General features: G+C 35.1%; 5 protein-coding genes across 11 annotated transcripts; 2 read left to right on the top strand and 3 right to left on the bottom strand.

The window, feature by feature from the left end:
* Positions 1 to 6,735: 6,735 nt before the first annotated feature.
* On the bottom strand, positions 6,736 to 15,140 carry LOC123564385 (stearoyl-CoA desaturase 5-like). Its single transcript, XM_045357929.2, has 5 exons — positions 14,753 to 15,140; positions 10,719 to 10,955; positions 9,827 to 9,957; positions 8,160 to 8,365; positions 6,736 to 7,492 (listed from the first exon to the last, which is right to left on the bottom strand). Exons 1-5 carry the CDS (start codon positions 14,826 to 14,828, stop codon positions 7,045 to 7,047), a joined length of 1,098 nt encoding a protein of 365 aa, XP_045213864.2. The 5' UTR covers positions 14,829 to 15,140; the 3' UTR covers positions 6,736 to 7,044.
* A 3,378-nt stretch (positions 15,141 to 18,518) lies between these two features.
* On the bottom strand, positions 18,519 to 34,328 carry LOC123564390 (UPF0561 protein C2orf68 homolog). 3 transcript variants are annotated; one of them, XM_045357936.2, is made up of 4 exons: positions 34,112 to 34,328; positions 26,016 to 26,164; positions 23,669 to 23,748; positions 18,519 to 22,855 (listed from the first exon to the last, which is right to left on the bottom strand). In XM_045357936.2, the coding sequence occupies exons 1-4, from the start codon at positions 34,177 to 34,179 to the stop codon at positions 22,736 to 22,738; spliced, it is 417 nt and encodes a 138-aa protein (XP_045213871.1). In that variant the 5' UTR covers positions 34,180 to 34,328; the 3' UTR covers positions 18,519 to 22,735. The 3 variants fall into 3 exon arrangements, with proteins under 3 accessions (XP_045213871.1, XP_045213872.1, XP_045213873.1); XM_045357937.2 differs by lacking the exon at positions 34,112 to 34,328 and adding an exon at positions 31,068 to 32,655; XM_045357938.2 differs by lacking the exon at positions 34,112 to 34,328 and adding an exon at positions 30,906 to 31,037.
* Positions 34,329 to 47,582: 13,254 nt separating this feature from the next.
* LOC123564383 (U4/U6.U5 tri-snRNP-associated protein 2-like) lies at positions 47,583 to 79,435 on the top strand. Its single transcript, XM_045357925.2, has 13 exons — positions 47,583 to 47,874; positions 55,332 to 55,490; positions 56,067 to 56,203; positions 56,869 to 56,965; positions 57,483 to 57,538; positions 58,566 to 58,791; positions 63,182 to 63,327; positions 70,589 to 70,729; positions 74,006 to 74,134; positions 75,199 to 75,260; positions 75,773 to 75,914; positions 76,423 to 76,509; positions 78,730 to 79,435. The coding sequence occupies exons 1-13, from the start codon at positions 47,616 to 47,618 to the stop codon at positions 78,883 to 78,885; spliced, it is 1,797 nt and encodes a 598-aa protein (XP_045213860.2). The 5' UTR covers positions 47,583 to 47,615; the 3' UTR covers positions 78,886 to 79,435.
* LOC123564384 (solute carrier family 46 member 3-like) lies at positions 63,706 to 69,860 on the bottom strand. Its single transcript, XM_045357928.2, has one exon. It carries the CDS (start codon positions 67,490 to 67,492, stop codon positions 66,044 to 66,046), a length of 1,449 nt encoding a protein of 482 aa, XP_045213863.2. The 5' UTR covers positions 67,493 to 69,860; the 3' UTR covers positions 63,706 to 66,043.
* A 7,187-nt stretch (positions 79,436 to 86,622) lies between the features above and the next one.
* Positions 86,623 to 106,974, top strand: LOC123564381 (EF-hand calcium-binding domain-containing protein 6-like). Of its 5 annotated transcripts, none has more exons than XM_045357920.2 (17): positions 86,623 to 87,313; positions 88,815 to 88,829; positions 92,893 to 92,993; positions 95,014 to 95,111; positions 95,545 to 95,805; positions 96,915 to 97,052; positions 97,346 to 97,461; positions 98,184 to 98,294; positions 99,289 to 99,434; positions 99,774 to 99,985; positions 101,016 to 101,123; positions 101,935 to 102,111; positions 102,504 to 102,818; positions 103,037 to 103,283; positions 103,573 to 103,745; positions 104,656 to 104,827; positions 105,164 to 106,974. In XM_045357920.2, exons 1-17 carry the CDS (start codon positions 86,965 to 86,967, stop codon positions 105,404 to 105,406), a joined length of 2,982 nt encoding a protein of 993 aa, XP_045213855.1. In that variant the 5' UTR covers positions 86,623 to 86,964; the 3' UTR covers positions 105,407 to 106,974. The 5 variants fall into 5 exon arrangements, with proteins under 5 accessions (XP_045213855.1, XP_045213858.1, XP_045213856.1 ...); XM_045357923.2 differs by having other exon boundaries at positions 86,624 to 87,313; positions 98,184 to 98,243; XM_045357921.2 differs by having other exon boundaries at positions 86,624 to 87,313; positions 99,774 to 99,973.
* The last annotated feature ends 12,279 nt before the right edge of the window (positions 106,975 to 119,253 follow it).

Raw genomic sequence — 119,253 nt, 5'->3', positions numbered from 1 at the left:
AGATCCTAAGCATATTACATTAACAGCTAAATTAAATATTCCACCGGCAGCTAATATTCGTGTTTACGCAATTGTATTGTATGAAGAAACAGTTGAAATAAATACTATTGGAAATGAACTTGTTATTGTTTTAAAAATAAATTAAATATAAATTATATATAATGACATCAAATTATATTGAATATAAAGTTAACCTAACAGATGGACAAAAGAAAAATTTAGCACAAGCTTATAATAATAAAATTCCACATACTTTTAGATTAAAACATGAACAATTACGTGGAAACTTTCCTTTACTTTTAACAAAAACACAAATTAATCAAATTGAAAAGTCTATTAGAAATAAGAAGGGATTAGAAATTACAATTTCAAAAAAACAAATGTCCAGTCAAGGTCAAAATGGTGGATTTTTAGGAGCTTTGGCTGGTTTGTTAGGAAAAACAATTCTTCCAATGGCAGCGAAAATAGTTCCAAAAATATTAGCCCCTCTAGGCACCGGCGCTTTGTCTGGACTTGCCAGTACTGGTGTTAGTAAAATACTTGGAAATGGTATGATTTCAGTAGCTAATCATAAGAAAAAATATAATATCACCATATCTTACACCTAATCAGGATCTGGAGTGATTAAATTAACACAAAAACAAAAACAAGACGGCGGGTTTTTAGGTATGTTGGCTGCTAGTCTAGGAATACCTTTGATTACATCTTTGTTAAGTGGTAAGGGACATGGCCAGGGTATACAGATTGATTCTCAACGAAGACCGTACAGACGAATTCCTATAGTAAAAAAAAAATAAAATTTATAAACAAACCTATTTCTAACTTTGAAATTGAACAATGGGTAAAACAATTAAAAATTAAAAACATTAGGGGTGTATTTAGTAGAAATAATTTACTAAAATTAAAAGTAAAGGACGAGTGTGGAATAATCAATTTAGATGACTCTGTTGGGTCTGGAACACATTGGGTTTGTTACTTAAATAATATGTACTTTGATTCATTTGGACTTCCTCCGCCGGAAGAAGTAATTAAGTATATACCAAATGTAAAATACAACAATGTTCAATATCAAGACAAAACAAGTACACTCTGTGGATATTATTGTTTATTTTTCATTAAAATGTTACAAGACAAAGTACCGTTGTATGATTTACTGTATAAAATACTAAAAATTAATAATGTAAAACAAAATGAACAAACTATTATAAATTATTTTAATCAATAAGGACATGTAAATTTTTCTTCCGGGTTTTAAACTTTGTGCACTTACAAAATAGGGATAAGAGGTTAAGTGAGGTTAAACTGACACTGTTTTCGTGGTAGGATTTTGACAAATATTTGGTCGAAGTGTTTAATCATATTTTACTATAGGTTTTCATATAGTACCATGAAAACTTGTTTATTTTTTTTGTTTTTTTTTTTAGAAGTGATCAAAAGGTTAAATAAGGTCAAATAGGGCTCCGTTGCGGTATTTTATAAACTACTAACAGAATTATATCTTGTCACTACATAACCCTTTTATGTCGATACGTCATCATATTATGTCATGCATAATCGTAATATGTCGGTTCCTGTCAAAAACTGTATTGTGTTATTAAATGCCATCTGGAACATGTGATACGTATACAAATGGCGGATGTATGGGGCGCCGTTTTACTATTTTATAGGCATTTTTTGATATCAAAAAATCATTTCTTGATATCAAAAATTCGATTTCTTGATATCAATAATTCCATTTCTTGATATCAGAAAATCATTTCTTGATATCAAAAAATCAGTCATATTTTTTTATATCAGAAAATCGATTTTTCTGATATCAAAAAATCGTGTTATTTCTTTGTAAGTCGACTTCTTGATATCAAAAAATCAAGCCTATTTTTTTATATAAAAAAATCGGCACTTCCCGATCTAAATATAGATGGATTGAACAGGATCATATAGAATTGTATAATCCCCGCTATGAAACGCCTAGACTGTCTTGACATGATGATTATTACTTCATCATGTGCATTTCCCAATATATTCAGTACAAATTATAATCTTTCTTGTAGATAAAACAGTTTGTTATGTACATTTACTAGTTTGTCCGGTACATTTCTTAATTTGTGTTGTGCATTCACCAGTTTGTGCTGTACAATTGATAGTTCGTCATGTGCATTTTCCAATATATTCGGTACAAATTATAATTTGTCTTATAGATTAAACAATTTGTAATGTACATTTACTTGTTTGTCCGGTACGTTTCTTAGTTTGTGTTGTGCATTCACTAGTTTGTGCTGTCCAGTAGATAGTTCGTCATGTGCTTTTCTTAATAAGTTCGGTACTAATCATAATTTGTTGTGCAGATTAAACAGTTCGTTATGTACATTAACTAGTTTGTCCGGTACATTTCTTAGTTGGTGTTGTGCATTTACTAGTTTGTGCTGTCCAATTAATAGTTCGATTTGTGCTTTTCCCAATATTTTCGGTACAAATCATAACTTGTCTTGTAGATAAAGCAGTTTCTTATGTTTTAATAAACAGATATGTATTAATTATCTTTTCAAAAGTTTCCGAAAATAGATAATTGCCGAAAAGAACTTACTTAACATAAGTAGTATATTTGTTGTATGTATGAGAATCCACTTGTAAAGACAAAAATTGTAAGGGTACACGCTGTGTTATTTCACGTGAAATCGGATATTTCTAAGCAATCAATTGGACAGCACAAACTGGCGAATGCACAACACAAATTAAGAAATGTACCGGACAAACTAGTAAATGTACATAACAAACTGTTTTATCTACATAACAAATTATGACTTGTACCGAACATATTGGGAAAAGCACATAACGAACTATTAATTGGACAGCACAAACTAATGTATGGACATCACAAACTAATAAATATACCGGACAAACTAGTAAATGTACATAACAAACAGTTTTGTCTACAAGACAAATTATAATTTCTACCAAATATATTGGAAAATGCATACGACGAACTATTAATTGTACAGCACAAACTAGTGAATGCGAAACATAAACTAAGAAATTTACCGGACAAACTAGTAAATGTACATAACAAACTGCATTATCTACAAGAAAGATTATGATTTGTACCGAATATATTGGAAAAAGCACATGACAAACTGATAATCATTATGTCAAGACAGTCTAGGCGTTCCATACCCCGCAATGAATAAATTAAATAGGGGTTAGCCCTAACTGCGTGTCTATTTTTAGAAAGGCGGGATTTTTTGATATCAAGAAATACTGGCCATTTTTTGATATCAAGAAATCAAATTTTTGGTATCAAGAAATCGAATTCTTGATATCAAAAAAATGATTTCTTGATATCCAGAAATTGAATTCTTGATATCAAAAAATAGTCCGTATTTCTAGATTCTTGATAACAAGAATTCGATTTCCTGATATCAAAAATATAACTAATTTTTTGATATCAAGAAATGATTTTCTGATATCAAGAAATCGATTTTTTTGATATCAAAAATTCATTTCCTGATATCAATAAATCGATTTTTTTATATCAAAAAATAGACAGCATTTCTTGATATCAAGAAATGAATTCCTGATATCAAAAAATCGAGTTTTTGATATCAAAACATTCATTTTTTGATATCGGGAAATGATTTCTTGATATCAGAAATTCGATTTCTTGATATCAAGAATCATTTCTTGATATCAAAAAATAATTCTTGATATCAAGAAATCGAATTTTTTATATCAAGAAATCATTTCTTGATATCAAAAAATGCCTAGAAAATAGTAAAACGGCGTCCCATACGGATGATGTAGGCCATGACAGAGCTACATATCAGTACAGCGTTCCAATAACATAATATGATGCTGACTGAAACTGACATAATATGATGATGGACCGGCATAACATGATTATGTGCTGGTAAATTGTAAGCATATTTGAACAAGGTATCATATAACGTCTTGTTGACAATGTAAAAGTTGTTACAACAAGATGCAACTTGATGTAGAAAAGATATGACTATACTTCCACATGATTTAACGTTTTGCTGACAAGATAAAACGTTATTTTAACATAATCAAGTAGGAGTCGACATAACAAGATTCCTTTCGATCAGATATGATTATATTCCTACATGATATAACATCTTGCTGACAAGATAAAACGACAGGTTTTAAACAAGATGTCATACATTTTGGACATCATAACATAGCTTTTCTCATTATATCGAAAACAGAATAAAATGTACCGACATAATATCGGCGTTCCATACCTGGCTATGAGAACATAGAATGTCTATATTTTATTGATCTTCATGTAATTAAGACAAGAGGGTTATAATGGCCCTAAATCGCTCATCCGAGTATCGCAACTCAAACAGGTAACACTTTTGCTAGAGTCTTCCAGGAAACATTTCTTTGAAGTCACTTTGAAAACCTACATATTCAGAGAGGAAGACTCTTTAAGTTTCCGTTAAGTCATATAGTGAAAACTAGCCCAAGCTCTAGCATCCATTTTTCATAAATCAAAATCTTAGAGGGTCAATAATAAACATTTCTGTGAAATTATTTCAAAATCATACCAATGGTTTTGGAGTAAATGATGTTTGACGATTTTTTCTATATAAAGCTCTGGTTGTCATGTTCAGAATAATTTTAACAATCTTGGTAGAGGGTTCAGCAAGGGACATTTCTAAGAATCAATTTCAGAATAAGACCAACGGTTTATTACATGTTCTATCCAGGTTTTTCTATTTTCAGTTCTGGTGCCCATGTCTTTTATTAGTCGAAATTATGAGTACAAGCTGGATAAATGAACACCCAAATTGTGAAACTGTTTTACAATCTGGCCAGCAGTGTCTGACATATAGGGAAACCCGACCGTTCTTGGTGTACATAGCGACCATGCATTTTCGCGGAAAAATATTGGCAGACGGTCAGCCAAGGAACATGTATGCTAAATTATTCCAAAATCTGGCCAACAAATTTCTACTATATTCATATATGGTAAAGAGAAAGAGACCTTGTCCCACAGCAGTCTTTTTCTTTTTCTTTTTTTGGACGAATCGCATTTATTCATTTGATAATTGTAGAAGGTATTCACCTAATTAACATGTACGTGAAATTATTTCAATACCGGAAAAAAGATTTTTTTCAAAAATCTTGTTGTCACAGCTGCCAAAGTTCTGCCACAGAATGAATTCCGTCGCGCAAGTGTGAAACACGACCATCAGAGAACTTTTCTCATAAGTTTGGTTGAAAGCAGGCAAGCGGTTTAGGAGAAGTTGTCAATTGAAGTAATTGTTGGTGGACGACGGGCAACCGAAGACGGACGTTGGTGACAGACTTTGAGCTCAGCTGAGCTAGAAAAGAAAGCATATATAAACAAGAGGACCAAGATGGTCACTGAAATCGACTCACCTCTTCCAGCATGACCCAGTTGATAACAGTTCAGCCAACTTCATACAGATCCATGAAAAATATGGCCATCTAGAGAGGTCACAACGTTTTTTCAATAATTTGACCTACTGACCTACTTTTGAAGGCACGTGACCCACTTTCGAACTTGACCTAGATATCATCAAGATGAACATTCTGACCAATTTTCATGAAGATCCATTCACAAATATGGCCTCTAGAGAGTTCACAAGTTTTTTATTTACGACCTACTGAACCTAGTTTTTGACCCGCACATGACCCTTTTGGAACTGACTAGAATATATCAAGAAACATTCAGACCAACTTTCATACAGATCCCATGAAAATAGGGCCTTAGAGAGTCACAAGTTTTTCTATTATTTGACCTACGACCTAGTTTTGATGGCACGTTGACCCACTTTCGAATTGACCTAGAAATATCAAGATGAACATTCAGACCAACTTTCATACAGACCCCATGAAAAATATGCCTCTAGAGATGGTCACAAGTTTTCTATTATTGACCTACTGACCCTAGTTTTTGATGGCACGTGACCCCTTTCGAACTTAACCTAGATATCACAAGGTGAATCGACCATTCATAAGACTCATGAATATATGGCTCTAGAGAGTCACAATTTTTCTATTTTAGACCTACTGACTATTTGACGACGTGAAGTTCACTTGATGATATCTCAAGATAACATTCGCACTTCATACAGACCCATAAAAATTGGCCTTAGCGAGCACAAGGTTTTATTATGACACTACCTAGTTTAAGGACGTAACCAGTTTCACTGACTAGAATCATAAATTGAACGTCTGACCAATTTTCATGAAGATCTTTTGAATATATGCTCTAGAAGTCACAAGGTTTTTCTATTTTTGACCTACTGACAGTTTTTGAAGCACTGACCATTTCGAACTTGACTTACTCAAGAACATTCTGACTATTTATGAAGATCGTGAAATAATGCCCTGAGAGTCACAGGTTTTTTCATTTTAGACCTACTGACCTAGTTTTGACGCACGTGACCCATTAGAACTGACCTAGATATCATCAAGATGAACATTTGACCAACTTCATAAAATCCCAAAAAATGTGACTCTAGATGGAAGCAAAAGTTTCGGACCCGCGACCCGACACACGGACGCTGCGTGATCACAAAGCTCACTTGTCACAAGTGACAGTGAGCAATAAAAATAAAACAAGATGGTGAAAATATACATCTGGAAGCAAGAAACATTATGCTCAGGTCGACTGCAATGTTCTAACTTTAAGTTAGTCTACAGGTATTAGTCCAAGCTTTGGTGGTTACCAAATTCTACCAAGAAAATAGGTACCATTTCTTTTATTAAATTTCAATTCATATGTTAGACCATAAATTATGCTGTTTAATTGTTATACACAATGTACGTGCTTCAAATCCATGAAGCTGAGCTGGAGATCGATCTCTCTACTCCATCATTTGATTGGTTTATTCCGAACAGCTTTATTCTGGAACTGACTAATGAAGCGGAACTTGCGTCCTGGGGTCCCCTACTCAACGACGTAAAAATGTATGATTAAGTCAACAAAGCAAATGCTAAAAGAATAAAAGTTCCCATTCTAGAAACGGCTAGCACCATAGTCGTTCCCAACATTTATTCCTGTTTCAGCTCCGCATTAAGTACACGTGTATCTCCAGTTCGCAGCCGTCTCTGCTCGACTATTTCTTTTGGAATGGTTTTCCGGTCGCACGCTAGACCGAAGACAGCACAGATATCTATAAAGAATTTTGTGATGTTCAGACACCATCCAAATTCTGACGTCGAATAGTCTTGTGGAAAAGTATGGTGGTAATTATGGAATCCCTCTCCCGCGCTAACCATGGCGACGAAAACATTCTCTGCTGGGTTGATATTTACATCGTACGGTCTCATACCCCACATGTGAGCAAGACTGTTAACAAGCCATGTGAAATTTAGTGTGACTATATACCTTAATGTGGCACATATGAAATACGCGTTGATAACTGATTCACTCCAACAAAACACTGGTACAATCGTTGGGATGAGGAAACACAGCACTATCACAGATGGTAGGTAAAACCTGAAAAGAAAAGCAAAAATATCGAACTCCCTCAGATTCTTGATTGCAACAGTTTCGTTGTTAGATAATGAAATCAGGAACTTGATTTTTGTTTGTTTTGTTGGATTTTAATTTAAGCCATATTACGACTTTCCAGATTTATTGGTGGATGAAGACCTAGCCAAGCTTACTGTCGCTGAGTGGCTGCTTTTTAATTTCTGACTTTTACAGTTTGACCGTCACAATATAAAACAAACTGTATACGTCGGATTAGTTCGACTAGATGAAGACCCAATATGTCCTTCCAGTCACAATTTCAAGAAAATGCGTGCACCTGTAGAAGCTTTTTACCTTACGTGACGAGTTGCACTATAGACTTGAACCCACAAAGGTGATGGTAAAGTGAAATTACATAAATAATATATCATTGAGCAATCAAGAAAGATATGTGGTCTGTACTGATAAAAGATAATTGAGAAGAATCACTATCACAACATAATAAACGCTTTTAACATTATTCACATAGTTATCCTACGAGTACTGAAGTCCTGGCATTTTTTGGCTGTTTATGATGTTGGCAGTCTCAGTGGGGCGCTATCCCGTAATTTCTAACAATGGCGGAGATCAACTCTCTATCCCTGCCTTAAATATTAAAAGTTCCAATATTCCAAAATTACATAAAGCTTACCTCCGCTGAAAACGGAGAACAGGATCTTTCATCAGATCAGACACGTCAAGGAGTTTCCCTTTACTTTTTACATCCGGGTGTTTTCTTACTAGTAACCATCCCACGTGAGCGAAGAAGAACCCGCGTTTTGCATTATGGGGATCGGCATTCGTTTCCGAAAATTTGTGATGAACCCTATGATCTCTCGCCCATTCTATGACGTCATTCTGCAATGTTTTGAAACATCTGTTTATAAATTGCAATGGATACGATACTGTGATGTTTTACCTACTCTTCCTAAACTTGTACAGTAATTATCTCAGTTTCCAAATCCATTTCTTTTAAGATTGAAATATCTTTTCTTTCCAAGAATACATGAAATATTCGAGTTCCCTTATCTCTAGGTGTAAAAATCTGAGTTAGCTGGTAGTCTATTAATTTTATTAATTTCATTTTATTAATTTCATTTTATTAATTTCATTTGCAGTTCGGAAGTTACTGTATCGTCAAGGCGCAGTTTGTCTCTTTCTTGGAAATATTTTCCAATTAAATATGCACATTCCCAGTTAAACTAAACTCATTGAACCATAACATTCCAACAATAAACAGTGGTAACTCTTGTGAACTTTGGTGGAATTCAAACCAGTGGTACAGGAGTAGAGATATAAAAGAATTTCACAAATCAAGGGTCATGACTCCGCTGAAAATCATTTTATCATAACATGACGGTGATACGCATAACTACACTTCACACTAATCACTCGAGATTTGTTGAAATTCAGCCTTATAGTATACAGCAAGTAAACAACTCTGCTAAATATCACTGAACCGGAACATACCGATGATATGCATAGTAAGGCTTGGCACTGATAACTCCTGTGAGGTTTGGCGGAAATCTGCCCAATGGTGTAACAGAAGTGGCAAAAATATTATAAACTTTGACGAATAAGCGGCCATAACTCCCCAGAAAATCACTGAACCGGAACACGTCGATAATATGCATAGTAAGACTTGGCACTGATAACTCCTGTAAGGTTTGGCGGAAATCTGCCTTATCATATAACAGAAGTGGCCAAAACATCATAAAATTTGATGAATAAATGGTCATAATTCTACTGAAAATTACCAAACCATAACATGCATAACTAGGCATGGCAATAATCACTTTTGAGAAGTTTGGTGTAATTCCTCCTAGTGATATTGGAGCAGTTGCGCGGACAAGGTAAAATATGACTAATCAAGTACCGTAACTCCACTGGAAATCACTGAATAGGAAATGCCGATAATATGCACAATGAGGCTTGGCACTGATCAGTCATGTAAGGTTTGGTGGGAATCCGCTCAATAATATAAGAAAAGTGACAAAAACATCATAAAACTTGATGTATCAGGGGCCATAACTCCGCTGAAAATAACCGAAACGGATAACGATATGTATAACTAAGCTTGGCAATGATCACTCTTGGAAAGTTTGGTGTAAATCCGCCTGATGGTGTAGGAGAAGTTGTGTGGACAAACTTTGTGACAGACAGACAGACAGACAGACAAATAGGCAGCTCTAAATCAATATGTCTTCCCACTACATGTGGGAGACATACTTGCTTATAAAGCATGACTATTATCCTTCAATATAGCTCTGCATTAGACGCAGTAATGCTACCCCTACAGTCTGGGATATTCATTCATACCTGGAAAGCCAAAGAGTTGAATACGACAAGTACGATCCTCATTGGCAGCCGCGCCCTGTACGACCTGTGAGCCCATAGTCTGTGAGCACCGGCCGTAATACCAAGTCCCCCAATAATGTACAGAAAATATGCTGCAAAATAAAAAAAAAAGATCTTAAGACAAATAGTATTGAATGGTTTCTATATACTATACAAAATGGAAGAAGCATTAAGAGTTTCTAACCATAAATATTTCAATTACTGGAGCTATAATAGTGTATAAGTCAACTCAGTGGTAATGACATTTACAGGAATTGATTTTGCGTCAAAATACATGTAAATGCAGATGAAATCTCTTTAGAGTTCTCAGTGAATGGAACCGTGGTTTTCCAATCGATACATGAATTTGTTGTTCGTTGGTAAATCCTATGATATTTCAATCCATTTTTCTGCGCTAGCCGTGTTCCAGATTTTGGAAATATATATATATATGCACCATATATAGTGCCTTGTTCGCCTTGAGCCGACCTAAAACTATCGTCCTAGCTGGCGACAAAACATGAAGCTTTCGCTATCCGAACAGTAATTTTACATGGAAAGTATATAGTTCAGTTAAATTCAAAACTTTAATATTCAAGAAAGCTTTGACTAAACATTGTCTTTTAAATCTGAGAAGAAAGTGCAACAAATGTGATCTCACATGACTGCAAGATGGCATTGCACAAACAAGCGTTGAAGAAATTCGTATATCATTTTTGTATATGAAAAAAACGGATAATTTCCTTCCATGTCTCGGCCCTTTTTCTTTTTATACATGAAACGTTCCATTTTTTGTACAAAATAGTCGTTTAGGTAAGGTTTGAACTGCTTTTCTAAATATGTAAATAACAAACTTTGATTGGTGAATACCTACCCCAAACAAGTGTTGATATCTTCGCATTTGGTATGAGATACAGTCCATATAGCGCAGCAAGATGTAACGACCCCATCAGTATCGCGTTCCGCCAAACAATCTGTACTGGTGGACGATCAATTTCCGGTTCATGTTCCTCAGAAATGGCCGGCGTCAGGTCAAGCGCGTCTATGGTTTCGTCAGCAACTTTCAAAGGGGCAAACTGCTCTTCGAAACGAGCTTGCGGTGACATACTTTCTGAAAACAAAATGTAAAGACAGAAGAAACTTTTTATACGACAAAGGTTCGAGTTATATGTGGTCCCTATACAAACTTAAATGGTAATACATGTTTGATATGATGTCTACTACAGTAATTCATCATTTTGCAAGGCTTAAATAATCGGCAAAACTGTATCAATAGTTTATTGAATGAGTTTATTCCATTTTGTTCTAAATTTAAGACGCATTCGGGTTTTCAGGCGTTCCTATATACCATAGGCTGTCGTGATTGCGTACAGAGACTATAGAATCAATTCCTTGGTAAGTAAGAAAGTGTGTTCCTATGTTCTAAAATTTAACATAGTCGTACGTTCACGTGTATGCATGAGGAAGAATTGACCTCATGACCGATATTGCAGAAAATCGATATCAGGGGAGACAACAGCTATTTGGTATTGGTACCAGGTGACCGGTATCTACTGCCTCCGGGTATTGTCACCTGGATGTTTATTTCAATATCAAGTGTAATAAAAGAGAAGGTTTTTCATAAGATAATTAAACAAGCTTAATTGAAATGTCGCTGGAGTTACAAACTATGGAAAAGGGATTTTTCATTAGAAATAAAACAAGTCATTTTTATCAAAAGAATGTTTAATATGGTATTTTCTGAACCATAGCATTTTTAACATGTTATTTTATAATAATTAAATTAATTTTTGTATCAGTATAACATATCTATCAGCAATAAAAACCATATTTTCATATAAAATTATTTTCATACGTATTCTTATATAAGAAGAATGCATATTTTAACATGTTTTCGAAAAACAATGTAACAAATCGGGTGAACATTGCTATCTGTAAACCATTTAGATTCAAGTTAAAGGCAAATATCGATGAAGACGTATATATTTAAGAAATATGATCTGATTTTACATTGTTTTAAATAACGCTGTCTTTAAGTATAATATCTGTAAAAGACCTAGGTACCACCCCCCCCCCCCCCCCCCCCCCCCCCCCCCCCCCCCCCCCCCCCCCCCCCCCCCATAACTACACATATTCCACCAATATATGAAAACTGCTTGCAAAATAAAAAATATGCGAAAGATTAAAATCGCATGATAATTATACCTTGTAATTACAAAAAGAAAATACCCGTAATTCAAAACGCAATTATAGCCTTATCAGTGATATAAACGTCTGTGTTGTTTTAACGTTCCTTATTTAGAGGTAATTGGCAAGTTTTATTACAGGTCCAATAAAAAGGATTTATGCGTGATGCATATAACATTTTATTACTTCCATAAACTATCATTCAATAGGATTACAGTATAGAAATTAGTCTTATGTAAAATTATCTTGAATTGAACATGTACAATAAATAATGAAAGTAAGTTAATCACGACGACATTTATGATAACTGAAAAGATTATGAAACCAGGTAAAATTTTCACGAAAACAAAAATATATCATTAAGTTACTGAAGTAAAATTCAATTCTGTTTTAAATGCAGATATTATTTACATTGCAAAAAACATTCTTGTACACAAAAATGCTCCGGACATAATTAAATATTCCAGCTTTAATTTGATCAAGGCGGACCTTGAATTTATTACTAAAAATTATTAAGTAAAATATATACAAAAAATTCTGTATTTTACTTTTTTACGACAGTTTGCATTGTGACTCAAGGGTCGTTAGGAAAGCTATCTCTTTTAATGTTTAATTGACATAATTGGCATAATTGACACTGATATTTAAATGTATATGAAATAAGGTGAGAACAACAACACAAGAAGAAATGCGCGTCTCTTTCTTTTTAGAACCGAAATATTAATTGCAATATTTAATTGCATTTCTTATATTGTTAATTTGTGATATTAACACAAAATGAATTACTCGCGAAGTAAAACTACATTAAATGATTAAATCATTACTTTAACGTTTTGATCACAATACCGCATGTTCACGCGGCATACTATAATATCGTCTGCTTATGACGCTACAACAACAACTTCGCGCTGAAGTTAATTTTTCTTCGAAATTAGTGAAAATAAACCGTCTGAGAACGAATCAAATTTTTATTTCACAAAAATTAAATAAATATCATTCAAAAGATAAATTCAATGAGAGTAGGAAAGTTCTTGCACCTAAGCTTTCATATCAATGGTTTTATACAAAAAATGCTTTGAAGAAACGCATGTATGAGATTTTTGCACATTTTATATGGAAAAAAAGAAGGGAAAAAATGACGAAATGATGGCATCAAACTTCATGCGAAGAACGAATCAAAAATTAAGATAAAATTTAATTTAAAAAAACCTTGTGATGAATCAAATGTTGAACTTTGGTAATCTTTTTGCACCTAAGGTTTCTTATTTTTAGTAATTTTGTTATTAAGTAAAATGTGTACATGCCCTTCTTATTTCTATATAGAAAATCTGACCGCTATCGATTAGTGGCCGGAGGAATATTCTTCGGTATGGCTAGATGGGTATCTTTTCTGAACACAGCATACTATAGCGAAATCCATTTGAAACAGACTCTCTACATGTACTTTTATGTCCAGAATGCAAGTATGCTTTCCTTCATTTGTTAAAATTTTGAAACTCAGTATTGTCTGAATTCAAGACAACAGCCCAAGCAATCAATTCTGCTGCAAAAGAATCAAGCTTAACGATCTTCAGTTTCGCACGGTCATTGACACAACCGCACATGTCCATAGGTTCCACCTTAGTAAAACATAACCTCATAAAAATAGCGAAGTGTTTCCAGATCCGACTTTGCTTCGTAATTTTAGAAAAATATCACAATTAAAACATTCAAGAGAAACTTCTAATTTGAATGACACAAGCATTTATGTCGATAGACTGACTTTGGAGATCACACACGTGATGTTCTTAATAACCGTAGGTGTTGCCGTAGTAGACTGGTTTTGGAATGTTTTCCTGAATTCCACCATTACCATTTTATGAAGAATATTTGGTAATGTTATATCCGAACTCATTTACTGCCTTTTTCATACTGTTTATGAAGAGCCAGCGCACTATGTTCTATATTTGTCGCGTATTTTCGAACGCATAATTTATTGTGTGTTTTCGAATCATTGTGCATGTATTTATAAGATAATGCAATGAAGATAACAGTGCAATGCACAAATTTCGAAATTCTCGTGCATGCTTCTCGGAAATTTGAATTTCTCAGAAATTTGAATTTCTAAGTGTAACACCTCTCCATATGTGCAATTTATAATAATAAGCCGAATCAGGAATGCTAACTGACCAATCAGTTACATTTAGGGTCTACCTATCATTTCCCATTAACCAAAATTCACTTAAGAAATATTACAGTAATTCAGACATCAATTTCAGTTTTGAACCGCGCTTACAACTAAAAGATGTGTTTTAAAGTTTCATTTAAATATTAAATTGATTTAATTCCAAATTTGAGATTTTAAACAGGTATCTTTTATGATGGTAACAAATATTTTGTAACGTTTTTAACTATTTTACATTTTAACGGAATTAATTATTAGCTTGCTCCAGAAAACGGACAGGATTTCGCTAGTTCTGACGTATTCGTGCAGTTTCTACGCAGTATGATATACACAAATCAATACATTTTGCAAATCAAACAAGCAGTTGAACATGACGATATTCCAACATCAAGGTCTGAACAGACAAATGTCACTGAGGCATGCTGATTTTTCTGTACAAACTACACAAGAATATTACAGTATGTAAAAGATGATGCACTCCATAATAATTTATTCTAGGTCACACAAAAGCTAACAACAAAAGGAACGACAAATCTACATAAAAATACAAAACTAACTTGTGCTGTCCTTTTCCATTAATGATATTAGTTTCCAATTAAATCCTTCCTTATAATGACGACATTTTTTTCTCATCCACCATACTGAATGTTGATTTTTAGGAGACAGACAACAATATCACTGTCTGCACGTGACCTGTGGTGAGTTCAGCGAGCGGTGATTTTCAGGAGAAATGTAATCGATTTATTCGCATCTCATTTCTCAGTTAAGGCAACAGGAAGAAAACGATTAACTGTCGTAATCCGCAATCGTAAAACACTCGTAGGACAAAATTTGCAGACTTTAATGCACGTTCATTTCTGACGACACAGTATGTTCGACAGTTTCAGAATATTCTTCCAAAGAATAAACGTAAAATTCCTCCTTTTAATACGGTGTTCCGTCTTTCACTGGCATTTCTGATACATATGAGCCGTGCCATGGGAAAACCAACATAGTGGGTGTGCGACCAGCATGGATCCAGACCAGCCTGCGCATTCGCGCAGTCTGGTCAGGCTCCATGCTGTTCGCTTTTAAAGCCTATTGGAATTGGAGAAACTGTTAGCGAACAGCATGGATCCTGACCAGACTGCGCGGATGCGCAGGCTGGTCTGGATCCATGCTGGTCGCACACCCACTATGTTGGTTTTCCCATGGCACGGCTCATATGATTATTACCAGTAGCACATCTAGTGAGCAATCACAAATTTTGCATCGAGTTAGTAGACCTATATTCGCATTAAGCTACAGGACGGCTGTCGAGATAGGAAAGTTGCACACTTAAAATTATTAAAAATTATTTTAAAATGGAGATCTCGTTTTCGCATGTAAAAAGTAATATACAGGATTTTGAATCTTTTAATGGTATCTCTTTATTTCACTACTAGTACAAAATAGGTTTGGGTTGTGACTTGGGAATGGTCAAGAAGGATCTAACTGCAAATTGTATCACTATTAAACCTTATATCAAGGTGAAATTTCTAATAAAATGTGGCTGTATTATATGTCAAAATTATTTTAAATTATCTATCTTAACTTTCGTTCCTTTGGGCGGACTTTTGGTGACCTCATAAAATATAGCTGCAAAATATCGTTCATTTGCTGTCAACAAATGACGACAGTATTACTAACAGGACCCTGACAGTGGAAACTGTACTTGTCTAATAAAACGTTACAAATAAAAGACAACTTAACTTAAATTCTTAAACTAACAAGTGCGATATTTTGAGCTTGTAGTCGACAGTCTTGTGTGACACATGTCACATTGAAATACTGAATGTTTGTGAAGACAAATTTATTGACCGGACAAATTTTGGACGGGCTTTCACAGCCAAAATCTTCCCAAAACTAGTTTTCAACAAGCAAATTCGATGAATTGGTATCCCCCGCCGAAAGGGTTTGTGGTGAGGAATGGCAAAAAAATATATCCGGCAAAAAGTTAAGGATGTTAATAAGAAGCAAATAATTTCATTAGTCAAGATCAATTTAACAGAAAACAAATGTTTAATTAAAGAGTACATAATAAATGTATGATACTTTGATCCTGACTCAAGAATTTATTTTGAATGGGATATGCTTACTGTAATAAGCTTAGCTTTTAAAATTAAATGCAGTTAATTGAAATATGAGCTTGAAGTTTAACTGGAACGAAATATTGTCTTTGAGTGGTTTGGCAACAGGTGTTGTTGTTTAACATGTACATTTGAACTTAAAAAAAACAGATGTCCTTATGAGAACACTGGTAAGATATCTTGAACATGACTGAGGGCAAGCTTGTGCAGTCACAACTTAACATGTTGAAGGTTTGAACATTTAAAAAAAAAGGAATGGAAATATATATATGGATATATCTTTATTTTTTAAGGGTGTGGGGGTGCGGGGGAACGGGAGAGGAAACAAAATTTCACATGTTGATTATATTGATGGAAAATTAAAAATGAAAAACAAGACGGTCATGATGACCCTGGATCGCTCACCAGAGTAATATGAGCTACATGTTTCTAATGTCAAACTGATAATTTTTAGAATTTTTTTGGAAGATTTTCCGATGTACAATCAAGTAACCCCTGGGGCGGGGCCAATTTTACCCCGGGGGTCATGATTAGAACAAAGTTTGTAGAAGTCTACTAGGAAATGTTACATATCAAATATCTAAGATCTAGGCCTTCTGGTTTATTTTTAGCAAATTTATGAAGATTTCCCTATGTACAATCAAGTAACCCCTGGGGCTGGGTCAATTTGACCCTGGGGGGTCAAGATTTGAACCAGTTTTATAGAGGTCCACTAGGCAATGCTACCTGTCAAATATCTAAGCTCTAGGCCTTCTGGTTTATTTTTAGAATATTTTGAAGATTTTTCTATGTACAATCAAGTAACCCCATGGGGCGGGGTCAATTTGACCCCGGGGGTCCTGATTTGAACAAATTTTGTAGAAGTCTACTAGGCAATGCTACATGTCAAATATCTAAGCTCTAGGCCTTCTAGTTTATTTTTAGAATTTTTTTGAAGATTTTCCTATGTAAAATCAAGTGACCCCTGGAGCGGGGTCAATTTTGACCCAGGGGTCATGATTTGAACAAATTTTGTAGAGGTCCACTAGGCAATGCTACATGTGAAATATCTAAGCTCTAGGCCTTCTGGTTTATTTGTAGAAAATTTTGAAGTTTTTTTTATGTACAATGAAGTAACCCCATGGGGCGGGGTCATTTTGACCCTGGGGGTCATGATTTGAACAAATTTTGTAGAAGTCTATTAGGCAATGCTACATGTCAAATACCTAAGATCTAGGCCTTCTGGTTTATTTTTAGAAAATTTTTGAAGATTTTCCTATGTAAAATCAAGTGACCCCTGAAGCGGGGTCAATTTTGACCCCGGGGGTCATGATTTGAACAAATTTTGTAGAGGTCTACTAGGCAATGCTACATGTGAAATATCTAAGCTCTAGGCCTTCTGGTTTATTTTTAGAAATTTTTTGAAGATTTTCCTATGTAAAATCAAGTGACCCATGGGGCGGGGTCAATTTTGACCCCGGGGTCATGATTTGAACAACTTTAGTAGAGGTCCACTAGGCAATGCTACAAGTCAAATATCTCAGCTCTAGGGCTTCTGGTTTTTGAGAAGAAAATTTTTAAAGATTTTCCTATGTAAAATCAAGTGACCCCTGGGGTGGGGTCAATATTGACCCTGGGGTCACCCTGGGTGACCAAGGCAAGTGGGCGACCAGGTGTGGGTGCGCAACTTCACATGTTTATAATAAATGTTCACAGAAAAGAATGAAAGAAATTTAATGAAATTCTGCCAAATGGCAAGTTTGTTATGTACAAATATGTGGATTTTTAGACAATTAAAGGGCAATAACTCTGCAGTTACAAAAGAAATCCATACGAAATTGTGTGTGCACAACCACACTATAGTGCTCTAAATTCTGTTAAAGTTTCATAGTTCAAGGTCAAATATATCAAAAGTTATGATGCATAAATTGCCATATTTATAGTACCCTATATAGTTAACACTAGAAACTTCTAAGGGCCATAACTCTGGTGTTACTTGGGCAATTTGACTGAAACTTGACGGGCCACAAGAACTCATAGTGGTGAACAAGTATATGAAGTTTTAAATAAATATTCCCAACCATTTCCTAGATATGGCTCCGGACGGATGGAAGGACGAACGGACAGAAAGACAGACGGAAGGACGGACAACGCCAAAACTATATCCCTCCGACTTTCGTCGGGGGATAACTAGAAGAGGACCATGCAAGTAAGAAAAGAAAAGTAGAAAAACCACTGCAGTAGATTATTTTATTTCGTCAGTTCAACATGATACTTCTTACAAATAAATGCATAGCATTGACACTACAACTAACATGTAAAATTTAGGAGTATGTAAACTTGTATTAAAAAGTTGTATCTATTTTTACTCTAAACAATAAATATATAATAAAGTACCACTATTTGCCTAAATAAAAAGCAAACCAGTTGAGACCCGAATAAAATACAAACCAAGGTCCATACAAATTCTTAAATTGAGCCGTGCCATGGGAAAACCAACATAGTGGGTGTGTGACCAGCATGGATCCAGACCAGCCTGCGCATCCGCGCAGTCTGGTCAGGCTCCATGCTGTTCGCTTTTAAAGCCTATTGGTATTGGAGAAACTGTTAGCGAACAGCATGGATCCTGACCAGACTGCGCAGATGCGCAGGCTGGTCTGGATCCATGCTGGTCACACACCCACTATGTTGGTTTTGTCATGGCACGGCTCAATTGATAAATACTTCATTACAGTCTAACCGTAATTAAGGTGTATAAATAAAATGTATATACAATTCATTGCAAGTGTCATGCAAAATATTCACTAACAAAATTACACAAATACCACAACACTTTACACTTCCAGCAGTTATTCTAATGTAACAGCTTTCACAAGAACAAGGTACTAAGTTCTAGCAGATATATTACTGTAGGAAAATGAGTGTACTAACTTCTAAAAGATATGTTACAAGTAAAATGAGTGTACTAACTTCTAGAAGATATATTACTGTAGGATAATGAGTGTACAAACTTCTAGAAGATATATTACTGTAGGAAAATGAGTGTACAAACTTCTAGAAGATATATTACAAGTAGAATGAGTGTACAAACTTCTAGCAGATATAATACTGTAGGAAAATGAGTGTACAAACTTCTAGCAGTTATATTACTGTAAATGAGTGTACAAACTTCTAAAAGATATATTACTGTAGGAAAATGAGTGTACAAACTTCTAGAAGATATATTACTGTAGGAAAATGAGTGTACAAACTTCTAGAAGATATATTACTGTAGGAAAATGAGTGTACAAACTTCTAGAAGATATATTACTGTAGGAAAATGAGTGTACAAACTTCTAGAAGATATATTACTGTAAAAGTTCTTACAGGTAGAGTGAGTATATTGAGCAAGGGAAATAATTAGCAAAATCTCATCCACCTCATAAACTTTGTTATCAGATCTTTACCTACTTCTGTTAAACTAAATGACGTGTCTTACTTCTCTTGAAATATAAGCATTAAGTTGTTTGACAAACATGTAAGTTATCCATAGTAAATAAATAGATCAACATGGTTTTTAAAGGAAGGCATCCTGCTTCTCACTAAAATGATAAGTGACATGTGTTTAAGGTAGTTATTAAGTGGAAGTGACGGTGTAATGAAATATAATATACTATACAGAAAACCTAGAATAATGCCTGGTATCTGTTATACAGGCAGCATAAATATTTAATACCTACAATCTGGTATATACTGTGTATTAAGGTTAATTTTGACAATGGATAGGTTTTAATGTCAAATAATTCAAAATTTTAAAATAAAATATGCAGCAATGTAAGGACTCTCAATTGAGAATTGAAGAACTGTGAAAAATTAAGCACACATTATGTTGTACTGTAAAATTAGTCATTACGTAAATCAAAAGTTAAAACCCTGCTGGTTCATAAATGAAATTGAATGCTCTTACCTAGTCTGTCTGCAAAACCTTTTTTTAGATATGTATATAACCAGAGCATAATAATATATTGAAAACAACAGAGGATACAAAATGGGGGTTACAAAGTGGGGAACACTGAGTGAGCTTAAAGAGTTAATAACTCAAAAACATAAATAAAAATTTTGAAAGACAAAAAGCTATACATGTACTTCAACAAAATAATAAATTTTTAAAATGTATAGAAAACAAATTCATTGAAGTAAAAGTTACTTTAAAGGCATCAAATCACAAGTAAGCAACATTTTATGTAGGACTGGGACGATTACTTGGTTAATCGGATCTGATTCGATTACTTGGTGAAACCGGTTTCAATTTTGCAAAACCGCTATTCGCTCTCAAACAATAAACATCATGAATTGTGCTTTAAACATTTCTTTGACAAGCACAGACCCACAGTATATTTCCGCTAAAACACATTGAACATAGTCAAAAGTCTCAGATTTGCCTGTCGGTGATATGTGTAGAATAAAATACACCAAAATATGACTTATTATCACATTGTTTGCACAGGATAAAGTTCGTAAGTTCCTAATGTAATCAGCTGCTGGAAGTAACTTGATACCGTCGTCAGGAAAGAAAACAGCATTTTCAGTATGGCGGCCGATTAACCGGTTCGGTTCGATTTCATACAAAAGATTAACCGGTTTCAAAATTTTGAAATCGTCCCAGCCCTAATTTTATGACATTTTACCACTGATTATCTTAGTGCTTTATTTTTGGTACAAAAATGTTCCATAACTGTGACCTTTTAAAGGTAAATAATAATAAATAATTACCAAGCTAGGAATATTTACACATACCTGTATTACCAAAACTGACATTTAACATTTCTCATAGTAACCATAAATAAACTCTGAAATGTCCAAAATATTTCTACATCAACAATTCATAGTGAAGAAGAAACACTAAATGTCTCAATGTTCTGTTCACATTTTACTGACAGGGCCCGTTCTGCCATTAGGGCAATGGCTAATAAAATGCCACTTTGGCTACAAATTTTTCAATTTGGCTACAAATTTGATGGTCCATATTGCAATTTTAAACATACTTTTATATGATTTTAATAGCTTTTCTTTAATCGGCTACAGCCATTTAATGGCCAGTGCGGGCCCTGACTGATGTATATTTCCCTGTTTGAAAATAAAAATGAAAATGTTTCAAATGACCATCAATTTTAGATCACTAAATGGTTAAAGAAACACTGACACTTGTATATTTGGTTTCATTTCTATTTGATTTACTGTAGGAACACATAAATATGATTTGTATTCCTCTACAATGTAATAAAAACAAATAAAACTGCTCAAAATACTTCTATAGTCTCAAAGTAACGGCAACCAGATTCATGCCCCCGCAGCGCCTTGACCTTTGACCTGGTGACCTTGACCTTTGACCTGGTGACCCCAAAGTCAATAGGGGTCATGAACTCAATAAGTACTATCGGCATGTGAAGTTTGAAGGTCCTGGGTGCAGCGGTTCGTGAGTAAAGTGCCTTTATGCAAAAAGTTAACATTGGCCCCTGTGACCTTGACCTTTGACCTGGTGACCCCAAAGTCAGTAGGGGTCGTGTACTCAATAAGTACTATCAGCAAGTGAAGTTTGAAGGTCCTGGGTGCAAGTAAAAAGCCTTCATGCAAAAAGTTAACGTTGTGACGAAGGAACGAACTAAGGAACGGACGGACAGTTGAAAACTAATATGCCTCCCTTCAGGGGCATAAAAACATAAATACTGACTACTGGAAAATTCAGAAGTATGTGCATCAGGCTAAGATATATTTGTATCCAACTATTAACATCTTAGAGCTGAAAGTGTTAAATACCTAATCATAAATTGTGTGATAAAAATCCTACAAAGCATAATGTCATGTCAGATTTGCCAGCACTCTCAACAGTATTCAAGAATTACAGAACTTCTTCTAAAATTTTGATTAGAAACAACCCTTAAAATACATCAGACCTGATATTCAGATTCTACCAAACTATAAAAAATGTAAAAAAGTAGTAAGAAAAAAAATGGTAAAAGTATTTAAATACACTGACAAAATATACAACACAAAATGAAAAAAAAATCGTACAACTGTAGAAATATGTAATATCAGTCTGTTCTAAAATAATTGGTGTTCAAACTCATCATTGTTGTATTGACTCTGAAAGTGAAATACTTATTATTGAACAAAAAGACTGATTGGCAACCAACCTTTACTCAGCTGTATTTTAGAAATATAAATAACAAATTAGAAAGTACAAATCGCTAAAAGAAATTTTCTCCAATGTTACTGTACAAAAATTGCAAAGCGAAACTAATAATATCCTTGGCACACACAGTTTTAACTAACTATTGTAACTTGACATATTCTAAAACATGCAGTTGTTATCAGTTAATACATTGTGAGGTTTCAAAGTTGAATGACTTGGCACACAAGCGGCTGAGGCAGTGAATACTATTCCAAGGTTTTGAGGTCGGATATTGGGTTGTGTCATGACTTTGTTCTTCTGTCAATCTCATCCTGCAATCTTTGTTCCAGGGCTTTGATCATTCCTTTACTCAAATTCCTGTCATAACCCATTCTCATTGCCAACACCTCTGCTTTCACTCCCTGAAAAAACAGTAATGATACTGAAATCAAATCTGGAATGGTATCATAATATTTAACATTTGGCAGTTACCTAAATAACTTTCAGTCTTCAGAGCTATCACAATGTGATTAATACCCTTAAATACTCATTTGTCAGAGAAAAGAAGAGTTTGTTAAAGTGAAGGGGCATATAACCCTGCAATGCCTAAAATGGCCCTTATGACTTTTTTTATTCAAGTATGGAGTGGGTACACCTTGGGGGTATGGATGCCCCACCTTCTTTTACCACGAGTATGAAGTTTTGCTAGAATCCTTTATGAATGTGGAAGTGTCTTTGGTTTAATTTTTATTTTGGAATAGGTGGGAGAGTGGAGGCTAACTTTGACCTTAAAAAAAAGAAGACTAAAGAGTTAGTAAGTTTTCAGGCAGAGATGGTATAGGTGACCCATCCCAGATAAAATATATCATGCAAGTCTACTTTATGATGATCAAGAGAGTGAATTTTCAATAGTAACTTTTTAAAAGTAAGACATTTGTTCTAAAAACTTATGGGGAAGACATAAAGAGCATGGATGCCCCTCCCTTTATCAATGTCCAAAGAAAATAGGTCCTGCTCATCTATCCATGTGATTAGGTGTATGATTGAACCCCACTTTAAAGTGTGAAAAATCTCTCAAATATCAATAATTTTAGTGTACACATTTTGTCTAAACTGACCCCCCCCCCCCCCCCCCCTGCATTTCTGGGAGTATAATTATGTCAACTCTGCCAAACAGTGATTATCATTCAAGGTTCAGGAGAGATCATAAACAGTTGTAAGCAAGTAATACATACCTCTTTCACATACTGCTTGTAAATTTTTCCATCTTTGTCTTCAAACTCAAAACGGAACAAGGTTTTTGGCATATCATCATCTGGAACAAAATACTAATACATTATTCTCTGCACACAAAATGGAGGTAAAGGGTAAAAGAAGGGCATCTTGTCCCATGAATAAAATATTCATCTTCAGAAATTTACTTCAAATGTTTTTTTGTTGGGTTTAACGTTGCATTGACACAATTATAGGTGCCACTCTGTGCATTATTTCATCATAAGCAGGCACCTGGGTAGAACCATCGACCTTCCGTAAGCCAGCTGGATGGCTTAAAATGGCTTTCTCACATGAAGAATTCAATGCCCCGAGTGAGGCTTGAACCCATATTGATGAGGAGCAAGTGATTTGAAGTCAGCGACCTTAACCACTTGGCCTCTATTTCAAATGTATCTGTACCAAATGCATTTATTTAACTCTGCTAAATGTGAATTAACTGTGCATGTACATCTTCATAACTAAATGTCAAGCAGTAATAGTTAATTGATATACAAAAAACTTTTTAGTGATTTTTAGTGGTAGTACATATATACTGTATACATGTTTTATGTGTGCACTATATCAAACCTAATACATAGAACAATGTACTGTTAAATATGCGGTATACAAGAGACAGCTATATCTCCTGCCACTGTTATGGACAGTGAAATGGTTGATGGTATTGGGTGGAACCATTAAACATTTGTGAATTTTGAATTCTGCAAATTGTCTTGATAAGGGGAATAGTATAGCCAAGTCATATTAAAATCCTTCAAGAGGTTTAATAGATACAGAGCAAATATAAAATGGAAGGCTCAAACCTCTGACCTTGAGTTGTGACTTTGACCTTGAGCTGCCATGGCTGACTAATGGATTCTGCACATCGTCTTGATGAGGTGATCATTTGACCCAAGTTTAAATATTATCCATCAAGGGGTTTAGGAGACACAAAGCGGACACAAAATGGACGGCTCAAAAATTTGACACAGAGCTGTGACCTTGACCTTGAGCCGACATGGCTGTCTCATGGGTTCTGCACATTGTCTTGATGAGGTGATCATTTGACCCAAGTTTCATGATTATCCATCAAGCAGTTTAGAACATACAGAGCGGACACAAAATGGAAGGCTCAAACCTTTGACCTCGAGTTGTGACCTTGATCTTGAGCTGACATGGCTGACATGAGTTCTGCACATTGTCTTGATGAGGTGATCATTTGACCCAAGTTTCATGAAAATCCTTCAAGGGTTTAGGAGATACGGAGGAGAAAAGAAATGTTAAGGACAGACAAACGGACAGAGGCCATTTCTATAACACACAGGGGATTAATAAACTTAATAATTTTATGTGTACATAAACTATATGTAGTAATTATAAGTTTATAACTAACATTCAAATATGAAATTTGGTTCTAGATACCTTTGATACAAAACAGCTTAAAAAATAATATTTGCCAATGTCATCAAAACTGAACTAGCACACAGCTTGAAGTAATTCTGATAATCAAAGCCTTAAAATGTCTGATGGTTGCGGGTTTTTGGTAGATTTATTTTCTGTTAAAATGCCTGTCTATGAATATACATGAATGAGAAACAAATACAAATTTAATGTGCCTCATATCTAAGATGAACTCTGCCAGACCTAGCTTGTGATGTAAGTACTAACCATGGGCTGGAATACCTTATCATTGATAGATCTTATATAATCTAAATGGTCAGTGTGAGTGGATACAGGTTGAATAAGAACTACTTGTTCATTGGTAATTCATCTGCATTGTTCATGAATGGGACTATTTTGTGTAGCACATGAACATCCTTTGGATGTGATTCAGAATAAAATAAAGATGCCATATGATTGTCAAAAATACACTTGTAACTTTGGTGGCGGGATAAACACACAACCAAAAATACGATAAATAATTATGACATGGACAAAGACACATTACTTCTAGTCCTGTATCAACCTTCATAGTACACCTTTAACCTTTAGCCTGCTGGCAGAAAGTGATTCTGCCTTTGCAACCAGTGCAGACCAAGATCAGCCTGAACATCCATGCAGGCTAATCATGGTCTGCACTGTTTGCTATTCAGTCAGTAAATTTTCAGTACACACCCCTTTGAATAATACGTGGTACAGTCCAAAATGAATTATGGAACCATCCATCTTAGAAATTTAGCAGAGTAAAAGTTAAAGACAATTCTGATACACAACAGAGCATCATTATCTACAGTTCTATAGTTATAAAACTCTACATAATCAATCATTACAGGTATATCTGAGATACCATTATCTCAATCAAAGGTCATCAACATTTTATTCAGCAAATACCTTCAGAAGAATTCTGTTCTGGTTGGTCCCAGTCTTCAGGTTTTGGAGGGATGTATCTCTGTGCATCAGGCCGTTTTGGTCGGTTATTGAACGTAAAATGGTTCCTCTTGTTCTGTTTGCTTGCTTTTACCTCCTTGTCATAGTTGTCCCTGAAAATGAAACATTATGTTATAAACATACAGTAATTGAACAAATAATTATGCCTGGATTATTCTAACAAGGATTACCAGTTTTTGCCACTTCTTCCTTACATGATCTTGGACACAAATCACAGTATCTACCGGGTTTCTTTTTATCAACCAGTCTGACAAGTTCTAAAAATATATCTTGAAACAAAAAAAAAGTGTACCTTCTAGGCCATATAAAATGTCGCACTGGACGGTTCATCATCTTAATTTCTTTGTGTAAGTTTGTACTTATTATCTATAACACTTTACTTGAAATATGACACTTCTTATGATTTCTGGGTGAAAATAGAAATCTACATAAAATAAATGAAGCAATCTGTTTAAATATATTTCAGTACAATCCATTGGCAAAAATTATGACACTGAGTAAAAGTCCAGCTTAATTAGAGCAGAAGTTACCTGAGCTATGCCTTTCAAATTTCACACAGAAGCCTTAGGAGTGTTAAAAACAAAATAAAGAATAATCAGTTAGTCCCAAAGTTATTCACAGCTATAATGAAATTCTTTTAAACATGAATATAGATAGATCTTGTAGAAGAAACACAATTTGCATACTTTTCATGCTGCATGGAAAATAGAGGTGAAGAATTTTATCTTGGGAATAAAATGCATTTTTGCTGTGCTTTTATTTATGTGAAATGTATTTATAATTATGTTCACTATTGAGAACATGATATTGCTGAATATTTTCAAGGTTTTTAGCATAAGTATAAGTTTGATAAACATACTTAGCAGAAGTAATGATATAAATATAAGACCAGTAGTATTATATTTGTTATAAATTTCATTAACGATTATATATTTAGCTGTAATAAATAAATAAGGAATAAAAAAAAAATGTTATTCCCTCTATTTGAATTTCTGTGAAATAAATGAATTCAAAAGCTACGCAAAGTTTTAAAACTTGCCTTTTGATTCAGAAAACATACATTTCTAATAGGGATCTACCTGTATGTAATAGATCTTTTTGTTTCTTGCACAAATCTCAACCAAATTAGAATACACACAAAGTTAAAACTAGGGGTGCATCCATAGGACACAGGTGCCCCCCCCCCCCCCCCCCCCACTCCTGTCACTCACTGTACATGGTTTCATGACTCTAGGTAAAATATTTTTAAGGTATATGCAACACAAGCATTTTATGTCAATATGTGTATTTTTCACTAGGTAAAGGACCATAACTCTGGCCTAGCTGAGTGAAATCCAAAAGAGAACACTAGGTGCACAACTTCACATGCAACATGAACGTATATATTAATGTCCTAATCTTTTATGACTCTAGGTCAAATACATTTTGATAAACATGGGACACTCACACATTTTTTTGCTAAATCAAGGGCCATAACTCTGGTCTTGCAAAGTGAAAAAATGTTAATAATTGTTTTTGTTATTTGCATGACAGTGATGCAGATTATTTTCGTAAATGTTACGCCTGAAAGGTCATGCCAATTATTTTTGTTATCAATACAATTAAAGTTCAAACATACTGTATACATACGTAAATTTAGATAAGCTTTTTTGACATAAATGAAATTTCAGATCAGTATCTTCATTAAATATGGAGATATACCCATTTAAATTTGAAATAATGGGAGGTAATTTGACATAAAATCAGTCCATAGTTATCTACCCTGATTGTCTCAGTCCAACTAATGACAATAATGAAATTTCAAATAAGTCCTATAAGTAATTACTGATAATCCATTTTGATTACAATCAGGGGAGGTAATCAGATATAAAATAACTCTGGAACCTACGACTGGATCTGACAGATCCGTCATGGAATCCAAGATTTATTGTTGTTGAAGATATTTTGGAAGTTTGTATCAAATCAAACCATAAATGAAGTCTCCATATGGCTGCAAAAGCCAAAATAGCAAATTTTGGACCTTTAAGGGGCCATAACTCTAGAACCCATGTTGGAATCTGGCCAGTTCAAGAAAGGAACCAAGATCTTGTGGTGATACAAGTTGTGTGTAAGTTTGGTTAAAATCAAATCATAAACGAAGCTGCTATTGCACAGACAAGGTCAAAATAGCTAATTTTGGCCCTTTCAGGGGCCATTACTCTGGAACCCATTATGGGATCTGGCCGGTTCAAGAAAGGAAATGAGATCTTATGGTGACACAAGTTTTGTGCAAGTTTGATTAAATTCAAATCATAAATGAAGCTGCTATTGTGCAGACAAGGTCAAAATAGCTAATTCTGGCCCTTTCAGGGGCCATCACCCTGGAACCCATAATGGAATCTGGCCAGTTTAAGAAAGTTGTGTTCAAGTTTGGTTAAAATAAAATCATAAATGAAGCTACTATTGTGCAGACAAGGCCAAAATAGCTAATTCTGGCCCTTTCAGGGGCCATAACTTTGGAACCCATAATGGAATCTGGCCAGTTCAAGAAAGGAACCAAGACCTTATGCCATAAGGCTTATGGTGATACAAGTTGTGTGCAAGTTTGGTAAAAATCAAATCATAAATACAGGGGCAGCAAATTGAATTGTCCGTATTGCCCAGGTTGTCCCAAAGCTTGTACAGACAAGTGAAATTTGACAAGAATTTTCTATACAACTATCATACGGACAAGTACAAAATAGCAATTGATAACAAGAGCTGTCCGTAAGACAGCCAAGCTCGACTATTCGAAATATTGTCCCAGAAGCAGGAAAATATTACCCAAAAAGGTTAAATATCAAAAGAGTTTTAAGTTCAAAAGGGGGAATAATTTGACCAAAATGCATATCAGTTATGGGACTTGCTGCTGTCAACTAGTTTTATAACCCCGAAGGCACATGTGAAGTTTCAATTCAGTATCTGTATTAGTTTTGGAGATAGAAACTTGCATGTAAAACTTTAACCAGAATTTTCGAAGTCCAAAAGGGGGCATAATTTGCCCAAAATACATGCCAGAGTTATGGGACTTGATCCAGTGAGGTTAGTAATTGATCTAGAAAAAGAAAAAATAAGTTTCAAATCTATATGCCTTTTAGTAATAGCTGTATGTACTTGCACGCAAAACTTTAACAGAATTTGCTAAGTCCAAAAGGGGACATAATTTGGCCAAAATGAAGGTCAGAGTTATGGGACTTGCTGCTATCAACTAGATTTATAACCCTGAAGACACATGTGAAGTTCCAAATCAATATCTGCATTAGTTTTGGAGATAGTAACTTGCATGTAAAACTTTAACCAGAATTTACTAAGTCTAAAAGGGGGCATAATTTGCTCAAAATACATGTCAGAGTTATGGGTCTTGACCCAGTGAGGTTGGTAATTGATCTAGAAAAAGAAAAAATAAGTTTCAAATCTATATGCCTTTAAGAAATAGCTGTATGTACTTGCACGCAAAACTTTAACCAGAATTTTCCAAGTCCAAAAGGGGGCATAATTTGACCAAAATGAAAGTCAGAGTTATGGGACTTGCTGCTATCAACTAGTTTTATAACCCCGAAGACACATGTGAAGTTTCAAATCAATATCTGCATTAGTTTTGGAGATAGAGACTTGCATGTAAAACTTTAACCAAAATTTTCTAAGTCCAAAAGGGGGCATAATTTGCTCAAAATACATGTCAGAGTTATGGGACTTGACCCAGAGAGGTTGGTAATTGACCTAGAAAAAGAAAAAATAAGTTTCAAAGCTATATGCCTTTAATTGATGGCTGTATGTACTTGCATGCAAAAACTTAACCAAGGTGTGACGCCGACGCCAGGGTGAGTAGAATAGCTAGACTATTCTTCGAATAGTCCAGCTAAAAACAGACAAGCAAGTCAAAATCAGATTTCGCCGCCCCTGAAATAAAGCTGCTATTGTGCAGACAACGAAGGTCAAAATAGCTAATGGGATCTGGCCAGTTCAAGAAAGCAGCCGAGATCTTATGGTGATACAAGTTGTGTGCAAGTTTGGTTAAGATAAAATCATAAATGAAACCACTATCTTGCAGACAAGAAATTGTTGACGAACTGACGCACAGACGACGGGAGAAGGGTGATCACAAAAGATCACCTTGTCACTATGTGACAGGTGAGCTAAAAATTAAAGACCTGCTCCAGTCCTACCTTTTAACCTTAATTTGTCACTGAAAAAGCATGAAAATCCTGACTATGAACAGTGACGCCTGTCAAAATAGAATAAAATTCTATATAAAATACCTGTGGTTTTACGTGCTAAAGTGTGGTGTGGCCGTTAACTGTTACCTATTGTAATCATGGGTTGCATACACACAAAAAAAATTGAAAAGCCGCAGAGCAGGGCTTTAAGAAAAACAAAATAGCATCATGTTATTATGTTTTTAATTCAATAAATTGTGCACAAGTTATTCAACATGTAATGATGTCTGATAATTGTAGGCATCACAATGCTAATCCAACAAATTTGATGTGGTCCTAGGAAATATCAATTCTTTTCTTTATAGGCAATATCTCCACTCGCGTCAAACACTCAAAAGACCAAAATAGTGCAGGAAATTTCTGCTGAAATTTTCATCGCTGCCAACACTTTACATGCTGTCAAGAATTGGCCAAAAATTCAAATACTTACATGTTTCAAAAGGGGATTCAATTCCTCATTGATTTATGTAAAATTTATGAAATAATTGCCAAAATTAAGAAATATCTGGTACTTTAAATCGGTGTATGTACTGTACATGATTAATGTTTACAGCATGTCTACACAGCCTTTGCACAAGTGATAAAACCAATAACTTACATGACTGTGTACTGTGATTTATCCTCCATTATTTTGGTCCTTCCAGGTTTTGACGGTAAGACTGCCCGTCACAAATATAAAAAAATCTGACCGTCTTATTATTGTGACTATAAAATCGCATGTTGCCAATGGTTGATGCATTCTAAACCTTAATCAGATTACCTGACCTCTAGACAACCCGTATAGGGGGTCACGGACCTCATGACTCTGGGTCTAAATGTCCGGTTACTAGACCCCTAGCCACTGCCAATCAACATGAATGTTGTACAGATATACACTCCCCCTAATGAATATTTTCTTTGTACTGTTTTTCAACTGTCAAATTGTTTGCCAAAATATGCCTTATAGCGAGCTCGAAGAATCTAGCTTTACGGTAACGCAAGTATACTTTCACACTTGGTGATGGATTTTAAAAGTTTCGTCGGAAGTTGTTAAAAAGCACACCCTGCGGACAGGTCTTGATAGGAAGTACTTCTCTCCGCAGTGAATACAGAACTTCATTCCATTGCTGAAAATTATTCACCACTCAAAAAATAATGCAAGAAAGTTTTCGAGGTGTTTGAAAAATATACTATTTTCTTTTAAAAGATCAAATATTGGCCAGAAAATGGAACACCAGCTTCCCATAAATTTCGCTGCTTACAGGTATGATGACACTAAATGTAGACTTTCTTTTCAAGTGAAAAGGTTCTCACGGATTCTTTTGAGTAGTGAATAGTTTCTTTGTTACATATAAACAGGTCCCAGAAAAGTCACAAAATAGCTATATAGCTAAATCTAGCTATAAGTTAATAAAAAAAAAAAAGGATAAGACCAATAACAATAATGGAAAATATGTCAAAATCAAATGCAAAATGGTCATAATCGTGTCCCAATGGTTTATAAGATGAAAGACAATAACAGAAAACCAAGATCTTTTTGCGGTCATATTTTCATTAAATGCAGCAATATTTTGCGATAATTCATTGAAGCATGTGTCACAAATTCTGTAATGACTTATATATCGCAGAAATTCACAACATGTATTCAAACTGAAACTGCATAGATCTCCGTACTGCGTGATTGTCTTTTGTGTTATAAACCATTTGGATGGGATATTGACTGTTTTATATTTGATACTGACATATACTGAACAATTGTTATTGGTTTTATAGCTATTTCTAGCTATATATAGCTAGATTTAGCTATATAGCTAATTTGTGACTTTTGTTGTTGTTGTTGTTGTTTTTCCTTTATGTCATTATACAGCTGACAATAGTCCCTGGGTGTATATTTTTCTCTTTGTGGAAATTATTCTCTATGTATACTTAACACTTAATAAGTCACTGTGTGAAGTTGGTCGCTTTAATTTTTAAAATCTTCCAGTGTCTTTAATAAATTGCTGAAACAGCTTCTGAATTTCTGCCCCAAACTCCCTCCTCCCCTCTACATTGCCTATCAGAACTTTCAGGTTTATGTCTGCCACCGGTTTACTGTGTCTGTTTTAGGGCTGTCATCGATAGAAACGATATCGATATATCAACGATATTTTTTTGTCGATCGATTATCGATTCCCATTTTCAAAAATCGATATTTTACAGAGAGAAAAAACTATCCAGATAAACACTCAGACCCTCAAAAACTATAAAGTTCACAAAGTTGTAAATTTGGGTAAATCCAAAAGAGAAGTGAAGGCAAAATAAAAATGAAAGATTTTATTAATTTTTATTTATTTCTTTTATTTCATAAAAAAAAATACAACACAATCAAACAGTAATATGAAAAGTAAGCAATAAAACTAAAAATAGCATTTACAGAAGGTAAATAGTATGCATACGGCAAATAGTTGTTAATCTAACTTAATAATCGATATATCGATGTATCGTCGATATTTGTCTTCTGATATATCGGTTTCGCCGATATGCCTAAGACCCAATCAATGACAGCCCTAGTCTGTTTGAAGCCTCTTCAACTTCTGTTTCTAGTTTCTTTCTCTGTGTTTCATATTCTGGACATTCAAATATGAAGTGTCTGGTTGTCTCTACTTTGTCACAATTTGGACACGTCTCTTGAACATCCTGTAATATTTTTCGACATATGACTATTCAGATGGGAGTGTCCTGTTATAAGCTGATTTATAATACATTCTAGCCTTCTTTCAGAATTATAGCGAGCGTAGCTCGCGAGCAATTGCGCAAAGCGCAACTGCGAGCGCGTAGCTCGCCTTACGGCAATGTGTAGGCGAATATAACAAAGGTGTGCCGAATGGGGCAAAGTGATGTAGCTGAAAAATTTTCCTCTCGTCTGGGCGCCGCCATTTTGGGTGCCGCCATTTTGTTCTACTTCCGTCAAAGTCGGGATTTTTTTTTTATTTTATTTTATATTTGAGTTACAATCTCTATGTTCATTCGGTGTCTTTATTTTTAAAAAAGTTATGTTATGAAAATAATTTCAATTTTGCTTTTATTTTACAAAGTGCGTGTCCCTAGAGGACAGGCTCACAGAAATGCTTTGTTGGCAGTGAATACAGAACTTCATTTGATTGCTGAATATTATCCATCACTCAAAAATAATGCAAGAAAGATTTCCAGTTGGTAGAAAAAAATATGATTTTCTTTTAAAAGATCAAGCATTGGCCAGAAAATGGGATAAAATGTCATAAATAAGCATAAAGCCATAAGAAAGCCACAAACAGGTAATGACGTCACCGTGACACCGGCTTTCCATAACTTTTGCAACGTATAATATTCGCTGTTACAGGTATAAAGACACTAAAATTTTGTTTCTTTTCAAGTGAATAGGTTCTCGGAATTGTTTTAAGCAGTGAATAGTTTCTTTGCCGTTTAAGCTACGCTCGCTCAGAGGCTTTGCCTTTTTCATATTATGGTTTTCTTGCCTGTACTGTTGGAAAAATCTCCATAAATCTTTCATTACCTTCTGTGTTTTCATATCTTCTCTGCCATTTTTGCTTCACATTTGACCTTAAGTCTTTTGCTAATTCTTTCTTATCTACTTTCCCTTTTAATAATGACTTTTCTGGGACCTGAGAAATGATGTATCTTATATTTTTAGCAAAACCTGATTTCTTTGAGCTCGCTTTTGAGGCTTTGCCTTATTTCATATTATCTGGAAGCAAGAAATAGTTGCAAGTTCAAATTTTCGGAAGGATCAATGTGTCGGACTAAGAAGACTAAGCATCCAAGAAATAATAAACATGATAAAGCTACCTGTCTACTTGATTTTTGATAATACTTTTCATGAAGCCATGCTTCATATCAATCTTATTAGATGCCATAGCACCGTTCACACATTTTATTCTTATGCCTTTCGGAAAATCATTGTCTGCAACTAAAAAATTTACAAGAAAACTAATTGCAACTTTTTTGGTTTGGCAAAAACTTTATTTCCTTCGGTAAACGTCATCATTTTTTGTGTATTTTTGTCCGATCTGAATCACCAAACGCTAAAAAAAGTTTAATTTCGACCTTCATTACTATTATACGGGTTGACCTGATTAAGTATACGAAAGGACGAAAATATTATTTTGTACTTATGTATAATTCGGAAGTATGCCTCGGTACCTAGCCTTTTAGAAGAGCGTTTGCTTTTGGTGTGAGAGACTATGGGTTCACAATGACGTGAGAGATTTGTGCCATATGATACATTGCTTGATGCTCAGTATTAAAAGGGAAACTGACCGCTTTTATCACAACCCTCATTAGAAAAGAGTAGCCGAGGTAGATAATATATAAGATATACAAATTTATTTCGCAATGGACCTAATGTTTATTGTTATAAGCTAATTTAACTAAAAAAGGTGATGAATGGATTTTTCAAGTATAAAGGAAGTGGCATATTATTGAAAATGTCTCAGCGTAATACTTAATGCTGGATTGTTGTAAAATGAAATACCCATTTATAATAGGAGACCATATTATAATTAACCGCTCAAAACACAAATCATTTTAAAGAGATGAAACTGTCAAGCTTTTATACAACCAAACAACTTGATTTAGGTCGGGATCGTATATAGACCTTTTTACAATGCTAATGGTTACCCTGATGTTTTACCGGGTGTTTTGATTTTAATGCGCATGCGCTCTTTACGTGTGGCAAAAGAACACTCAACATACAATACAAATATAAAACTTGTTCCTTACATTTAGAAATGTCATATTTTCTTCCATTTTATCTGTAAATGGAGTTTTTTCTTCAAACTTCAAATCAAATAGCTGTTGACTTGAATGACATCCATTATGAATACTTTGGGGACGCGGTTTGTAGTCCTGTTTGGCGCCATATAACCAAACACAATGATAATACAATACATAATATTAAGTGCATGTTTATTGATTACAGGACCTCTAGACTAGACTTACACTGAATAAAATTTCAGAATAGGCCAATTTGTAATTTTATAACAACACCACCCACCGACATTGAATTCGACGACTGTAAATATTATCATGTTTTGTAAACTGCTAATAAACCTTGTTGAATAAAGTTCTTAAAATCATTTATTTATTATCCCCCGCCGATGAAATCGGGAGGGGGTATTGAAATGGCGTTGTCCGTCCGTCAGTCCGTCAGTCAGTCCGTCCGTCCGTCCGTCCGTCCGCAGCCATTTCTCAGTAACTACTTGGTAGAATTTCATGAAACTTGAAATAAACATGAACCAACATACTGCGATGATGCCCGTCAAGTTTTTTTTTTTGATTGGTCAATTTCCCTCAGAGTTATTGCCCTTGATTTAATAAAAATGACTGTCTGCAGTCATTTCTCAGTAACTAACAGGTAGAATTTCATCAGATTTGAAATAGACATGAACCAAGATACTGCCCTGATGCCCGTCAAGTTTTTTTTTTTTTGATAGGTCAATTTCCCTCAGAGTTATTGCCCTTGATTTAATGAAAAATGTCCGTCTGCAGCCATTTCTCAGTAACTAGCAGGTAGAATTTCATCAAACTTGTTATAGACATGAACCAAGATACTGCGACGATGCCCTTCAAGTTTTTTTTCGATTGGTCAATTTTCCATTTAGTTATTGCCCTTTAATTGTTTAAAAATCCACAGATCTGTACATAACAAACCAACCAATTGGAAGAATTTCATTAAACTTCTTCCATTCTTTTCCATGCACATTTATTATAAACATGTGATGTTGTGAACCTACACCTGGTCACCACCTTACATTGGTCACCCCCCCCCCCCCCCCTCCCCCCCCCCCCCCCCCATTTTTTTTTTATTTTTCGTTTTATACCAATATTTATAATCAACATGTAAACTGTTGTATCCTCACCCCCCCCCCCCCCCCCCCCCCAAAACAAAACATTCATTTTCTTTTAATTTGATTTGACTAATGAAATTATTTGCTTCTTGGTAACATTCTTAACTTTTTGCAGGATATATTTTTTTGCCGTTCCTCAACTCTGACCCTTTCGGCGGGGGATTCCAATTCATCGAATTTGCTTGTTTATTTGGGTTTGGTTATATGGCGCCAAACAGGACTACAAATTTTGGTTACACATCTCACTTACATCAAAATAAAAACATGAGGTATGGAATCAAAATTTGCATACCTGCTGGAATCACAGAGTTACTGCAAAACCAAGTGTTAAGACCCTATTAGTCGCGTCTTACGATCATGCAAGGGTAAGGCAGTGGTTCCAATTCTTTTCATACACAGATGGTCCCAGAACCTTATGGGGCTTCTTAAAATCATCTTCACAAAATAATAGTATTACAATGAAACTTGGAAATATGTTATGGACCGGACACGAAACAGACCCTGTTCATGCTATGTAAACATTTGACTGCCAAGTGTTACCTTGACCTTTGAGCTAGGGGTCTGAAAGTTATGCAAGAAACATCGTCTTACTATGAGGTATATTTGTGCAAAGTAATATTAAAATCCCTTCATGGATGGCATAGTTATGGACCGGACAGGAAAAAAAAGCCTTGTTGACATTTGACCTCCAACTGTGACCTTGACCTTTAAGCTAGGGTCCAGGTTTTGCGCATGACATGGTCTCATTATGGAGAACATTTGTGCCGAGTAATATCAAAATCCCTTCATGGATGACAGACTTATGGACCGGACACGAAATTGCGGACGGATGGACGGACGGACGGAATGACGGAATGCTGACGGAAAAGCGCATTCCTATCGTCCCCGATACTGGTTTTCAACCAGTAGGGGACTAATAAACAGTGACTCCACAATCGACAATGGAACGAATCAAACTTTTGTAAATAGTAAGAAACAATTGTTTGGTCATACAAGCAAAAGTTCGTTTAATTAAACCTGTAAGTCTCTTTATCTTATTGACAACCTATAACACATGTTTGTCAAACTTCAGATTGTTTTGAATGTAATACCTAGATCTCGTTCCTCTTCAATAGTAGGAAGATTTATAAAATTAATGTTACTGTCTCTCATTTCATACTCAAATTCATGTTTAATGTGACCGAACTGGATAGTTCTGCATTTCGAGGGCTCAGCGCAAAACTAGTCTATCTGCTTCTATTTCTATATACACATAGACTAGTATCGCTCTGAGCCCTCGATTTGGGTATTGAGAATTTCAAAATCCAGTCTTCTGACCAGTCACAGAGTTTGAAAAGATCCTCCTGTAATGAAACTTGATCTGATCTGGAGTAGATTTTCTTATAAACTTTGGTGTCATCTGCAAAAATTTTACAGGCTGCATTTATTGCATCAGGTATTGTGCTATATCTAACGTATGTAAAGGACTCGGCTGGACGGCTTACCATTCGTTGCCAGGTTCTCCCATTCTTTACACTAATTTTTAAGACGTGCACCCAATCCTATCTGTATCACTCTTAAGATAGGTTAGCGGTATGCAGAAATAGGTAGGATTGTCAGGCGATGAAATGATAAATATATATAATTGCTACACACCGGTGCATAGAATGATCGGAATGCACCGGATAGCACCGAAACACAGGACAGCACTCAAATTTCTTATAAAAAAAAACAACATAAAAGGGATGTTCTATTCGAGTTCTTAGTGTTTTAAATCGATTAATTATTGGGAAAAAAACATAATTTGATAAAATTCAGACTAATTAGGTTTCATATATGGCAGTTCGAACGCAAATCCGACAGAAATGATACCTGGCAATGAAGTCCCTGGAAATGAGCTCGAGTGAGGGCCATACTGTAGCCTGATGATCACAAGAGTGATATCGTTATGCACACTCGAGCCTCATTCTGCTGTAATTTGTGATTTCAGTTGTAGTGAGGGCTATACTGTAGCCTGATGATCACCAGAGTGATATCGTAATTCACACTAGAGCCTAATCAGTAATTATTTAAGAATCCATTGCTAGTTATCCCTTTTTGTTCTTTTCACAGTCACAGTAAGAATGTTGATTTTTCGTTTTTGTTGACCTGGGTTTTTTTTACCATGTGTTCGGGGAGCAACAATGGTAGACAGTAGGGGAAACTTCCTGATCGGGAAATTATTTATGGGTTTTTCCCTACTTCCCGAACAGGAAACTTGTTACTTATTATAGTATCATGCTTCCCATTCGGGAAGTAAAACCACTATATTTTATGTAGGTTCATTAAAAATGCCCAGTGCATAAGACTATACATGAGATCTCAAAATTGAATATGCCATATTGAAATTAAAAGACATATCTAGATTTCTACCGTTCAGAATTTTCTTAAATGTCTTAGTATTTTTTTAATTTCACATTGAATCTGCCCTTTTTCTGAATGAACTGCAAAAAAGCAGAGTTTCCCGATTTGGAAACCTAACTTCCCAATCAGGAAATTCTTCTTATTTGCGTGGCACATCTTTTTATCATACTAAATGGAATATCAAGCCAGACGAAGTCATAAGAACCAGAAGAAACATTTCAAAGGAAGATCTGAAAAAACTTGATAAACTACATAAATATGAAAATCACAAACTAGTGTCATATTGCAAAGGCTGTGTCTCCTACATTGAAAACTTTAAAACTATTATACAGAATGCAAAGAAAGTAGATCAAGCAACACAGACCGATACTATTAAACATATTTGTATAGGTACAACTTTTACCGTAATTGATGCCAAATCTTTTTTTCAGTAATAAATTCACAGTATCTAGTTTGATACAAAGTGATATTGAGAAATACCAAAAGCAGGACAATTTTTGATGCTAGATGTTTTTCAATGTAAAATTCTGATTTTGTTCACGAGGGATACATAATGCTTTTCCAGATTGTTTGTATTCTTCACATGAATATTTTACAAAAAAATCAATTGTAAAGGTGATACCAAATTTATGTATTTTTCAAATTGAAAATTTCTGAACAAACTTAAGAAATTCGAAACAGTAGCTTTAGTAGAATACTGTCATATGCTAGAACCAGAAATATTATTAATTAAATTCTGTTCTTTAGGTAACTTATTATACATGATAATATAACAGTATTACAAAACATAACGATAAAATATGAAAGGGGTTTACTTATAATGACAAAGAAATAAAGCAGTGACAAGTCCCTATAAGCTCATGATTTGGTTTCAGAGTATATATTGTTTTGGAATACTAGTTTATGCTTTGATAGGAACAGAGATATTTGACTTTTAAAAAACTTTAATCATGGGTGACGCCATCGCCAGCTCTACTTTTTTCTTTTAAAAATCGAGCTAAAGATTAGAACCGATACTGACAGACAATTAACCTTGTGCTGCTTGATATTGTAAAACATTAAACATAACCCAGTAAACACCTGACGTCGTACCGACGTTGGTTAGACGTTGGATTTTGGTCGCGACGTCGGCGACCTGAATCCAACGTCTAACCAACGTCTTATCCACGACGTCTAATAGACGTCAGACTTAGACGTCTAGAAGACGTCGGAATTAGGTTGGATAGAAAGTCTGATAAATGTTTCTAGTTATAAAACTAACTGGTTTAATTTTGCTAGTTTAAAGCTATTTACTTGTTTTCATAAAGGCCTGGACATGCGCTTATTAATAATAGTTCATTCGCACAACAAACAATATATTAATTATGTTACAATATCTCATGAGATTGTCTATTTTCGGAGACGGATTTTTTTCACGAACTTTAAGCTGTTCAAGATAAAAATGCATTCTATACACATGTACAAATCATTCTAAATTCACATAGATCTTCTCTTCTACACACGTTGTCAATTAGTCACACATTCGCGAGATAAGCCTGCATCGGTTTACACAGTCTTCCTGTAATTTGATATTTGTTGGGATAAGATAGAGCAACTTTACAAATACTTTACCACAAAGGGAGGGATCCGCAACGTGAGTAACAGATTTTTAAAAATTATACTTATTTTAAAAGTTATACTGATTTATATTCCGTACTTCATTTCAAAAATTGACGCATTTTTGTTTGTTACTTTAAAAAGTAATTGCTTTTAATTACATTTTACGAAATTATAGAAGATTTTTTATAGAATTTAAAATATTACATATTTGTTTGGCACTTAGTAATTATGCTCTTAGTAATAGCGCTAGTATATTTGTATAAGTTTCCGATTTATATGAAATAATGAAACTGTCAAATTTTATACATTTCAGGTGGAAAATGTGGCGGAGTTGAAGAATCATACAAAAATGACGAAACTTGAAAGTTCCAATTACTGGATTACTTTTTGGACTTATTGTATTAGACTTACGTCGCAATAATATGAAATAAAGATGATAAAATACATGCGTTGATTACTTGTTTGATTGCAAATTATGTTGGAAATTTGGTCAGATTTTGGTTGAAAAGTGGTTAGAGTTAGGTTGGAAAATGGTCGGAATTGCGACGTCTAGCCAACGTCGGGATCCGACGTCTAAACGGTTTGCAAATCCAACCAAAATCCAACGTTAATCCGACGTCGGGGTCCGACGTCTATACGACGTCTAACCGACGTCAAATGTCTACTGGGAAAGGAAACTGGATATTGTAAAACATTAATCATAAAGAAAATTGGGCCATAAGATGCATCTACCTGAAACTCAGTAATCTGTTCAAATGCAGCACATGCTCTTACAGTATTTTGTGTTTTATATTCACTGTGTCAGATGTGATACCTTCAAGAAAAGATGTAACTACTTTGTTTCTTTCACTTTTATATTTATCAAAATTCAAGTTAATCAAGGATTCTATGTCTCTATTAATAGCTGATACAGATTACAATCTCTTTATATGTCTTCCATTTCTGCACACCCAAAATTAATGCAATGACGACAAATGCTCTTTCAGACTGTTTTAAACCTAAAAAGAGAAGTAAACAAAAATATGACTTCAGTCTTAAAAAATGTTATTTACTATCAAAGTCTACACCAATCCACGTAACTCTGATTTGACTTATGATATAATTATTCTCCTTTCTAACTTAGATTTTTTGTTAAAGTTTTTGATAAAGTCAAATATCTCTGCAACTATCAAAGTTTTTGACTTAAAACTTACAATTGGTATTTACTGTCAAAGTCTACACCAGAAAACAATCCTCATAACTTGATATTTACCAGAGTTAGGCCCCTTTTTAACTTTGATTTTGTAGTGTAGAAATGTTTGATAAAGTCAAATATCTCTATTACTATCAAAGATTAAAATAGTTTTTTACTATTTAAGTCTACACCAGGAGAAACAATCCCCGTAACACTGATTTGAATTTTAACAGAGTTATGCCACTTTTTAACTTAGACTCTTTTTTTTGGAAAAAGTTTTTGATGAAGTCAAATACCTCTGTTACTATCAAAGATTTTGACTTGAAAATTAAAACAGTTATTTACTATCAAAGTCTTCACTAGAAGAAACAATCCTCATAACTCTGATTTGAATTTTACTGTTAAAATTTGTACTTGCAAAGCTCTAATTCAGAGTCAAGCACTGACAAAAGTTGAGCATTATGTAGTAACACATACAAGAGATCTTAAAAAGATATAGTTGGGATTTTCTAAGACTACAAAAAATGGCCGTAATTCTGACAAAATGCTGATTAAAGTTATGGTTCTTGAACTATATAGTCCTGAATGATCGATGATAAACAAGTGTGAAAAGTTTCAAAACTGTAGCTCTTACAGTTTTTGACCTAAACAAAAAATTTAACCAAGAAACTAAAATTTTCCAAGTACAGTAAAGGGCAATTATTTTATCAAAATGCATATCAGAGTTGTGGTTCTAGGCATACATAGTCCAAAGTTTTTAAGCTGTTACCCTTACAATGTTTGAGAAAAGTGCACCTACACAAAATATTTAACAAACGCAGACACATACGACAACGATCAAGTGACGACAATACCTCATAGATGTTTTTTTGTTTTAAAAATCAGACGACCTAAAAGGAGAAAGAAATACATTTACGTCAGAAACTATGCTGGAGTCACACAAGACAAAATCTTGGAATGTGTCTAAAGTAAATATTCAAATAACTGACCCACTGCCTTGGAACCCAAACTCATATGAGTCTGTTAAAATCCTGGGGCACCAGACACATCAAATTACAGGATCACAACTCCCTGAAAACTTGAAATTTGAAATAATTGCTTTTTACAACAAAATAAAAGAATAAATTTTCTGAATGCTTTCAGTTTCCTGATTGTGAAGGAACTAAAAGGCTAGGTTTCCCGATCGGTAAGTTAGGTTTCCAATTCGGGAAACTCTGATTTTATGCAATTTCTGAAGAAAATGGTCAATTTCACTGTCAAATAAAAAATTCAATAAGACATTTAAAAAAATTTTGAATGGTAGAAATTTAGATATATCATTCAAGTTTAATTTGGCATATTCAATTTGCAGATCTTGTGTATATTCTTATGCACCAGCTATTTTGAATGAAATGGGTCTTAAACGCTCGATATTGCTTCCCGAACGGGAAGCATGTTACTATAAAAAGTAACAAGTTTCCTGTTCAGGAAGTAGGGAAAAACCCATAAATGATTTCCCGAACAGGAAGTTTCCCCTACTGGTAGACTGTCCATTTGTCGATCATATAACCTGGTTTTTGGATTTGATGGCGCCTAAATCGGTTGAAAAGTTTTTGCCTTGCTGAGTTGTCATTTGAACATATTCGGTTTTAGTGACCTGAAACTGGGCACGTGTTTGGGACAAGTGGAACTCGCCTGACCCGATAAGGGCACCGCGCAAGTCCTCCAATTAATTGACCTTTAACAAGGGTGTGCAGAATGTCAACTAGGTCTGTCAATGGTTGAGACTTCCAGTCAATGGCCTGTTTAAGGATATGGTTGATGGATTCACAATTATTGTTCGTCCAATGGCTGTCAATTTTGTCATTTAACAAGGGGTCACTGACCTTCGTCTTGAGTTGCGGTCTAAGTCGGTCTTGGAAATAGCGCACACAGTTTTGTGATTTTCCCAAACAGTGACGTTCTAACCGATCATAATTTTCTTCAAAGCAGATACTATCGTCACTGTCTAATATTCCAGTGTCACCAAATATCATGTCCAGAATTTCTGTTCGATCTCGTAACGTCACAGCATCGTCAGTCAGTTTTTGTTTTGCGTTTTGACGTAGATGTCGCGTACAAAGCACATGGGTAGCCTCAGCGAACGCTGTGTAACTGCTTTTACAAGAGCGCGTTCGTCGTCACTGCCAACGACTAACTTGTCCAGGAGAGGAAGCTGCATAGTTTCATTTTCAAATGGTAAAAAAAGTGGAAGTACGACTCAAAGTCACTGTTATCATGCAGATAAATTGGACCAATGAATATGGGATGATCGTCCGTCCGTTGTCTGTTAACACTAAGTTGATTATAACAGGTCACCGTGACATGCATGTTACATAAATTGAAAGTTTTGTCAACCCCTCAAACTGCATGACCTTGACAACAGATGTTCTTTAAGTCCGTCATTTTCTCATCAGTGTAAAGACTGATGCATGGTGTCTTACCATTATTGTTGATAACTGGCCTCACTTAGGGATGATTATTTGACACCATGTTTTCTAAATTCAGAATATGATCTGCAACATTCTTACGTGAAGATGAATGTTGCGCGTTAGTCTTTGTCAGGTTCTTTCTTCTTTTTTTTTTGTCACGGATTTGTTGAAGACCAGGGGGGCGAGAAGATACGTCATGCTTATTTTTTCAATTTATCAAAGATTTGTTTTGGTTTGTTATTTGTTAGCAAATCCGTGATTTCATCCATTACGTAGTCGGGTGTCCGTAGGTACTCTGTTTGCTGTCTCGAATTACCATGGGAACTATGCCCCCCCCACCCCCCGCACCCCCTATCCCTCTCCCTACGAGGTGACCTTTTTCTTGTAGGTGATATTGCAGTTATTCGGTCAAAAATGTGCTTCCGTGGTGTAGAAAGAAAGAAATCCCTAATAAATAGATCCTAATGTTTCGCGCATTTGCGTGTAAATCGGGGGCCAAATGGGATTATTTCACTCGTGGAATGAATTTTACATAAAATAGGACACTTTTCATGCTAATATTCGCATGTTTTCGAGTTGTTTACCTGAAAACGAAAATAGGGTGTTTATTCTGCAGACCGTTTTCTGAAATGTGGTAATATGAGGGTACCTGACTTCAGTTGACATGCATTTCACTGCATATAATTCAACACCCCTTTTTCTTTTCGTTTTCTCGAAGCAAATGTATGGATATCTTGTGTAAAGTAGGTCTACGACGGAGTGAAAATCTAGAAACTGTAACAAAATTGTTCTGAAGTAGCTGAATTCTATATGAAACAAACAACAATTTCTTTTATTGGTATATAGCCTTATAATTTGGGTCCAACTTCAAGGAAGTATAATACCTATGAACCGCTACATCCTGGGATATGTCAAGCTGATGATTCATAGGTACATATTCCCTTTCCGCTGGACACGTGTTAACTTACAGAAGACGTAATTTTTTTGGTAAATGACGGACAGGTCATCATTACTGCCCGAAAAGATCAAATGTCTTGGGAGAGGTACCACTTTCAGTGTTTCAGACGCCACATTCGTCAGAACAACTGTGTTGTTGTTTTTTGTTTTTGTTTTTTTTTGTTTTGTTTTTTTTTTTTTTTTTTTTGCTACAAGAGCGCTGGTCAAGATTTTGTTTGTTGTTTACTAAAAAGTATGAATTTCCTTTAGCGCCCCCTGGAATTTTGCCTAACCCCTCACCCGAATCACTTGTTAAAAGATGGACAACTTTTGTCAAGTTTCCCAGTGAAAATATTATCACATTGAGCTTTTGTGTCTGCCTCCGAAGCAGAATCAGTTGAACGGTTATTTATATCTGTACCAATTTCAGCAGTCTCATCACTACTATCAAGAGGTACATTTTTAACGACCTTTCAACTGTTTCTGATTCGTTACAATTAACATGTATAACACTTGCATCTACTGGTACTTCAGAAACATTTATGTCATTGATATTGAGCGAGCATGTACTTTCATTTTCAACAGTTCTTCTAACTTGGCACATTTTGAATAGATGTTCTTGTATAAAAAGTTTATTTATATTGATACATTTTTCTCGGGACCGGAAAGCACTCTTGAATTGTACATGTATATTATCATATGATCGTAATGATGCGACTTAATTGGAACAAATATCCATCGATTTTTATCCCAATTTCAAAAACATTATAATGTAAACAGATATTTAACCCTATCATTAAAGTACTTAAAAAAATAAATTGCTTTCCGGTCGTGTTTTTACATTCATGAAGTGAATGTTCATGTGCGTCGGTCATTTAGTTTTCATTTAAGTCATTGATTAATTCGCTAGGGGAAACATTATAATCAATTATTATAATATAGATTTAATTAATATATTATACTCTGAAATTCTGGAGCACTTGTACTTTCAAATTTCCTTCAAATATTATTTAATTGTTCATAATTGAACAGGATCGCAGGACCGGAAAGCACTCGCGTAATGTGCATTATCGTGCTACACACTGTCCTGACATTTCTGAAGTTTGTATTTTTTATAGATATGTTTCGCTTGCAGTGGAAACGACATATTTTTGCGGAATTTACTATCTACATCTACATCTACATCTACATCTTTCACCCAACCGTCGATTTCCGACTATCACTGGGCGGCGCTGTCAGAGAAACAGTTGTTAAAGAAATGATATGTTACAATGTTAAAATAATAAAAGCTAAAAAAGACAGTATGCTACAGTTAAAATGGGGCAAAGGCAATAGAATTACATACTGACCACCGCCAGCCTCTCTCTAAAGATACCGATACTGGGGCTAGATTTAACATAAGTTGGTAGGGAGTTCCAGAGACGGATGGTCCTTGGGAAGTAGGAGTTAGAAAAGTACTGAGTGTGAGACATGGGGATTAAGTAATTTAGGTTTCTAGTTGGAATAAGATGAGATTGATCGACTGCAACTGTCTGGGTCCTTATTTTATAAAACATTACTAATGAGTTGTGTAACCTTCTATATTGGAGTGTATTCCATTCTAAAGTTTTCAGCATTTGTGTAACACTACTGGTGTAACTGTAGTCGTACATGACGTACCTAGCAGCTGACCTTTGGACATTTTCGACTTTGCTAGTGAGGGTTTTTTGCCAAGGATGCCAGACGCTTGAACAGTACTCAAGTTGAGGGCGGATATAGGTGTTATAGGCAGCAATTTTGACCTTTTTATTGTCAGTTTTCACATTCCGTTGTATGAAGCGAAGAGTGGAAGTTGCTTTGGAAGTGATATTGTCAATATGTTTGGACCAGTTTAGATCTTTGGAAATGGTTATGCCTAGGTATTTAGCTGCCTCACAAGTTTTTAACTCTATGTTGTGAAGTTTGTAGGGGTAGACCACGGGATTTTTCTTTCTAAAGATTCTAAGGACTTCACACTTGTCCGGGTTGAATTCCATGGACCATGTCTTCTCCCAGGTTTCTAAGTTAGTGAGGTCTTGTTGCTATCTATCTGAAATGGAGTTGATGGTAAGGTATATTATGGTGTCATCTGCAAACATTCTTGCGTTACATTTGACCGAGTCTGGTAAGTCATTGATATATACCAGGAAGAGACATGGCCCAAGAACAGACCCCTGGGGAACTCCAGACAGTACAGGAAGTTCACTGGAAAAATGACCATCAACAGCGACTTTCTGGGATCGGTTGGACAGGAAAGATTTGACCCAACTGGTAATTTGTGGGTTGACACCAAGGCTTTGTAGTTTATAAATTAGTCTTATGTGATCAACCTTGTCAAACGCCTTGGAGAAGTCCATGACAATAACATCTGTTTGTTGACCCTGTTCAGTGTTATTGTAAAGTTCCTGAGTGAAATTAATGAGCTGAGTCTCACAACTGTGACCTGATCTAAAGCCATGCTGGAACTGGCTAAGTAGATTATGCTTGTCAAAATAGGTCATAAGATTGGAAACAACAATGTGTTCAAGGAGTTTAGAAGCAATGCAAGTTAGGGAAATTGGGCGATAGTTACTAGGTTTAGACTTGAGACCTTTTTTAAATACAGGGGCTACAGTGGCTTTTTCCAATCACTGGGTACTAGGCCGGATTCGAGAGATAACCTGTATATATGGGCAAGTACAGGAGCAATCTCATGTACTATCCTCTACCCATTATCTTATCATCCCCTAGCCATTACGAACAAAGAGTACTAAAAGGCCATACACTGCGAATGTTGCTATAGATGTCCGCATTCTTATTTTTATCCGTCGTTAAACTAGAAAACAAACATTTTAGTACCGAGATCACCACGTTCTTGATGACGTATTTCACACCGGCATAAAAACATGGCGGAAACTGAAACGTTTTCTCGGGAAAATAATGCTTTTACAAAAGAAATCAGTCCCCAAAAGCGTAAATCAACAGACCATGCTTCAGAAAATAGTCCTAAAAGTTCTTCAAAGAGACAAAAGTACGATGACGAAGAAACGCGCAAAGAAAGAAAGAAGGAGAAAAAGTCTAAACGAAGTAGAGAGGAAAGAAGAAGGATGAAGCAAGAAGTCAAGAAGGAGAAAGTTGACGAAAAGTTCTTCGAAGAGGAAATTGGTGACCGTTTTTCTCAGATTTTAAATGAAGTTAATTCGTAATGGGCATTGACTAAATCATGTATCTTCCAAATTCATATTGGCCGCTGCTAGTCTAAATAATTGTACAGTCAACTCGCCAATAGAGAATCACTGCCAATAGTGGGTCACTTGGAAATAAAATGTGAATCTCTGGCATTATCCTGTTATTTGGTCCGCGGACCAAATAAATTCCACAACATTTAAATGATATGTTTAGCTTCGGTTTTGTAAAAAAATCTTAGTGTATCCATCCGCCATTCTAAAAAAATCATAGTGTATCCATCCGCCGTTAACAGTTGAGGTCATGTAAGGTCGTATAGGAATACACATAATAAAATATTCATGTGCGGACCAAATACCAGGAGTATATATATAGAGACGAAAATGTTTTCCAATAGATTCATTCTAATGCCTTATAAGGGGAAGTATCCCCGGGAAAAGGGTTTTCTTTGGGGGGGCATATTTTCAGAAAATGGGGCTTGGTAGTCTTTTGGGGGGGGGACATTCTTAAAATAATTCGTTAATATAGAAGTTTTCAGATGCGGACCAAATACCAGGAGTATATATAGGGACGAAGAATTTATTTGGTGCGCGGACCAAATACCAGGAGTATATATAGAGAGACGAAATTGTTTTCCAATAGATTCATTCTAATGCCTTATAAGGGGAAGTATCCCCGGGAAAAGGGCTTTCTTTGGGGGATCATATTTTCAGAAAATGGGGCTTGGCAGTCATTTGGGGGTAACATTCTTAAAATAATTCGTTAATATAGAAGTTTTCAGATGCGGACCAAATACCAGGAGTATATTATATATAGGAACGAAGAATTTATTTGGTCCACGGACCAAATACCAGGAGTATATATAGAGAGACGAAAATGTTTTCCGATAGATTCATTCTAATGCCTTATAAGGGGAAGTATCTCCGGGAAAAGGGCTTTCTTTGGGGGATCATATTTTCAGAAAATGGGGCTTGGCAGTCTTTTGGGGGTTACATTCTTAAAATAATTTGTTAATATAGAAGTTTTCAGAAGCGGACCAAATACCAGGAGTATATATAGCGACGAAGAATTTATTTGGTGCGCGGACCAAATACCAGGAGTATATATAGAGAGACGAAAATGTTTTCCGATAGATTCATTCTAATGCCTTATAAAGGGGAAGTATCCCCTGGAAAAGGGCTTTCTTTGGGGGATCATATTTTCAGAAAATGGGGCTTGGCAGTCTTTTGGGAGTTACATTCTTAAAATAATTTGTTAATATAGAAGTTTTCAGAAGCGGACCAAATACCAGGAGTATATATAGCGACGAAGAATTTGTTTGGTGCGCGGACCAAATACCAGGAGTATATATAGAGAGACGAAATTGTTTTCCAATAGATTCATTCTAATGCCTTATAAGGGGAAGTATCCCCTGGAAAAGGGCTTTCTTTGGGGGATCATATTTTCAGAAAATGGGGCTTGGCAGTCTTTTGGGGATGACATTCTTAGAACAATTCGTTAATATAGAAGTTTTCAGATGCGGACCAAATACCAGGAGTATAATTATATAGGACAAAGAATTTATTTGGTCCACGGACCAAATACCAGGAGTATATATAGAGAGGTCAGGCATTCTGCAGACAATGTTTACCCGTAATTTTACGTTCAGATCAAAAGATAATCATGTACTTCGAATGAACCCATTAACATAGTTCACAGAGATGTTAATATGCCTTGATTTCAATTGCAAGTTTTAATTGACCGTTAGCTATGGAGGCACGCGATCACAGAAGAAAAAATTACACACAATGGATGATAATACAAGACATTATTGGAGATGCTAAAAAGTGGCCAAAGCTAATTATGTCTGAGACATATTGTTTTTGCCCTGTCCGTCCGTCCGTCCTTCCGTCAGACATCCCAACTCTCCCGATCCGATCGGGTTTCTCCCGATTCTGGTTGTAAAACCCGATCACCCCGATCAGAAGTCTCAATCTCCCGATTAAAAAAAACCCAACAAAACAACATAAACACACAAAAATTATGAAATAATCCGCTTCTTTGTGCCTATCTGATACTGTATCACTACTAACGAGTCTGTAAACAACAGCTTTCGGATATTTTCGCACCTTATTCTACCGGTGCTGATTATTGTTTATTACACGATTTAACAAAGCCAGGTGTTGATTAATGTGTCACAGTTGAAATTAAAATCCAGACATTAGATATCTAATTAGATTCAATCAAATTTAGATTAGAAATTATACTGGCTTTACCTTTTTCTGTAACTTTTTGAAATCGAAAGTAGATGGTCGCCGAGTCAACCTGCTAGGTTTTAAAAAACATTTCTCTTAAAATCATTTTGATAAGAAGAAATGTCATGGTAAATTTTAGTATCACTTACTATCAAATGCTGTTAAACTGTCTTTGCATCATAACAATTTGTCAAACACATTCTTTTAACTGGAGATTTAGGCAAATCTGCGAAAGTGTAACAATACCCGGACATTCAATTTTGGATAACAGGATTTTGATCAATAAAAGTATTTGAGCCAGGGGTTTTAAATACTGGTTGACAGGGATGAGAATCAAACAGTAAATTTTCTATTGCTTAAACTTTTATTCTTTTAGCTATATACATCTATTTTTTACAGTTCTAACAGCTGCACAGTGTTTGTCATGTAAAATTCACCTGGGGAGTCTTCTTTCCAACAAAAGAAATAAAAGTGCAGGTTTAATTTTTCAGTTTCGATTTTGGGATCACTCCATTAAAGGTCAAGGTCACAGGGGCCCGAATTGAAAACCATTTCCGGTCAGTAACTTGAGAACCACTTGACCCAGAATGTTGAAACTTCATAGGATGATTGGTCATGAAGAGTAGATGACCCCTATTGATTTTGGGGTCACTCTGTCAAAGGTCAAGGCCACAGGGGCCTGAACATGGAAAACCATTTCCAATCAATAACTTGAGAACCTCTCGACCCAGAATGTTGAAACTTCATATGATGATTGTTCATGCAGAGTAAATGATCCCTATTGTTTTTGGGGTCACTCCGTTAAAGGTCAAGGTCACAGGGGCCTGAACATTGATAACCAGTGCCGATCAATAACTTGAGAACCACTTGACCCAGAATGTTGAAACTTCATAGGATGATTGAACATGCAGAGTAGATGACCCCTATTGATTTTGGGGTCAGTCTATTAAAGGTCAAGGTCACAGTGGCCTGTTCATGTAAAATCATTTTTTTAGAAATAACTTGAGAACCACTTGACCTAAAATGTTGAAACTTAATAGGATGATTGGACATGCAGAGTAGATGACCCCTATTTATTTTGAGGTCACTTGATCAAAGGTCAAGGTCACAGAAGCCTGAACAGTGACTTGAGAACCACTAGGCCAAGAGTGTTGAAGTTTAGCGGGATGATTGGACATGCCAAGTAGATGATCCCTATTGCAGCCAACCATCAGTGTCTCTTTGACTTTTGCTCCTGACCCCTATTGACTTCTTGCCTATAGGACTTTGCATTGGGGGAGACATGCGCTTTTTTACAAAAGCATTTTCTAGTTAGAAGACTGTTTTGGAAGATAGGTGTTAAACATTTTGATCGTTTATTATTAGCTGCATTCATGTATGTCAATGGATTAAATCCAGATATATTTCTAGAGTGGGCTTATCTGACAAATTTGTGCAGGGATGAGAGCGGGATATAAACATTTTCGCGATTTTTTCCGTCTGTTTGACGAAAAGAAATACAATTTGTATGCATTTAATGTCGCAAATAATCGGTACGAGTATATTGATTTTTTTGTGTGTACGTAAACAGTATCTCAGAATAAAGACTTTTCTACTTTTGTGCTGGAACTGCTCTTTTAAATCTTGGATATTTCGTTGTTCATTTGCTGTGGAAGTAATTTTGGAATGCTAACTGACATGTAAGTAGTTTTTATATTCGGTTACTTTACGGAATAAATAGCATTAGTCTATTAATACAGACTATAGTCACCTGAGGTTAGGGACTATTTTTTTTTTAACACTGTACGGAATAAATAGCATTAGTCTTTTGATACAGACTATAGTCACCTGAGGAATGAAAAAGACTTTAGGGACTTTTTTTGCAACACTATAGGAACTACTTTTTAGGATGGACTACTTTTTGACCCCAATACGGTGAGAAACACCGATAAATAATTTCAAGAAAGTTACATTAATACAAGAAAATAAGACCGGAAAGTTTCTGGTCCGCGGACCAAATAACAGGATAATGCCGAATCTCTCTTAAACATAATATGAATTAAGGCACTGCCTAGCGTGGGGATTTATCTTTTATATATCTACTTACGAAGAAATATTCAACACTCGAAAGAAAGTGAAACTTCGCTCTAAACAGTGAAGTTTACATTTAGTGTCATCATACCTTTTACAGCGAATATTATACTTTGCAAAATTTATGGGAAGCCGTGACGGTGACGTCATTCACCGCGTTTTCGCACTGGCTTTAGGATTTTTTGTTTGTTTTTTTGCACTCCACGCAGAAACTTGGCTGCCTTTACACTTTCTCACTGTTTGAAAGTGATTTTAAGTTGCATGTACAGTTTTCATTATGAAAAAGAATCATGTTGGCGCGGTTTACGAATTTCTGTGACTGATTCGGTGTGCTCGGATGTTCTTGCAGACAACCAGTCTGCGTTTTGTACATAAACCGGAACCGGAAAACATCGAAAAAATTGTCTCGGTATATGCAGACAACAAAGACGAATAACTATATACGGACGTTACCGTCTCGGGGATTTTCATCCCCTATTAGAGTATACAATGTTTAAGTATCCAGTAATATAAACTTATCATTTAGCAATTATTAGACAAAAGAAAATGGATCTAGATTGGCGAGTTATCTGTACTCGAGAGTTGAATATCGTTAATATTTTTTGACTTGTCGATATCCACCCTGCTTGCGGAATAGATCTATACATAGAGTTCTGAATTCGGCTACCCCTATCGGGCCTAAATCAAACGGCAGCATGTCAGTACATGCGATCAGCTGTTTAGACTCAACAGAGGCTATGACTACTTGTGGAAGTGAAGGCATAGTTGTCCAAATGGCTGTTTGGTGTATGTGCGTGTGTCTGGATTTGTTTGTCTGGACCATAACTTTGACTTGCATGGAGCAATCTTGTTTATATTTGGCATGAATGGTAACCTCAGTGAGACAGAGTGTCATGCACAAACCCCAGGTTCCTGTCAGGTCAAGGTCAAGTTGGAGGTCAAAGGTCATGTCAGATCTTGTCCGGCCCATAACTTTGACATGCATGGAGGAATCTTGTTTATATTTGGCATGAATGTTTTACTCATTGAAACAGAGTGTCTTATGCAAACCCCAGGTTCCTATCTCAAAGGTCAAGGTCACAGTTAGGGGTCAAAGGGTGGATCTATGTATAGATCTATTCTGCAAGCAGAATAAAATGATCTGAAAATCATAAAACCAATAACTTTACATGATTGTTTCTGCTTCTGCTTGAATAAGGTGAATGGCCTTTTACAGGTGTTTTTAAGGTTAAAGTTTTTTGGCAACCTTTGTTTTTCTGTCATATCTTTGTTACTATGGCTTATATTTTACTGTAACTTCACATAAACATTGTCTAGCATACAAACAAAGTATGTGCAGAGGCTGGTCCTATTATACATAAGGTCAAGGTCACCAAGGTGTTAAACTTAGGTTACTTTTAAGGTTAAAGTTTTTCGGCAACCTTTGTTCTTTTGTCATATCTTTGTTACCATTGCTTATATCTTACTGTAAGTTCACATAAACATTGCCCAGCATACAAACAAAGTATGTGCAGGGGCTAGGCCATGGTCAAGGTCACCAAGGTGTTATACTTAGGTTATTTTTAAGGTTAAAGTTTGTTCTTCTGTCGTATCTTTGTTACTATTACTTATATCTTACTGTAACTTCACTTTAACATTGTCCAGCATACAAACAAAGTATGTGCGGGTCTGGGCCCATTATACCCAAGGTCAAGGTCACCAAGTTGTTATTCTTGGATTTATTTTCATGTTAAATTTTTTTCGAAAGCTTCGTTTATAGACATATCTTTTGTACTTTAAAAGGTAATGACTGACTTGAAATTAAAAATATTTCTTTTTAATCATCATCTGCATGTGTGGTTACAATACCCATAACTCTTAACTGTATTTTTGACAGAATTATGCCCCTTTCATACTTAAATTTTTTTGGCAACCTTCGCTTTCTGGATATAACTTTAGTACAATATCAGATAACGATTTGAAACTTAAGTTAAAATGTATCTTTATCATCATCATCTGCTATCCTTTTTTTGGCAAATGAAAACACCCTGTTAACTTCACCTGCATTGCATCTGTGCTGTTATTTATTGTGAGTGCCAAGTGCCAGACTTGTGCCTTTTCACACTAAAATGTCAGTCATTATCAATCATTCGATCTGCTGTGTATAAGCTAAATCTGTAAGCCTCCAGAATCCTGCAAATTGCAGCATTTTAATGTCTTTACATACACATCTCTACTGAGGTCATCTAATCTCCACATTAGAAGGGGGGTTTCCCATGTAACATCTCTACCCAACTTCTACTTTTTAAAAGTCAGAGAGTCCCAGGAGTCAAGAAAACCAAATTAATAGAAAATTTATTGTTGTTTTTCCCCTGTTACATCTCTACCCCATTTCTAGTTTTTAAGTGACAGAGTCCAAGGAGTCAAATTAATAGAATAAATATTTATTGTTGTTTTTAGTACTGTAAAAACTGTGCAGAAATTATCCATATTAGTTTTTGTAGTCTTTATTTCTAGGTTTAGAAGGTGGCTGTTATTTTTTTAAGCCCTGAATATATGTAACACAACTTCTGCCTTTGATACTCTGCCTGTCAATACTTATAACACAATTTCTGCCTCAACATTGTGTTCTGCCAGTCATTCAAAATACACATAATACAGCTACAGCCTCTTGTACCATTGTATATTTGACATTGGTAATATTGTTGTTACTGTGAGCTGAGCCAAAGTTATTTCAAAAATGGTATTGTCATTAGTTTCAAGTATACAAAGTCCAAACTATAGACAGTGGAGCTCTTAGTTATTACCACTTTATCTTATTCTGGTATACCAAAAGTCTACCATACTTCCTTGCTTAAATCTGTTTTAGTTTTAGATAAAGTCTGTCCCATCTCATTTTGGACCTCAACTTTTGGCTTTTGTTTGAAGTACAAGTTAAAGGTTTCATCCACTCAAATTTACACGAAACACTAATCAAAATCAGTCATTGTTAGCAGGTATTTTCCACAGTACTGTGGGAATTTGTGCTGCACTGTTGTTATCATTTATATTTAAAAGCTACATATAAGTTAAAAACAATATTATTGACTATCTTGTAGATACAAAATATTCTAGTAAAGTAGTTTTGAAATGAGCTTTTCTTTTCATTTTCAGCCCCAGTTCAAGATCCCAAAATTGACAAGAGCAGGATTTGCCCATATTTGGACACAATCAACAGATCTGTGCTGGATTTTGACTTTGAGAAGCTTTGCTCTGTATCTCTATCACACATCAATGTTTATGCTTGCCTGGTCTGTGGAAAGTATTTCCAAGGTAAGATTGTTGGCTCGCAAATCTGTATTTCTTATAATAGTAGCTGTGTCTTTTAGTTGAGTTAAAAGGCAATCCTTAAAAAGTAATTATGATATTTGAGAAATGAATAGTACAGTCATTTGTGGTGTTAGTGTTAACTAATCTATTTAAGCTTGATTAAAAAAGGCTAGGCTTTAATCGACATCCTCTTCTAGTTACAAAATCTATTTTAATGCATTTAATCCACTCATGACTGAAAGTACTCTTCTCTCAATATTACCGGTAGGTAATAAAGTTATCCCCATTTTTGTACTTTTCAGTTTTTCACATTTAAGGTAATAGTTCCACGGAAGGAAATTAAATGTAACTTTAAACAGTGGACGATGGCAATGACTGGGAGTGAAGATTAGATGAAACATAGCTCTGTTAGGAATATTTATTGTATCAACTCATTTTAAGTTTGACTATCTGAAGAATAAGGAGATCTTGCTTTCAAGATCAGATTTTATAGTTTCATGGCACGCTTCTCAATTTCAAACAAGGTTTTTAGTTAGGGTATAAATCACCTTTAGTACTAGCTGTAGTTGTTTATTTCAGGAAGAGGAAAGATGTCACATGCCTACACTCACAGTGTACAGGACAGTCATCATGTCTTCCTTAATTTATCCACACACAAGTTCTACTGTATCCCAGACAATTATGAAATCATAGATTCATCTTTAGAGGATATCATTGTAAGTATTCACCATTTTCTGTTTTCAGGTTACAAATGATTAACGAGTTTTATCAACTGAAATCTTTTAATATTTATTTATTGATATGAAAACAATGAAATAGACATACATTTTAGACATACTACTGATTGAATGTCTCCCTATGATCTATGTATCCGAGATCTTAAACTTACGTGCAGGTATCATACTGTATGTGACCTTTATCAAACAATGATTTCCATTGCATTTGTCATAAATTTTGTACTTTAATCATAGTTTATTACAAAATCTACCACCGGAAATTCGCCCGCCCGCTTAGCTCAGTAGGTAAGAGCGTTGGTCTACGGATCTCGGGGTCGCGAGTTCGATCCTCGGGCGGGGCGTATGTTCTCCGTGACTATTTGATAAACGACATTGTGTCTGAAATCATTAGTCCTCCACCTCTGATTCATGTGGGGAAGTTGGCAGTTACTTGCGGAGAACAGGTTTGTACTGGTACAGAATCCAGGAATACTGGTTAGGTTAACTGCCCGCCGTTACATGACTGAAATACTGTTGAAAATGGCGTTAAACCCAAAACAAACAAACAAAAACCACCGGAAATTCAGTAGATTGTTAAATTATATGCTGGTTTGTTTTAGAACAGTGATATTTATAAGTTATATGGCTGTTGGGTACATTTTCAGTATGTGTTGAATCCAACATTTAGTACAAAACACATACAGACGTTAGACAAGAGTGCCAAAATGTCCCGTGCATATGATGGTACAACTTACCTGCCAGGTAACTTTTGTCAGATCTTTTTATTAACACGAATGTATACTTACAATTAAACATATACTGTCATTCAAGGTTTCTGACTGTGACATTGCACAGCATCAAGATCAACTTATAAGATGTGATTTTGTTGAATAGGCAGAACTATCTGTTTTGAAATTAATAATTTATATGTATAAAGTTTTGCTTACTCTTTAAATGTTTTATTTGGTAAGACTTCATTTTTGTCTGTATTACAGTTATAAAAACATTGTACTTACTAGAAGTAAGTTAATGTGACTTGTAAAAATGACAGCCTGTTGTGAAAACAGTGACAATCAACTATAATGAAAGTTGAGGCAAAATATTTAATACTACAGGAAATCAGTGCGAAATCCCGGGATAAGTAGTCCAACATTTTCTGAACTGCATTAATTTTATCTAGTTAACACTATTGATATAATAACACCAATATCATTGAAACTAAGTACCTGTTACACTGATTTGAAACTATTTTAATATCTATTTATTGTGTTTATTTCAGGCATTGTTGGTTTAAACAACATAAAGGCAAATGATTACTGTAATGTTATTTTACAGGTAAGTAGAGTTCTCAACTGGTTAGCACTCTATTGTTTAGTCTGTCATTTAGTTTTGCTTCTTCCATATTAGTTTAGTATAAGTTTTTTGGAGACGGGTTTACCCATTTCGAGAGTTATAACTAAATTTCTAAGTTCTTGCACTATATAAAATAGTTCCATTCATAAACAGTGCAGATGATTTATCAATCATATAATAGTAGTACAGTGTTCCGGCTGGGGCGGAATAGAAGGGCGCGGCGCCCTGCCCCTTTCTCAAAGCGCCCTGCCGTTTTTAATAGCGCCCTGTGCCTTATTGAGTCCAGCAAAAATATGCCTTACTGATAAAATGCCCCATGTGTCCTGTTTATTGTCCTCTCCCGCTGAGAGAGCTGCTTCCATTATGCAATATACAACATCACTTTATTACACCTGTCATCAATCTTCAGGGTCACTTCCGTATACACACGTGACTGCCTTTTCGATCAAACCAATTAAGCGAATCGCGATAATTTCCATGTGTCAAGCTAGACATCGTGAGGGCGGGACTGCGCACGTGCTACTCTTCTCTCAGCTTGTAAGGTCGATAATTAACTCAAAATATTTACGGGATCTTTTTTGGGCATCACTTTAGTAATTATCGTTATTAGAGACAATTAAAACTTTTAATTTAGCAGTCATTATCTAGACTTTGAAAATGCGTCAGTGCTTTTCGCAAATGTTACAAACAAATAACACCATTAAACTTTGATAATATTTGAATGCAAGTAAAGAACCCCAAAACATTTTGTTCTTGACTCTTCACTGATTGATTAACAAAAGTTCATACGAAATCATCTGCTGCAACATGGTTGTCCATTCTAAAGAAAAAGAAACATATTGAACCACAAAAAAAACTATATACAAAACTGCAAGAACCTCTAGTTTAACAGTGAATACATACATAAATTTGCCTTATCTGCCCATTGATTCAAAGTCTTGTACTTGATTTACTGAGGTAATCCTGTGTGCCAGCATGTTGGAAACTAACTTTTATTTCTCTGTCCTAGGCTCTGTCACATGTGTCTCCATTGAGAAACTACTTTCTGCAAGAGGAGAGTTATAAAGGGATCAAAAGACCACCTGGGGACCAGATGTTTTTGGTGGTTCAGAGATTTGGGGAGTTGTTACGGAAACTGTGGAATCCACGTAACTTCAAGGCCCATGTTAGTCCACATGAAATGTTACAGGCTGTTGTGCTGTGTAGTAAGAAAAGATTCCAGATCACACATCAAGGTAATCATGTGTATATATGCAGTAAAGGAGATGATTCTTGTAGTGGCGATAACCAGTAAATTGAAATATGTGTTTATTTATGATGCAGCCGAGCACAGAGTGCTCGTGGTTGAATTTTTAGGATTGTTGGATGTCAGTCACCTGTCTTCCTATTTGTAATTTCTTAAAGAATATCTCCTAACGACCATGTCAGGTTCAACCAATCTACACAGGAATTTTCACTGGTTGGTCCACTTTCATAGTATATCAGATCTAGGTCATCCATGCAGAATTCTTTTTGCCAAGTCAACCGAAAGGAAAGGGTTTAATATCTTCTCATGAACTGCTGACCTAGATTCAAAATATTACCACAGTAATGTTCCTTTGTTGACCCTATACCAAATTCCTTCAAGCCATGATGATTTGTTAAAAAAACATGGTCTTCTGTTGGTGGGCTATTTTTAGCTCACCATAGCATGAAGTGCTCAGGGTGAGCTTTTGTGATCACTCACCGTAGATCCACATTTCTCTTCAGATAACATTTCCTCTGAAATTACTGGTCAGAATTGAACAAACAAAACTTGGTCTGTAGTATCCTAGCATGGTCCTTTATCAAGTTTGTTTGATTGTTTGAGTTTGACTGCTTTCAGGGGCTGCCAAAGGTAAAAACAGAAAAACCTTTAAGTGACTTCTCCTTAGGAAACGTTTGATGGATCTTCAACAATCTTGTTGTGTAGCATTATTATAAGGTCCTCTAGCAAAAATTTGCTGGCCAAGTTATAGAATAATTTCACACAAAATGCCACAGATTTCTGCACTCGACTAAACTCAAGTTTTTTTGTTGTTTTTTTTTTTTGTAAACATGGCTGCTAGGAGATAGGCCTAGATTTCTCCATATGACTATATGGAAAAATCAGAAATCTTCCCTTCTGAAAACACTAGCTGGATTTTCTCATGGCCACTTGATGGATTTTACTAAACATGGTCTTTAGCAATTCCTGGCTCACCCAGGCGAAACAAAAGTTGTAGCCAACACTTCAGCCAAATAGAAGAAGTTGGAGCCATTTTTCCAACATTGTAGCCAACACTGTAGCCATGAAGGCTTTGTTGTAAACACCACAATTCATATAAAACCAAGTAAATGTAAGATTAAACTCTCTTTTATTCAATTAATCAATAGCACATACTATATTCACAGTAAAATCTGAAATATAGAAAGCACATAAATAACAGCACTGGCATTAAATAGCACATTTCAAACAAGTTCAATATTTATATACATACAGTGGTTTACAGTGAAACAAGTCTAATATTCTCCTGGATTTAAATAGTACATTTCATACAAGTTCAATATTTATACATACAGTGGGTAACAGTGTTACTAGTTCAATATTCTCCTGTTCCTCTTCATTGCCCATACACTGAATGCTCTGGAAAATTCAAACTGTTCCATGTCAGGGCCATTTATGGCAAGAAACATCAGTCTGTCCAAAGATTGAGACGTTCTGCTGACTAAAACCCCTCTCACAATCTACAGTAGACACAGAGGCCCCAAGTAATCTCTCTGCTGCTTCAGCAGTGGCAGGGTACAAGTCTCTGTTGTGGATTGCAAGGTTACAAACTGACAATATGTCAGAAATGGACTTATTGCCACCTTCTATAGATTTTTGTTTGAATTTCAGGAAGTTTTTTAATTCAAATTTTGTTCCCTCAAAACCAAAAGACGTCAAATAGTCAATAATAATGTCAAGATCAGTTTCCAAAGATTCTAATTGAACAAGTGGGTTAAAAAAAATTGCTGAGGGCAGTCAAAATAGCGGAATCATTGTTGTCTGCAAACTGGTAATTTAAACTTTTCACAACATTATTTACAAATTGATTTCAGACTTTGGCAGCATCAGTCCTCTGACTCCCCCCACCCCCTCCCCTATCCCTAATTGTATGTGATCCAAATTCAAATGTATAAAGCCCAGCTGAGGTTCAGCTGGTACAGCATCCATGAATTGTTTCAAATTTTTCCCGGTCAGACTATCCCTGATCTTTTCCAATGTTTCAGTCGTAGTTGAGAGTAGAAGTGTCACCTCCGAATAGTTAAGGTTTTTCTTCAGATAACTTCTAGAAAGTGTTGCCAGTGGTAGACAGTCAGCCATGAAGTGACTAACATATAGAAACTTGAAGCTGGTAATTGGCTTATACAGACTAAGAGCCTTTCCAGAAGTTTCCTGAAGAAAAACAGATACTAGACTGGAATAATTGGTCAAGATACCATCTACTGACCCCTCAAAACTCAACCAGCGAGTGTGAAACATCTCTTTGCATTTTTTTGATTGCACGTCAAGGACACTTTGGATTGCTGACAGAGTTGCTGTGTTCCTAGGAGAGTTCCTAAAGAACTTATAGACTGAATTAAGTATCTCTTGGTACTTCACCAAGTATGGAATGGTGTCGGCTCCTGTACGACAACTCAGTGCCAATTGATGCGCAATACAATGAGTTGCCAAGACCCCAGGGACTGTGTCCTTCAACCTTTTTTCAACCCCAGACTTATGTCCTGTCATTACAGAAACACAATCAGTGCTTACACCACTTATGTTACATTTATGTTTATAGATTTATTTTGTAACAATTCAACAACCTTTGTGTAAATGCTCTCTGCATCTGCTCTATACAGTTCATTGAGTCCTAGAAAGAATGTTTCTGGTTTAACAGCACCACATGTGTCTATTGTTAATACACTTATGTATATTACAAGATTTTGCTTCACAGAAATGTCTGTACTCTTGTCTATCATGATACTGTGTTTTTTTTTTATTTTGTCACTTTACTTAAAATATCATCTTTTATCACAGTCATAATACTATCTTGAAAATCTTCTATACTGATGTTGCGTTGATACGTTGTATGGCCATCTACCTTCAGTTCAGTCAGCTTTGTTACACCCTGAAAGAAGAAAAAATTAAAAATTATAATAGATATAAATATTGTTAACTATAAAATATTCTTAACCAGATTAATATAAATGATACTGTTATAACATTATTTCCTCAAATAATATAGCACTAATTTATTTTTTATTGAATTGATTTTTAAATCAAATTTGTAAACAAATATTTGAAACCAAAACTTACTTGTTTGATACAGAGATTGTTAAGATCTGGAACAATGAAACTCGGAAGGTGCTGCTTAGTAGTAAAGTAAACATTTTTCATGACTGCTGTCACCGCCTCTTCACTCTTACTAGCTGCTTTTATGACTGCAGTCTCTACGGCTTTCCACTGTTTTGAAACGTCCACGGCATCTTTATGATCTGAAAAAATAATGTAAATAATATGTTATTAGTACATGTACATAGACATATGTTGACAAACATTTAATAAGATTCATTTATTAATCTATGATTGAATTAAGTCTGGTGAATAAAATATTGTTTTCCATTAATAACAACTAAAATATATTTTGATCATATTCATATTTTGTCATTACCTTCAATGCCCTTTGCATGTTTTCCAACGTTGTCTTGTTTCAAAGTACCACACCCGGACTTTTCTGACATTTTATACATAGAGTGCAGTACATCAACTGCTTATTACTATCATATTTGAGCCAAGGAAAATCAATCAGCCATTTATCTTTGAAAGCACTACTGTCAACCTCCTCGATTTTTTTATTTTTTTGGTGCAGGCGAACAGCCCAAATCATTCTCTAGACGTCTTTTGCCAGACGTGGTGAATCATTGATTGTGTTCAAAACCAATTTATTCGAGATATTTATACTGTTGGGTACATTTAATTACCATAACTGTGAGATCATCAACTTATGCAATTAGACAAACTTTCACTTACCAACATAATATGAGGTCTCCATTTTGAATTCAAAATGGGTGCCAAAATAATTATGATCGAAAATGTTACCAGTGGATTTTGAGAGACTGAGTGTTTAAACTTTCAAGAAATACAATTTCGTAAAGTATTACAAAAAGTTATAAATTCATATTATTTTTTTTAACAATTCGCCATTAACTTCTGTCTGTTATGTGTTGCCAGAGTTAAAAGTAGATTTGTTTTAAACAACTTTTCATGAACGACTAGATAGGTATTCACCAAACTTGGTCAGTATCATCCTGACATGGACCTCTAAAGTTTGTTTTATTGGTTCTATTTGACTGAATTTAGGCACCACCAGAGCTAAACTAGAAAAAAAAAACATTGTAAGCAACTTCTCATTAACTGTTGATGAATCTTCACAAACATGCTCTGACACGTCCTTGGATATACCTTGCTTTGTCCAATGTTTACACTTTTCTCCATTCAGAGACTACAAGAGTGGCTATTTAAAGTTGACAAAAATGTATTTGTTTATTTATAAATTAATTGTTGTTAAAACTAAACTTGATTTTAATTTGTTTTTCAAGGTGATGCCCTGGAGTTCATGTCATGGTTTCTGAATGCTCTGCATGGTGCCCTGAATGGTACAAAGAAACTCAGCAGCTCTGTCATAAATAAGACATTCAGAGGCAAGATGAAGGTCTACTCTAGGAAAGTTCCTCCTCTTGAAATGGTAAGTCTTCAACACATAATGTACGTTGTAGAATTAGATTGGGTAAAATTTGTGATAATTACTTTAGATCAGAGCAACAGGAGAATTCAAAACTTGTGAGTAATTTGAAGCATTAATTTTAATACAGTAAATAACAACAAAGTGCTAATTGTTGATAACACAAATATCCTAGAGTCATTAGTTTTGACGCCCTTAAGCAGTCTAACATGTATTTCATTAGTAATATAGATAAATTAAACCAATAAATAGTGTTGTTATAAACTATGGCACGTCTCCCTTTATTTTATTCTTGTTTTGTGAATTTTGTGGGCAAAAAGGCGTCAATATTTGTATTATTGCTGACTGACCATCGAGGCATCCATATTTTTAAGGCTCATGAGAAATGACGCCTTTTGATTGGCTGGCTCTCTTAACCAAAACTTCACTTTTCTGGAGCCTATATGGCCAAAATTATATTTGGCTGGTATAATTCTATGTGAATGCAGTCGAGACCTGAAACTTAAAAGGACAATAAACAAATTAATATTAATCTTTTTAAGTGACCTTTTTACTATTTCTTTGTAAAATGTGATCTTTTTTTATTCACTTTACATATTGTTAATAGCAGTCATTCATTATCAAAACAGTGAGAACACAAAAATATATAACCCTTTCTAACAGCTCAAACTTTGGTACTTTCAGTGAAAACATATTAGAAACATGACCTTCTTTATTTACAAGATTTGCCAAAGAGCAGCAAAACCATATTCAATTAAATTAATTTAATGTTTTCAAATGATACAAGGTGTATAGCCTACAGGAGAGTGAAAATTCTAAACTTTATTCCAAATTTCAGTCAAAGAACTGTCTTGCGACTTTGAAAAATAGCTGGGGGAAAGAGAAAACCAAGATCTGAATTCCTGACCAGTTGCTTCTGTAAGAATTAGGTTTTTAAAGGATTGGAGATTTTTGCATTATTAAAAAGACATAAAAATACACCAAAGTACGAAAAAATAATATAATCTTACTGTAAATCTGTTGAATGCATTAATGTTTTATTTGAGCAAGGTAAAATATTGCCTGCTTTGCAAACGTGTGTAATTTGGCATCATAAAAGGTCACTTATACCTATTTAACAGCAAAATAAATAAGGGCGTCAAAACTCATGAGCGTCAAAACAGATGATCGAAGGATAAGTCTGATGTTAATCAGATCTTGAATGAAAGAAATGTGAAAATTACTCAGTGTGCAGTAATTAAGGTGAAGACGATAAGGTTAGTGTTGAAAATTCAAGAAAATGCATCTTAATTTTAGTTTTTATTTTCAAAGATTGATGGATGCCTACTTCATAGGTGCCATAATTTTTCAGCTGTCTTGGATTTTCAAAAACAAGACAAATGGAGCATATGGGGCTTAATCTTAGATTGTCATATTAAAAAAAAAAAGAAATTATAAACCTACAGCTCACTGCTTTACTTATCACTTCTAAATCTGTATCTACATCATAATTTGGTAAAGTTTTTGTATGTAAGCTGGTATTTCAGTAACCAGTAATAGGAATTGATTGAAACTTCACACACTTCATAGAGTATTGAGAACTTTGTCTTGGTGGTTTAGGTGAAATTATCTTGTACATATTTTGCTTGGATTGTAGAGAAAGTGCTAACAATGATAAAAAAGATGGATGACATTGTTCAGGTAGAATATGTCTTCAGGCAGTGCTTAATGTGAAAATACAACATTAAAAAGTAATGGGATCAAAACATGCTATTAAAGTTACTCTTAATATAAGATTTCAATATGTATGTAGAAGCTGTATAATAACGTGTTATGAAATCATTTAAGTATTGGCTAGACTTTGTGTAATTACGAATTTGAGAATGGTGTAAGTTTATTCACATTATGCAGTTTTATTCCAACAAGATTAGAAAAAAACATACAAAGACATTCTTCAGCAAGAAAACACGATGAAAAATTTATTACATCAGTGTCATGTAACAGTTTGCAAGATGATTATAAGATGGAGAAATATTTTAAAGAAAATTTAGTATGTAATACATTTCTTAGTGCTGCCAGATTTCATTTTTCCAAATTTGATGATACTTTTCATATGCCTGCCCTATTTGAAAAAAAAAGGGAAATATTTTGCTCTTGTCCGACCATCAAAATTTTCAGTTTCTGAGTCTACATTGTAAATCAGAATGTATAAGGGCTACAGCTTTCAAACTTTTCGTGATGACATAGCACTACTTGAGGAGGATCCTTAGAGTTTTGAGGGTCAGTAGGTCAAAGGTCAAGTTCACATTGCCCTGGGGTCTGAAAATGTATTCCAGGCACTAAGTCAGAAAGTGTAATTAGTACAGCTTTCAAACTTTACAAACTTTTCTCTTCCTTCCTTTTAATACATCCTTTCCCCTTCCCACCTCTTTCCACTCCCTACTCTCTCTCACTCTCTCCCTCTCTCTCTCTCTTTCTCTGCTCTCTGTCTTGGGTTAAAAAGTAAAATAAAATATAAAATAAAACAAAGATTTAATTTATTTTACTACTTTCAGTTTCTCAATATATTCTTTTCAAAAATTGAGTTGCTGAGTCAGCTATTTTAATGCCTGCTTAACTGTTCTGTTCCACTCTGCTTGCAAATGGGCATGCTATGCCCTGTTAGGCGGATATCTTGTTTATTGCTCAGTGCTGCCATGTAAAGACAAAATTATATCCTTTTTTTTGGAAACAGCTTCATTCAGACATTCGTATTGTGCACAGAATTATATGTTTGAATTTTTGGTTTTATTAAATGATAAGGCTTAACACAGCAGTAGGCGATCAGCAGTGTAAAATCTATCATACTGAAACATGCTAACACTAGGAAAACAAATCCATTCATGAACGAGAAAGTGACAGCGTATATTCCATTTTCTAAATATGACGAGATTATGCTACAGATGACTTCAATTAATGCCATACTTGCAAATAGGGCACCTTGTGTGGTATTGTCCGTCATGGTTGACATCAGTGCACGTATCATTGGAATCATGAGAAATGACAACATTCCCGCCACTGGTACCATGTATATCATCAAGTTAGTCATAGCAAAGGCTTCTACAATATATGAGGCAGCATTTGATAGAGTACTCATTGTGCAAATGGCCTGATTTGACATAAATCTTTGAAAGACAATTAAGATAAAAAGTCCTACAACACCTTTTGATGCGTGCCTGACCATTAAATATACACCAATTTGAGAAGGCCCCCAACAGAACGGCTGACCTAGAAAGTATAGAGTTTCAAGTGTTGATCTATTCATGTCACTAAGTTCTGCAAACATAAAGCACAGCAGCAACAGTATATAGCATGATCTCATTCCCTTGAACTCTGTACTGTAATAAAATTCTGTTGATCTTTTCAGTGTTGCCAACAGGGATTTTGATTTCTGTTGGCATTTCTCATTTAAACTCTCTGGCACTAAGAAAGCAAATGTGAAAAATCCAGTAAATGCAATAAAAGCAGAAATGACACCAGTGTATAAATATTCAATTTTCCACGTATCTATGAAATATCCAGATAATATACTTGATAAGACAGATTTTACAACAAGAACGACTTCTATAACTACTATTCCTCGCACTCGCCGATTGTCACCAGTTGTTATATCTGCAATATATGAAAACACTGTGCTGTAAAGTGCATAACTAGAGCCAGTTAAGCCATCCAAACCGTAGGCTGCGACAACAAATAGAAATGATAATTTGAAATATATAATGACAGGCAATAAACAGTATCTTGTTAACATTCCTAATGATGTTATCACAAATAGAAATCTTCTGCCACGTGCATCTGTTATACTTGGAAGTATCATGTTAGCAAATATCATTGGTACATGATGAGCCGTGTTATACATGGCCAGCCACATCGCAGACTTCTGTTGAACTATCTTGTAGTGTTTGTAATTCTCATCAGAATGATTAGTGTCGCTACACGCTGAAAAATTGTGAACTGAAGACATATTTGGAAATTTGTCTGTACGAATCGTATATTGTGTCCATTCATTGACTACATATGTATGAATATCCCCTCCAAGAGAAAGGAGGAAAACAGCAGGGATTATTGTTGCGTATTTCAGTGGAATAGAGTTGTCTTTCTTAGTGATTTTGTCAGTCTGCTGTATCAAACTCTTCTCTTCTGGAGACATGTTTCATATCCTTTATATAAAATCCAAAACTTGATATTAAAATGTCAGAAACTTTACAGTATATGTGTTGAATGCAAGTTTAACCAAATTAAATGTTTATCTTGTTCTCATTAGATGATATGTATTATCTTTTGTAATTACAAGATAACATTTATTTATCCATTGTAAAAACGTGTTTAGCCTGATTTTTCTAAAGTTCTTTCCAAAAGTTATATACCCTCCATTGATCATGTTAAGCCTATGCCTTTTGGAATATCTGTCTGAAGGCTTCCCAGTGGCCTTTCTTGGAAATGCATTTTTTGAGCATGAAAAGTTAAGTATTTGGGGGTTTAAAAATGCTTGTTGGTGATTTTCTTCAGTTTTTCCTTGCTTGGGTCTCCCTCCACGATAATATTGAAAATTTCCATAATTTATACCCAATCTAATGTTAAATTTGATTTAAATCTACATGAATGCCCTATTTAAATATCCTGTTGACCGTGGATATCTGAATGTACCTGTACTTCTCAAATAAAAGTCATCTCTATACTTATGGATTACCCTGTAGAAGATAACACACTTTGATAAATTTGATAACACATTCAATGTGAGGTCCAGATTTTGACTGAATGATACCCTAAATTAATATCATCAGTTGTTAGCATCCTTGTTAGAAATTTTTCAAGTTTGTTCATAAACCCCACTTGATTGCTTTTAGAAAAAAAAGCTTCTTTTTTTTTCATACAAATGGTTCTACTGATGTTCACCAAACTTGGTCAGAAGCACAGTCACATGTATATTTCTTGAAATTAATCATACTGTTTAACTTGACTGTACCTACTGGTCACTAAGCTCAAAGTTGAAAATCCTTCAAGCAACTTCTCGCACACTATGTAATGAGAAATTAAAGCAAAGAAAAACATATCAAGGTCCTCTTCAGGTGCATTCCCAATTTGTTTAAAATTCATATTGTCTTGTATTCTTTACATTAGACTTAATACTTTAAAGTCCCGTAAAGCTTCTAGTTTTATGTTAAAAACAGATTAAGCAAGTGTCCAAATAGAGAGCATACATAATGGCATGGTTAGAATAGCACTACTATCAATATTTGACATGATCTTACATGAGCAGTGTCATAATTGGAGGTTATCAAAAACAATGCACTCAATAATCACTTGCCCTCACTGATGTGGGTTCCAGCCTCACTGGCTGTGTTGAATTCTTCATGTGAGGAACCATCCAGCTGACTTACAGAAGGCCGTTGGTTCAACCCAGGTGCCCGCTTGTGATGAAATAAAGCATTAAGGGGCACCTGGGGTCTTCCTCCACCATCAAAGCTGGAAAGTCACCATATGGCTTATAACTGTGTTGGTGTGACCTTAACCTTTAGCCTGCTGCCGGCATATGTGTCTGCCTTTGCGACCAGTGTAGACCAAGATCAGCCTGCACTTATGTGCAGGCTGATCATGGTCTGCACTGTTCGCTATTCAGTTAGTAAATTTTCAGTGAACACCCCTTTGAATAATTATAGGTTATTAGCTTTGTATCGGGAAATATGCACGAGTTCTTCAGCGGAAATATTGCGCGACTTTAGGAGCGCAGTATTCTTCCGCTGAAGAACAAGTGCATATTTCCCGATGCAAAGATAATAACCTTTTTATTACATACGCATCTACACGTATACACGTATAAGTATTATGTAATTATCATAAATATGTTCAACAGCCTGAATAGGATTGACTATACTGAACGAAATAGAAAAAATAGTGCACAGCACATACTGAATTACGTCACGCACCCGATATGAAATTCAGGCGTCATTGTATGGAAGAATATTGACGCTTCCGGTACCAGTGTAACTTAACGGGGAATAGAAACGAGTATGTAATAATAAATGGTACTGCCTAAATTGAATGACAGACCAGTTCATTTTAGAAATTTAGCAGGGTAAAGGTTAAACCAAACCAAAGAATAATACTTTCATACTTATTGAACCAAATATTCAAACCTCAGACAAAAAATTAAATCATTTTGTGTTCATAACAAAAAATATGGCAGCTACCTCATAAACAAAATCATTATGAGCCTTTAATGTTAGGTGTAAGTTTATAATGCAGAAATGGATTTTATCTCTTAGAGACTATTTGAAGAATTTTGAGAGCTATTAAAACAAAATCACTTAGGTGGCACCCTCTGTGTCACATCTACATTAAAGTTCTGCAGTTATATCTTAGTATCCATTGCTTGCATTGTATTGAAACTTCATAAAAGGCTACCTAGTAATCAAACCTACTGAAAAAAAAAATCTTAATCAAATTATATCCCTTTTTGAACTTAGAAAATTTGGTTAAAGTTAATTGTTGAGCTGTATCTCAGTAACCACTATATGTATTTGCTTGAAACTTCACACAATGCTTCCCAGTCATGAAACCTACTGTAGTAACAAAGCTAGATTATTATTGATTGCACTTAATTCAAATTATGGCCCCTGTTTAGATCTAGAAAATTCTTTTTAAGTTTTATATGCAACTAAATATTGAGATGCATATCAGTAACATTTTATATTGGACTGACACTTCACATAATGCTTTCCAGTCATCAGACTTACTGAAAAAACTAAGTTAGATTACTCTTGGTTAAATTCAGATAATATTATGGCCCTTTTTTACTTAGAAAATTTGAGTAAAGTTTTTGCTTGCACCGTGAAGCTGTATCTCAGTAACAGCTGTGTTTGTTGGTGGAAATTTAACATACCGGTAAGCCATCCTTCTCATCAAATGTACTGTCATATCCAAGTCAAACTCTTATTAGAAATTAATTAAAATTACTGCCCTTGTTTGACATAGAAAATTTGGTTGACATTTTGCATGCAAGTTGTTATCATTGCCATAGTAAAAATTAACTCTTGTTTATTTTTCCTTAATTAATGCATGAGGTTGAAGAAGTTGTGTTACATGTGTTTGGTTGTCAATTAACAGAGCATGAAAAGGAGGACCTGTTTTGCATGTATTTTGATTGTGTTCTGATACAGCATGAGAAGCAGTTGTATTTAGATTGTTTTTACTGAGCATAAGAAACAGAAGTTATGTTACATGTCTTTTTATTGTTTTTTGATAGGCTGAGCATGAGAAGCAGAAGTTGTTGCTAACAGAGGAGTACCAAGAAACGATGGATGAGATCCCCTGGTTATATCTGACATGTGACCTCCCACCACAACCACTGTATCCTGATGAACTGCAGGAAAATATCATCCCACAAGTAAGTTTAAATTTTTACTTGGTTCTGTATAATCAGGGTTGCCACTTACCTTGAAAAGTCAGGGAAAAATGATTTTTTTTCAAGGTCATTGAATTGTCAGGGAAATCTTGATAATGGTCAGTGAAAAATGAAATTTTAGAAAAGTCAGGGAAAAATGAAATTCTGGGTCAATGTCTAAAATGTTCAGTGGCTATGGCAGTCTTCAAGCAGTAATTATAAGTATTTCCAAACACATTTTGTGAGGGGTGTGTTTATAGTCAAGTCAAGTCGGGTCAGTTATTGTCATTGACATTAATCATCATTCTAACACTATCTGCAGCAATTGGTATATGAACATATAGCGAAATCGCCTATACATGAATCTAAGATAAAATATGGTTGGCTGTTACATTTCACCCCCTATGGTTGTGGCATAAGAGATTCTACTTCAGTTCCATTACATACAAATTATTTCAGGGCCAAACGGTTGAAAACAGCATCTCAAAAACATAAATATGATAAAATGTCATACTGACTTATGTGTAGGACCGTAAAACACGTTTCAATCTCTACAAGCGAATTCAATTAACTTAATTAAGATTCAGCGATGACGTCATAAATGTATGACATAAAGTATGATGTCATAATGATGTGACGTCATCTTAAGTTTAGCTCGTAACTTGTAACACATGGTCAACTCGCCTAATTTGATGATTCTCTTCATAATTAGTTTGCGAGCTGTTAGATTACTAAATTGTAAATACTTCTCAAAATTCTGATAAAAAGAAACAAATATCTATACGTTCCATTGGCTATGCAACTCTTTCTAACCATAGGGGATAAATTGTAACAGCATATGACCCGAATGACGTATTACGCTGAAAATGTAGTACTGTAAAATGCGAATTATTTGCATTGTTAGAATCGAAATAATAAATATGTTCCAATAATTTTATCAATTATTCTAACACGATCCGCAGCAATTGCTATATAAACATATAGCGAAATCGCCTATACATGAATCTACGATAAAATATGGTTGGCTGTTACATTTCACCCCCCTATGATTGTAACATAAGAGATTCTTCTTCAGTTCCATTACATACGAATTATTTCAGGGCCAAACGGTTGAAAATAGCATTTCAAAAACATAAATATAATAAAAAGTCATAATGACTTATATGTAGGTCCATAAAACACGTTCCTATCTCTACGAGCGAATTTAATTAGCTTAATTATGATTCAGCGGTGACGTCATAAATGTATGACATAAAAGTATGACGTCATAATGATGTGACGTCATATAAAAGATAAGCTCGTCACTCGTAACACAGGGTTAACTCGCCTAACTTGATGATTATGTTCATAATTAGTTTGCGAGATGTTAGATTACTAATTTATGAATACTTCTCAAAATTCTGATAAAAAAGAAACAAATATCTATACGTTCCATTGGCTATGCAACACTCTCTAACCATAGGGGGGAAATTGTAACAGCATATGACCCGAATGACATATTACGCTGAAAATGTAGTACTGTAAAATGCGAATTATATGCGTTGTTAGAATCGAAATAATAAATATGTTCCAATAATTTTATCAATTAATAAAACATGAGCAGTCGTTTGGATGCGAATAATTAAATCGCATTTAATTATTACGCATCCAAACTCCTGCCCATATTTTATTAACTGATAAAATAAAGGAACAGATTTATTATTTCTTAATTATAATGTTTACATTCATATATTTATAATGTTTACATTCGTATATTTTGGTATTTGTTGATAGTTTGTTCTATCTGAAACAAAGTAAGTATAAAAGGGTGGATTGGACGTCTGAAGGGGAGGAGGAGGCCGAAAAAATAGAGTGGTATTGGTCAGTGAAAAGTATGGTTAAGTCAGGAAAAGGTCAGGGAATTTCATTTTTTCAGCTAAGTGGCAACCCTGATAATATATGAGGTAATAAATATAGAGCCTCTCAAATTCTTTATAATGTTGCTGGTTCAAACTTTGTGACAGTGGAATGTTCATGTGAAAAAACAGTGGCTGTCAGATTAAAAGGTTGGTGGTTCTAAGCAGATTTCTGCCGCTTCAACTTGAAAGTTGCTGTTAAATATTCATATATTAGACTAGCTGCTGCTGGTATCACTGTCAATTTAAAACATGTACCAACAGAAAGAAAGAAAAAGTTAAATTGTGCTCTTGCCTTATCATGCAATAATAGAGAAGAGTGTATGCTGATGGATGCAGTCATAATGGCATCCAGGATAGAAATAAATGTTGGTACAATGTAGAAACAAACCTTTATTTTGTTAAAGTAAGTCTTGGATAATGATTATACCCCTAGATACAAAGTATGTGGGGGCTATATTGGAGTCATGCTTGTACGTTGGTTTGTATGACCGTCCATTGTGTCTGCTCCTTTTTAACTGCAGGGAAGATTTTCATACAACTAGCATCAATAGTTTACCCCATTGAGACAGCATACAGAGGTCACAGCTCAGGTCACAAGGTCCAAGGTCAATGTGACATGGAGGTCAACAGGTCAAATAGCTTAAATTAGGTTTAATAGCTTTTTCTTGTAAACTGCTTGGAAGATCATAAAACTGGCAGTAATTATTTACCTCATCAAGTCAATGTGCAGAGTGCACAACCCGCATTACTAGGTCCGAGGTCAAGGTCACACTTGGAAGTCAAAGGGAAAGTAGTTTAACTTCATGACTGCTCCGTATCATCTTAACTGCATGACAGGTTTTCATAAAACTTGCATTAATTGATTACCTCATCAAGATGATGTGTCGAGCATATGACCTGTATCACTACATCAAGATCACACTTAGAGGTCAAAAATCAAATAGTTTAATTCATGTCTGCTTCATATCTTCCTAAACGTTGGAAGGATTTTCATAAAACTGGCATTTTTCGTTAACCTCATCCATACAACAAGTGAAATGAACAACTCTGGTCATAAGGTTCATGGTCAAAGTCATATACTTAATAGTTCAAAGATTGAATAGCTTGAATTTATGTCTGCCATATATCTTAACCACGGGACGGATTTTCATAAAACTAGCTTTAGTAGTTAACCTCATCTGCAAGACGTACAGAGTGTACAATCCAGGTCACTAGCTCCTAAATCAAGGTCACATTTTAAGGTCAAAGATCATGATCACAACATTTTACTTCCCATTTATCAAAGCGGCATCTTGGAGTATTAATCGCCTTTATGATAATTCTAATTTATGATTTGTCTGCTTAATATTCATTGCTTTTAGATATTTTCTTTTATTTGTAGGTGCCATTTCACACAATTCTAGCCAAGTTTAATGGTACTTTTGAGAAGGAATATAAAACTTACAAAGATTCAACATTAAAAAGATTTGAGTTGACCAGGTTACCACCGTACATCATTGTTTATGTGAAGGTAAGTAAGTTTCCTGTCTTGATAGATTCCTTATGGAGGAGATAGGGTGTTGGCTAGTGGTGATACTGTTACTTCAGGGGCGCAAAAATTCCTCTCCTCTGCCAATATTGACGAGTAAAAACATGCTGAGCACGAGTGTAAATTTCTGTTTTGTGTCCTGCAGGACAAGTGCATTTTTGCGGAAGGAATCAGTAATGCAATTAATGTAACAAGCAGACCATCCTGGCTGAAATGATCATGCAACGCTGCCATAATGTCATAGTTTTTTGGCTGTTTATTACCGATTCTTCATGTATCATGCAACCAAAATAAAACAGAAAGCGAGTCGATAATTCTAGGTACCTGTTTGTTTCTGTATCATAAAACAGACTGTGCGTTGGTTTCATCATGGTTATTTGCAGTATTTAATACACTAGATATGTATCTGTGTCGTTTACAAAAAAATGATAGACATGCATAAATTGCAGGACATTGGAACTCTGTTGCAGGACGAGTAACAGTTGTAAGTCACTGGTCCTACAGGACCAGTTTTGACCACTGAATTTGTTGATCTTTCTGATTATAAGCCAAAGATTTTAGTGATTTAAATATCACCAGAATGTAACTATCTTGTAAAATGTACAAGTGTTCAGTGTCCAATGCCTATACTGGTATATGTTACAGCATTTTATGAATTTGCTTTAGACAAGGCTATTCGTAGTCTCAACAAAATGGGTCAAGATTTTTTTACTAGGGAAAGATATGTTAAATCATTTGCACATTTGATGCTTCTATTAAGGTAGTTACAGCAATAATTGGAAGTGTATGTATTCAACACGAAGGAAGGGGCATTACTCTTTCAGCGTTTCTCATTTTATGTGTATCTTTGTAAAAGCAATTCTTTCTGTAGATCTCTACATGAATTTCCTAAGAGAATGGTGAAAAACTTAGGTACTTAGGTATATTATGCACATGCTTGTTCAGTTTGATTACACTTCTCATGTGGATAAACATACTCTTAGACTTAGGTATTTATATGTTGATAAGTACATGGTGATTTATGGAAATACATTTGATTCTTTCAGAGATTTACAAAGAACTTCTTTGTTCAGGAGAAGAATCCTACCATAGTTAACTTTCCAATCAAGTAAGTTGAGTCTGATGAGATGAATAGTCATAAATGTGAATAAAGACTGAGATATATAGTCATAAAAGAGAGTGAAATCTGTGTGTAATATGGTCATAAATGTGAAGTCTGTGAGACGTATAGTCATAAATGAGAATAACGTCTGTGAGATGTATGATCATAGATGAGAATGAAGTCTGAGATATAAAGTCATAAATGAGATAGAAGTCTGTGAGATATATGGTCATAACTGAGAAAAGACTCTGAGACTTAGCCATCAGTGGGAATAAAGCCTGGGAGATGTATTTACTAAATAAGAAAAGTCTGTTAGATTTACAGTAAAAAATGAGAATAAAGTCTCTGAGACGTCAAGTCATCAGTTGGAATAAAGTCTAAGAGAATAAAAAAAAAATCTTTAAAAATTATGCATAAATGAGAATAAGATAGAGAAGCATAAAAAATATACAAAAGAACTTGGACCAGATCTTCACTTCAAGGGAAATAACTGACAAGAAATTTGGGTTACTTTGCAGAAACATAGATTTTGGAGATTTGTTGTCACCTGAGATACGAGCATTGCACAAATTCACAACCTATGATCTGATGGCTAATATAATCCATGATGGAGCTCCAGGACCGGGAAAGGGTACATATAGAGCTCACATACTGCATAAGGCAAGTTTTATGATATTGATACTTTCCATGTAATAACACTGTGGTTTTTATAAACTTGATCATTATCTCTTGATATATTCTGAGGCAAGCATTGAGTTTTGTCATCATTGTAAAAATGCCTTTCTTCTTAAATCGTATCAGTGATAATATACTTGTCTGTTAGTGAGTAATATCACTTTCTGTTCTTAACTGGCCACAGGGAATAGTTGACATAAGGTTTAAAACCTCTCTGAAATCTACACTCTGTCTAAAATGAGTATGTTTAACTGAATCCTGTTCTTACAAGTATATTAGGACTATGAAGGATTAAATCTCAATTTTTCAAAATTTCAGGGTACATTTAGAAAAATGAGTGAAAACAAAAGTAATATTGTACTTACTGGAGCTAATAAGATTTATTCTACAGTATTATGCATACAGTATCTAGCCATAACTTTCTGTTACCAGCATGTTATACTACCTAATGTAAAAGAGAATATTTTATTTATATGTACACTTTATACATCAGGGTTCAGGAAAATGGTATGAGTTGCAAGATCTACATGTAGCCGACATTCTGCCACAGATGATCACATTGTCAGAGAGTTATATACAGGTAATCTGTACAATTGATAACTCTTTTCTAATCAGTTTATTAACATAAGACATTAAATGTGTGTTAACATTTCTGACATAATTGACTTTTTCAATAATGTTATCCTGGCATGATGAGTCTGTATTTATTATGTTAAATTTAAGCTAGATTATGTTCAATCACAATGTCTGGCTTTACTAGCATAAACAACTCTAAAATCATTCCTTTAGATGATGCAAAAGTTAGAAGTTTTATGCAAATGCGGATTTTTCCATAAAGACTGCACTATTTTTTTGAAAGAATAAAATATTAAGCTTGATAATTGGAAAAATTTTCCTAACCCTGTAGGATTAAATTGTTTTTATTGTACTTTAATGAAGCTGATTTAACTTAAACAGAAGGGCATGTATTAGTGTTACCACGATAATGAAAACAGACACTCCTTTAGAACAATGAGATAGATTATTGTGTCTCCTGACCTTGTTGAAGATAAAACACTTCAAACTGAAGTAGGCACTTCTACAGTAAAAACAAATGATACTTTAAGTCATTAATATCTTTTGGATAATATACAAAGATTTTCATTCCTGATCTGAACGAAGTTTTTCGGCACTTGTGATAAGGTATTAAGATGGGCACCAGGACTCCTCCAATCATGTCATGGGAATTTTGCTGGTATGTGCCAAACATTGAAGTATTTAAAGATATACTAGACACAAATTTGTTTCATATTTGAAAATATGAACTTTTACTTTTGTGTAAACATAGGATTAAAGATGTCCATTGAAGTACATTTTAAGATATTAACTTTAAATGTAGAAAAATTCTCGTGCAATGAACCTGATTTCACTATGTTTATAAACAAACTGTGTTACAGTTAATTTTATGCATAACAGTTATTTGTTCAAAAACTTCTAGTTTTTAGCATGACTATTCAAAGAATAGGGAAGCTATCCTACTCGCCCTGGCGTCGGCGTGAGCGTTAGTGTGAGCGTCACACAAATGTTAAAGTTTGTGTACCACCCCAAATATTTTCAAAGTCCATTGAGATATTGCTTTCATATTTTGCATACTTGTTTACCATCATGACCCCGGTCTGTAAAAAGGAGGAGGCAACTCTATCAAGCATTTTTACTGAATTATGGCCCCTTTTCGACTTAGAATAAATGTTAAAATTTGCGTACCACCCAAAATATTTTCAAAGTCCATTGAGATATTGCTTTCATATTTTGCATACTTGTTTACCATCATGACCCCAGTCTGTAAAAAGGAGGAGGCAACTCTATCAAGCAATTTGACTGAATTATGGCCCCTTTTTGACTTAGAATATGCTTATTGTAATGTTAAAGTTTTACTCATTGCTTATATTATACTATCAAGCACTGAGAATAGTCAAGCGCACTGTCCACTGACAGCTCTTGTTATGCCCCTGGCATTTACTGATGTGGTAGGCATAAAGTGATTGTCCTGTCCGTCCGTTCATTCGAGCTCACATTTGCATACTTAGGTGGCTATAGGAACAATAGGTAACTGCACTTTTTCTTTGATGTCATTCATTCCGTAAGGCTTTTATGTGGCTATTTTTCTCTTACGTGGCTAAAAGAACAATAGAGAGAACAAAAGAGTAGCCACATAAGTATCCATATGTAGGAACTTCCGTTCATCTGTCCGTACGAGGTTAACCAAATGGGACCGTTTTGTCTAGCATCAATACCCCTTACTAGAATGACTTGATACTAATGCAGATGTAACCTGTGACCATTCCTCATCTTCAGACATCACCTGACCTCAGTTTGACCTTGACCTTGAACTTGACCTCGTTTTGGACTTAGGTTGCTTTGTATCGACAAGGATGCCACTTGGGGCATCAAGCGTTTATTGAATGCAGCTCCTTGTTTTTTTTTATTAGTGCAGGTTTATGCTTTGCTTAGTTATACATGTATTAGGTGCTTACCATTTTAAGCCTAACACTTAGTACTGTTTATACACACAAACATGTTAATTAATTGTCCATATTTTCATATCTAATATATCTTCATTTGATGAGGATTTTCTACATTTAAAGATAAAATATTTTAGTTAAGGACTTTTTGGACAACTTTAAATCAAGCTGTTACATAACAGCACATCCAGGGCATAAAAAAGCTTGAATGCATGAAAAAATGGTTTTAAATAATATGTTTGTTGTTTGAATTTTTATATAATCATCTTTAAATAATATAACAAATTATTGATTTGTAGATCTTTGAGCTGAGAACAGATATCCCAAACCCAGCATTTGCTAAAGAAAAAACAGCTGGTACCCAGCAGTCTGGAAACAGCTCAAACTCGGCAGAGAAACAGACCGGTGCAAATAATGGACGCCAGCAACCAGTAGACATGGACTTGAGCAGTTGAAAAACCAGGTTTATGTTGCTGTGTACCAGTGCAGGATTGAAGTACATAAATTTTCACTGAAGCAGATTCTACAGTGCAAAGATGAAACAAGCAAAATCTATGACTTTTATGCAAAATAGTAAGGAACAGATGTTATCAAATCACGTGGTCCAACTTAGAAAGAGCAGGAACTATTGTATAACCTATGTAGGTTAACAGCTGGAAAGTGAAAATTGTGTCTTTTCAAGTAACCTGATTATTTTAGGGCAACTTCTTATATGTGTTTCTGATGAGAAGCTCTGTGTAAACTGTAGTACAGTGTGAACAGGGATTGCTACATAAATGGCAGCGTGGTATCAACTGAGGCCTGTTTTGTAAATACTTAACAGAAAGTAATGGACACAGACAGAATAATAAAAAAGAGGCCTAAAGCTGACATTTGTGGGAAATAGAAAAAACAGCATAGTAACATTTTTGTTAAAGAGTTATTATAGAATGCAAGTTATATTAAAGCATCATCAGATGTGACAATGTATGAAGAAAATGACCAAATAAAATGAAAGAAAGCATATCATTTTTTGTTTCTTTCTTTTGTGTTTGAAAAGCAAAATGATGGACTGTTAAAAAAAAAGTGAGAATTAGTTTGCTCACCTGAGTTTTTAGGATTGTTATGTCCTTTTTCTTCCACACCTGGTTTGTTTACACTCTAGCATCTATACTTTTTAAGCAGTCTTAATCAGACTTTGACACAATTTATTTGGCTGTAAGATTTTTGGTTAAGTTGAAAGTTTAAAAAGCAATGGCCCTTGATTTATGTAACTGGCAACTAGCAAAGCTAGGAGCTCAGAACAACCAACAACACCTGTGAGCTACAAGGAGAAAGTCACCATCATCAAGGCGTGAATGAGACCAAGGATAGAGGAAGATGCTTTTCATCTCCTTGATTGGTCGGAACAAGTGGTGCTGGTCCGGCTTCACTCAGGGGCACAAGCTGAATGCTCACATGTACAAGTAATACAGACTGGTACCATTACCAACCCGTCCATGTGATGAAGATCGGACTACAGAATATATTCTCCAGAAATGCAAAAGGCATGACCAAGAGCAACCTGCGACTTGGCTAATAGATACCTCAATCTACCAGAAACTGTATAGAGGCATTTAGGATCTGTGGCAAACCACAAGTGAGGCTTCTGGTCTGACAGTGTAGGGAAAAAGAAGAAGAATAAAAAAGACATATTTTACCATCTGCTGTCTTTATTTCTTCACAATCCTGATTATATTAGGACAGAATATGTATTACCTTAAATCACAAGTCCAGATTGATTATTGGCTACTGTAACACTGGAGTAGAAGGTCCAACATGTATTCTTGATTGGTCCGAATGTGACAGATTTTACTCTGTTTACACTCTAGCAACTTCATTTCTTTGCCAATCCTTTTGATACTTGGATAAAATGTTTATACCAATTACATCATAGTCAAGTTTGATCACTGGGCCAGATAGAAATATAGTAGTTCCAGATTTATATACCCTTGATTTATCCAGTAACACCACATTGCAATATGCTTACACTCTAGCAAGTCTGTAGCCAATCTGAATAATATTTATTATACCAATTAAATGTCAGTCAAGTTTGATTGTGAGTCAAATCGGGTCAGGTAGGCTTCAGTTGATCAAAACATTTAAAGATCCTGCAATTTACCATTAAATTTTTTTCACATTATTTCTTTTGACAGAATGTGTTTTTCCCATATAACCTTGTTCAAGTTGTATTATAGGATAGGTAGGACAAATTCATATAAGAGTTACATAACCTTGATCTAGTAAGAAGTGCTTTTTCTTAACTTCATTTATTCACCAATGTTGATTTTCAATGTGTTTGCCTATGTGACCAATGTCAAAGTATTGATGAGATTAGACTGAGTTACCTGCTTTTGATTTAGCAATAATTGCCACATTTCAGTGTTACTCTAAATATAATAATATATACAGCAAACTTGGGATGTGAATTCATATCTAGAAGATTTGAATGAGATGTTACTCAAGTTGACTCTGCAATATTGAGCTTGTTAGAAAAAATGAGTAATATAAGGTCATTGTAGCCCTCATATTTATATTAGTAATTTTCCGTTTAGTATTCTAGATGTAGAAATATTTAAATCAAGACATGAAATCCAAAATGAGGTCATAGAAGGAAAGAAGTCATAGCTCGGTTGTTATAGAGAGCTTGTATACTTATATTATATTTGCAAGAGATTACACAGGCTAAGTAATATTGGTAATGAATACTTTTAAAGGTGTATGTACTTCCTGGTTTGTGAACAAAATTGCTATTTTTTCAGAACATCTTAAAATGTATAAAGCAGTAACATAAGTTTTGTATAAAATTTTGAGAAATTTTTTTGGCAGTTTCTTATAGCCATAAATAAAAATTGCCCCCTCCCAATCCAAATATTTTTTTTGGAGCTGGGGAACACTTTGATTTACAGGTGTCAATTGTCTTGTTTGTCTGGATGGTATTTTGCTAATCTCAAAAAGTATTTGACCTAGTGTCATCAAACATTAAGATTGTTATTCAGCATGTGAAATTGTGCACTTTGGAATAACTGTGATTTCACTTGGTAAGAACAGAATTATGGTCCAGAAAGTCAAAAAACCCGTATGAAGGGCCTAAAGGTTTGTGTCTCTGGTATCTCAAAATGTATTTGACTTGGAGTGCATGACACTTTTTAGGATACCTGGGTATTTGTTTTGGATTTCACTGGCCAGGCTTGAGATATGGCCTTTGACCTTTTCAAGTTGCAAATATATCAGAATGTATGTGATCTGGAGCCAGGAAACTTCATTGAAATGTTATTCAGCATGTTAAATTTTATTTTGGATTTAACCCCTGCCCACCCTAATCCCTTCCATCTCCCCCCTTTCTACCCTAATCCCTTCCATCTCCCCCTCCCCACCCAAAACTCCCACCAAAAATGGGGAAATAAATAAATAGATAAAAAAAAGTTGTTTTTTTTTTATTCTTTCAGTTTCTTTGATTTTGTGTTTCTTGATGTTTTATAGTTTCCATACCACAAAAAAAAACTGTTAAGAATTAGGTGGTCCAGACAGTAAATTACATTACAACTGAATTAATGCATTTGAATTTGATTACAGTACAATGAAAATGACAGAAGAAATTCACTTAAAAAACATCTCAAGTTCCATAACGCTTAGGTGCTATGCATAATTACATGATTAGGAAAGCACTACTTTGAATTTTGCATATGAACTTATATTTTAAGTAAGAGCCATAAAGGGAGGTCATAATATAAACAATGGATTCAATAATATTTTCTACTATGTTAATTAATATTCAAACCTTTTGAAAATATATTAGAAAACAATTATGGAAAATAGGATTTAACAAGAAATAGACATATTTCATGATCATAGCAAGAAAAGCAGCAGCCAAATTATAAACAGACATTAAGAGCCTTTAACTTTGGTTATGTGAATTAAAAACTGCAGCATATAACATTTAAATTGATCACAATCATGACAGCATACTGTCAGCATGAAAGGTTTGAAAATTGGTATGACAGCCAAGATTCTGAATACAAACTTTTTTGAATCTGATACAGCAAAATTTCTACATTTTTTTCCATTTGATTAGCTCATAGTAGAATTTCAGTATGGCATGTTTAGTTTGAAGTCCTAGTAGCATTGCTGCACCATCTAATCACTTTGTTAAGTTCCTGAATACAGTAGACCTGGTAATGAACAACAAATGTCAAAGGAAAATCAGTACATCTATTTCTTTATAGTGATGTGATGTTACATAAAGCTTGTCAAATATGTACGTTTTTGTGTCCTGAATGACCCGACAAATAAATGAAGTTTATTGCAGGTTTTATTAGATTTATTTTTAAATCTGTGCACAACAAAATTCATTTCAAGAGTTCATACAGATTGAAAAGTTCATTCAGATTGAACTAAAGCATTTGTCAGTTTTATAGATCAGCTACTTGAGTATGTAGGACTTGAGGCCATGGGACAATCAATAAATATAAATATGTTTGTATAAGCTCCAATATTAAATTGATTTTAATTTGAAATTGTACAAACTTGTGATAAGTTGAGTTACACCGCCAACTAGAGGTATAATATACTTGTGTTGACGTAGATAGGCAAGATATCGCCGTGTAGTACCAAATAGGTCCTTATCATGATAATTTCACAAACTTAAATTGAAATATCAAGTGTTTGATTTATTTTATGAGATAAGTTTTTATTTATGAAGATAATATTTTTTTATCTTGTAAAGAAATATCAAGACGACTTTTAGCTTACGTGATCAAGCTGTCTAGGAAAAAATTATTTACATTTTGTTTTAGTTTAATAAAATCTGTTTTTAGCTCACCTGAGCCAAAGGCTCATGGTGAGCTTTTGTGAACGCTCGATGTCTGTCGTCAATCCACCAACAATTTCTGAAAAATCTTCAAAACCACTTGGCAGATTTACACCAAACTTCACAGGAAGGTCCTTTCAAAATTGTGCAAAGAATTGAATTCCACACAGAACTCTGGTTTCCAGGGCAACCGAAAGGAAAAAGTTAAAAAAATCCTTCTTTTCCAAAACCGCAAGGCGCAAAGCCTCGATATTTGGCATGTGACATCATCTAATGGTCCTCTATGAAGATTGTTCATAGATTTGCCCCTGGGGTGAAAAGAAAAAAAACTTGTCTAAAACTGCAAGGCCTATGCTTTTGATATTTGGTATGTTGCATTGCATAGTGGTCCTCTACCAAAATTGTTCAAGTTATTACCTTGGGGTGAAAAGAGTCCCCGCCCGGGGGTCCCAAGTTTTACATAGACTTATATAGGAAACAACTTTGAAAATCTTCTTGTCTGAAACTGCAAGGCCTATGCTTTTGATATTTGGTATGTTGCATTGCCTAGTGGTCCTCTACCAAATTGTTCAAATTATGCCCCTGGGAAGAAAAAGAGGCCCTGCTCTGGGGGTCCCAAGTTTTACATAGACTTACATTGGAAAAAACTTTAAAAAACTTCTTGTCTGAAGGTTCTAGGTTTTGGCCTTTGATATTTGGTATGTAGCATTGCCTAGTGGTTCTCTTACAAGATTGTTCAAACTATGCATCTGGGGTGAAAAAAGGCCCGGCCCCCGGGGTCACTTGTTTTACATAGAGCAAAAAGCCCTTATAACTTAGCAATGCTTGAGCTTAGGGCTTATAAACTAATAGAGTGGTTGACACTTTGTAAACTTTAAAAGATCTTCATGTTTGATATTGTTATATCACATAATTCCCCAATGTCTTACCTCACCTCTACCCCCCTTCCCCCCCCCCCCCCCCCCCCCGCTCATAGTAACAATGAAAATTAGTGCAGCAAGATGCTTAACTCTACCTGCAGTATTTTCAATAGTAATGCCCTGTTTTAACTTAGAAATTTTAGTGAGTATAATACCATGTTTTTAATCATAAAAGATAATTTGAGCCACGCCATGAGAAAACCAGCATAGTGGGTTTGTGACCAACATGGATCCAGGTCAGCCTGCGCATCCACGCAATCTGGTCTGGATCCATGCTGTTCGCTTTCAAAGCCTATTGCAATTAGAGAAACCATTAGTGAACAGCATGGATCCTGACCAGACTGCATGGATGCGCAGGCTGGTCTGGATCCATGCTGGTCGCAAAGCCACTATGTTGGTTTTCTCATGGCGTGGCTCATATTTTGATCAAATTCTGTACTCTACTTCCACATAATGATACATTGTTACAACATCAAGTCACATATCTCTTGCATGAATTCAAACAAAATTATACCCATTATTGGACAATCTAGGTTGAAGTTTTGCATACATTGCTCCAGCCAAAATCAATGCAGATTTGATTTGAAACTATATACAAGTTCTTGAGGGGCGTAAAACATGGTGAAAGTTGCATGTCCCATAACTCTGAATTGTATTTTGGCAAAGGTATACCCCTTTTTGGACTTGGAAAATGCAGGTTAAAGTTTTGCATGGAAATTATTATCCCCAGAACTAATGCAAATATTTGGCTGAAACTTCACAAAGATGTTGGGTGCAATTGAACAAGATCACATCATAATGTCCCAAAAATCTTACAAGAATTCGGACAATATACTTATTCTTAGGTAGAATATCCATTTTACTGACAAGTCTTCGAAAAGTTGAGAGTGTAAAGTTTTGTAATGCCCCAGGTATCCAGTCACAGTAGACATATAGTGATGAAACTGTCACTTGTGCACAAGACTCCTATGATTTCTATGCATATTGCAGGGGCTTTCATGTAGTTTATGAACGGACGTATTGTGTTATGACGCCGGTGTCTAACACATTTCACCACATCGAGACGACGTGCACACGGCATGTTCTGGATGGCTCTCTTCAAGGTCAAGGTCACACTTAGGGGTCAAAGATCATATGACTTTGTTTTGTGTCAACTCTGTAACTCTTGAACTGCTCGAAGGATTTCAAAGAAACGAGGCACAAATGTTGACCGCATCAAGACGACGTGCAGAGCGCATATTTCGGATGGCTGCTTCAAGATCAAGGTAACACTTAGGGTTCAAAGATCGTACCTGAACCCCTTGAAGGATTCCGAAGAAACTTGGCACAAATGTTCACCACATCAAGACGACGTGCTGAGTGCATGTTTCGGATGGCTCGCTTCAAGGTCAATATGACACTTGGGGATCAAAGGTCATACCTGAACCCCTTGAAGGATTTCGAAGAAACTTGGCACATATGTTCACCACATCGAGACGACGTGCAGAGCGCATGCTCTGGATGGTTCGCGTCAAGGTCACATTTGGGGTCAAAGGTCATACTTTCGGACGTATATTGCTCCGCATTGCGGTGCTCATGTTAGTTATGCTCCATTGTTGAACTTGACAATGTTTCATCTCCATCTGAAACTTGTGCACTTAACTCCTCCTACAAGTTTCATCCAATTCAAATAAACCTTTGTATACGTACGTCAAAAATATGAAGTGGTTATGCGTATATTGTCGGGATTTTCATGTCTGATTATAATTTGTTGAGTTATGCCTCTTTGATTTATAACAGGATTTTTGGTCATTGTTCGCATTTTGCTTATAGCTGAGTAACAGTCTTGGAACGAAAATAAATTACTACAATACATGTAACCTTGACCTCCTAACTCCCAAACCGTTAGGTATCATTCTCGAGTGGTATTGTTTAAACTTTTAAACTCTGGAGAAACAGTTTGGGGCCAATAGCTCAAAGGTCAGTGTCACAAGGATCGACCCAAAGAAATTTTGTTCTTCGTATTTGGTGTATTTTCATCAGAACTACATCCCTTTTCTTCATGGATCTTGATGTGAGTTTAATATTACCACTAAAACCAGTTTATCTAGTTGCGTCCAGTATAAAAAATATTCCATGTTTGATTGTACAGATTTATTTAAATTTATTAATTGATAATCGTTATTAAATATTCTTCCAAATAATGCTTTCTCAAAAAGGTTAACATATTTATATTTCAAACAAAAATTTTCTTTGTGAAAATATATCAAAAGATTTATTCCGCTTCCGCGAGGACACGCGACCGGGCTTCGCAAAATATATACAAAAACACGTTTACAAAAGTATCAATAATTATTGAATTTATTTATCTAATACAGAAATTATCCAAAATGTGCTGGTATCGATTCCATACTGTTTACTCTGACTACCCCCATATCGTTTATTTCTTACATTCAATAACGTGTGACTGTGCGACATACTTGATACCTATGTTAATCTCCGTCCAATAGCCTTCTTGTCTTTACAATAGAGGATTAGCCCGTTCAACGTATTCTTTATGGATGATCTGTTTTCTATATACCCTAAACAAAAAAGTCAGGGGAAATAATAGCGTATTTGACGGTATATGGATATTAATCAAAGAGCGCCTATGCAGGTAACCAACTGTGCGTTGCCAACGGAGATACACGGTGTTTGAGACGGGAAGGAACTCGGTATCGTGTCTTATACCTTGGAACCGTATTACAGGGTAACAGAAAAAGGACTTTAAGGATTTTAGGGACATAGTGGATACATAAGGAATAAATATGTCACAGGTGGGCGTCCGACCGGCGTCCCAGATGAGTACGGGAAGAATGGGGGTTACGTTACCCCAGATTCAACACCCGATGTCCCGAATGAGCAACCCCGGTGATATGGAACTACGAGGGGTCTCGAGGTCCGGAGACAGACCAATGTCGAACCCGGGTCGGCCGCTCGCTAACGAGTCTCATTATCCCGTCAGGAAGTCGATGAGTGCCCTGTCGGGCAGGGACAGTCGGCAAGCAAGTCGTCTCGGTCGGGAGAACGTACCCCCACCCATGGCGATTGACAGTATACCCGAGGGGGTGGAGGTTACATTTGGAGATCCTAGCAAAACTAGAATGCCTATTTTCGGTACGTACATTACATGTTACACACTACACGTTATACATATTATATAACAACCTTATATAATTCGAGCAAGTTATCATAGGGCTGATAGTAGTTTTAGTTTGAATGTACGATATAATCTGAGACAGATGAAGTATAGAACTTTATTGTGAGAAAGATATATTGTGATTTCTAATTATTCAGATTTGTTTTAAAATATAGGTATCGGCAAGACGAGTTCTATTAAACACCGACTCGTCAGTTTGTATGAAGTTTGACTTAAATACCAGAGATTAGTTAAAAACTGTTTGCATGATATCTTATTTGAATTTCTTTTAAACTTGATAAGGACATTGTGAATTAATCTTTTCCTACTGTTCAAAATGTTCAAAAACTGAGTAAACATGTCTGGTTACTTACTAAATAATATGTTGACATAGAACGGGCACCTGTGCCACAAAGTAAACGAAACCGGGCTCAGCTCGTGTTATTCTGCTTTTACACTATGATTTATTAATTAGAGAGGTTTTAAAAAACGATCGCGCTGAGCTTCTTAAGTGGTTTCATTGTGAGATAGAAAGTTTGATATTTAACAATTTATTATGTCTGTAAAATATTAAATTCTTTAAAATCGGTCGAGGTCGGGACACCGGCTTTAAGACCAAGCTCCCGATAGCGGTGCTTGAACACCGGCATCATCACTTCCTGGTTATTTCAGCATATCTCTCGCATACCAAAGGCAGTCGAATATAGTAGTTGAAAATGATGGGAATTTAAATAAGAAACCACAGCACCTTATGCCCTCTTGGTAATGCAAACGGTTATTTGTATTTTAGCTGATTATGATTTGAATTACCCGGTATTATTGAGCAGATCCCCTACATGGAATATGCAAATAATAAAATTGTCAGAGAAAATATTGTACATATTTGTGTATCCAGATCTCTGGTATTCGGATAAACTCTGATCTAAGACTGTATTGACCGACTTGGGATAAAGTCTTTCATTCTGCCACAGGTTATCTGTGAACAACCAGCTCGGGATTATCCAATATATAGAGAATTAAGACTATGATCAAATTAGAAGTTGATTTTGTGTCTGTAACACCTGTGTAAGGTTCAAAGGAAACATGGGTTTCCTTGATTTCTTTATTGTCAACATCCGTCTTTCTAGCCTGTGGCAGCCGCGGCGAACACCGTACCCGATGCAAAATAACACAAGGTCATTATTGACATTAGTGCCTTGTTGCCCATTTAGAACACACGCACATGACCGAGCAAAACTCAGACTTCTTATAAGATAATGTGGTCATTAGACAATACGGCTGTTCCCAATGAGCGTGATATATATTCACCTTGCTCCTTATAACCCTGTATCGTGCTAGCTCTTGGTAGTAGAAAAATAGTGCGGACAATTTCGCTAGTTCAAATATTTTCTCTGAATGTTTACAGTATACCGTACTTTTAGTTTTTAAAATGACTGTTGTATGTAACGTGTTGTATGTTGTTTTATAATCTACATTCAGGCCGCACCTCCGATAGTAAGTAATTGTCAAACACCCATATTTATACAGAACTTAGATGTGTAGAATAGACCGTAGATTTCACAGAAATACAAACTTCATACGTAGAATGTGTTTTTTTTCTGTTCTTGTTGTTGCTATTGCTCATGTTTTTTTGTCTGATTTTCAATATTTTAGTTTTTGATGTGTTTTCAGGTGACTCATGACTGGCGTATTTTGTAGTTGCATGCTATATTTCCTTGTCTTGCCTTTTCTCAGACATCTGTGCTTTCCACATGTAGAACATGCATGTTTCACTCTCCATATACACTAGTTTTATTTAGACATGAATTCCTCATTTGCTTGGGCTAAGTGCGTTCAAGAATGTTTGCCTTTGCGTTCATTTTTAGCTCGACTTTTCGAAGAGCTATTGCACTCGCCCCGGCGTCGCCGTCGCCGTTGGTTAAAGTTTTTGATAAAGTCAAATATCTCTGTTACTATCAAAGCTTTTGACTTGAAACTTAAAACAGTTATTAACTATCGAAGTCTACAACAGGAAAAACAATCCCCGTAACTCTGGTTTGAATTTTGACAGAGTTATGCCCCTTTTTAACTTAGATTTTTTTTTTGTTAAAGTTTTTGATGAAGTCAAATATCTCTGTTACTATCAAAGCTTTTGACTTGAAACTTAAAATAGTTACTTACTATCAAAATCTTCACCAGGAAAAACAATCCCCATAACTCTGGTTTGAATTTTGACAGAGTTATGTCCCTTTTTAACTTACATTTTTTGGTTAAAGTTTTTTTTTAAAGTTTTTACTGGCAAAGCTCTAATTCAGAGTTAAGTACTGAGAAAAGTCGAGCGTGCTGTCTTACGGACAGCTCTTGTTAACTATTTTTGTCATTGGCTGTGTACAAAGTATGTGTGGAATTGAACTTAGGGGACTTTTACAGATCTTGTATATTGTAGAATAGACAATCCATATTTTTTCACATTAAATGTTTACCCACCATATTACAATATTTGCTTCAAATAAAGGCCTTCTTGAAATTGTTGTTTCACATGCATGTGTTTTGTTTTAAGAGAAGACGCAGCACTCCAGAAACCTTTAGTCGTCACTTAAGTTAACCACATTCGAAATGTTAAATACCAGATAAACAAGGAAAATGTTCAAACCAGTTATTAACATTCAACATATAACTATAATTTGTGTCTAGACCTGGTAAGGTAAAGGAATGCCCGTAGATAACTAAATAACTATCAAAGTATTACAATATATGGACCAAATTGTTAAATGATTAGTTTTTAGCTTTAAAGCTTTTCCCACAATAAAGTGAAGGCACGTCAAAATCGTATTTCAATAAAATGTCAATAAATGTTATTGAAAAAATAGTTCCTACACCGCCGGTCGCCCCACAATGTAAACTGAATGTCTTTCACATTCAACGATTATTGCCAATTAAACTTAAGGTATTTGAATGGCGAGTCTGAAAGTGTTGTTCTCGTATAGTAATGTTATTGCCTAATCAATAGATTTAATTTTGTTTTAGCCGTTCAATTAAGCTTTATTATGGTAACCATTAAGAACGGAAACACCAGGAATCTGTTCTTTTATGATTCCGTGTCACGTATGTTGTGACAGATTTCTCATTTAAGTACGTGTGCTTCGTAAACTCTAGGTATTCTAGGAAATGAACTTACCTAAGAATAATCATAATTTTGCACGCATATTTTCGCTCGATTTTACTGCTGAAGACTAACTTTTTCTTTGCGATTGAAATATTATTTTCTGTTAATATATCTTAGTTACCATTGAGGATATCTTGCTCAATATATTTATAAACATTAAAGTTACTTTTATCTGATTTTTTGTTTGTGTTATGAATTGAGAATTTCAGATTGTTTACCAGAGTAAGAAAAAAAAAACCACATGATTCATTTGATGTACAGGGCCAATTACCCTTTGCGTAAACTATACCCCGCGATAGTTATGTGGCTCTGTTCTGTAATCGCGTTTTGTTTGTGTTCAACAATATCTATAAATGAGCGTTGGAGAAAAAAGAAAACAAAATCTATATTAATTGTACATACTTTGCAGCGATCTTTCACAATGTTACATGAATGTTTCCACCGCTAAATGTTATTGATCATAAAGGCATTATAAGCGATTTATATATTAAGATTTACGAGATAGGAGATTTTGTTCATTTACATAAAATTTATTTTCAATGAAATGGATCTGATTCTATTGCACACCCGCTTGACTTGTATAAAAATGGCTCGTTATCAAAATTGTTGATCTATATGCTTTAAGCTATCTGATTTCGTGTCATCCTTCAATGTTAAATAGAGAAAATGGTAGACTGATTTCATTTTTCAACTTGTAGATTGATTTTATTTTTCAAGTTAACGGTGCTGGTCAGAAAGTTTTGTTTTCTGTATCAAGTGCGCTTCTATGAGCAACGATTTATGTTTATATGAACACGGGTTTACACAGGCTCCTTCATTAATCAACGTAAAAATGAGGCTTCCGAACACCGTCCGCATCACATACAGTGCATCTTATTAGAAAGTTTTATACAAAAATGATGGAAGCAAACAAACAAATTTCGAACTGAGAGTATGACAAAAAAAAGGATCTAGCCCCAATCGCAGTAATTATACAAACTTATACTCTGTGGTACTGATGCAAATACTGCTTGTCGACAATCGTTACATACATGCGTATATACATATAAACACTTTGATTTGTTATTGATATATATACTGTAAGTTTTTAACATGTTAAAGTGCTACTTAAACAAATCAAATATTTAAGGTCATGTCATTGTTTTCCTATGTATTTGACCTGAATTTGAACTTGACAGCTTTTAAAAGTTGTTCAATCAGTCTATATTTGTTTTGAATACACAAGATGTAAGACTATACTAATTAAACAGACATGTCTCAGATGATACAAGATTTCACTATATGGGAATATCATTACGTTTTTCTTGTCACGCTGTTAAAACTGGTGCAGTCGTATAAGGCTGCTGTCTACAAACGACTTATGAAGTTGTATTTCTGCAGTATCTTAAAACATTATTATACATCTGAAACTGGTTTTGAAAAAAAAAAGAGAAACCGCTTCTCAAAAAAAGTTCGCAAAAGCGTAGGTTTGTTCGGAACATCTACATACATTCATTGGTACATGGAACAGTTTCATGTCTTTTAGAACTGTCATGGATAGTTTTCTCGTTCTCCCTTCTTTCAGCATTCTCAGCTTTATGTAGCAGGACATCATAATTGCAATTTGTATTTTTGGTTTTAGACCTTTTTCAGATAAAAATAGTGGAAAATTGTGTAGTATTTTCGCACTGTTTCTCTTTACAAATGCTCATTTTTGGGCTGGGGACTAAGAAAAGGGCCCACAGGACAAACTTCTTAAAGCCATTTCTAATCAGGTTTTACAAAAAAAAAATCCTCGAAATTTCAAGTGCAAATCCTTAAGTATTTACAAAGACAGCCTTTTAAAACGTTACACCTCTTCTATTATTCAACTGAACGCTTGTTACGTCGTGTGTAGCACTTCATGAAAGAGAAACTAGATGTTCTATTGCATATTAGTCTGTGTTGTACTAAGATTTTCATGTATTCTTAAAAGCATTGTAATGTTTAGTCAACCAAAACAGTTGCATTAAAACATGCACATGACTGTGTTTTCCAAAATAAAGGTTGCTAGAAAACAGACGTTACTATGGAAACAAAATTCATATTAAGAAAATAATTTTACAAGAAATTAAAATTGAATATGTTCCTGGCATTCAGTGTTCGCTCCATTTTTGACATTTTTAGTCTTAAGGTCCCTTTTCTCAGCCTTTGAACGTATGTTGTTTACAGATAGGATTGGTTGTAGATTTCTAGCATAATGTCTAATGTTACGCCAATGTTTATGTTGTGCTATACTGTTATAGTAGACTTTGATGTCTGACAGTGTATTTACTTGATTATATAGTCGTGTTATTTGCCTGATTATACTCTTGTTCGTATATGACTTACAGTGTCTTTGTCTGATTATACTCTTGTTGCTATATGATTGACAGTGTATTTACCTTATTTTAGGTAACAAGGCTGATGTTACATCCCGGCCAGATTTGCCACCGAGCCGAGCCAGCTCCCGTTTGTCCACAGCATCCGCACAGGCACGGCTTGAAATAGATGAAGTAAGTATATTCATGGTATTGAATGGAATAATACGGTTATTATTTAGTTGTTTTATAGATGTGTTGCAGGCATGTTATAGATCCAGATATTAAACATCCAAATATACCACTGACTATTTATGCAATATAAAATTTTATCTACAGAAACCTCATTAAACTTCCATTTATACTTTGGCCCGAACGTGCAACCCCACTAAAGAAAATTTTATCGAGCACTGTAAACGCAGTCACAGCCACACGACGCATGGATTATCACTGTCGTGGAAATATAAAGCAAAGCAGGCCACAAACAAATCGTCACTGTAGTGGAAACGTTTTGTTATGTTTTTTTTTTTCTAGAAGAGCTGGATTGTATATCCCGATTTCGCCCTGTACACTGATTTGACCAGATTTACACTCGTTTTAGTCGGGCTAGTTGTGCGCGTATCAGCTCGACATACCTGTGAATAGCCCGATAGAAACATCACGGTGCATTTCGGTGTAGCCCAATGTAGTACTAGTCGAGCCCATCTATTGTAATGAAGACAATGCAAAATAGGAGGATAACAACACCATCTTTCTAGACGTTACAACATACCATATATAATGGTCTGGACAAACTGCAACATTGCCTCGGAATGGTCAGAACCCTTGTTAAAGGGCACTTAGAGAGAAGAGGGAGATGGGGGTTAAACGTATTTGATGCATGTCAACTGAACTCAACTTCTTTGAGAAAATATGAACTTTTCGCTTAGGAAAACAACTATTACACTAGTGAACATATGCCAGCTTATATATAATAAAACATACAGTCATTCGGCTATACCTATGATAAACATCATTGAGTCTCACATTTGAGTTGTCATCGCGCTATAAAAGCATTTTGAAGTATAATAAGTAGCTGTTGATCACCTAGAACCAAATCAAAATCTAATTTACAACTTATTTCTTTTCTATGACACAGGGGTGCTTAATCTCATAGCTGGTAGCTGCTTTTTAAAAGGTTAAAAACACTCGGGCATCTCTAATCCGACCACTTTGAAGCCATTGTCATCTTCAGTACTGGCAGACAGGACATTGTCTTAATAAACAGATCTTTATATGCAATTACATTCTTTACATATGAAAAAAGGGGGAACACATGTGTCTTATATAATCAGCATTCGTGTTTTATTTGAAAGCGTCATTGCATATGTGTGTAATATTGCAGTAAGCTATCTGGGTGTTTAATTTCACTGATCTACTTCAAAAGTTACAATTTCAGCCCAATTTAAATGTATAGCATGGAAATTGAAGTTTATATTTAATTTGTAAATGTGTATTTACAAAAGGATAATCTAGGATCTATATAAGGTTCCATAATTATGTAAAGATATTTCGTTGATATACAATAAATTTAATCCGACATTGAATTCCACAAGCAGATAGATCTATACGAAATCAGATATTTCATTTTGAATAATGATTAAATTGACTCCTGTATTATAAATCTCATTTTGAGCCTTAAGTGTGTAAATATTTTAAAAAGGCATTATCTAAATATTGAAGACATGTGCTATCTTTTTGTGTGAGATCTGCTAAGTACTAAACCATGTATAACAAATAATTAGCACTAAAGTATCTCCATGTTGGCGAATATGTTAAGATAAAATCGCTGAATGTGTTAAATGGTTTAGAAGAAAACACAACCACAATATATAACAGTTGTAAAATACATCAAATCAATGCAAAACTTTCAAAACAAAAAGTTATATAAAACATAAAACGCCTCTTAGCGAATATTGGATTCAATACCTATTTTTTTCCAAGTCTGAGACGTAACAATGGTTCGTGTTCAGTATTAAGGAGCAAGATAGCGTTTTATCTATTTTAACGCCCATTTCTTGTTGACAAAAATAACAGATATATTTTCGCAGCCCGGACTACGCAAAAATACTTCTGACAATAGAACATACACTATATTTAATGGTATATTGACCATGCAATATCATTTTCAATATTCAGCATCAATAAAAATATTGGTTGACTTTTTAATTTTCAGTTGGAAATGTTGTTACGACAGAGGATGAGGGGAAATTTCTTTGAAATAAGAAAGCAGTTTCAAAATAACGACCCTGAAGGGAAAGGGAACGTTTCAAGGTAATTTTTTACACCTGTTCATATGGTGTGCAGTCGTAACATAACAAATGGCAACAAGATAAAAGAAAATACTCAAAGATTAAAAAAGAGCATTACGAATTTCATTTTTTTTTACAGAAACAGTGCAAGTCGAGATTTCCTAGTTCTTTTTGGGGTGTAGTAATCACATTTTTTTTAGAAAACATTCGTATACATTTGTAATGGAATTCGAATAACGTATGATATTAGAACGCAAGGTTGACTAATTGAGTGGTGCAACTATTGTATATAATTCTTATATAAAAATGCAAAATGTGTATAGCCAGTTCTTGCCAGATATCGATGTCCCTGACTTACTATACAATGTAGCTAGTTTTAACACTCACAGATATTCTTATTATACAAAGAAAATGCCTGAAATGTTTAAAATTTCTTAATAATTAAATTATTTCAGGGAAGCGCTGTACAGAATTTTGATGACGGTATTAGGTCGGCAGTTGACACAAAACCAGTTCATGAAGTTGCTGGAGAGACTGGGATTCAATAACAAAGTTGTTATTAACTACACAGAGTTCTTCTCACTGTTCCGTAAGATGAACGAGGAAGACTCATCCTTCCCGAAGTGGATGGACCCCGTACAGAGAACCCACCTTGAGAAAGCCTGCATGTCTTCTGAACAGGTCCACCAACAACTCAAAGAAAAGGCAAAACAGAGGTATAGTATTGTATATATTGTACACATTCTCAATGAAACAACTCGTACACCATGATGGTATTGAAATAACCCCGCTTTACCAAACCTCTACATGACATGTTCTAAATGTGAACAATATAGCGGTTATATTTTGAAGGAGGAAGTGAAGGGGGAAGAAGCTATCCAGCAATTATTTTAAGTGTCTGCTGCACTAAGTGGTTCATATATACGTCTTATCCCTGTATTTACGTCTTTTGTATAAATTAAAGGTATTTATCATATACGTTACTATAAATAGTAACAAAATCGTTTAAAACAATCATTACGGCCTCTATTGACGAATCCATAATGGCGCAGTGCGCTTCACGCGCCATAATCATAATGGCCCCGGGTAACCGGAACGTCAGCGCGTTCTGACGTTGACGTCATGTAGCAACGTCAGTATGGCGGGTGAACGGGTGCTGAATCATTTTCAGATATTTTGTCAAATACTGATGGCACTTTTGATGAAAAAATTAATACAAATGATGTTTAGACCCTACAAGTTTGTAGAAAAATATGTTACATGAAAATATCAAGATGAATATGAAGCGAATGTATATAATAAAAAGGTCAATAAACGGCTTGTTGTGCCTTCTAGCCATAATGGCACACCAAGTTTCATAATGGCCCTCGGGCAATTATGACACTAGGTGTGCCATTATGGCAAGAAGGCACAACCAAGCCGTATATTAACCTCTTATTGTCACATGTTTGACCTCGCGGGAGTGAAATAAAGCCATTAATACATAAATATGACAATGCACTAGTGTAACAAAGCTTTGACGTCGACGTCGTTTACAGTATAAGAGACGTCGGTCGAATTGGTTTGGTCTATAATAGTTAAAGAAACAAGAAATTTTGATAGCTAACATATGATATTAAACTCCTTGAATAAAATTGATAAAATGCTCGACAGAGCCTCGCATTTTATTATTTTATTCAACTCGTTTAATAAATTCAGTATGAAAAGACACTCATGTAATATCCTCTATGTAATTGACCATAGCAGAATTACTGTGCATGCAGAATTTGAATAAATTACTTAAAAAGGCAACCGTAAGACAATCACCATAGATATTATCTTTCAGGGTGATGGACGTGGCGGAGCTTATCCCGCAGATGAATCCAGGTGGTAGTGGCCGCATCATGAAACCAGAACTCAGACAGCTCCTTAACCGACTTATGTTCTACATGGATGACATTGAATTCGAAAAACTCTGGAATAAGTAAGTTCTTATACATGCCTATTTCTGTGAATTTAGTGCAGCTAAAAAGCAGCTGATTGTAACCCGATTATTTTTTGAACAGCAAATATTTTAAATGGCCATGATACATTAATTTTTACCAAACTGAGTTTAGTCCACAGATCAATAAGTCTATTAATTACCTGCTGCTAGGATAGCGCTCTTCAGCAGTCTTAATATTGTTTGATCAAGCTAAAATACAGTCTGCGAAATAAACATATGTTGGTCCCAACAATTATGGCTATGTAAACTTATTTTCTCCTCGTTTTCTGAAGGTATGACCCTGATGCATCGGGTACAATTAGTGGAGAGAAGTTCATGAGAAAACTGGGTATCACATTCACCAATGGTGCAGCTGAAAACGGTAGATTGTCACCTATAGCAGAATCAGGTACGTTTCAGTATAAATGTTCACTAGATATTGAACTCCCAGATATTGAACACCCAGATATAAGACCATTAAGATTAAGCTTATTCGCGTTGCCAAAAAAAAAAACTAGAGAAGTTAGAGTTATCATATGAAATAAATCAATGTACCTATAGGTATAACTGATGTTTTGGGACATTTTCTCTAACGATAACGACTTGTTTAAGTATTACACTACTTTTTTGTGATTTAAGACTGTTTTCCTAGTCAAAACATAATATATGTACACAAAGTCTTATTTTCCGCGAATTATACCTGTATTCAATGTATTTTTTTCTCCTTTTCTGTTACTATTCAGATGAACAGACTGAATCAAACAGTCTATGATTGTTTTGCTTCTTTCAAAGGATCAGCTTATATGTTTTATTACATGTAGATCTATATGTGTATTTATATATGCACATGACCAGCAATAAATGCATCATATAAAACAGTTTATTTTCAAGTAGAGACTTGTTGACTGGCAGGCTATATATTACATGACATCAACAATAAATGTGCAGAACTTTTTTCTCTCAGTTTTTTAGTTTATCATATAGCACAAATAATGCACCGAGGATTTATATAATATGTCGTGCAATCATAGATAAATGTTTATTGATAAATAATAATAATAATGATAATAATAATAACAATGATAACTGAACAGAAACAGAAAACGTTATATTATTTACGTTTGTTGTTAGATCTACGAAAACTAAAAATCTCAGATCGCAGAGTGGTTGAGGAATTCAAAACACTAAGTAGTAAGTCGAGCGCACTGACGAGGTACATGCAGTTCATGCAATATTTAGAACGTAAGCACGTGAGTTTCGTGCATGGTGTTGGCGTATGGAGCTGTCTGCTTCTTACATGCAAACCATCCTGCCATAATAAACCGCCACCGCATACATCTGCACGGGTTTCTCGCCCTTTTCTATTGCAGTCTGTGTCTCACAGATTAACATAATTATTATCATAAAGCTTTGAACAATGCAGTTTTCTGTCACGACAGTCATTATCAGTGCATATTTTGCGCTTTTTTTCCATTTTCGGTGATTGGTAACATTGGGGTTCATTTTTTACGACTTGTTGTACGGCTTGGGTACATAATTTCCTGCAATGTTGGTCTCAGGCTTAACTTTGTTAAAAACATTTTAAATGGGTATGGCTTAAAATACTGTATCAGTTTGGATGCAGTTCAATTTGAAATATTTAAAGTAATTTTATTTAAAAAATATATAATTGATATTATTTGATTTATTCTGATATGCATAAAGATATATGAAATTTGATTTGATATGTACATCATAAGTTGATGGCGTACAACATTATGTTGTTGTTTTTTTATTATAAAAAATGTTAAAGTAGATGAAAACAGTGTTGAAGTGATTTTGCTTTTGTCAACATCCGCCGCACATAAACAGTAGACATAATTGAGCCGCACCATGAGAAAACCAACATAGTAGGTTTGCGACCAGCATGGATCCAGACCAGCCTGCGCATCCGCGCAGTCTGGTCAGGATCCATGCTGTTCGCTTTTAAAGCCTACTGCAATTAGAGAAACCGTTAGCGAACATCATGGATCCTGACCAGACTGCGCGGATGCGCAGGCTGGTCTGGATCCATGCTGGTCGCAAACCCACTATGTTGGGTTTCTCATGGTACGGCTCATATATTTTCAAAATATTCTGTTGAAGATAGTGTCTAATAGCTTTTCTTTGTTTTATGATGATTCAATGTATCAGACAACAGCTGTTGTTCCAAAAACATCATACTTACACTTTGTTTTCATTTTATAACTATATTTAGAGCGCAGTAAGCGTACTCCACGCCGGAAGGAGGTTGAGAGACGCAATCAGTTGGATATAGAACGCTGGCTGAAAAATAAGTTCAGGGAAGGCTTCTCTACCATGAGGGAAAGTTTCGAGGCCAAAGATCCAAAGAATGAAGGCTCTGTACGTCTTACACTAATATACGTCATCTTTTTAGCTCTATTGAATATAGGTGTTTTCAAAGGAATGTTGTAACCATATGTTTGTGTTTTGTGTTATCACATGCTTATGTGGGCATTAATTTTGTAGTAAACCTCGAAATCTGTAAAGATGCTGAGATTTTATCTTTACTGCATATACTAAGGTTCTATTATACTTCATATACATCTTTAGTATTCCACATAAACATTTTCCTGCATAAATTGGTAACTTTTCCTAAGGTTCACATGCCCTAGAAGTTCTTTAAGCATTTAGAAATTTATTTGATAGGTTAATGTTGGTAAAACCCTTCTATTGTTTCAGGTTGGTTTCGACGATTTCCTAGAAGTTCTGGGGAACTATGGTCTAAAACTTGAGAAGAAATACCTAGCGGCGTTCCTGTCTAGATGCAGCGTTTCAGCCAATAAGAACGGCACCATCCCGTACAGAGAGTTCCTGCACAGGTTCCAGGACCGCAGCGAGAAGGGCATGACCCATACCATTCTTACTGATAACAAACACAGGCTAGTGAGACTGTTAGTTTCATATTTTATTATACATGCGTGCTGATCCCGCACCCTGATTGCGTGTGGCTCCCTCTGTCTGTAGACATCAGTCATAGAGGTTTGGTTTGTATTCGCAAACACCATACATGTCTTGTACGCTCCTTCAAAATTTGTTTTCACGAAATTATTTAGTACAGGGAACTGAAGGCAGACTTACTGCAATTGAAGCATGTTTGCATTTATCGCCTGTGTACCCAATACTAAAACACACAGATGTATACTGAAAGCATTCCGTTTTGTTATACTACTTAAACTTTTCATCAATGAAATGAAAACGAAGATAGAATGTACATTTGATATTTTATAGACTGTGAATGGTGTTTGTTTGATTCTGATCATTATACTGTGTCATGATAATACTCATACTATATTTACATATTAATTGGACTTTTTTCATTTCGTCTTATTTTCTGGCTAATGTGTCATGGGTCTGGTACATATTTGAATTCATTCTCATAGACTCTGATTAACAAAGCCATGATCAAGCACTACACATCTCTGTTAGTACATACTCTAATTAACAAACGCACGTGTTGCGTCTTATTTTCACTACGTTTTGCACGTGAGTGCATTTATCTAATACAAAATCAAATGCAGTGTTAAAATTTTTATTTTTCGTTTTTTTTTTCACACATCAGTTTTATTTCTTATTTATTGTGTTTGTGATAGATATTGTAGAACAAAATCAAATGATTGGCTATTTTTAGATGCTGAGTAGATACATGTGGTGTTAGTTTATAATAAACTTAGTCAGGTGAACAAATCTCTATATAAATTTATGTTATGAGGCTAATTTTCAACTATTAATATAATTATAATGCAATTTACAGAGTGTATCTGATACTGTATAATGAAAAAAGGAAATATATGATAAAGAAATGCTGATATAAACAAACATACCTTGTCCAGGTATTTACTACAGTTATTTCACTTAATTAAGTCGTTGTTGTTGTTGTTGTTAATTACTTGTATGTTCATAATTTTACCTAATTATGAGCAGGTTCAACAATGATCAGAAGTCCGAGAATGGTTCAAACCTGAGTGCTATCGAGGGACAGCTTATGAATATGTTCCAGAGAGACTTTTTGGCACTCCTAGGAACATTTAAGTACGTATAAGTGTTATTCTAGTGTTATTTTACTATGGCTAACACTGCAACACATTTTCTGTCTGCGACTTTGCCAGATCACTTTTTGAATTGAAACTGGTTCTTTAAATTCGTATAAATTGTTCCCAAAAGTTGATACCAGCCACTAAAATTGCTGCATACGATATGGAGAACAGACCTGCAGACACAATCCATTTATAACATTTTCCTACATGCACAAGTGTTGTATGCTAAAGTATGCAGCTCCCATGACTCTTTCTTCTGTATTTACTAAATACACGATTAAATATCATGCTCCATTGTCTTTGTTTAACAGATCATGCTTCTCAACATAAAGCTAATGTATTTTTAGTGATTCAGTCGGTCTGGCACTGTGAAAAGATCAGTAGCTAGTACCAACTGCTTAATAACTTTTATAGTTTGTGCTTGGATACCAGAGAAATTTTGTAAAAGTTTTTGACACACGGAGTTTGCAAGCACAATTTAAAAAAGATTCTATTTAAAATATATTGGAAAGTTAGGCAGCTACTGCAAACAGGTATTTATAAGATCGTTTTACCGAAGGATTATTAGCAGAATTTTAGATATTAAATTATGCACTAAAACAAGGACATGTGGAACTTAAAACAAAAGATGGTAAGCGGAGTTTAATTTACGGCGATACAACGCACGATGGTTAAACATGTTCGAAACTTTGAGACCGTATGCCAATAATCTGAATCAAAGGAAAACTCTTTATTATTTATATTTGCATATAAAAATCAATGAATTCGTACCGTTTTTCATAAATAGTCCTGTTTTGTGTGTTTAGGAGTATAGACAAACTTGAGACAAATGTGATCAGCCAGGAAGAGTTCCGTGCCGCTATGGAGAGCCGCTTCAACCTTACACTGACAGACGAACAGTTCGATGGATTTGTTGACAGAATTCCTCTTGATGAAGATGGAAACGTTAAATATACAGATTTCATGCAGCAGTTTGACACGAGGTTTGTTTGAACTGGTCTGCTGGCACTTCAGTTTTCCAGTCTTTTATTCAGGTTGAAATCGTCTGTCAAAGAAATTGTCTCTTTCTGCTATGAATAGAAGCTAATTCTAATTCTGAAAACATTCTGTGATCTAATGAAACTATTTAAAGGTTGATCTTGTATTGTCTATGGATAGTTAGGTTTAATTACGCCCCAAATCAAGTGCATGTGACAATGCCGTACCTATCGGTCTATGTTACAGATATTATACAGTATCATGATAATGAAATGAACATAGGCTCAATGGTATTCTAGCATTGTACTTGTAAACACCCCATATATGAATGTGCAAGTAAACTACTGTGTTCCAAATTTTCATCTGTCTAATAGCTCATATCAAATTATTTCTCCAGAGGTATGGCCCCAAGCTTATTCCCGTCCAAAGAGAACGATACCAGGAAGATAGTAAAAGTTGGACCACTGCCAGAAGACCCGCCAAAACCAATGGAGCCGACAACCCAGAGATCGGACATGGGTGAATATATCACCTTTGACGAGCCTCCGCTTATAGACGATAGTGTACCTAAACGGTCGCCACAAGAAATGTTCAGAGTGATAAAGGATTTACTCAATAAAAAATTCAATGAGGTTGAAAATATGTTCTTCCAGTTAGATGAAATAAATTCAATGAGGATGTCACAAGAACAAATGTTCCAGTTACTAAGAAGGTGCGTGTATATAATCTTTATTCTTATGTTGCATATTCATAGCAATTCTTCATCATTTAGCCTTGAATAGTTTCCACGAAAGTAGCATGGTCTTCGAGTGGATTTTGCTATTTGTAACAAGTTAAGTCTTTCAGTTGAGAGACCTATTCTAATGCTTTTCGTTTTTAACAAGATCTGCTTCTTTTTTTCCTGATTGCTCGTACTTGCCTCTTCTGTAGATTCCCTGAAATTAGACCGGAAGTAACGAGAGGAGAAATCCGGGATCTGTGGAAAACATTTATCACGAACAAGGATAAAACATTGGATTATTACGAGTTTGTCCGCCATTTTGGTTTCTCGAAGACGTCTGCTGCTTTCCCGAATGCGAAGCGAGTACCACCACGACACGGTGATGCAGATTTCATGATTCGCTCCCGGAAGTTGAATTGTGCTGCCGATATGCTGCAGGACAGCTTGAGGTCAAAGGTCAGTATCCAAATACTGGTTATAACATTTAAGCGTCATTTGATTGTTTTAACTGAATTATGATTAATGTTGTTCTTTTAAAAACCTAACACTTTTTTACGTTTACGTTTTATATGTATATGTCAACAGTATTCTTAAGAATATAAACTACCTGTTAACAAGTTGCTTTGGTATGGCTATGCTGTCACTAGATCTTCAAAGTTGGTTTTCCTTTCTATCTTTCCAAAGGGTCAAAAGGAACGTATTTTGTAACTGTTCTAAAGAAATTGAATATGTAATTGTTTTACAGATTGACTACATGTGGGAAGACCTTCGTAAAGAGTTTGTTGGTATGGATCCTTATGGTATAGGATATGTATCCCAGGACGAGTTCCGCGATGTACTCAAGGAACTGTGTGTACACCTCAGTGAGTTCGAGCTAGACACGCTGACACGAAAATTCGATATAAAGAAAGATGGAAGGTGGGTTTACTTTTTGAATTGCGTTTGTATAGAGAAATCTGCACTTGTGGAACTGTCTTGAGTTTTCAAAATCGTGGTAACAAATCCATTTGTCCGTATAGTAGTGTGTTGCCCTTTCTGTTATTTATTAAATATTAAATAAAATGACATCATTCTTATATAAATCGCCGCTCAATTAATAGTTCGTGGAATATGACTAATACATGTTTACCGGGCTAATTAGTCAAAAGTTTCAAATGCATTTCTGATGTCATGTAATAAAACACATACTGAATGACTTTGGACCTCGGATAGTACTTTTGAATATTGACCGGTAAACCATTCAATAAGTGTATACATTTCCATCAACACAATCTCTAACAGGGTTCATCGTAATAGGCCCATGTGATTTTAGTTTTTGAGATCCAGATATAAACTTTGTACATCTTTCAAAAGTTAAATTTAAAGGTATCTTTAATAATGGCAATTTTATTACCAGAAGCATATTTTCCCATTGTAAAAATCGGGCTAAATCATAATTTCGAATATTTTTTTTTATAGAAATGTTACAAAACATTTGCATGAAAGTATTTTTAATGCTCACTAAGGTATCCTAAAAGTTTTATAACAATCCCTGCACAGAAAAAGTCACAAATGATCCTTTAAAAAAATGGATGTTTTTTACGATGGAAACTGCTCGATCAAAATGGTTCTAACTATGAATTTAAAACTTACTAAGATATTCTGACATTTTTAAAAGTTCAATTTACCATTCTCAACAGTTCTATACAATAATGTGTAATATCAATGGTACTGTGGGGAAATCAAGGAAAATGTTATCAAACAGTAATACCTCCTTTTCTCCTGCTTAATGTAATAGCTTTCCTGCCTTTAACAGATATTAAACAATGACTTGTTTTACACATTGCAGAGTATCATATATAGAATTTTTGAAGCCATTTGCTCTACGGAAGCAGATCTGGCGTCATGGAAACAACATGTTATCACTGCTGCAGCATCCCCAGGCTGAACTACCTGTCAGTGATATAGTAGAACCACCACAGAAAGGTCTTCATGGCCTCACTGCAAAACTCAGACAAAAGGTATGTTATATCCAGTGTATTGTTTTAAAAATATCATTCAGTAGAATTTCAGATGAAAATTATATATAGGCTCTGCCAAACATAATACAAGTGAACATTAAGTTATAAAGTAAACACAGAACTCCTCTGGCATTGTGCTTGTAGCCTTGTACTATGACGAGTTACCAAATTATCTGACAGAATTCATTGTAACTGGTAAATGTATCAGCAATCTAAGTAGACTGACCACCGGCATGGTGAACCATTGCAGCCCAGTCTTGACTTGTGCCAAGTACATTGTATATTAGCGAATCTTGCTATAAATCTGAATTGATCATTTCTATTACCATTTTTCAGCTGGCAGGTGATTGGAAGAACCTTCGTCGTGCGTTCCGGAAGTTGGACAAGACAAACAATGGTTACTTGTCCGTTCCGGAATTCAGGTCGGTGCTCAAACTTGCAAACGTGATATTGGATGAGGACGAAGTTTACCATGTTCTCAACAGGTTCGATCACAACATGTCTGGAAAAATACAGTACGAGAAATTTATTGAAGAGACATTCAAACCAGAAACAAGACATAGTGTACGACCTGTGTGAAAATGACTCCCTTGGTTTTAGCCAGTATTATTTGAATTATAGTGTATATATCTAAACACTTTTGTCTCATCCTAAACTTTTTGTGACATTGATATTTGAAAAAATTGGTCTCGTCGATTGTTGATGCAAGTCGCATGCATGAATACACTATTTTTCCTTGGCTATGATACTATTTTCACTTTCAGTATTTCATGTATATGTTGTAAAGATAAATCTGATATAAAATTTTCAGGCTATAGGCCGAAACGTTGAAGAGAATGTAATTCTGCATTCTTATTTGAATTATGGTAGATTTCATGCTTTATGAATCTGGTTGTGTTCTATAATGAATGCCTGCACGAGAGATTGTGGTAAGCTTATGTGACCAAGGTTGCACATAGAGATATGTTTCTCCTTAATGTGACTGCACGTGTATTTGCGTAATGACTCGGGCAGATGCTCAGTGGCAGAATTCATCTGAATAAAAGCAGACTCAATTTATGTAATGAGATGTGAAATTATTATAGGGCTTTACTTCCATCTGCATACATTGCTTGCAGGGGAACTGTTTTTGTTTACCATAGAACGGTCAAAATATTCCGTCCGTCTTTTTAAAGTGATAGAAAGTTTTACATTTTTACTCTGCCGTTCCATTTTATTCCTATGTAATATTATAAGTATTTTATATACACTGACTAGCTGTGATTAATGTGTGATAAAAATGTTTGTTATTTTATTGTTGTTGTCATTATCATTTTTCTTCATTAAGCTATTTACTATTCCGAGTGTATTATTTAGTCACATATTGTAATAAAACACGTATTTTATCAAAGCATAAAACATTTATGTTGGCTGATTTTGTTAGATTGGCTGGTACTGAAATAAAGCTATTTAATCTTTAGCCTGCTAAATTTCTAAAATGGACCAGTCTGTCATTCAGTTTGGGCAATGCCATTTATTATTTGAAGGGGTGTTCACAGAACATTTACTGACTGAATAGCGAACAGTGCATGACCATGATCAGCCTGCACGGACGTGCAGGTTGGTCTTGGTCTGCACTGGTCGCAAAGGCAGAAAGGCATTTGCCGCCAGCAGGCTAAAGGTTAAGCATATTCATCAACATTTAAACAGGAAATTCATTTACATTTACAATTATTGCCTAGACAACTGCGTATAACAATTTGAGAACTCGAAGCACAGTATTAAGTAAAATAAGGGTACGTTTTTAGATGTTTATGTTTTAAGAAACAACTGTTATTTACTGATACATAGTTTATAATGTGTGTTACTCTTACTGTAAGTATATAGATATATGTTATAAGATAGTTTTACTATCATTTATCCTTTTTGTTTGTTACACATTCTACCTTCTTACATTTCACTTAGTACATGACATTCGAAGACTTGGGTATTTTCTTCAGTCATCTATTTATTAAAACAAGTTGAAGTTCTTCCTTTTCCAAACATTTCTGTGAATGACATTTAATTGATATATGATCCAGAATCTGTGATAGTTTTCTGTTTGCAGTTTTACAACTCTATCAAGCACTAACAGTGTCAGTTTACAAATAAAGTCATGTATAAAGTGATCCAGTTGGTTTTCTTGTTTCATTGTACTAATGCTAAAAACATTCTGAACTCAGGCTTGAGTTACCTTACATGGTTGGTTTTACCATGCCTATAAAATAAGAATTAATCTTAAAGGTAACTTAAGGATATAAAGAAAATTGGTTAAATCCTTTCCATTCGAGAGGTCTTCAAGTCTTTCACATAGTCCGTTTTTTTTTCTAGACAGTATTACCTCATACTCGGACTACGCTTGGTAAAATCAGTCGTATAACCGCATAATCTTTTCCATCATGACACCTCTTTTGGTGCAAATGCTGTCCCTTTGGGATTACCTTACAAACACTGGGTAGATAAATAGCCAAAAGAATGCAGTTATCTCTTCCTAACATGACCAAACCATATATGTATGGAGAAGAGCGAACACACACTTGGTTCTACCAGAAAGCTTGGCGAATGGTGCGTTTAAAATCTTACATGATGACTTCGGCAACCAAGGCATAGACGAATAATATTTCTTAATTTTAAAGAGAAGTTCTACTGGCAGATGAATTCGTTGCAAAAATACGTACGGGTAGAGACAACAACATCTCATCTATGTAAATACATTGCAATGATTTCCTAAGCATAGAGGTTGAGGACATCGTGCACATATGACACCATTTTAGTCACTGCTAAAAACGTTAAAACCATTTAAATTTTTTATAGTCTAGGAATTTCCGACGTGTACACACAGTAACCGAGGAACATCTCAATTAAGAGCTCTGCAATATTTCCAGCATTGAACACCGTACAACGTAATGGACAACGAAAAGGACAGACGTTACCAAAGATGCCAGACACCCTTGAAGCACCGTAAGGTGGAAGTACTAACGTATGACCTCCGTCTTTCATGTCGGCAGCATAGTTCTTGCGAGACTTCATGTTGAAGACGACAAAAACTAGATCTAGTTAGCAAATCTCGTGTAGCAACATCTATACATAAAAGGTCCGTATAAATAGAATTTTTACACACTCTTTGCCCAGCCTTTAAACAAAGTTTAAAGTACTATACACCAATCATTAAAAATATCAACAAAAAAAACTAAAAGATTTTGGAAATATAGAATGCAAGTAAGCAAGGTAATGGAGTACTATTGGCTATATTCTTGAGAAGTACGAAATGTGCAACACCTTACAAGTTCCCTAGCAACGGATGAAGAAAACAACATTGATTGAATGGACTCCTTGATCCATAAAGACCAGAACTAATAACACAAGAAAGCCTAGAGATAGATTATCTATCTCACAAATTGTATATAAAATAATTTCATCATCGTCTAATAGAATTTTCCATTTTAGGCAACCACCACGTTACCTGCTGCTGCTAGCAGCAGTTTTATCTGTAAATATCTCAAAAAGTTTAAAAGTCTCTCGAAACATAAATGATTTCCGTTCGCATTACATGTATATTGAAATGTCTGCATCTCGAAGGTTGAAATTAACAATAGTCGAGAGAAATGGTATCCTTGGTAAAGTCACATTTTCCTCCAGTTCTAGCAGCAAAAGTTGTTCAGATTTGTTACTGTACATTCTGCAATAATGTTATGTCTAGATATACAGCAGTCGTTATAAACACACACGTCCTGTCATTTGTGTTCATTTGGAGAACTGCTCATAAGTGAGTTTTCGTCTCTGTGTTTCAGGAACAGATTCAGCTAAGTTTTGTGTGTTTGTTTTGGGTTCAACGCCATTTTTCAACAGTATTCAGTTTTGTAACGTCGGGCAGTTACATGCCATGAATATCCTACCACTTTAGATTTCATACAGTTTGCCGGGTTTTAGTGATGAATATAGCCAGTCTATCCCTCTGATCCATGACACTCCGTGCAAAGCATGGTTGCAAATTCATTCCGTGCAAAGCATGTGTACACTGCTGACTAGCGTACAAATTAAACCAACTATCAGTCAAATCGAGTCTGCAATATTTACTATTTGTTTTGTCCTCGTTGCCTATGAGGAATCTATTTTTCAGATTTTGTTAGGGCCTAATATATTATGTTGTTATTAAGTGATTATGTATATATCAATATCTATTAAAAAAAAAAAAAAAAAAAAAACATTAGATAATTTTAGAATTTTATTTAATGATAACATCCTTACATCATTTAAATATGTTTCAGCAAATAACTTTTTATTTACACTACAGTATGTTCTTTGATTTTAATGCCGACCGTTACTTTGTAAATTCTTGTCCGTGCTGTAATTCTGTCATCCATGAGAATAGTTTGGCATAAATATATTAACCTTAATGAGACGACGTTTCATGTGCAACACTCAGACCCCTTTCTACAAGGTCAAGGTCACACTTAGAAGTCAAACAGTCTCTTTTGTGTCCGGATCGTAACTTTGCCATTCACCAAGAGGTTTTAAAAGTACTTAACATAAATGTTTATCAAAATGAGAACCCTAGTTCCAAGGTCAAGGTGTTAACAGGGTTATTTTTGTGTCCGGTCCATATTTCTGCTATCCATGGAGGGATTTTGAAATATCTTGGCATAAATGGTAACTATAATAAGACAATGTGTCACGCGCAAGACCAAGATCCCTTGCTCCAAAGTTAGTGTCATATTTAGAAGTCATATCATAATAGATCTTTACGTGTCCGATATATAACTCTGTTATCTACGAGGGGGTTTTGAAACAACTTGGCATAAATGTTTACCATAAGGAGGCAATGTGTTACGCGCAAGACCCAGACCCCTAGCTCCAAGATCAAGTTTACACTTAGAAGTCAAATGAAAGGTTAAGATCCGATTCGTAACTCTGTCATTAATCATGTTACAATCTAAATATTTTAAGATTTTGTACCAATTGCAAATTAGCTCAGTGGTAAAGCATACAGTCCATGTTAAACAAATCTTTTACCATGTGGGTTCGAAACTCACCATCGACATTATTTTTTTTCTCGTAAACATTTAGATTCCTTCATGAACTATGTTTTTAGATTCCTTCATGAACTATGTGACAACACTATCATAAGCCGATATGGCAGGTCAGAAAAGTTTACCATTATATCAAAGATGATATTGACTAAATGCATGCATTTAAGCCATGCAAATAATAAACATACTGTTGTTTTATATAAAGGCATACATACAAATACAAACCATCAAAGAATGAAACAAAAATATGGGAATGAAAATGAAAACGAAAAGAAAACACACACACACACACACACACACACAAAGACAAAACATGAAACAAACTCACGTAGATTCGACCCCACAAAATGATTACGCGCAAGACCCAGACCCCTAGTTCCAGGACCAAGTTTACACTTAGAAGTCAACAAGGGGGGTATTCGATCTACTCTTTACCCCCGAAACAAAATGGCGGCCAAAACTGAAAATGTGAGTTTTTCTTACTTTTTATCTTTTTGAAGGATTTCTAGACCATTACACATGGCTATCAACCTGCTCCACTGTTTTCTCTATATATCAGTACCTTTAACTTCGGAAACGGTGCTGTAATTTGTCTGGAATGCTGGTCATGGGATTTGAATCGATGGAAAATCCTCCGTTAAACACGGGATAAGGAATAGTGCGATTAGCAAAAATGGTCTTTTTTCCTAATTATTCAAACAGCTGTGAGCTATTTTTTTATTAGAAGTAAAATATCAATATATATTTCCTTCATGGTTAGTCTGGAGCCGATTAAAGTCGTAATTTTAAATTACACAGTTTTTTGTCTGATGGTAAGGAACAGTGTACGAAAATAAGAGGATAAGGTGCAGTTCACAATTCTTCAAGCGACTTTTTCCTTCGCTCTTTTCAGAGATAATCAAGTAAATTCTGTTAAAATAATATTTTGGTATCATTTATAACTATCTCTTGCTCAATGTAGTGAGATTTAAAAGGTATCCGCCTGTCTATCAGACACGTGATGTACTGAAAGCCAAAAGTTTAGCAAGTATTTAATATAGTATCCCTTGCTCTGTAAATTTCTTTCTGGTATAGGAGGGTTTACGCTATGTGCTTTTACATTTGTGTTTTGACAAGTGGTGCTTATGCTTCTAATGTTTTTGGAGTTCCCACTATGTGTTAAAGCATACATGTTAATTTCAGGGGTGAAAGCAGTATCATAAAATACGTTTATCAACACATCTAGTTCCATAAGCTTTATAAATAAACGAATCTAAATCTTACTATTATGATTTGAAAACACTACTGCTGACATCTTTTTATGAAAAGGACTACACCTTATTTTCCAGATTCTAAAAAAATTTCTCCTAATGGTATATAATATTTCAAACATTTTAAAAGCTTTTTTGGGGAAGTAATTCACCCAAAATTACTAATAAGGCGTATATAGGTCGTAAAAAGTCTGAAAAAAAAATAATTTTGAGGTATACAAGTGAGGTGTTTTCATTTCCAAAATAAAACATACCTAGATTAAACACACAAAAAACAAAAAACAACCATGAAAATTTTCTCTGAAGAAAGTTATGATACATTAAAAAACATCACCACTTTTTCCTTGAGGGTTTTCAAAATACATACGTAACTACACCAGTGTTTAAAAAACAAACTGTTTTCGGGAACAGTTGCGCGGTTGACTGTGTCGGTATGTTTAGTAGAATAGCTGAAAATATACCAGCATTTTAGCTACATACTCATTATACAAACTGCATTTATTTTTTCCGGCTTCATATATCAAACTAACAAGATGAATTGAAATCAAATTTTATTTAAACATTCAGAGTGAACTAAAGCAGTTTTTTTCTTTTTTTCTATGTAATTTAAACGTAATACAAACAATAGTTTTGTCTGAAGGAAAAGTCCTGGAATATTTACAGTCATTCTAACAACTTTGAGAACATTCTATCATATTTTCATCATACATAACACAAAATCGATGAGTATGCTCAAGGTAACGTATGTACCAGTTAAGTAAATTATGCATATACAATGTATTTACCGATACCACTTTTCGTTAATTTAATAAAATCTTTTATATGCCCTTTGAATATGTTTCGATCACATTAAATTTTGTATTACTGTTTATGGGCAATAGTGTATTCTCATTTGAATTCAGTCATCTATGATACTGCCCTGAAATTTATGTACGTCCTAAATTTCTAGTATATTGGTCCAAAACTATAATAAAGGAAATGTTTTAAGATGTTTAATCACTATCAAGGCAATTATGCATATCATGTGAATTGCAGAAAAGAAGAATCAATATCGCGACAACAAATAGCTTTTTTTCAAAGCAAATACATACGTTACTGCACAATTACACTGGCATGTAACCTCCTGCTGTACAAAAGTAAGAATATGCGTTATGTAATCGTCAAAATTCTACGAAAGGATATAAAATCCATCCTGTACGACTGAATCGAAGCATTAGTATTGATGTAAATGAATTACAGATCAAATGGAACTTGAATTACATTGTCAAATCAACTTTGGGGATAAATAATGGCACCCGGTTTGAACATAATACGAAAATACTTTCCTATCTATTCATATCCTGTAATTATATTCCGAGCATGATATTCAAATAATTGTATTACTACATTACGAATGCCACCAAAAAAAGAAATGTTTTTTATTTGAAATTATACATACGTTACTATTGGACACGTATGTATCACTCGTAAACACTGTATCTTTACTTTTATATACATTAATATACATGTAATGATTTTATTTGAAAATAATAAACATATTCTATATTTAAAAAATATTAGATATGAAAATTTATTACGGTGTGATATTATTCTCTTATCATATCTATAGCATACAATTCTCAAAACTGAATTTGTTTACAATGTGTACGTGATATAAGGTTATCAAAATTAAAAGTTGGCGACCTAAAAAGCTTGTAAACATGAAACCCTGCGTCACTGTTGATGTATGCTGACGTAGGAGTTAGTTTTAAATATTTCAGTAACGTATGTATCGATCACGTATGTATCATTTCCTTCTTTGATGCTCATAAAGAATATTCATTGATAGATATTTGTTGCCTAAAGGGTAATCAGCTATCAGATATAACAATGAACTTCGTCTTTAAGAGCATTAAAAAATGAATTAAATTAAATTTGATATTTCTACAATACGGTAACGGATGTATCAATCTGTTATATACGCTTTTGGGTAAGGTTTTCCACGCTGATATGGTATAAAATGTAACCCGAATTAACAGCATGAATGAGCAAGCATAATAGTTATATAATTTACAAACAGACATGTGTGAATGTTTATTCCACCCAGAAACGGCAAAAACATTATCATATTCTTTGGCATTATTTTAAATGATGACTGATACCAAAGGAGTCAGGAAAAATTTGTATCTATGTTTGATTATAAAATAACTTCCTATGTTACTTCATAAAAATATGTGATTTCATTGACTACTGATGAATTTTAACTACAAGAACGTTCATTAAACATAAAAATGAGCTGGCGACAGTAGCGTATGTATTGTTTACGGTAGTTTCAAGCTTCATAAAGTACTAACAGACAAAGGTAACAGTCAAAGATTCGGTATAAAAATCAAACAAGCTTAGTGCTATATGACATGGAGACGAATTACTCTTCTATTGATTTGTGAATAAGATAGTAAACAGTAACATACACATGCGCCTCACTAGTGATTTTGGGTGAATAATTCCTTTTGCATTTTTAAATGAAGACTGAATCCCAGTCCCCATATTTATAGCCATGTTTATGAAAATGTTTACATTTTTCACTTTTTTCATGCAGGCTGATAACGAGACATCCTACTTGGAAGTCTTTCAAGTGAGATTGGATTATCGTATGTTTTAGCATACAGAATAGAGCATTGTCCTGTCCAGAATGCCTGGTTTATATATTTCAAAAGCACGACAACCAAATACTTTGCGGAAATATCATTCATTTTACACATGGAAATGCACAGCAACTGAAAATTGCTACTAGTATTATACTACACGAATTACAGTAAGATGATCAGAGTTTCACTTTAAATATGCAAATGAGATTGTGAAATAAAAAGCAACGGTTCTTGGCCGTCATGAATAATCATAAAAGTCTACCAAGAGACCTAACCGATTTGTAATTTCCAGAAGAATCGTTGTTGTTTATATTTCGTGAAAAGCTTCTGAAGTAGAAATCAAACTTTTGTAGTATATATATCTTCTGAAGAGGAAATTGGTTGCTTTGTATATTTAACCAATGGAAAATTCGGTTACATTTGCTCCCGACCTATTTATATTTGAATGGCCAAATATAAGTTCCTATAAAATGTTTGATTGGCCAAATATCTAGGTCAAAAGTGATATAAGACACCACGTAGAACAGAGAACAACAGTTTTGTTTAATCGACAATCACTGAAAAAGTCAAGTGTGCTTACCTACTGACATATCTTGTCTGGTAATATGTTCATTCGGGGATTATGTTACTGTTCTACTCCTCAATCCGACCCCTTCAATTATTACATGGTAGAGAAATGTAAACTGGTTATCTCAGAAACGATGAAAGAAAACTGTAAAATCCGTTTGAAAAAATTGCACTGCACCTTATCCTCTGATTTTCGCACACTGTTCCTTACCATCGGACAAAAATTGTGTTTTTTTTTTGAAATACGAACTGTGATCTGCACAAAATGAACAGTATTAGATAAGTATGTGGAAATTCCTTCCAATCAGAAAAATAGCTTACAACCTGCGGTATATTAGGAAAAAAGACCATTTTTGCTAATCGCACTATTCCTTATCCCGTGTTTAACGGAGGATTTTCCATCGATTCGAATCTCATGACCAGCATTCCAGACAAATTACAGCACTGTTTCCAAAGTGAAAGGTAGCGGTTGATAGAGAAAACAGTGGAGGAGGTTGATAGACATGTGTTATTGTCTAGATATCCTTGAAAAAGAAAAAAAGTAAGAAAAACTCACATTTTCAGTTTTGGCCGCCATTTTGTTTCGGTGGTAAGGAGTAGATCGAATACCCCCCTTGGTCAAGTGAAAGGTTAAAAGGGTCTGTTTCATATCCGGTTCGTAACTCTGTCATTAATCAAGAAATTTCGAAATTAATTAGCAGAAATATTCCCCGATAACGAGAAAACGTCTCGTGCATAACAACCAGACCATTAGCTCCACGATCGATGTCACATTTAGAGGTTAACGGTTTACATGGTGTGTTTCTTGTCAGTTCCATACCTATTCCGTCGATGAAGACATTTTAAAATTACATGGCATAAACGTTGACGTGTCAGACGCAAGTCCAAAATCTCTAGTTTCAAAGTCAAAGTCAAACTTAGATTAAAAAGCTAACATTTATGTTTCTTGTCCAGTCAATAACTCTGCCATCATCAAACATTATTTGTCACAATTTTCCCTATGATGAGTTAGTGTGTCATGTTCAAGACCCAGGCCCTAGCTCTAGGGTCAAGGTTACCTTCGGAGAAATTTTTTCTCTTGTCGAAAAATTAGTCATACCTTAACTATTCTGGCATATTTTGCGCATCAAACTGTAGCATTCTTGGACAAACCTCGGGGCGTTTGTCACTAATAGTGCCATCTCTTGTTTGAGCTTCAATTCTAACTTTGAGAGTTATATATATTTTTACTTATCCCTTTAAAATGTCAAGGTCAGTAGAGGCTATTGTCAAGTTACCTTAAAGACACACCACTAACTAACTGTAACCTTTTGTATTTCCATAATGCTGTCTGACTAAAGTACATCTCCTATTACGCTATACTTAGGATCTGAAAACGTGCTATTGATAGCCTCGTTCTGACGACCATTCCGTTAGCCAGACAGAAGGCTTACTTACAACATTTTGTAAGAATAAAAAATCTATATTTAGACTGGGTTTTTGATAGTTACATTTTTTTTATGACGTAAAGTGTCAGCAGGTTAGCTCTGTCGGTAAAGCGTTAGCTCTGTCGGTAGAGCACTTGCTCTGTAAGCGACTGGTCTCGGATTCGAGTCCCTGACAGCCTACACATTTTTCTTAATCTTTGACATCCAAACAAATCGTCTCATTGGTTAAAATAAACAAAAATAGAATTGCGTAAAATAAAAATAGCAATTCTGGAAATCAAAATGTACAGAAGACGATTAAGAATGGGTCATTCTCGGATCTTCGTTTAGAAGATCAAGTACTTCAATCAGATTGTTCCATAATTGTAATTATACATCTTTGTATGGAGAAATGAGAAATAACAAGTGTCTAATTACAGTTTGACAGTAACAGATATAAGGCTAGGACAATGTATTACTAAATATATTATTCAATTAGTGTAGTAGTATGCGCGGTATTTCATGTATTAAGGTGAGTTTAGATCACACTTTGTTTCTATATACAGTGTAAGATAGTTATTATTCTATTTTTTATAAAACTATACTGAGAAGAGAATGACTGAGTAAGTTTGCAGATGAAGTTATGAAAACCAGACTGAGCTTGTCCACCTGTCATCTTGCAGAATATTTGTATGATACCAGTATTACCAGAATTATTTGCACAAAGTTCATGTGGGAGGAAAAGGTAGACCACTAGGTATTGGTGGGTCTTTAACTCTTCTAACTTGTTAAATACCGATGGATAAAAATAAATGCTATAGCCTATAATTAACGGTCAATGCGAATACGTTAATGTTACACACCGATAGCCACACGAAAACTACATGCAGATATAGACTTGCCACAGTTCTCTACTGCGAAAATCTAAAGTGGTAATTTTGACCGGGAATTCACGGCATGACCTAACCAGTGTTCCTGGATTCTATACCAGTACAAACCAGTTCTCCGCAAGTAACTGCCAACTTCCCCACATGAATCAGAGGTGGAGGACGAATGATTTCAGCACAATACCGGTATCTTCTATATAATCGTCACGGAGAACATGCAGCCCCGCCCAGGGATCGAACTCACGACCCCGCGATCCATAGATCTGCACTCTCCCTACTTCGCTAAGCGGTCGGGTTAGATTCAGCTAAGTGTAGTTAGACTATTACTTTGGGCAAACTGTGACATTTACTGTTCATACATCCAGAAAGTAACATCACTAGTCTATAATGTTCTTCTTCATCCTTTTTCACCTATTCGACATCTTATTCTTTTGTATTTGCTTTGATTTTTTTAAACAGTTGTTCAGTAACAAAACGGTGGGTAGATAACATAACTAGAGTAGTCGGATTCAGTACCAATACTTACCTTTCTCCGCACTTCTCCATATGATGGTGCGGACGAATGATTTCAGACACATGTACATGTCTATTATCAAATTTTCACGAGAACACACCCTTCGCCTGGGTATCAGGCTCAAAACCCTGTGATCCGTTTTTCTGAACTCTTCCTATTGAGGTTAACGGGCAGGCCTTTCCATATATGTACTTACATCATTTTTGTCGAACCTGCTTGTGGGAGCTAAGACATAGTCGTCCAAATGGTTGTTCGGTGCGTGCGTCCGTCCGTCCGGATTTGTTTGTCCGGGTCATAACTTTGACATGCATGGAGCCATCTTATTTATATTTGGCATGAATGTTAACCTTAGTGAGACGGAGTGTCTTGTGCAAACTCCAGTTCCTATCTCAAAGGCCAATGTCACAGTTGGAGGTCAAAGGTCATGTCAAATCTGGACAGCTTGTACGGACCATAACTTTGACATACATGGAGCAATCTTGTTTATATTTGGCAAGAATGTTAACCTTAGTGAGACGGAGTGCCATGCGCAAACCCCAGTTCCTATCTCAAAGGTCAAGGTCACCGTGAGTTGGAGGTGAAAGGTCATGTCAGATCTTGACAGCTTGTCCGGGCCATATCTTTGACATACATGGAACAATCTTGTTTATATTTGACAAGAATGTTAACCTCAGTGAAACGGAGTGTCATGCGCAAACCCCAGGTTCTTATCTCAAAGGTCAAGGTCATAGTCAAAGGGGTAAAAGGTAATTGTAGAGCTTGTCCATGTCTTAACTTTGAGAAGTATGGAACAATCTTTTTTTCTTTGACGTAAATGTTCACATCGTTGAGACAGAGTGTCGTGCGCAAACCTCGGTCCCTACCTCAAAGGTCAAGGTCAGACTTGAAAGTCAAAGGTCATTTTAGAGTTTTTCCGGGCTGTAACTTTACCATGCATAAAACAATTTTTTTTTTCATTTGGCATAACTGTTTGCCTCAAAGAGACAGAGTGTCGCGTGCAACTCCCAGACCCCTATCTCAAAGGTCAAGATCATACTTACAGGTCAAAGGTCAAAACTTGGTGCAGTTTTCCTTGTCCGGGCTGTAACTCAGCCATAGTTTAAGAGTTTCTTAAATAATTTGGCACAATTGTTTTCTCAAACAGTCTGTCAGGTGTAAGTAGCTGAAATGTCATGGTCACACTTAGGGGTCAAAGGTCAAAAGTTGATCCAGTTTCTCTTGTCTGGGCTGTAACTTAGCCATGGATGGAGATGTTCTTAAATAACTTGGCAGAACCGCAATCATTTCTGTCGCGGCCAAATAGTATCATAAATTTCAGTCCTTTTGACAGCTGGCAGGATTGACAAGTTGCCGTGGGCATCTAGTTTGTTCTAATACCCTGATTCCATGTTCATTCTCCTTTCTCTATTACAAAAGGATGGACTACATGAATTTGCCATTTTTACATTCATCCCATGACTCGCAACTTAAAAAGGTTCTGAAGCAGAACTGCCAGAAGTTTGGTTAAAAAAAACAAGAGCTGTCTCCATAGGATGACACATGCCCCCGATGGCACTTTGAATGAATAGTTATGGCCGATGTTAGAGTTTAGGACCTTTGACCTACGGACCTGGGTCTTGCGCGCGACACGTCGTCTTACTGTGGTACACATTCATGCCAAGTTATTTGAAAATCCATCCATCGATGACAAAGATATGAACCGGACACGCCCATCAATGCACTATCCTTTAATGTCTAAGTGTGACCTTGACCTTTGAGCTACGGACCTGGGTCTTGCACGCGACACGTCGTCTTACTGTGGTACACATTCATGCCAAGTTATTTGAAAATCCATCCATCGATGACAAAGATATGGACCGGACACGCCCATCAATGCACTATCCTTTAACGTCTAAGTGTGACCTTGACCTTTGAGCTACGGACCTGGGTCTTGCGCGCGACACGTTGTCTTACTGTGGTACACATTCATGCCAAGTTATTTGAAAACCCATCCATCGATGACAAAGATATGGACCGGACACGCCCATCAATGCACTATCCTTTAACGTCTAAGTGTGACCTTGACCTTTGAGCTACGGACCTGGGTCTTGCGCGCGACACGTCGTCTTACTGTGGTACACATTCATG

The sequence above is a fragment of the Mercenaria mercenaria genome, chromosome 2 (assembly GCF_021730395.1).
Source record: "Mercenaria mercenaria strain notata chromosome 2, MADL_Memer_1, whole genome shotgun sequence".
NCBI lineage: Eukaryota > Metazoa > Mollusca > Bivalvia > Venerida > Veneridae > Mercenaria > Mercenaria mercenaria.
The sequence above is the reverse complement of the archived record's forward strand: the minus strand, read 5'-3'. Positions and strand labels throughout refer to the sequence as shown.

Excerpts from the sequence above, each read along its gene's own strand:
- LOC123564385 (XM_045357929.2), bottom strand. The coding sequence starts at position 14,828 with ATGAGAAAAAAATGTCGTCATTATAAGGAAGGATTTAATTGGAAACTA. Across the intron at positions 10,956-14,752 it reads AATGGAAAAGGACAGCACAA|AAAGTATGTCACCGCAAGCT; the intron begins GTTAGTTTTGTA and ends TTTTGTTTTCAG. Across the intron at positions 7,493-8,159 it reads GTTCTCCGTTTTCAGCGGAG|GTTTTACCTACCATCTGTGA; the intron begins GTAAGCTTTATG and ends TTTTCTTTTCAG.
- LOC123564390 (XM_045357936.2), bottom strand. The coding sequence starts at position 34,179 with ATGGCATCTAATAAGATTGATATGAAGCATGGCTTCATGAAAAGTATT. Across the intron at positions 26,165-34,111 it reads ATCAAAAATCAAGTAGACAG|GGACAACTATGACAAGGAGG; the intron begins GTAGCTTTATCA and ends TTTCATTTTCAG. Across the intron at positions 22,856-23,668 it reads ACAAGCAGTATGTGAAAGAG|GGAGTGAAAGCAGAGGTGTT; the intron begins GTATGTATTACT and ends CTGTTTTTTCAG.
- LOC123564383 (XM_045357925.2), top strand. The coding sequence starts at position 47,616 with ATGGCGGAAACTGAAACGTTTTCTCGGGAAAATAATGCTTTTACAAAA. Across the intron at positions 56,204-56,868 it reads CATCTTTAGAGGATATCATT|TATGTGTTGAATCCAACATT; the intron begins GTAAGTATTCAC and ends GTACATTTTCAG. Across the intron at positions 56,966-57,482 it reads TGGTACAACTTACCTGCCAG|GCATTGTTGGTTTAAACAAC; the intron begins GTAACTTTTGTC and ends TGTTTATTTCAG.
- LOC123564384 (XM_045357928.2), bottom strand. The coding sequence starts at position 67,492 with ATGTCTCCAGAAGAGAAGAGTTTGATACAGCAGACTGACAAAATCACT.
- LOC123564381 (XM_045357920.2), top strand. The coding sequence starts at position 86,965 with ATGTCACAGGTGGGCGTCCGACCGGCGTCCCAGATGAGTACGGGAAGA. Across the intron at positions 92,994-95,013 it reads CACGGCTTGAAATAGATGAA|TTGGAAATGTTGTTACGACA; the intron begins GTAAGTATATTC and ends TTTAATTTTCAG. Across the intron at positions 104,828-105,163 it reads CTGCAAAACTCAGACAAAAG|CTGGCAGGTGATTGGAAGAA; the intron begins GTATGTTATATC and ends ACCATTTTTCAG.